Here is a 121,896-nt window from a genome sequence, read left to right on the forward strand (position 1 = left end):
GACAGATTCCCTTTAATTTAGAATTTTCCCTCCCAGTCCTGTATTTCCATAGGTTTTCAATAATGTTTGCTGGCCTTGTTGTGCTGCTCTTGTGCTTTGCACTGATATTTAGGTTTATAATGTACATATACCATATGTCATGTGTCTTCGCCTACAGAGTTTGAACTACACTTCGGGTAGTATAGGGTGTTCTGTTGGATTTAACCTATATTCGACAAGGCATGTGGCCTTTGTGTCTCAACTCTTTATAATTCGCTCAATATACTTTACTTTTCACCCCTTAATAGCTTCTTGTCTTAAAGGGGTTGTCCAGTGTTAGAAAAAACTCTGCTGCTTCTTTTTTTTTTTGTTTTGCAAAAAACAGCACCCCTCCTGGTTGTGTCTGGTATTGCAGTTCAGCGTAATTGAAGTGAATGGGACTTGAGCTGCAGTACTACACACAACCTTTGGACAGGAGTGGTGCTGGTTTTGCGAAGGAAAAAAAAAAGAAAATGACCAGCGTTTTTCTAATACTGCAGAACTTCTTTACTGCCTAAGACAGTTTTTTTTACTTTGGGTTAAGCAGCGTCAGTTTAACACAAGCATCAGTATAGGTTTAAAACTATGCGTTAAATGGATCTCTAGACCACCATGAGCTTACTGCCAAAGTTTTTTTTTTTTGTGGAACGTAAAAGTGTGGCCGCCAGCATACCAATGTACCATAGTGAATTTTAGCCTAAGGTCAGGACATTGAAATCAATGTATCGGACAGGGGTACACAAGTATGGGGTGGTTTTCTGATGTGGGTAACATAGTCTGAGCTGGATCCAGTGCACAAAAAAAGTTTTTTACCTCCCAGTTTTTTTTTTTTTTTTTTTTTTTTTAGTCCCTAATGGCTTCTCCCTAACCCAGTGGCCTTGATTGACAGAGCTCTGACTGTCTGGTCGAATTGAATTTGCAGGTATCCAGTCATTCTCACAGGGAAGGAAGCGGAGATCAGGGGTGCTGCTGTTTTACTGATGTCTGGACCTTGTAAAGCAGCTTTTACTGTCCCCATCCCTGACTTTGACAGCTGAAGTTTCAACACAAAAATCCTCACTGTCCAATACATGACCTAGTATCAAAATAAACGTCACTTCATCACCTAAATGTCCACCCAAGATTTTTATTACCATGGCTATGATCGTATGTTACAAAAAAGTGACTGGTAATGGGGTTTAGATTGAGAAAATGTCATTTTCAGTTCCATCTTGAATCGTATCGGCTTCTCTATGGCACTAATTTTGTTCTATTTTCTATTCAAGGGACATCAACGTTTCCAATACCAGTTGCTCCGCCGCCACCTCCTCCGCCCCCGCCACCTGTGGCACCTCTTCCTCCTCCAAGCAAAGATGTGCCAACAGATTTGGCCCTGCCCTCTGTTAATGGTACAGACCGCGGAGCCTTATTGAATTCCATCAAGTCCTTCAAGAAAGGAGGGCTGAAGAAAGCCGTGACAAATGACAACAGCGGCCCCCGGATCAGCTGAACGCACTTATCCTGGGGCCAGACGCACACGGTGGTTGTATAACTCCCAGCCTGTCCTCTCGTCACGTCTTAGAACAGGATTTTCGTGAAGACAACACCTTACGTTTAAGAAAGGTTGGGAGTAAGAATAGAGGCCCTGGCTCTCCTATCCCATCTCCAGTATGTAGTCACTGTGTTCAGAAACACCGGATGCCTTGCTGACCACCCCCCTTTATAATGTGTTCCACTGTTAAACGAGACCCAGTAGATGAAGAGGTCACAGTAGGTGCTGCCTACCGGGTCTTTACACAGGAGGCCCCAGCATCCTGCTCTGCAAGAAATGGATCCCAAAGAAGGGACCCTGCAAAACTAGGACCTGTCTTTTTATTCCGTTTCATCTATATATTATTTCCTACTAACTGGAAGCATTTTGCAGAATATTGTAGTCATATAATGACTAATCGTCTTACATTTGCTACATCAGGGCAAGACTCAAGTTTTGCCCTGATGCTGCCTCTCTCATCTTGCAACATTACTAGTTGCCATGTTAACATTTCTTAGCTCAGTGTTTCCCAACGAGGGTGCCTCCAGCTGTGGCAAAACTACAACTCCCAGCATGCCCGGACAGCCTTCGGCTGTCCGGGCATGCTGGGAGTTGTAGTTTTGCCACAGCTGGAGGCACAACTACAATTCCCAGTATGCCCAGATAGCCTTCGGCACTGGTTGGGAAACACTGTCTGAGGCTGGGTTCACATCACGTTTTTGGCCATACTGTTGTCAATCCGTTTTTCTAAAGAAAATCGTATGGCAAAAAAACGGATGGAACAGTATGGGAAAAAGTAAATCGTATACTGTTTTTAAAAGTACATACAGTTCCGTCCGTTTTGAGTTTTTAAAAAAAATATGCGTTTTTGAAAATGTTGTCCAATTTTAATGGGAGGGGTGTTGGGTGGGGACTTTAGGATTCAAAAGTAAAAACCGTATACGGTTTCCCGTATGGAACCGTATACATGTGCGTTTCCCATTGACATCCATGTTAAAAAAAACGTATGCGGTTGCAGTACGGTTTTTAAACCGGAGACAAAACCGTGGTCAACTACGGTTTTGAGTACGGGAGAAAAGTGTATTGCAAGCAACCGGATGCATCTGGTTTTCAATTATTTGTCTATGTATACAGTTCCATACGTTTTTAATAATTAAAACGTATACGGGAAACGTACTTGAAAAACGTGGTGAACCCACCCTTAGTTGCTGCTTTGCCTCTGGTCCCAAATCGAGCACTTAATTTCTTATGTCACCTGCCATTATACAGATTGAGGATAATGGATACATCAGAACAGGGCCTGGTCAGGCGACAGGAAAGGAGTTGAGGTCATGGTATACGTTTATTTATTTTTTGCCTGGAATCTGTCATTACTTGTATCACTACACGATGTCTCTGGATGCATGGTGGACAAGGTCCATGCCAATCTGCTGTATACTCGTGCGGTGTTCTTATTGTTAGATAAGGGCTCCATGAATCGGGTCATGCAACCAAAATATTCGTGCGATTTGCTGTCACACTGTTGATGGCCTTGCGATTTGGTTGGGAAAAAATAGTGGCAAAATTCTGGAAAATTCGCAAGCAGGTTGGAGTCATGTGACTCTTTCATAACTGCAGTTCTATGATTGTCACCACAAGTAACCATAGTAATAAAGGGAATATGTCACTAGGTTTATGCTGTCTGTTCTGATGGCCGCATAAAATAGTGTATTATGACATTGGGTAATGAGCCATGTCCTGCTATCTATCCAGGAGCCTGTGCTGCTGACTGACCGGTGTCCGCTCATCTCTACTATTCTGTGAAGAGACGAACTTACAGTAAACTCGATTCGTCACGAACTTCTCGGCTCGGCAGTTGATGACTTTTCCTGCATAAATTAGTTCAGCTTTCTGGTGCTCCGGTGGGCTGAAAAAGGTGGATACAGTCCTAGGAGACTCTTTCCTAGGAATGTATCCACCTTTTCCAGCTCACCGGAGCACCTGAAGGCTGAACTAATTCATGCAGGATAAGACGACTGCTGAGCCGAGAAGTTTGTGACGAATCGAATTTACTGTAAATTCGCTCATCTCTACAGAATAGGTTAAAATCTGAATAAGTGATGGAAGCAGGACCTTGTGAATATTGAGGACTACCAAGTGCAGGCACATAATTGGGTGGACTACTTACCTGCATTGGTGGTTTCGATATTTGCAACAATATCAGAGGAAGGCCCCTTTCACACTACAGGTACCATCCTGCTTTTTTACAGCCGTTATTTTACAATAATGGATGAAAAGAAAAAAAAAACGGATGAAATAACGGGTGATGGTCATCAATTATCATCCGTTATTTTTAATGGTTTTTTTCTTTAAAAACCTGATGTTGTTCATTCGTTATCACCAGTTCCATCCGTTTTTTTAAATCAGGTTTTTAACCTTTTTTCGTAAAGCTGTACTGAGCATGCTCAGTACAAAAATCAGATGTAAAAAGAAAAACCTGACAATAACTGATTTTTTTTTTTAGAACATCTGGTTCCAATAGACTTCAATGTTAAAATTTTAACATCAGATTTTTCACCTTTTTTTTGCCGGACCAAAAATGAGTGCATGCACCGTCTTTTGTGTCTGCAAAAATTAGGGACACTAATATAAACGGACATACCTGATGCAAAAGGATGGTCAAAAAATCCCATTGACATGAATGGGATTTTTGGACGGCCGTTTTCAGGACTTTTTGACGAGAGTAATAACGGAGGTTTTTTACAGGATGATACCTGTAGAGTGAACGGGGCCGAACTGTTGCATTGGACAAGGGATATATCATTGGAATCATTGGTTTATACAGCCGTCTGCTCGGGCAGCATATAGAGCCTCTCATAAGCAGTGATCCAGGACAGAGCTGCATCTCCCCTGCCCTCAGGTTGTGTGGGGTTTTGCAGCTCAATTCTATTTAAAGTGAATGGAACCACATTGTAATACCGCACACAACCTGAGGACCGACGGGGTGCGGTCTTAAGAAGAAGTTGACTCTGTTTTTCTATTCCTGGATAAAATTGACTGTTTTAGGCTGCCCTGACCATCCTATTGTGTCTGTACCCAAACAATAAGAGACTAAATATTTTACTTACAAACATTAGACCTAAATTTTCCATATCAGATTTAAAGATTGTGTACACAATAGGGATCGACAGATTATCGGTATGGCCGATATTATCGGCCGATAATCACGATTTTGGGCATTATCGGTATCGGCAATTACCTTGCCGATAAGCCATTAATCCCCTGCACCGCGACCGCCACCCCCGACCCGCCGCACTGCACCCCCAACCCACCGCACCGCGTCGCACCCCCCACCGTGATGCTGGATTTTTGCCCATACCGCTATACCGGTCAGGCCCCTCCCCCACCCTCCAAGTCAATAAAAAAAATTAACTTACCCGTAATGGGGGTGGTCCGGGCCATCCATCGATCGTTCCTGTAGTGTCCGGGGGCGTTCCGGGTGAAGAGTGAACCGGTCCGGGCTGTCCTTCTCCGGCGCTCATCTTCTCCACTCCGGGCAGGCTCCGGCCTAGTACGCTGCATAGACGCCGCTACGCCGTGACGTCAGGTGCGTCGCTGCGCACGGGCGTCACTGCGCAGCGGCGTCTATGCAGCGTACTAGGCCGGAGCCTGTCCGGAGTGGAGAAGATGAGCGCCGGAGAAGGACAGCCCGGACCGGTTCACTCTTCACCCGGAACGCCCCCGGACACTACAGGAACGATGGATGGATGGCCCAGACCACCCTGACAGGTAGGGGGAGAGAAGAGGGTGGCGGTGGCGGCGGCGGCGGCCTATGGCCCCGCAAAAGCCACTGCAGATCATTGATTTAAAGCGCCCGCTTTAAATCAATGATCTGCAGCGGTGTCGCAGGGGGTTAAATAGCCGATAACTTATACCGGAATATCGGTATAAGTTATCGGCCCTAACATGCACCGATTATCGGTATCGGCCCTAAAAAACTGATATCGGTCGATCCCTAGTACACAACGTTAATGAACCCAGACTGGGTGCCCATAATATACCAGTAAGGGAACCACTATTGAGCAACTTTTTTCTCTAACTGAATAGTTGCCTAGAGCAGCATTCAGAATACAGCTGGTTAAACAAACGTAAGGATACTTTTACACATGCATATTGTACTGCAGCATTTGCTACCTATTAAAGTCAATGGGTAGCAAAATTAGCCACTTAAAATCTGCAGCAAAATCTGTACCTGTGAACTGAGCTTTTATGTTAAGCAGTGCATTCTGGGAGAGTGTTTATGCTTCTACACTTCTCAAAATTTCCCATTATTAAGCAGGAAGCTGACCATGGCCCTCATACTGTAGCTTAAAGGGGTACTCCGGTGCTTAGTGTTCGGAACAAAATGTTCTGACCGCTTAGAGCCAGGGGCTCGTGACATCACTCCCCACCCCCTCAATGCAAGTCTATGGGAGGGGGCGTGATGTCACAAGCCGCCGGCTCTGTGTTCGGAACATTTTGTTATGAATGCTAATCACCGGCGTACCCCTTTAAGGTTAGCAAGAAATGTTATTTCACTCTATTACATAAAAAGTAAAAGAGTAACTGCAAAAATGAAAACAAATATATACCCATATACTTTTTGCACAAAGTGCTATTATTTACATTGTGACTACAATGTTAAATATTTTACTACCACGGGATATAGTATTTAACAGAAGGGCATCTAGGAGATTAGGGGAGAGGAAAGGCGAGTGGTCTCCTTCATATCCTAAAGGGGTAGAAGGGGAAAGAAAAACCTCTTGTTGTCCATTGGCTGTATTGTGTACTGTAGCTTTGTAATCCTAGAGAGTAATTAAAGGGGTGCTTTTTTTTTCTCCTCATTCAACTGGTGCCAGAAAGTTAAACAGATTTGTAAATTACTTCTATTAAAACATCTTAATCCTTCGAGTACTTATTAGCTGCTGAATACTACAGAGGAAATGATTTTCTTTTTGGAACAGAGCTGTCTGCTAACATCATGACCACAGAGCTCTCTGCTGAATCATGACCACAGTGCTCTCTGCTGACATCTCTGTCCATTTTAGGAACTGTCCAGAGCATCATATGTTTGCTATGGGGATTTTCTCCAACTATGGACAGAGATGTCAGCAGAGAGCTCTTTGTTTCAAAAAGAAAATAATTTCCTTTGTAGTATCCAGCAGCTAATAACTACTGGAAGGATTAAGATTTTTTTTTTTAGTATAAGTAATTTACAAATCTGTTTAAACTTTCTGGCACCATTTGATTTGAAAGGGGAAAAAAAAAAAAGTTTTCCACCAGAGTACCCCTTTAAGGTAGGATGAGATCTAAAAAGATGTTACTATGTACTCACACAGTCTCCCATTTTAATGGATAGACCACTGTTTCCCAGCCAGGTTGCCTCCAGGTGTTGCAAAACTACAACTCCCAGCATGCCTGGACAGCCTTTGGCTGTCCAGGCATGCTGGGAGTTGTAGTTTTGCAACACCTGGAGGCACCATGGTTGGGAAACACTGGGATAGACAATGCAGTACTGCTAGGTCATGTCATTCCACCAGAGGGAGCACTCTTCCTCACTGAAGGTTTACAGTTTACACCAATGCCAGAGCTAGCAAGATGCCTATTTTGTGGTAGGCTATGTATATCCATAACTTTACATACAATATTGAGGACCTGAAAACCTAGGACACCAGTATAACATTACACACCAAGATGGTACCTGACTCCTGGCAGCATGACTTAAAAATTTAGAGGTTTTACATTTCTTTTAGGACAGTCAAATGTGTTTACATTGTTCAATATATTACCAAAATCCAATCTAGGATCCGGACAGAAGAGATTGTTACTATAGAAGGTACAGCTGGTGAAGAATCTCATTTCCTTTTTTTTTTTGCACTTTAAACTTGTTTATAGAGGGATCTTGTGTATGATTATTGGGCTCAGTAATACAATGTATATTCAGTCATTTTTATTAAAATAATAAACCCAACTTCTGATCTCTGTGTGAGTTTGTAAACTATACTGATAAGTGTTCCTTATTCTTATTCTGTGTTGAGGTGGTTGGGGGGCTCTACAGATGGCTCTACGTTTAAAATGACACCTGCTAGCCCAAGTTACTTTTTTAAAGGGGTATTCCAAGAATTTTTTTTAATTTGACTATGCTACAGGGGCTGTAAAGTTATTGTAGTTCATAATATAGTGTCTGTACCTGTGTGTGACGGTTTTCTCACAATTCTTATGTGATTTTCACTCCGATATTTATTTTTAACAGCATACAAAATGACTGTTGTCTCAGATGTTTCCCAGGTTGCAATGCGGCCGAGACCTGACTCACTAGTCAGCTGATGACTGGGAGCCTGTCTGCTTCAATGGGTGGAGGGATCAATCTGCAACTAATGCAACAGCTGGAGGCACCCTGATTGAAAACCACACTGATCTGAATGAATGCAGCTCATTTATGTTTCAATGGGTGGAGTGGCTGATGTGTGGCAGGGAGGAAAATGGAATTATGGGATTTGTAGTCAGAAAAAGTCACACAGGAAATACCAGTTCACAAAAAGCTAACCACAGTATTATGGTAATCTCACAGCATATCCATTTAGCCCCAAGACAAGTGCAGATCCTTCCTAATCATGTCCATTACTGTCTGGCAGGTACGTACTAAAATCACCTTATGGTGGATAACTCCTTTAAAACCACCTTACACCCTGGGTAGCAGATTAGGCTTTTTTTTTGTGACGCTCACCCTTATTATGCATTCATTTTAAAACTAAACCATCTTCTTACAGCTTGGGGGGGAACTCGGCATTGAATTCCATGGGTTCACATATAGTTCAGTATTTCATCAGTTCAAGGGGTACTGCAGTTCCTTAAAGGGTACTCTTCATCAAAAAAACTTTTGATATATTATAGATTAATGTATGCAGAATAACTTTCCAATAGCATGTTATTAAAAAATATGCTTCTTTCTATTTAATTTTCCACTTTGAAACAATGACCACTAGGGGTCTCCCTACCAGTCTATAGATTTCAGACTCATGCAGGAGTCCTAAATCTCAGACTGCAGCCGGGACACAGACAAACTACCTGGCAGTGATCAGTGGCGAGTTTGTTTGTGTCCCGGCTGCAGTCTGAGATTTAGGACTCCAGCATGAGTCTGAAATCTATAAAAAAAAAAAAAAAAAAAAAGACTGGTAGGGAGACCCCTAGTGGTCATTGTTTCAAAGTGGAAAATTAAATAGAAAGAAGCATATTTTTTAATAACATGCAATTGGAAAGTTATTCTGCATACATTAATCTATAGTATCAAGTTTTTCTGATAAAAGGTACCCTTTAAAACTTATTTTATGTAATGGCAGCCCGGCTGTCCTTGGGAGTGCAGCTGACCATTAATCCTACAATAATGCAGAAGAGGTGTACTGCTTCAAGAAATAATAAATGTGCAAATGTAGATGTGTAAAATAATGAAATATTTGATATTGATAAATGTGTTTGAGTGAAGCCTAAAAACGCCCAAAAGTATATAGGTGGTGGTAACCGTGGGTTTTATAATGAAAATTTACAATTACATAACAGTACAATTTTGATCAAATAAAACTAAAGTGGCTGCCGACAATCCACTCTGGTGTGTTACAATCTAGGTATAGTAAAAACCATTAATAAGGTTGCATACAGTTATGGTTAGAAAGTTCACCAAACTGACAGCCAATCACTTCCACATTGCTGTCCAAGCCTTATACTCCAGAGTATGGCCTGACTTGATAAGGAAGTTACAGTTTATACTATATCAGAGCAGCGCTGTAGAATTGTGCCCACTCCTGCAGCGCTGATGCTGTGCACGCTGGGATATGCGCTGGTATGGGATCTGCTGACATGTAACGAAGAAGAAACTGCTGGATCAGAGAAGCGCTGCTGTCCCGAATGAGCGGACCACTCTGGCAAAAAGTCAACGGTGGGTGAAAAAGTAGCGCAACTCTGTGGTCGGCAGATGAAGCAGGGGCTCTATTCACTCACTCACCCACCCTTATGCCAGGGAGCCAGACGTCCTTGATTCTCAGGTCCTGTTGTATGGCGGCAGCGTTCTGGTTTCAAACGGGGGTGTCTGCCCTAAGACAGACAAGCCCCCATGGCGTGCAGTGTCCTGGCGTGTCTTGCTGTATGGATCCTCGTGGGGTGATGCGCACTTTGACGATGCTTGGGATGATAGATTATCAGTTTGTCAAGCTATTGCAGGCTTGTTAGGACGGCTGACTCAAAGTGTGGCGCAGGTTCAGTGATCAGACGCGTTTTGAGCCTACTGGACTCTTCCTCAGTGATGTGCTTGAGATTCTATGTATAGGGCTCTTGATAGGCGTAATATAAAACCCGCAGTGGATCCCTAACTACACATACTTTTGGTGGCTAAGAGGTAAAACCCAAAGGGTAACATTGGTCACATATGGAATGTAATAAAGTATGTTAAAACGTGGAATGTAAAAAATGCTTAATATAAATAAATAAAATTTAAATGGCACAGGGAGACTAAAAATCCAGAGAGATAGATATAGGAAAATAGACGTTTAAAAAGGAGGATAGACATGCAAGGAGACCAATACAAGAAAGTGGAATATATTTTAAACAAATACTGGCCTCTACAACAGGACAGGGCATTAGCTCAACTTTTAAGGAACAAAGCGAAAATAGTGTTTACTAAGGCACCAAACTTGGGACTAAAATTTGCACCCCCCACCAAACAACCGATCCTGGAAGAGAAAAGAGAACATGGCTATTAGAGATGAGCGAACTTACAGTAAATTCGATTAGTCACGAACTTCTCGGCTCGGCAGTTGATGACTTTTCCTGCATAAATTAGTTCAGCTTTCAGGTGCTCCGATGGGCTGGAAAAGGTTGATACAGTCCTAGACTCTTTCCTAGGAATGTATCCACCTTTTCCAGCCCACCGGAGCACCGGAAAGCTGAACTATTTTACGCAGGATAAGTCATCAACTGCCGAGCCAAGAAGTTCGTGACGAATCGAATTTACTGTAAATTCGCTCATCTTTAATGGCTATCCTTGAAAGGATTTTATAAATGTGGGGACTGCAGCAACTGTAAGAAGTTTTCAAAAAAAAAATGGAGACTCTCACGTCTAACAGTAATAACTACCAATATGACTTCAACGTTTGTGACAAGCACTTCTGTACTCTACATAATGTGCCAAACAATATATTGGCAGAACAAAAAGGAGCCTTAAGATAAGCTGTGTTTTTCGAAGCCTATTTTATGTATATGCTCACTTATCTATGCATTTCAAAGAAACACACCATTGTTATTCATCCGGTATATCCTTCTCCTGGCGAGGGGAAGACCACATCCCAAAAATGTCAAGGGAGGAAAGCAAAAATGATCTACGAATTCAGCACCTTAGCACATTTTGGGCTTAATGCGGACCTAGAATTATTCGGCTTTTTAACATAATATTTATCAAACACTAAACGTCTATTTTTATATATACATATATCTATCTCTCTATAGATTTTGTGTCTGTGCCATTTACATTTTATTTATATTCTTATGCATTTTTATATGCCACATTATTTTAACATACTTTATTACATTCCATGTGACCAATGTTACCCTTTAAAGCAGAAGTTCGGTACTTTAAATTATCTTTTTTTTTGTTGCATTGAGTAATTTCTATGCATTAAGTAATATACTTCTTTTTCTGAAATCCTATGCTTGTGTGTGTTTTTCTTACCTCTTCTCCCCGGCGGATGTTGTGTAGTTTTTCAGACTCGTTTTTACCGTCTCTCGGCGTTCATGTGAGGGTGCCATGTTGTGAAATAGTCATCGCTGACATTCATATATGAGCGCAGCGGATTTTTCCCCTCTGCCCCATAGTTGGCTTTTTCTCCTCCCCCATTATGAATATTCTCATGGGCTATTTTATCCTGCTCCCCGATTTGCTGTTTGTACGCCCTATTCTGCCCCACCTCTTTGGCTTTTTACCCAATCATATAGTCTTCACGCCAGCGTGCATTTATTTTTTTTTTTTACATGGCTGTTGCGTGTCCAATCAGGTGTTAGTCTGTGTGCATGCATCCTGGAGCGTCATGTTGGATTGGGCCTGCTCCCTGATTGGACACCGCACAACGCAAATAACGGGCGCGGATAGAGAAGCCAGCAACTAACATGTTGCTAAGGCCAAACAACAACATAGAGTGGGCGGGAATGTAAAGCAAAATTCACATTTAGAAGGCGGGACAGGCAAATAAGGTGGGTGGAAATGTAAAAAAAAAAAAAAAAAAAAAAAAAAGGAGGAACAGAAAGCTAAGTGGCCGGCGGTCAGAGACATTGCGGGCGGATGTTGGAAAAAAAAAAAAAAAACAGCGCAAAGACAAATGGGAAAAGTAGTCCGCGTAGCAAAGGAAAACAGGAAATACAGCCATGTGGACGTGGGAGACCGGAGAGAATAAAAAATACTGTAAAACGCTACAAAACAAACATGGAAATGGTCGCACAACAACATAAAACGTAAGCAAGCCTAAAGGCCAAAAATTGATCACCGGAGTTTAATGCACTCACTTTTTCATCCAGTTCAGCTTTTACCTCTTAGCCACCAAAAGTATGTGGAGTTAGGATCCACTGTGGGTTTTATATTACAGCTATCAAGAGCCCTATACATAGAATCTCAAGCACATTTAACCCACACATCACTGAGGAAGAGCCCAGTAGGCTCGAAACGCATCTGAAAATCACTGAACCTGCACCACACTTTCATTCAGCTGTCCTAACAAGCCTGCCATAGCTTGACAAAGGGATCATCTACCATCTGTCTTAGGGCAGACTCCCCCGTTTGAAACCAGAGCGCTGCATTTTACGTCCTAACATGGGGTATTTCCATACTTAGAAGAGATGGGGTTACAAGTTTGGGTGGGCATTTTCTCCCTTTACCCTTAGTAAAAATGGTAAATTTGGGGGAAAAACTGCACTTTAGTGTGAATTTTTTTTTTTCCCCATTTACACATCAGATTTTAACGAAAAGTTGTCAAACACCTGTGGAGTGTTAAGGCTAACTGGACCCCTTGTTACGTACCTTGAGGGGTGTAGTTTCCAAAATGGTATGCCATGTGGTGTTTTCTGCTGTTCTGGCACCATAGGGGCTTTCTAAATGTGACATGCCCCCCAAAAACCATTTCAGAAAAATTCACTCTCCAAAATCCCATTGTCGCTCCTTCCCTTCTGAGCCCTCTACTGCGCCCTCCGAACACTTAACATACACATATGAGGTATTTCCTTACTCGAGAGAAATTGGGTTACAAATTATGGAGGGCTTTTTCTCCTATTACCACTTTTAAAAATTCAAAAACTGGGTCTACAAGAACATAGTGTAAAAAATGAGAATTTTGAATTTTCTCCACTTTGCTGCTATTCCTGTGAAACACCTAAAGGGTTAACACACTTACTGAATGTCATTTTGAATACTTTGAGGGGTGCAGTTTTTATAATGGGGTCATTTGTGGGGTATTTCTAATATGAAGCCCCATCAAATCCACTTCAAAACTGAACTGGTCCCTGAAAAATTCTGATTTAGAAAATTTTGTGAAAAATTTGAAAATTGATGCTGAACTTTGAAGCCCTCTGATGTCTTCCAAAAGTAAAAACATGTAAACTTTATGATGCAGTCATAAAGTAGACATATTGTATATGTGAATCAATGTATAATTTATTTGGAATATCAATTTTCCTTATAAGCAGAGAGCTTCAAAGTTAAAAAAATGCAAAATTTTCAATTTTTTTCATCAAATTTTGGAATTTTTCACCAAGAAATTATGCAAGTATCGACAAAATTTTATCACTAATATAAAGTAGACTCTGTCACGAAAAAACAATCTCGGAATCAGAATGAAAGGTTAAAGCATCCCAGAATTATTAATGCTTGAATTGACAGTGGTCAGATGTTCAAAAAATGGCTGGGTCCTTAAGGTATATTTGGGCTGGGTCCTTAAGGGGTTAAGGGTACGTTCAAACTGCGGAATCTCCGCTCACAGAATTTCACGAGAGGAGATTCTATCTTGCTGCCACCGCCCTGTGCCGTCACCACTGACTGCTATGCAGTGCTCGGATTTCCGTGCAAAAGAATGAACATGTTCCTTCTTTGAGGAATGTCAGTGGCGAAATTGTTTAACGCAGTGTGAACAGGTCTCGTGGAAGACCCATTCACACTGATGCAAATGTTCACTGTGCGGAATGCCGCAGTGTGAACATACCCCAACTGTTCCTTCATGTCAGCTGCAAAAGAGTATGGCAGGTTTTCATTCACTGGATATGAACACTGCTCGTTCACTGACAGCCAGCAGGGTTCCTGGAAAAGAGTGAGAAACTGGAGCAGGAAGTAGTGGCAGAGCAGGTGCCGTTTTAGGTAATAAACATCTAACTTCCTGTATGTGTAATTCTCAGCTGTTACTTATGTAGCCCCAACAGAACAGTTTTTAAAAAGGAATCTACCCCCCCAAGTGAGGAGGAAAAACAAACTGCTGAATCCCCAAAAGTAAATAAATTCCAGATTTTATTAATATACAAAGCAACATTGTACATGTCCACATAGTTACAGCATGTGGCCTGCTGAAGAGTTTAGATTGACATACGACTTGTTTCTAATAAATATTGTCTGCCTTGTAACATGTCTCCAATACACAATACATTTGGAGGAGTGTCTGATATTGACAGCGTATGTACCCCAAATAGACACTAACACCAGAACATTTTTATATTAAAGTATGTAAATCTTTATTAGTCACAATTACAATTAAAATACAAATCATCAATTCATCACATGGCACTTTAAAATACACTACAGGTAAGAACAAGGGGAACAAAAATGATAAATAGACCCCAGGTAATATGAAGTAGCAGCCTAACAGTTCACAAGATAACAGTGTATAATCAATATTGCTTCTGAGTAAAGTGCATATGAATCTAAAGCCTACAGGCCCAAACATGTTTCGCTCGGACTACGGAGCTTCCTCAGGGGGCATGCTCGCATGCCCCCTGAGGAAGCTCTGTAGTCTGAGCAAAACATGTTGGGGTTTGTACACATACTGGTAAGACTTGTATACTTTTAATAGACTCTGGGACCTATGCTTAATATCTTGTGCCTGTAGGCTTTAGATTCATATGCACTTTACACAGAAACAATATTGATTATACACTGTTATCTTGTGAACTGTTAGGCTGCTACTTCATATTAACTGGGGTCTATATAATTTTTGGTCACCTTGTTCTTACCTGTAGTGTATTTTAAAGTGCCATGTGATGAATTGCTTATATGTATTTTAATTGTAACTGTGACTAAAAGATTTACATACTTTAATATAAAAATGTTTTGGTGTTTGGTGTCTATATTTGGGGTACATTTATTTTGTAACACTACACCTGTGGGTGTAGGTTGGTAGGTCTAGTATCCTACTTGTTCTCTATTTCTGGTGTATTGACAGAATATGATCAGAAGGCATCTAGGACAGATCATCTCCCTTGGTTGGAAGTCAGTTCCTAAACATGAAATGAAACAGCACATTAAAAAAATAAAAAACAAGAACACAATGGAGGAGACTGCTGTTCAGCCTTATGGTTTAAAAGGACATGTTACCTCTTAAGTGAAAAGTACTTGGATACCTAGATAACATTAAGTGTCTTTTTGACAGCAAATATAATGTCTTTCACTTGTGGTATGCAGTTCTCTTCTAGAATCTTGGCATAAGGCATGGGAACATCAGCTCCAGTCACACGGTACACAGGGGCATCTAGGTAATTGAATGCAGGTCCTGGCAGATACAAAAAGTAAAAACATAAATTAATTTAAATGAGGCTGAGCTGAAAGAAAAGTGTGGTGCTGTTACTGGAAATAAAGACTCATTTCTAATCCTGAAAAATCTCTTAAGGTAGCAATCACCTTTTGAAGTATATGGTGACTCTTGGCCATTTAGGCTAAAGGCACCGTACTTTTTATATGCTTTGATCCAGTACTCCTTACCAGCATAAATACCAGCATGAGAATGTAACTTTAAATGGGCACTCATTAAAACTAATTTTTGCTATTGAACTTATGGTAAATAAAAAATCTTTCTGATGTACTTTGTTAAATAAAAAAAAATAAAAAGATTTTTTGATGCTTACCGTAAAATCTCTCTCTCGAAGGATCCATTGGGGGACACAGACCATGGGTGTATGCTGCTGTCTCTAGGAGGTGTGACACTATGGCAATAAAAAAATTTGGCTCCTCCCAGCAGGATATACCATCCTCCAGGCCCTGGGCTAATCAGTTTTAATACCAGAGCAATAGGAGAAGACCGACAGGTCAAGGAAAAAACACAAACTGTCCGAGAACCAGAAGAAAAACATAACTGAATACACCCTCGGACAGAGAACCAAGAGAAACCCAAAAAGGGCGGGAGCTGTGTCCCCCAATGGATCCTTCAAGAAAGATATTACGGCAAGCATAAAAAAAAAATATCTCCTTTTCTCTATCGGCGCCATTGGGGAACACAGACCATGGGACGTACCAAAGCAGTCCCTTGGGTGGGTAAGGAATCAGACAGGAGGATGGTTGGACCACCGCCGCCTGCAACGTCCTACGGCCCAGAGTAGCATCTGGGATCTTCCCTTGCAACGGTAAACGCCGAAATAGCAGACCGGATCCACCGAAAAATGGTGGCTGTAAAAGCAGGTTGTCTATTACGACGACCTTCCGGAAAAACAAAAAAAGGGAGTCACACTGTGGAAAGGAAAGAGAGACAGAGATATGTCCTAACAGCCCTCACCACAACAGGTTGTGGAACAAACTCTTCCAGGGACGAGAAAGGGCCGGACAAAAGGACGGTAGGACGATCTCTCCCTTGAGTGAAAACGTCAAAACCCTCTTCAGGTAAGAAGGACAGACCTGGACGGAAAACAACTTTTCCTGGTATACAACCAGGAAGGGAGACGGCAGGAGAGAGCTACCAGCTCTGACACCCTCAAAACAGAGGTAAGAGCAATAAGGAACACCACCTTGCGGGGAAGGAGGCGAAGAAAAAAGTCCCCGAGAAGTACAAAAGGGGGCGCCTTGCAGGGCACCTAAGATCAAGAATAAGTCCCAAGGGAAGAAGGAGACTGAGAAGGAGGGACAGGTTGTGCCACTCCCGAACCAGGTTCGGACATGATAATTGAACGCCAGAGGATGTTGAAAAAAAGAACGGAAAGGGCCAAACATTCGACCCTTAAGGGAACTGAAAGCCTACCCTTGTGCCAGCCCCGACTGGAAGGGAAAGGGGTGGGGAAAATAAAACAACGACCGGAGAAAAAGGCCGAGTTTCACACCAACAAATAGACGACCGCCAGGTATGCAGAGGAAGGCTTGTGAGCCCTCAGCATGGTGCGAACCACTTGGGAAGAGAAACCGCAGGTCCTTAGAACCGCGGCCTCAACCGTCACGCTGTCCAAGTCAGAGGCGGTAAATAGAGAAAGCGCCGCGTCAAGTCGTTCAAGAACCCGACCACGACGACATACTATGCCCACCGAGGCCAGGCTGGGCCACGAGAATGGCGGGAACGCCCTACTGTGAATTTCCTGTGGACCCCGAAAAGAGAGGAAGGGGAGGAAACAGACAAGGTAGGGCAAAGACCGACCACTAAACAGATAAGGCAGGACAAAGCTCGACCAAGAGAGAGGAACGCTTCGGTTGTCGCGGGACAAGCAGAGGTCCATGCCAGGAGCGCCTCAGGAGTTTCAGATCACTGTAAACACCCCCGGATGTGGGGACCACTCGCCTTGGACGACTGAGGACCAGTCGAGAAGACCACATGTCAGGGACGGCCGGAATGAAAAAAGCAGATATGGCTGGAAACCCGAGTTCCGCCCAGAAGGGAATTTCCCCAAGAAGCAAGCAGAGAAAAAAAATTGCCCTAGGCCCCAACATGTTTAAGGGGAAAAGGGCTACTCGGGGAACCAGGGCCCCAGACCGTTCGGTCCCTGAAAACACCTCTCCAGCCCGACAGCCTGGCTGGGAGGGACAGGAAGGAGCGCCCCTGAAAAACAAAAAACAGGGGGGGGGGGGGGGGGGTTGAAACGAAGCCACCATAAGTTGGACCAACAAGACTGTCAAGAGAGAACGATCCTGCGGGCGAGAGACAATGGAGACCTGTCCCACCAAAAGAAAATCACCAGATGAAGAGGTCGATGATGAAACTGGGAAAATGGCATGGCCTTCACCAACAACCCAGGACATCCATGCAAAAGCGAATGGAAACTGGAGCAGGGTGCCAAAGTCATCGGACTCTTGATAAGAGAGTCAGCCAATTGTTCGGCGGAATCGAAAGCGGGCAGCGACCGAAATGAGACAAGGTCTGGAGGTTGAGACAGACTCTCCAGGATCTGGGCCCTGGCTGGAGCTCCGATCAGGAGGTCGTCCAAGTAAGGAATCACAGAAACCACTGTTGTCCGTAAAAGGGCCATCACAGGTGCTAGGACTTTGGTAAGTGTTCGCAGAGAGGTGGCCAGACTGAACTGGAGAGCCACAATAGAAAATGACCGTCCGGAACTGCAAAGCGGAGGTACCGCTGATGACCGGGAAACCATGAGATATGGAGGCAGGCATTCTTGATGTCCACCGAGGAAGAAAACTCCCCTTGAACCAAGGACGCCAGCACCTAACTGAGAGGCTCCATTCGGGATGAGAAAGCAGAAGATGCTGGCCGAGATACTCAAGAACCAAGAATGGGCGAACAAAAAACGCCTTTCTTGGGGACCACAAAGAGGTTGGAATAAACCTCAAAACGTTCCCCAGGAGGAACCAGGACAAAAAGGAGCTGGTCCAGACAGAAGAGTAAGAGGCGACCAACCACCCGAGCAAGGTCGGCGGGTGGGGGCGACCCTTCATGCTGAGGAAGGCCTACGGGTGCCTGATGGGGCCGCAAAACGGCCGAAACGGATAGCCGACCTCCGGGAGGAACGGGTCCAGAAGGAGGGAACCCTCTTCCCGTGAAGGCGCCTGGCTGGACCCTTTGTTGGTACCAAAGGTCCGCAGAACAGGAAGGCGGAGGACTTCCGATGGAAAGCAGTTATGTGAGCCTTATCCAGAGGAATAAAGAACTCCTTTCCGCCCAGCGCCTCACTTCCTGAAGGTGGTGTTGGGATGCCATGCCATATTAGCTCAGAGGCGGGTATATCCTGCTGGGAGGAGCCAACTTTATTGCCATAGTGTCACACCTCCTAGAGACAGCAGCATACACCCATGGTCTGTGTCCCCCAATGGAGCCGATAGAGAAAAAAAACGTTTTCTAAGTTTTAGAAAGCTGCCACTAGGTGTCTCCCTACTTGTCCAGAGCACATTTTCCATCATCCTCTTCCCAAACTTTGGACTCCTGCTGGCCTGGCAGAAGTCCAAAATCAGCAAATGCTGAGGGGGGGTGTGCAGCCTTAGCCAATCGTAGCTCATCTCACACAATGAAATGCTCTGGGCTGTGTGTAGCAGAGTGAGGGAGGAAGTTCTCCCCTGTATGGCTTCAGGTGATGTAACGCCTGCTGGGTAATGCCCCTTCCCAGTCTGTGAATCTGACCGAGACTGAGCAGAAAATACAGAGCGATATCAATGTAGAAAACTAAAAAATAAAGGCAAGGGGTGGTTTATCATGATTGGGGCAGTGAACTGGAAAGATTATAACATTTAACAAGAGCATTAGAGGTACTTCTTTAAGACAACACTTTGGCCTCTTCAAAAATAAAAATTATAAGTGATTAGCCATGTGGAGGGGCCCCTCTTTCTAGTTCCCCAGTTCACTGGCTATTGGTGTCCAATAGCCCAAAGGAAGCTTGGAAAACAAAATCAATTAAAAAATATTTTTTTTTAAACTAAAGTTTAGATCTGTGGAGCAGCTCCTTGAATGATGATGTGTGACTCTTTGGAAGGGAGTGTGTCACCATGCAGAACCTTTTTAAAGTCTTCTCTATTTTGAAAGGTAGCCATCATACACTGCTTAGGCTAGGATAACATATATCCGGCATGCGTAATCCCAGCCTAAATTTCTATGAACCTGATGCCAACATGCACCAGTTGTCATCCGTTGTGTAGCATCCGGCATCCATTTTTTTTCTGAACGCCGGACAAGGTAACGCAGCAAGGTGCATTCCCCTGTCCAGTGCCGGTCCGATGAGTTCAACCATCCGGCGGTCAAACAGACGCCGGATGATTGTGAACTGTCCCATTCAATGGGATCAGTTCTGCTATCAGTTTCCCTCTGGAGCACCCTGGACACCTGGTATATGTAAAGGAGGCCTAAGTGCTTCTGCTTATACCTTTTAGCACTAAGTGGGTCTCAGCTTACTGACTCCCATGATCAACATTTCTCATTTATTAGATGTCTTTTTAAAGTGGTAGGTACAGTGTACAATGACCCAGAATTTATGCCATCTTCATGCAACACCCCCTGGAATTGCTGATTTTAACCATAGATTTCACACTGAAAATCGACAAAATTAAAACAGTGTAACATTCCAAACAGAATCGAGGTCATGCTGTAAATTTCTAATCTGCGACAAGTCTGTTTGATTGGTCAAAGATTCATACTGCAGATGCGTCATGCACTATGACTTATATTGGGCGGGGGCTCGATACAATGTAAACAAACTACAGTCTAAGAATGCGCCACATTTATAAAAGTAGCTTAGGCTGTTTAGAAATCTGGCACATCTTTTGGCGTTTTATTAATTACCCCCACCCCCTGCTGTATATGAGATCTGTGTATACATTTTTTCCGTCCTTACCTTCCATAATCTTAGCGCAGATTTCAGCTCCTACTCCAAATTGCGGCCACCCTCCTTCTACAGTCACTAGATGGTTTGTCTTCACAACACTGGCTTCAATTGTTTCGGTATCCATTGGCCGTATTGTGCGCAGATTGATAACCTTTATAGAAGCATGAACAATACTTTAATCCACAGACAATTTAAAACTAATCTAGAATTGATGAAAGGCATGTATTAAATATATAGTCATGATTGACGTAGATGAGGCATAAAAATAAACTAAGCACACGCCCCCTGCCCACCGCCGATCCCCTGACCTGCCGGTGACTCCATGATGAAGTAAATAAAGCGTCCAGATTCCTGGTGAGTGCCGTCTTTGATTCCGTCTACACTTCTAGCCCTATACAGACTGAGCACCATCATCTGGCTTCTAGTGCACACAGTGTCCGCTGCCTCACACTTTGGCTACGTCAGCCAGTTTGAGCAGTGCCGGCATAATCCTCTCTATTTCACTTACACACCCCACCACCACCATATTCTTTACTAAATCCTGGTCTACAGTATAGTGCAGAAGTCTGCGCTATTCCATCTAGCAAACCCAGACATACCACCCGAATGCAGCCAAATTGACACTCTAGCCCAGTGTTTGCCAACCAGCGTGCCTCAGACTGTAACAAAACAACAACTCCCAGCATGTTAGGACAGCAGAAGACTATTCGGGCATGCTGGGAGTTGTTTTGCAACAGCTGGAGGCACACTGATTGGTAAACACTGCTCTCGCATCTGGGGTAAAGGGCCCTCAGTGCATATGGTAAATGTGCACTGTAAACACTGAACGAGCCTGAATAAAAGGAACAGTGCAAAGAGGGAATTTTCTTCTCGGCACAAACTGGTATGGATTAACCTTACAGATGAAAGAAATGAAGTCTTATTTGTTTAGGAAAAGGTCCGCATGTTGTTAAGGCACATACATGATACATTGTCAAGACTAAACCCTTTACCTCACAATCAATTCCTTCTTTGGACAGTATGTTGGCAGCCTCCAGACAATGACCGACAGATCGTGAATGGGAAACCACAGAGATCTGGCTTCCTGTTTTTTTGGGGGGAGGGGAGAAAAACAGACATTACATGTGTATACATATAACCTGTCTGCAAAGACAATTATTACATTTCAAGTTTGTCAGTTTTGGAAAACTCCAAAATGTCTTTCTGTTGATACAACCAAGAGTAAGTAAGAAGGAACCTGTCAGCACATCCATGCTGCCCTAACCATAGCTGGCGGAAACAGGCTGGAGTCCAAGCTTAAAGTCAAGTGTCTTCTTCTAGTGCAGGCATAGTCCGCAGTAACAAATGGATATGGCAGCACCCATCATATTTATTTATTTTTTAAGCCATGGACATTATAAAGAATTACATAATAGCGGCTGTATTACGGCATACTGCTTCTTCTGGCCATTGGACACATTCTTTTAGGATTCTGATTATAGGTGTAGATTTTATTACAAGACTGGAGGCTCCATTTTGCATCTCTTCTTTACTACTCAAAAAGGTATAGCAGCAATGAATAACATAAGGAATACAGGAAAGAAAAAAAAAAAATGTTAAAATATGCAAATAGGTAGGTAACAGGTAGCCAATCAGAGGCCAGCACAGGTGATATAAGGTATAACCAGGAGCATTACTTCCTCTTCTTTGCTGCTCCATGCTGCAGATAAGTTTACCATTACATTTTTTCTCCTCACATTCAATTTGCATAATTTTCTTATTTTAATGTTATATATTTTCATATTTTTTCTGTGTATTCTACCATATCTCCTTCTGCTTAGTACAATACCTTTCCCTCCATCTTGCTCTGTGCAGATATATATTTTTACCTCACTCTTATTTTTCATACCACACGGTTCATTCCCTGGTTTTTCACCATTTATTATATAATATAATATATAATATATAATATATAATATATAATATATAATATATAATATATAATATATAATATATAATATATAATATATAATATATAATATATAATATATAATATATAATATATAATATATAATATATAATATATAATATATAATATAATATATAATATATAATATATAATATATAATATACATATACATATACATATACATATACATATATACACACACACACACATATATATATATATATATATATATACATACATACATACAACCTTGTATGGAAAAAGGGGAATATGTTACACTGCCACTTGGTGATGTCTCAGGCCGGTGACAGTGTCTATTATGACATCACCGAGTTTCATACAAGGAATCATTGGTCAGGAGCTGTAGATCTCTTTGAGAGAGAAGTGATAGGAGAGAGAGCATTGCTCAATACTTTTTCGTGTGTTTTGTGCATTTTGAAAATGATTTTCCAATTATTTTTCATTGTGTGTTGGATGTGTGCTGTTAGTAGCCGTCCTCTGCCTCCAGTTGAGGAAAATACCATCATCCCTCATTCTGGACTTGATGTGCCCACAGACAGTGCCAAGGACCAGGGACTTGTGAGTAAGTATCCTCCTCGATGTGTATAGTAGGAAATAAGATAAATATCTGTTTTAATAACAAGATTTTGTGTTTTTTAGGAATCCGGAGATCAATATCTTCGCAAATTCAAGACCTAAGCGATCGCTTCCAGTATATCCCACGAAGCGTTATTATCGGCACTCCGTTCTTGATGCTGTTCCTGGCCCTGCTTTGCTGCTATAGGTATGTAATATTTCACATGAAATAAATACAGTTCACGCCCTCTCTCTATATCTAGTATAATAATAACATTGTGTTTTTTACAGCATCTGCCTGGATCCACCAGAGACCTGAGGAACATCCACCTCCTGAATGATCCCCCGGACATGACCTCGGCTGAGTTTTATTGACTATGATTCCCACCCGACCATGATGTGGCTTCATTCTGACTGATCTCCCGGTGACGACCCCTGGCTACGATGCTGAATTCTTTTAATAAAGAATTTTTTAGACCAATCAAATGGTTGTATTGATGTTTCTGCCTATTATGGCCTTCCTCAAAAAGTTCTATAACATATGTAGTAAAAATAATGAATGCACCTCTTCCATCCACACTGAATAATGTCATACACAGATTTGCGTATGGTCTCAACCTATTAGGCCTCTCCCTATGAGCCAGAAAGTCCTTCACAAAGTCCTTATTCTGGTAGACTCAGGCTATCCACGTGTTTACGCGATAACTGCGCGAGCTGGTTATCAGTTCGCGCTCTCAGCTGATCCCGCCCGCCGTTTGTAAAGTCAGTCAGCAGTCACTCCGCACCTCAGTCGGCAGATAATTGATAGTTTGTTTCAATTCGGTCATTTTGACATTTTTCCTCAGCCTCAGGCATTATTAGTAACACAGCACCATCTACTGGTGTTTTTCCTGTACTGTCCTATCTCCATTGCCCCTATTGTATATAGATATAACAGGTTAGATTTTAGAGTTATATTTTCCTCAGGTATTATATATTTCTATCTATATAATTTGCCTAATTTTGTAGTATTATGGCAAATGAGGATACCTCTAAGGTTTCTGAGACCACTAATTTTAACATGCCTGAGAGTAATGCCATTCAGTCCATGGTGGACTTATCCGTCCGTAAAGCCATGGCCTATATTCCAGATATTGTGGCTCAGTCTATGGCCCTAGTCATGTCTCATCAAAGACCTCATAAGTCTCCCAAAGCGGGACCCTCTACCCCGTCGGATCAATTTTGGTCTGCGGAGGACTCTACTTCTCAGCTAGCAAAAGGCTGGAGAAAATCTGGGAAGGCCTCCCATGAACGGCCTAAATTACCTACCGGTCCTCAGAAAACATAAGAAGCCTAAGATGGCCATGGACCAGGTCTCTCATACGGCTTTTACAAAAAGCAAGCATACTGATGCCAAAAAGGTGCATCCCATACCCTCTACCCGAGAGGAGATAGATAATATTCGGGCTCACAGAGTCTCCCACAGGAACAAACCTGACTCATATAATACTTCTCCTGACCAATCCTCATCTGAGGAGGGGGAGATTACGGAGGCTGAGTCAGACTCTGACTATGAGGACGTTTCTGATAATGAGGACACTGCATTAACCTCTGGAGGAACCTAAAACGGTCATTACTGACAGCTCGGGCATACCTTATTTTGACCCGAGTCTTCTCAAACACCCACGTTCTGGGGAATGGTCCCCTCACTCTAATGTATCCCAATTTTTGAGCCTATGGTTGAGAAAACCTTTAGATAAGGCTACTCGTAATAGGTTACGAGCTGAATGTCCGAGACCCATTATTCCACACAAATTATATGTCACTCCTGACATCGATCCCACCCTAGTAAAATTTTTAAATAAATCTGGGAAGAATCCCAAGAAAGGGGTGGATCGGTCATTCCGTACCATCCAAGATCGTTTTTTAGATCTATTAGGCCCCTTAACTAAGATCTTAAACTGAAGAGGCAAGTTCATCAGGCAATCCTGTGAACTTGGACACCCTTAAAGGGTGGGCTCAAAGAGCCCTTTGCATATATGGAGGAATAAATTCCACTATTTGTACGGAACGCAAAAGATCTATACTTTTAAAATTAGATCCTCAACTCATTAACTTAGCCTCATCTGAGCCTGACTCCCCTACGGAGGGCTTACTTTTCGGAGACACCTTCATTAAGGAAATAAATAAGTATGTCTCCCTATTCTCGTCTCTGGACAAGGCACAGACTTCCCTCAAAAAAGTCTTCCAGCCCCGTGTTTTTCCCAAGGCTGGGAAAAGAAGGGGCAATTTTCCCAGCCAACATGTCCAAGACAGACGATATTCCCGTGCCCCTCCAAAACCAGACAGATTTTCAAATCCCACCACTTCCTACCAACCCAACCCCTTCTTCCCCACAAGAGGAAGACCCTGGAGAGCCAGAGGACACCGCGGCTACCCTAGATCCAGACCCAATGCAGGTAAGTCTACAATTGATACCTTCTTTCCCACTTCCATTAGGAGGAAGGATTACATATTTTTCCCCTTGTTTGGGCAATGATAACCACAGATTCTTGGGTCCTGAACACCATTCTAGGTTATCAAATAGAATTCATGTGTCCTCCACATCAAACCCTGAATCCTCAACCAATTTACTTGTCAGAAGACAACAAAAATCTCATAGACATGGAAATCAAGGAACTAAGTTCCAAGAATGCAATTATACAAATACCTTCTCATACTTCGGGTTTTCTGAGCAACCTGTTTTTAGTAAAAAAGAAAGATGGCGGTTACAGGCCTGTAATAAATTTAAAAACCCTCAACAACTATGTTTGTTATCATCACTTCAAGATGGAGGGCATACATCTATTGAGAGATCTGCTCTTACCAGAGGATTGGTTAGCAAAGATAGATCTCAAAGATGCTTACCTGACGGTACCCATGCATCATCTCTCTCAACCATACCTCCAATTTTTATGGAAGGATCAAAAGTGGCAGTTCACCAGCCTGCCCTTTGGCCTCTCTTCCGCCCCTTGGTGTTTCACCAAACTTCTCAGGCCGGTTGTAGCACTTCTAAGAGCCCGTGGTGTCCGTCTCATTATTTACTTGGACGACATCCTTCTCATGGCTCAATCTCTATCCCGGATACACCTACACATTCAATGGACTTTGTCTCTATTTTCCAATCTAGGCTTTATTATCAACATGGAGAAATCAATCCTTTCTCCCTCGAAGGAATTAGAATTCCTGGGATTTCTTATAAATACCCAATCGGCTCTCCTCAGTCTTCCCTCAAGAAGATTGAAAACCATTCGGAGAGAGATTTATTCCATTCTGAACAAGGAGATGGTTTCCCTTCGTTCAATTGCCCGAGTGGTGGGCCTTCTTTCTGCCTCCATTCAGGCAATCTTCCCAGCTCCATTACACTATCGAGCCCTTCAACGTCTGAAGGCTCAGCATCTTCGAGAAGGTCTTGGATATGAAGACGAGATAGCATTAACCCCAGATACCAAAGAAGAGCTTCTTTGGTGGCTAAAACATCTTCAGGATTGGAACGGGAAGGCTATTTTCAATTCAGTCCCGGATCTGATCATAGAATCAGATGCCAGTCTTACAGGTTGGGGAGCTCGATGCGGCTCCTCGTCAACAGGAGGAAAGTGGTCTCCAGAAGAGACCATGTTACACATCAATTGTCTCGAGTTATTAGCTGGTTTCTTCGCCCTGAAGAGTTTTGCGAAGACCAGGTCAAATTGTTGCATCCTCTTACGGATGGACAATATCTCCGCAGTTCAGTATATCAACAAACTGGGAGGTACCAAGTCTCTACCCCTGGCCAATATCGCAAAAGATTTTTTGGCATTATTGTCTTCACAGAGACATCACCATCAAAGCAGAATACTTACCTGGACTTTCCAACACCATTGCGGACTGGAACTCTCGTTTCTTCAAAGATTCCAGCGATTGGCAATTGAATCCCAAAATATTCAACTGCATCAACTCTCTTTGGGGTCCTTTATATCTGGATCTCTTCGCATCCCGTCTGAATCGCCAGGTCCATCGCTTTTACAGTGGGCGTCCGGATCCAGAAGCGGAGGGTATAGATGCCCTTCTCCAACATTGGCCCCCGGACAACCTCTACGCGTTTCCTCCTTTTATTCTGATTTCGAGAGTTCTTCTACTCATCAAATCTCTGAAATCAACTGTGGTTCTGATAACCCCTTGGTGGCCAACCCAATCGTGGTTCCCCCAAATTTTGGAAATGATTATAGACTTCCCTCGTCTACTCCCATCTCACCCGTTTCTACTTCAGGATTCCTTAGGGAATCCTCATCCTCTCATAACCTCCAACAGTCTTCAATTGATAGCTTGGTTTGTTTCGGGTCAACAGACTCGGATTTCGGACTTTCTAATACATCTAGAGAGATACTCTCGGACGCTTGGGCCCCAGGTACCAGATCTGCTTACAGATCAGCCTGGAAAGTTTGGTCTTATTGGTGCATGCAACGGGATCTGGATCCCGTTCATGCATCTCTAGAACACATTATAAAATTTTTTGTCTTCATCTTTCGATCTTGGAAAAGCGTATCGTACCATTAACGTCTACAGATCTGCCATTTCTTTCTATCATTCTCCTATTAATTCTATTTCGGTAGGCAGACATCCCTTAGTCTGTAGATTAATGAAGGGTATTAAATTCAGACGTCCTTCTTTACCCAGGTATCATTCTACCTGGGATGTTAATTTACTCTTACAATACATTATCTCTCTAGGGGATAACGAGTCTCTCTCCCTTAAATTGCTTTCTTTTAAACTCACTGCGTTATTATGTCTTATATCTTTAAAACGAGTCTCAGATGTCAGAGCCCTTGACATTTCTCATAAACAATACTTACCTAATGGGGTTCGTTTTTCTATATATAGACGGACTAAGACCACACTACATTCGGTATTCTATCCTTTTCCTCAACAAAAATATCTTTGTGTGGTTTCTTGTCTTCAAATCTATGAACTACGAACTGCTTCCCTTCGCAACCCCTCTGATTCTCAACTACTGATTTCTTTCTGTAAACCTTACCGCCCTGTTTCTTCTCCCTCTTTAGCCAGATGGATGAAACAGATTATGCAATTAGCGGGTATTGACATTTCCGTTTTTAGGGCTCATTCTGCTAGAGGAGCCATGTCTACTAAATTACAACAAGCTGGAGTATCTTTATCAGATATCCTTAAAGCTGCTAATTGGTCTTCTGAATCAACTTTTAAGACGTTTTATTTTAGACCAGATCCTCATGTTTCTACTGCAATTCTCTGATTAGTTATTTATATGGAATTGTATTTGAATTCATTGTCTGTTAGCTTTAAACTTACAAAATGGAGCCTCCAGTCTTGTAATAAAATTTGAAATTTTCCTAGTCCTTATGACGGAAAATATGGATTTTATTAAAGACAGGAGGCGAACACTTTCCCCCCCCCCCCCCGTGTGTTCCCTACCCTTATGATTATAATTTTTCTTTTGAGTTTAACCTCGACAACTGGCAAAGACCTTCCTTTCAGAAGACGATCTCCTTCCTTCAATATCTTGTTGGTACTTTCCTGATTCATCTGTTGGAGAATTAATTCCGTTCTTCAGATACTTCTCTCCCGATCCCTCGTTTGCTACGAGTGATGTCATCCATCCATTTCGAAGATCAAGAGTGATTTATTTTCTTCACAGTTCTAGTTAGACTTTGTTCCGGGACGTTTAGTTTTATTCTGTTTGCTTAGTTTATATGCATCAAAGAAGAGGAAGTAATGCTCCTGGTTATACCTTATATCACCTGTGCTGGCCTCTGATTGGCTACCTGTTACCTACCTATTTGCATATTTAACTTTTTTTTTCTTCTGTATTCCTTATGTTATTCATTGCTGCTATACCTTTTGAGTAGTAAAGAAGAGATGCAAAATGTTCGCCTCCTGTCTTTAATAAAATCCATATTTTCCGTCATAAGGACTAGGAAAATCTCAAATTTTATATAAAAATGTTGGGCTCAGTGAGAAACAGGATACAGCTGTAATGCTAAGAACAGCTACTACATGTGCAAGTACAATGGTGATGGTGCAGAGAGGGTTAAGCCACTAACTGATCTATTATTGATGGCTTCTCCTAAAAATAGGCCCTCAGATTTAAAAGCCTGGATTTTTTGGTACACATACATCAGGGGTTAAAGGGCCATTCCAACACTTCTCCCCTATTCACAGGATGGGGGGGGGGGGGGGGGGGGAATGTCTGATCCCAGGGGACCGACTGTTAGCACCAGCCACTGTCCCCCCTCCATCTCCAGAACTGGGGCCACACTCTCCCTGCTACTAAAGTACAGCTCCCTCTGGTGCTCCCGTAGACAATGCCTGGAGCGTGTGCAGAAGGGAGTTCAGGGCCCCGTTTTCAGACAACTATCCCCTAGATAGGTTTTCATGGTTGCGACAATAGGTTCATTATTTAAATGTTTTTTGGGACTTATTCATTGTACAAAATGCCCATTTTTTCCATAGAGGGAGTTATGATTTGTAATGTTTCAACTATAATATATCTATATGGCAGTACATTAGTCTGTGTACTAACAATACATACCCCAAAATCATGCACGCAGCCCTAACTACCTTTGTTTCCAGAAATAATGTTTATACAGTAGACCAGGCTTTAAAATTACTGCAAAAGCAGAAGACAGACTAACAATTCAGTGTTTGACGTCCAGTTTCAGGACATTATACTTTTTTTTTTATTGGGGGGGGAGAAATATTAACCTACCTTGACGCTCTACCTTTGCCTTGCCAATGGGAACAACAAAGTCTTTCGACTGGGCTTCCTCAGATAGTTCAAATGGCACGCCATACATGAGCTCATTCTCTAGAAATACCACTGAAAATGAAGAAATGACAGATAAGGATGAATTAAAGCCAAAGAATGCAGGTACTGAGGGCAGAATTCTATAAGACATCAGCCCATTCACCTGGGTTATCATCTCGGATTGCAGCTTTCAGAAGTCCTTTAGCATCTTCAGCATTCCATGGGCTCAACACCTTCAACCCAGGGCAGTGTCCATACCAGGCAGCAAAGCACTGGGAGTGCTGGGCAGCGACACCAGCTGATGAACCATTCGGCCCCCGGAACACAATTGGGACAGGCACACGGCCCGCTGACATGTAATAGGTTTTAGCAGCAGAGTTAATCACTTGATCAATGGCTTGCATGGAGAAATTGAAAGTCATGAACTCGCATACTGGCCTTAACCCAGCCTATTGAAAGAAAAGTAATTATACTCTTATACATTTTGTTTTGTTTACTGATCGTATGTTTCTCATAACATAAAACTTGGTCACTTACCATAGCAGCACCAACAGCAATGCCAGCAAATCCCATCTAAAAATATGGAGAAACAAAAAACGTAGAATTTGAAAATAAATAAGGATATGGCTTAAAAGAAATCCTTCCATAACAAGGGATAGTCACCAATGCGATCCCCCGGCACTGTTTTTCTGATGGTGCCTGATCCCTGCTGATAAGAACTTCCATGTCTACACACTGAAAAACACCTGCTCACCTGCCGCAGCAGAGACTCGCCTTAGAGGGGCCCTCCACTGGTCAGTGTTGGGAACATTTAGTTCTGAACACTGTGCTCGCGCTGCCAGGGTAAGCCCTGCCCCCTAAATACAAGTCTATGGGAGGGGGCATGGCGGCCAGTGGAGTACCCCTTTAACCAATGATTGAATGAGCGGACATGTCCAATGCATCAATAGGTGACAAAGAACGCTGATCGGTGGGAACCATCAAAAGAATGAAGCTGGAAGATCAGGCAGGCGAGTGTCTTTTTAAAAAGGTTTTTCTAGCTCCCGGCAATCCCCATTAAGGTTCACACAGGACTAAAAATACTCCAAATTTGTTTCAGATTTTGGACTTTCCTACTTAAGTTAAAAAAGGGGTTGTCCAGAGAAAATTAACTTAACCCCTCTGCAATCTCCTCTACGGGGACCAGCTAGTCACCCACGGCACGCTCTGGCCCCCACCCTGGGAGACAAGCTTGAGCGACTCGCCAGGCCCCGTCCAATATTCCCTATCCTGAGGATAGGAAGTAACTTATTTCCCTGAAGTACCCATTTAGGTGGGAAAAATAAGCAGCACTTCAGTGCGATGTGAACATACCCATAAAGAAAGTATCACCTACTTCATGCTGCCCTCTGTGCATTCTGATTTCAGCAATGTATTTGTTTTTATATGAATATGCTGTAGTGTGGTTATTGTCTACAATGCAGCCAAAAGTACAGTGTATTCATGGACCGCTTCTATAGCATGCACAGAAATAAGGAAAACCTGCAGCTCAAAAAATAATAAAAACGAATTGTAAAACCACACACGTAACCTGAGGACAGGAGTAGCGCTGTTTTTTAAAGAAAATAACTATGTTTTTCTAATGGTGGATAACCCCTGTAAGTCCGTAACTAGAGCAGACTGCTATTAGACAGGGCAGCATACAATAGGCAACAGGTTTCCTCTTAAAGGGGTACTCCGCCTCTATACATCTTTGGATAGGGGATAAGATGCATAATCGCAGGGGTCCTGCCGTGGAAGACCCCCGCTACACCCAGCATTTGTGTAGAGCAGTGGTCCTCAAACTGTGGCCCTCCAGATGTTTCAAAACTACAACTCCCAGCATGCCTGGACAGCCAACGGCTGTCCAGGCATGCTGGGAATTGTAGTTTTGCAACATCTGGAGGGCCACAGTTTGGGGATCACTGGTGTAGAGTGTATGTGCAGCGCTGGAGGCTCGTGACGTCACAGCCACACCCCCTCAATGCAAGTCTATGGGAGGGGGCGTGAGAGCCGTCACGCCCCCTCCCAAAGCCTTACATAAAGGGGGCATGGCCATGACGTCACGAGCCTCCACCCCACATTGCCAGTCATCCGGCACACAGCGAAGTTCACTCTGTGCACTGAATGTCTGGGGTGCCGCAGCCAAGATCACAGGGTACCCAGCGGCGGGACACCTGTGATCAGACATCTTATTCCTTATCCTTTGGATAGGAATAAGATGTCTAGGGGCGGAGTACCCCTTTAAACTCCTGGAGGAGAGTGTACCCTTTATTGGAAGTGAAGGATTTGCTAATCAACATGAACATGTGGTTGAAAATCCCAATAATAATAAGGTTTTGTTTACCCTTCATGCGCCGGATGCCGGTACATACCACGGTGCACCGACAACAGGTCCACTGAGCTGAAGGGACCGTATATAGTTGATTGGTTGACTACGTTCTGTCCATTAAACTCAACGGCCCCTGGCAATATGCCAGAGTATATGTCAGCATAAATATTTTTTTTTTTTGACAAGTTGTCAACATATATCACAAACATACAGGGAATTGTGAGCATAACCTTCATATCGCACCTACATAGTTTGCTGCAGTATACAATACATTTGGTACATGTGCAGAAAAAAAATTCCAAAACATTACAGAACATTCGATGAATAAATTGATTATAATTTCAAACAGTAGGAGTGAGGGCCCCGATCACAAGAGCTTACAATCACCTCACACCTAAATGTGGTTACTTAATGTCTGATGCATATGAATTGTTTTACTGCATCTATGTGACAAGCCTCATACCTCGGAAATAGGGGTATCCATAACTCTTTTATCACCATACTTTTTCCAAAGACCTCTGCTTATCTGAAAAAATACAGATATACATTGTAAGAACCATTTAAAGACCCACAATATTCAGAAAACAGACAAGGGCAGCTTCCACACTTCATAAGATTGTTGATAGGAATGTCGCTGTTCACAACAAGCAGTACACGATACAAATTATTATTCAATGCTTTATCTTCATAAATCTTCAGTACAAAAATTGTTTTAGTAACATCACATGTACAAAAAGATATATTCACCCAGGCGGACATTACGCCCAATGTGCTGAACAAACACCCATCTTTGTATTTTTGTACTCTATATAGAAACATCACTGTGCCTGATGGTAAACATCTACTCTTTTTTGGATATGCCTAAACCATACTGGTTACAGCACATCCGCGAAGCGTCTTACAATCTACTTTATCCTGACGGGTGTGGGGTAATGTCTGTTTCTCTCAGCTGCCACCTTAAAGACGATACATCATTCATAAAAATGTATCCCCTAGGGCAGTGATCTTCAACCTGCGCACCTCCAGATGTTGCAAAACTACAATTCCCAGCATGCTACAGAACATAGTTATGTCATGGAGGCTACACGTTACTCGTTAAATAAGGGGATATGCTGCAAAGGTGCTCAGAAACTGATGCCATAAGTCAGCTTTTCCCAGTGTGCCTCCAACTATTGCAAAACTACAACTCCCAGCATGCCTGGACAGCTTAGTTTTGCAGCAGTTGGAGGCACACTGGTTGGAAAACATTGCCATAAGTAATTGCCATCCATTCTGGATCAGTGACAAAAGATCCGTCATGGTCCAAGATGCCTGTGTGAACAGAGCTTTACCTACACTAGTAACATACCTGAGGTCTATGCTGTGACTTCACATCACCGCACTTTTAACTGTTAGTGCAGAAGCCAATACTTAAAGGGGTAAAGGGTAGGGATCGACCAATATGGTTTTTTTTAGGGCCGATACCGATAATCGGTGGAGGTTAGGGCCGATAATTTATACCAATATTCCGGTATAAGTTATCGGCTATTTATCCCCACCGCCTGTCTGGGGATCCTGAGACCTATCACCGCCACTGCTCCCCCCGCCACGCCGCACCGCCCCCATTGCCTCCCCCATCCCCGGTTTTATAATTACCTGCTCCCGGGGGTCCACTCCACATCTGGCTCCGGTGGCGTCCTCCTGAACTGTCACTGTGCGCACTGACGGTGACATCACGTCGCGCACGTCACGTCACTTGTCATTGCGCACAGCGTAATGCAGGATGCAGCAGGAGCAAGAAGTAGCGTGGGCTCCGGGAACAGGTAATTATAAAACCGGGGATGGGGGAAGCAATGGGGGCGGTGCAGTGGGGGGTGCGGCGGGTCGTGGCATTATCGGCAAGGTAATTGCCAATACCGATAATGCCGAAAATCGTGATTATCGGCCAATAATATCGGCCATACCGATAATCGGTCGATCCCTAGTAAAGGGTTACTCCACTGGAATTATTATTATTATATTTTTTTTTTTTTTTAAATCAACTGGTGCCAGAACGTTAAACAGATTTGTAAATTATCTTAATCCTTCCAGTACTTATCAGCTGCTGTACGCTCCACAGGAAGTTTTTTTTTCCCCTTTTTGCCTGACCACAGTGCTCACTGCTGACACCTCTGTCCATTGTAGGAACTGTCCAGAGTAGGAGCAAATCCTTATAGCAAACCTATCCTGCTCTGGACAGTTCCTGAAATGGACAGAAGTGTCAGCAGAGAGCACTGTGGTCAGACTAGAAAGGAAGTTGAAAGAGAAGAGGACTTCCTGTGGATCATAACAGCAGCTAAGAAGTACTGGAAGGATTAATATTTTTTTAATAGAAGTAATTTACAAATCTGTTTAACTTTCTGGCACCAGTTTCTGGCAAAGTGATTTCCAGTGGAGTACCCCTTTAAAGCATTACTGTCACCAACAATAGGTTTGTGAAGCTGCACACAGTGACCTAGGGCTTCATATACATTTATCAATAGATTCTGCTGTTTTATACTTACTAAAAACGGTTTTATAATTGCTCCGGCAGTCAGGCAACAGAAGAAGCGGAGCCTGGAGTCAGTTCTGCCTCTATTTGCTTACGTTGCGCATCTGATTGACAGTAGGAGAGCTACACAGGGCCACCACAAGCAGGCGAGCCCTGTGTGTCAATCAGCTGCACGACATAAGCAGAGAGCTGAGCAGACGCCAGGATCCACCTCTGACTGTTGCCTGACTGATGGAGCAATTATATAAGCGGTGTTTTAGTAGTATACATCAGCTAATAAGCTGATATCTGTAGTATACATCAGCTGATAAGTAATGGAAGGATGAAGATTTTTAAATAGAATTAATTTACAAATCTGTTTAACTTTCTGGCACCAGTTGATTTGAAAAAAAGATTTTTTTTTCCACTGGAGTACCCATTTAATTATTGAACCATTCCATTAGCTTATTCCTTTGTGACGCCTCCTACTGTCTGATGTTTGCAGTCAGGTGAGGAACGTCGCCTTATGTACTGGCGGCATAATATACAGACAGAGGTGGTGTGTATGGCGAATTATTTTTCGCATTATAGCTGGGGCTACGACAATCTGTAAATACACGTGCCATGCATGACGATGAGGAGTATTTGTGGCTCTCCATCTTTCTGTAAAAGACTGACAGCCCACTATCATGTTACAAAAAGGAGAAAGGGCAGAAGCCTGGAGGTCATGACTACGCTCTACTATTAGCATTGTAGTAGGCGACATTTCTCTTGTGTGTTTGTTACACTGGGAGGTTTATACATTACATGGTTTTACTTCATTCTTGTTGTAGACATAAAAATCCTCAATACAAAATCTAACTGTACCTTATATGCTCCGTCGTACTGAGCAACTTCCTCCCCCAACATAAACACTCTTTCATCTCTCTCCAGCTCTTCATCCAAAGCCTGGTTTAAAGCATCCCGTACAGTGATCTAAAGCAAGAAAAGGTATATATAGTGATTGTATTAAAAAAAAATAAATAAATAAATAAAATAAAAAACACACAAAATACACTAGCAAGCCCCTCACACAAAGTGTACCATATTTAAAACCTGTATAAAACATAGCAACTCTCTCTGCAAAGCTGAAAATGAAACACCGAAAGAAGATTATAATAGACAAAAAAAAAAAAAAAATATCTGTACAGAGGAAACAGCAGAGTCAGGGTGGGTTCACACCACATTTTTACAATACAGTTTTGTATCAGGATTTTTATTAAAAAAAAAAAACTGATTCATCAAAACGTGTGTACAAATTTTTACCTGTATACGGTTTGAAAAATGACGTCCGGTTGCATCCGTTTTTTTAAAGAAAAAACGTAAACTTTTTTTTAAATTTTCCCTCCATTATGAATAAAGTTTTACTTGTTTGATTGAAATTCCAAGAAAAAAAAAAAAAACTGAGCAAAGCCAAAAACTGGATGGAACCGTACATACGGTTCTGTACGGTTCCCATTGACTCCCATGTAAAAAAAAAAAAAAAAAAAAAGTGTACCGTATATACTCGAGAATAAGCCGACCCGAGTATAAGCCGAGGCCCCTAATTGCAACCCAAAATCCCAGGAAAAGTTATTGACTCGAGTATAAGCCTAAGGTGGGAAATACATCCCCACCCCCCCCCCGTCATCATCCAGACCCCCGTCATTAACATCATCATCACCGCCTGTCATCATCCAGACCCTCATCATCATCACCTGTCATCATCCCCTTGTCATCATCCCCCACCCCCCCTTCATCATCCCCTTATCATCATCCCACACCCCCCCCCCCCTTCATCATCCCCTTATCATCCGCCCTCAGTGTTCTTCAACCTGCGGACCTCCAGAGGTTTCAAAACTACAACTCCCAGCAAGCCCGGGCAGCCATCGGCTGTCCGGGCTTGCTGGGAGTTGTAGTTTTGAAACCTCTGGAGGTCCGCAGGTTGAAGACCACTGCGGCCTTCGACATCATCCAGCCCCCTCTCACCCCCTTTAGTTCTGTACAGTACTCACCTCCGCTCGGCGCTGGTCCGGTGCTGCAGGACTGTCCGGTGGGATAGTGGTTCCGGGCTGCTATCTTCACCGGGGGCGCCTCTTCTCCGCGCTTCGGGCCCAGAATAGAGGCATTGCCTTGACGATGACGCAGAAGTACGTTGGTAATGAACGTACCTCTGCGTCGTCGTCAGGGCAACGTGACTATTCTGGGGCCGGGCCCGAAGCGCTTAGAAGAGGCCTCCCCGGTGAAGATAGCAGCCCGGAACCACTATCCCACCGGACCAGCGCCGAGCGGAGGCGAGTACTGTACAGAACTAAAGGGGGTGAGAGGGGGCTGGATGATGTCGACGGCCGCAGTGGTCTTCAACCTGCGGACCTCCGGAGGTTTTAAAACTACAACTCCCAGCAAGCCCGGACAGCCGATGGCTGCCCAGGCTTGCTGGGAGTTGTAGTTTTGAAACCTCTGGAGGTCCGCAGGTTGAAGACCACTGCGGGTGGAGAGTTCACTCGAGTATAAGCCGAGGGGGGTGTTTTCAGCACGAAAAATCGTGCTGAAAAACTCGGCTTATACTCGAGTATATACGGTTTAATACAGTTTTTTACCCGGACCAAAAACCGTGGTAGACCATGGTTTTCTGTCCGGAAAAAAAAAATTAAGTAAAAAAACTTTATGGTTTGAGAAACGGAGACAACCATATACATCATGGTGCATACAGTTTTGAATGGGAAGTCTATGGGCACGGTTTTCTGTACGGTTGCATACGTTTTTTTTTTTTATGAAACCGTATAGTAAAATTGTGTATTTTCTATTACTCCTCTGTTAATTTAGACCAGTTGTCTTAAAACGGTGGCCCTCCAGACGTTGCAAAACTACAACTCCCAGCATGCTGAGAGTTGTAGTTTTGCAACACCTGAGGGGCCACAGTTTGGAAACCACTGACCGGAGAATTCACCTTTATTTTTATTTTTTTTATTGCAGCATTTTTTCAAACTTATTTTCTTTAAAAAAATAAAAATAAAAAATTGCCAGATGTTTGTTGTAGTTGACAATTTTCAAATATGAAAATCATGATTCAGTCTCAACTATTTTTTCTTAAATTGTGAAAAACAAAAAATAAATAAAAAAAAGCAAGCAAGTGAAAATAAGATGCTAACAACTGTGTGACGGGTCTGATAGAGGAAAATTATGGTCTATTAAGGTCGATGGTAAGTCAAATCTGGCTCATTCACTGCAGACACTAATGCCCAGATTTATCAAACTGTGTGAGAGAGAAAGTAGAGTGATTTTCCCACAACAACCAATCAAAGCTCAGCTAACAAGCTCTGGTAAAGTGAAAGCTGAGCTGTGATTGGTTGTTGTGGGAAAATCACTCTACTTTCTCTCTCACACAGTTTGTTAAATCTGGGCCTAAGTCTCCAAACTGTGGATCTGCAGTCATCGCACAACTACAACTCCCAGCATGCCTGGACAGCCGCCGGCTGTCTGGACATGCTGGGAGTTGTAGTTTTGCAGAATCTGGAGGTCCACAGTATGGAGACCACTGCCATAGACTATAATGAAGTAAATAAGTTGGACAGGACAGCCAACCAAGCAGTGAAGCATGCTGTGGGGCACTTTAATAGGCTATAACTTGTGATCGCAGCAGGTCTCAGGACTGAGACCTGGTGTGATCTAAACTTTTGACAACGCCTTAGGAGTCTATACAAATGACACTAACACTTTAAAGCACAACTCCCATTATGCCCAGACAGCCGAAGACTAATGTATATTGGCAATAGCTGGAGAGCCATAGGTTGGGGTGGCAACACAGATTTCAGGGATCCAACCACATTGAACCTAAATCTGTGGGAGTTTTAAACTCAGAATGAAACTAAGAATGGGACATCAGGGGAGATCAAAACTTGTGTAGAGAAAGAGTGGAGCAGTTGCCCATAGCAACCGATCAGACCACATCTTTCTTTTAAAGAGTACCTGTCACCAAATAAAACTTTTAATATAGTGTTCCTTGTGTAATTTGCAGACACTTTCCCATTCACTTGCTTTTAAAATTATAAATAATATGTTTAAAATGTAATAGAAAAAACAGCCACAAGTTGGCTCTGTTCTGTTCCCTGCCACAATTTTAACATTAATCTTTATTTTGCTTTTTTTTTCTCCAATAATTAAACAACAAGAAAAAAAAAATATTAAAAAAAAAAGGGAAAGAGCACACCAATTACAATTAACCTCTGTATTTAACTCTAGTTTTTAATTTAACTTAAATGCTTTAGTATCTTTCTCCCATCTCTGTACTGTATGGGCATTCTACTGCCACAATTAATACAGCCTCAATGAAAGCTACACAGAGCAAGAGGTCTTCTATTCATCACAGCACTGCAACAATGTGAGGGCGAAAGTGGTCCCCCGGCAGCCTTAAAGGACAACTGCAGCGCAATATACACTTATCCCCTATCTACAAGATAGGGGATAAGTGTTTGATCGCGGGGGGTCCGACCGCTGGGACCCCTCGAGATCTCCCTAACGGGGCGCCGCCAATAGCGCTCATAGTGAGCGCTAAGGCGCATAGCGTCGACCTAGAGGTCGACGGTGACGCCCCGTCTCCTCCCTGCCCACATACAGTTCTATGGGGGAGCCGGGGAGGCACGAACACTGCCTCCCCGCCTCTCCCATAGAGATGCATGGAGGAGGCGTGCCGGCCACAACGTCATGCTGCGGTAGGCACGCCCCCTGCACGGGAGAGCCACAGCACAGCCGCGGACCCGTACAGGAGATTGGGGGGGGGGGGGGGTCCCAGCGGTCGGACCCCCCCGCGATCAAACACTTATCCCCTATCTTGTAGTAGTTTAGAAAAAGTTAATTTGGTGACAGGTACTTTTTTAAAATGAGAACTCCGGGATGTAAAAATTATCGTAATGATAGGGGATCACGGGGGGGGGGGGAGAGGGGGGGTCCGACCCCCGTGATCTCCCGAACGGAGCCCAGGCTCCCTGCATGATACGAGCGTTTTCGACCACAGCACGAAGCTGCGGCCGACGCGCCCCCTCCATGCAGTTCTATGGCAGAGCTGGAGATTGCCGAAAGCAGCACTCCGGCTCTCCATAGAACTGTATGGAGGAGGCATGTAGGCCGCCGCTTCAGGTGGTGGTCGAAAATGCCCGTTCCATGCAGGTAGCCAGGGCTCCGTTTGGGAGATCACAGTGGGGGGTGGGGGCAGCGGTCGGACGCACCCGCGATCTAACACTTCTCCCCTATACTTAGGATAGAGGATAACTTGTACATCCCGGAGGTATCCTTTAAGTCGCTGAAAAGATGAAAGAAGCGATCTGATTGGTTGCTATGGGCATCTTCCCTGCCCTTCCTCTACACAGGTTTTGATAAATCTAGCTCATTGAATACAGCTCGTCTTGCTGACGCTTCGCAGGCGTCTTTCATCATATACGGAGGTTGACAGAGTGTTGCCAACAGCAACCAATCATGCCCTGATTTTTTTTTTTTTTTTTTTATAAAAGGCAAGTAAAGGAAAGAAACAAATGTGAGCGGTCACTACGGGCACTAAGTTGTGTTCATAATGACATTTACTCTCTTTCCTGCATTATTCTGCATCACAGAAACTGATGCCATAAGTCGGTGTTTCCCAACCAGCGTGCCTCCAGCTATTGCAAAACTATAACTCCCAGCATGCCTGGACAGCCTCCATGATCTTTGTCACTGACGTGGAATGGATGGCAATTACTTACGGCAATGTTTTCCAAAAAGGGTGCCTCCACCTATTGCAAAACTACAACTCCTAGGATGCCTGGACAGCCGAAGGCTGTCCAGGCATGCTGGGAGTTGTAGTTTTGTAACAGCTGGAGGCACCCTGGTTGGAAAACACTGCCATAATTGCCATCCCACTGCGCATAAGGGAATAAGATCTGTCATGGTCCTAGATGCCTGTGTGAACAGAGCTTTACCTGCACTAGTAACATACCTGAGGTCTCGGCTGTGACTTCACATCATCATATTGATCGGTCTTACCTGTATTCACACTGTGTGTTCTTGACGTGATCGGTGAACTTACTGAGAACGCATGTTAAAAACGCAACAAAATTGCACAGTATGAACCGAGCCCACACATAAAGCTTTCCCTTATACCAGCATTATATACAGAGAGAAGAGGACAAGCCCCATACAGTGTATACAGACATAGCAGTCCCTGAGGGTCAGGAGGGAGGACACTATACCTGAAGGGCGGCGGGCGAGCTCTTGTGGAACTCTCTCCGGAGGAGCACGGACACATGGCTCTGTGGAGACACAGACACAGTCAATACCAATCCCCTCACCCTCTCAGCCCCGTCATCACCCGCCTCCAGTCCTCACCTTCCCCCTGCACAGAAGACCCCGCAGCGCCGCCATGTTGCTTCTGTCCTCTGACAAGACGTCGCCCTTCTCCACGGCGTCCTCCAATCAGAACGCGGCGTGACCCTACGCTAGTCAGTTGACCAGAGTAAACCAATCACAAACGAGATAGGGTACACGCCTCTGTCGCGCCTTCACTGAGGCATGGGGGCGTGGTCAAAGAAAATGTTGCCGCGCGACCTCCAATGACATCGCGCGGACGGAGAAAGTCTACGGGCAGCGGGGAGGACCAATTCTATCATTCTCACGGGGCTGTAGGCGGAGTCGGTGGAGCAGGCCTCGGATTTGACGCTGTACACACTGGGGCGATTGGTCTGCTGAGGTTTTTTCCCCGTTGGATTTCTGTACATCCGGGCAGACAGCGATCAGGTGAGGGCGGAAGTGTGGGGGCTCGGGGTGTTACCCTGGAGGAGGGGAGGCCGGGCTCTGACCGCACACATACTCTGTATATTAGTGTTTGTCTTATAGCGGACCCCTCCGGGGAGTAGATCCTGCTGGGGGGGAATATACCAGTGCGGGCAGGATCGTGTACAGAACACGTGCTCCTCCTTATAGCCGCATGTAAGATGTACAGGATCATCCCATAAGGCTTCAATCTACAGCAGATGAACTACAACTCCTGCCTGGACAGGCTCAAGAGAACACTGCCCCCTAGGGATAGGTTCTAGGGATAAGTGATTGGCTCCGAAGTCACGTGTATGAGGGCTTGGGCTGGACCAATAAAAGCCCATTATTATGACAGCATGGACCCACTGAAGGATTCAAGCTTGGGTGCTGTCTCCCTCTGGACCCTCTGGGCCCCTCCCCCTCTGGAAGCCACCCTTTTGGGACCCCCTGGGTGCCTACACCTCTGGATCCTCTGGGCAGCTCTCCCTCTAGGCCCCTCCCCCTCTGGGCAGCTCTCCCTCTGGGCCCCTCCCCCTCTGGGCAGCTCTCCCTCTGGACCCTCTAGGCCCCTCCCCCTATGGGCAGCTCTCCCTCTGGACCCCCTGGGAGCCACCCTTTTTGGACCCTCTGGGTGCCTAAACCTCTGGACCCTCTGGGTGCCTAAACCTCTGGGTGCCTAAACCTCTGGATCCTCTGGGCAGCTCTCCCTCTAGGCCCCTCCCCCTCTGGGCAGCTCTCCCTCTAGGCCCCTCCCCCTCTGGGCAGCTCTCCCTCTGGACCCCTGGGAGCCACCCTTTTTGGACCCTCTGGGTGCCTAAACCTCTGGACCCTCTGGGTGCCTAAACCTCTGGACCCTCTGGGTGCCTAAACCTCTGGACCCTCTGGGTGCCTAAACCTCTGGACCCTCTGGGTGCCTAAACCTCTGGACCCTCTGGGTGCCTAAACCTCTGGACCCTCTGGGTGCCTAAACCTCTGGACCCTCTGGGTGCCTAAACCTCTGGATCCTCTGGGTGCCTAAACCTCTGGATCCTCTGGGCAGCTCTCCCTCTAGGCCCCTCCCCCTCTGGGCAGCTCTCCCTCTAGGCCCCTCCCCCTCTGGGCAGCTCTCCCTCTGGACCCCTGGGAGCCACCCTTTTTGGACCCTCTGGGTGCCTACACCTCTGGACCCTCTGGGTGCTGCACCCTCTGGACCCTCTAGGCCAGGGGTATGTGTACCCCTAGGAGTACGCTAAGTATTATGCAGCGGTACGGCAATTCACTGACAAATACCGACCATGCATTGGCCAGTATATGTCAGCGCAGAGCGGGGATTGGTCGCCACAGCAGCTCACTATATTGTACCGCGGCCACCTTACGTGAGCTGCAGTGGCTGCTGGGCCTGACGTGTGACGTCCCTGACGTTCCCCAGAGCTTCCGGCACAGCGCAGAAGGACGTCACCCCTCAGTGCAGCCTCCCCCTGAACGGATAGACACAGGCCTGGTAAGCATGTTAGACTAAGTGTAACGCCGCAGTATTATGGGGGTGTTATTGTATGTATCTCTTATATTGGCCCAAGGGGATCGGAGCGGGGAAATAATGGCACAAGGGCATTACGATGGGGGGGATAATGGCAAAGATTAGGTATCGCATTAGAAAGGTAAGCACACGCCATTATTAATAATTACTTTTATGACTTATTGTGTCCGTGGGTACCCCTCACGCTTAAGTTCCCAGCGGGCATACTTTAACCCTTTGGGGGTACAGTTGCATAAAAGGTTGAGAACCACTGCTCCCATGGGATTCTCTGGTCACATGACTTGGCTGATTCGTAGAGGGGATAATCAGAGTAGGCTGGACACTGCATTAGCCTTCATCAGACAATAGAGATAAACAACTCTCCCAAAATTCATGTATGGTCAAATTCTATTCAGCAGTGCCCCAATTGTACTGAAAAACGAGTTGTAAGACATTCTGCGGTCTTACATAGTTAGTATGGTTGAAAAAAGACTTACGTCCATCAAGTCCAACCAGTGACTATGTCCAACACTTCTAAAACTTTTCAATGCCAAGATAGCTTACTCCTAACCCAGGACCCTGACTTAACCCTTCTTTTTATTGCTGTTCCTGCTGTGACGGATTCAACCAAAACTAAAAACATCAATTTTGGATTTGGACGAATTAGAATTTTTGGTGAAATTTGAAAATAAATTCAGTTTATGCCGATCTGTCTGTCAGGTTTCCTGTGGTTATAGATGACATTCGATGGTGGATAATTGCAGCAAGCCAGCAGTGTCCCCCTATAGACTCAAAAACTCTAAGCAGTCACTTATCTTGGGTTGAAGGACTTTAACGTGGACATCTGTTTTTTTTTTTTTAAGAATCTTCTGACAAGTCTCTATGGAGATCATTGACCTGGGGGTGAGGAGGAAGCATTTCTCTTATGAGGGTTGCACATTTATCTAAGAGATTCCTCTCTTGCTGAAATCCAGTGGTCTCCACTGTCCAGGCATGCTGGGAGTTGTAGTTTTGCAACATCTAGAAGTCCACAGTTTGGAGATCACTGCCCTAATCCATATTCTAGTCCCTGATGAGTGTCAGACGCTTCGTATTTATCTTGGCCCTGAACCCAGAGATAACCACGTGTACATAAATACACACAGCACATACACGTCTACACCTGTTTACCCAGTGTGTTCAGCAGATACCTGGAGGATCAGTCACGGGAGAAGAACGTCCTTTTATAAAGGGCTGGTGCAAGGATTTTTGCCACCCCTGGCAAAAGCTAATTTTGCCACCCTCTTGACTCCGCCCATTGACCCCCCCTTTGACACACCCATGCTGGCTGAGCGAATAGTTTGGATGCTGGTTGTAACTTTCTTGCAGTAGGCAGAGCGGCGCCCCCCATCAAGAAGGCGCTCTAGGCAGCAGCCTATAGGCACTGCTTTTATGAGAAGGCAGCACCAGCTCCCAACTCCAGGACCTCTGCCCAGAATCATTACTTTACCAAGATGTTATTGCACGAGAGGCACAACATGGATACCCTTGAGTATGCAATATGCCATATAAATATCACCTTTCTCAGCTGTATATATTCTACACTGGAGATAGCTGTGCCCAGTCATTGCCTTCTCCTGTATGTGGCCACCATCTACCTTGGCATCCTGAACTTGTTGGAACCATTGGCCCTGAGTTATAGCCTGTATTATAGTCCATCACAATTCTTTAGGCTTTAGAGCTAAAATCACCCAGAATTCTTTGCTGGTTTATTGTCTATACCATTGGCTTCCAAACTATATGGACCTCCAGCTGTTTAAACACTACAACTCCCAGCATGCCCGGACAGCAAACGGCTGTCCGGGCATGCTGGGAGTTGTAGTTTTGCAACATCTGGGGGTTCTCAGTTTGGAGACTACTAATCTATGCTCTTTGGCAGCTTGTTCACTAAAAGAGAGGACAGCACAGTCCTCTGGACGACAACCTTTAAAGGGGTACTCCGCCCCTGGCATCTTATCCCCTATCCAAAGGATAGGGGATAAGATGTCAGATCCCCACGGTCCCGCTGCTGGGGACCCCGGGGATCGCCGCTGCGGCACCAGAGTTCGCTCTGTGTGTAATGACGGGCGATACAGGGGTCGGAGCAGCGTGATGTCATGGCTCCGCCCCTCGTGACATCACGGCCCGTCCCCTTAATGCAAGTCTATGGCAGGGGGGCGTGACGACCGCCACGCCCCTCCCATAGACTTGTATTGACGGGGGCGGGCCGTGACATCACGGGGGGCTGAGCCGTGACGTAACGATGCTCCGGCCCCCGTATCGCCCGTCATTACGTGCAGAGCGATCTCGCTCTGTGCAGTAATGATAGTGGGGTGCTGCAGCAGCGATCCCCGGGGTCCCCAGCAGCGGGACCGCGGCGATTTAACATCTTATCCCCTATCCTTTGGATAGGGGATAAGATGTCTAGGGGCGGAGTACCCCTTTAATACATAGCCTCCTGTAACATGGTAGTACTGTGTGGACACTCCCCGCGTTCTGGAGTTACATCACCTCAGATTTATTTTTATTTTTTTAAGCAATGAGCAAAACACATTAACAAATGGAGCTGCAGTTATCTCCTCATTTATTATGGATGATATAACTGAGATCACCCTCTATAGACATTCACCGGGATATGTGGAGAAATTGGTATTATTCCATTTACAGTGGTTTGTTTTCAAGTGTTCTTAAATGGACGGTCTTGTTTTGAGATCCCCTTCTTGTAAAAATCCTGATGACCACTAACCCCATATAAACAGGGCTGTGGAGTCGGTAGATAAATGTTCCGATTCCGGAGTTTTTTGTACTTCCAACTCCGACTCCCCGACTCCTCTGTATTAATATGCGAATGTATTTTATACATTCCTTGAAGGAAAGAAAGGCAACGTACATGTCATTACCACAGGACTACTGGCTGGGAAGCCAACAGTCTACTGTATTGAACAGTTTGTGTGCTGATCTGCTGCTGAAGATAGGGCAGTGGGAGGATCCAGGAAGGGGCATTTATTATAAAACATGATTTCCCTAGTAGAATCCCATAGTCATGTTTAAAGGGGTACTCCGCCCCTAGACATCTTATCCCCTATGCAAAGGATAGGGGATAAGATGTCAGCACTCCGGGGTCCCGCAGCTGGGGACCCCCGGGATCGCCGCTGCGGCACTGCGCTATCATTACTGCACAGAGCGAGTTCGCTCTGTGTGTAATGACGGGCGATACAGGGGACGGAGCTGCGTGATGTTATGGCTCCGCCCCTCATGACATCACGGCCCGCCCCCTTAATGCAAGTCTATGGCAGGGGGCATGACCGCCACGCCCCCTCCCATAGCCTTGAATTGAGGGGGCGGGCTGTGACGTCACGAGGCTCCGGCCCCTGTATGGCCCATCATTACGCACAGGGCGAACTCGCAGTGCCGCAGCGGCGATCCTGGGGGTCCCCAGCTGCGGGACCCCGGCGTTCTGACATCTTATCCTCTATCCTTTGGATAGGAGATAAGATGTCTAGGGGCGGGGTACCCCTTTAAGCTAACAATCAAGTTTACAAGTTTTTATAGCCTTTTTCCAATGGTTTACAGCTTCAGTCTTGAACTATTGACCCTCCATTCCCTTTACTTATACAAGTGTCTCTAGTCCTGCAAAAAAACAAATTTACTTAATCCCTTATCAGTGAGAGGCTAGGTTACCCATGGGTTCCCTGTAACAGCAGAACACAACACTATGGAAAGTATAAGTATTGCCGCTCCTAATTGTGCGTTGCGTGCCATATAGTGAAGCACATGAAAAGCTTCTTCACGGTCACTTAACGTGTTTGTTTTGCAGTTACGTGAGGCACTGCATGCATTGGTCTTTATTCTTACAGTAGAGAAGTCATTAATTATAACTTTTTGTGAATTGGGACATTTAAAGAAGATATCCCATGCAGCAAAGAAAAAAAAAATACCTAGCCATTCCATAGTATATTCACCTACCACCTCTCTGACATGTTTGTGATTTTTTTTCCGGCCCCCATTCACTGGCTATTCAGCTCATAAATTGCAGTTACTTCCTGGTTATGGTGGCTATGCCTGTGATCTCAAAGACTACATTTCCCTGCATGCACTGCTCACATTTCCTGCTCTCAGCTGTCTGAGCAGAGAGCTTGTTACCTCCCCTAACTTATGTTAGCCACTCCCACATAACACTGAGCTCCAATCATAGCCCTATACAGCAGGGTGGCCACGAGGAAACACAATGTAATCTCAGTGCTCAGAGAGAGGGACCCTGGAGTGGAAGCTGCAGTTTTACAGTGTAAAATCACTCCCTCCCCCTCCTCCTCTCAATGAAATAGCTTTACAGTGCTACAATCACCTCCCCCCTCCTCTGCCCTGCACTCCTCTCTCCCCAGTGCTCAGTGTGACAATTCTACTCTCCCTCCCCTCCATTCTCAGTGTGACAGCCCTACGCTGGCAGCTCCCTCCCCTCCCCCTCTCCTCCGTTATCAGTGTAAAAACATTAGCAAGGAGAGGGGAGAGAACTATGATCTGAATCAGCCGACATATAGGCAGTGCTGCTCAGCCAATCACTGCAGAACAGAGGGAGGACAGTGTGAATATTCATCAGATGGGAGGGGCTAAGGCCGAGCTCAGGCAGCTCTCTGCAGCACAGGGGTTTTCTGGGTAATTGTCACGTCACGGCCCCGGGATGCTGCTGATAACAGCCTGAATAGGGGGTCGCAAGTCATGAAAACCTGGAACAGCTGAATTTCCTGTCAGACAGAAGAATGCAGATAAAGCTTGTTTCTAAGCAGCATTGGTAATGGAAGTGATTTACAAACCTGTATAACTTTACCTTCAGCACTAAAAGCTGAACAATTGTTTACTGTGAGACTTGTCCTTTAAACTTGCTTCTTTTTTTTTTTTTTATTCCAATCTAAATTTAGTAGGAGTCGGTGCATTGTTTGCCGACTCCGACTCCAGGTACCCAAAATTTCGTCCGACTCCTCGACTCCGACTCTACAGTCCTGCATGTAAATCAGGGCCAATAGTTATATATTGTTGCAGTAGCCATCTATTCTAGCTGAAGTACGTTCCCACTACGTGTAAACTTACCTTATATATGAAATGTGCCTACATAATTTACAGAAAAAGACAGGGTTATCCATTTATATGGAGGCGGTACGCTCTGCGTCTACATCATTTACAGCAGGTAAAGGTCTGAAACTCAAATTATCCAGGGGCCCCTGGGGGTAGAGGCGGGGTGAGACTGGGCCGCATGCGTCCCTCACATATAATGCCCCCACCATGCACCCCTCACATATAATGCCCCCAGACAAGCCCCCAAATAGATATGACCCCCATCAGGTAGGTATAGAGGCCCCAGATAGATATGATCCCCATCACTGATGTGGGTTATATCTATCTGGGGGCCTGTCTACCTACTGTGGAGCCCTACCTGATGATCAGGTAGGGGTTCCCAATAGGTGTACAGGCCCCCAGATAGATTTTACCCCCGGCAGGTAGGGCTCCTATTTAAACAATTATGCCCCCTAAGAAGATAGGTTAGTCCCTGGTGATAAGCAGGTCCTCCCTAATTAGACAAGTTAAGTTTCACAGCTACAGTACTTCCATCTCCCTGCTGCAGCCTAAAACAAGCCTTCTTTGCAGGGATGCGCGCGTTAGGTGATGTCATCACATGCGTCGCGCAGGACGTCAGCGTCCTGCGCTGCGGATGCGATGACATCACCAATCTCATGCATCCCTCAGGAAGGCTTGTTATAGGCTGCAGCAGGGAGATAAGGGTACAGTAGCAGTGTGTGCTGATGTGTGCGAAGTCTTCCGGCATTTAGCACTGCTTGCCCGAAGCAGGGCTAAATGCCTGAAGAAATCGCCTGCCTAACGCACGGGCTGGAAAATTTCATTCTGCAGGCCGGAAGTTTGAGACCCCTGATTTACAGGAAGAGGCAGGCAGTACTGTCCATTTACAGGGAGGCAGTACTATCTGTTCCTACATCATATAAAGTAGGAGATAGCCACTACATATACAGTGAGGCATTACTATTAATTAACAGGAAGGCAGTAATATCTGTGCATATTTCATATACAGTAGGAGATAGCCACTACATATACAGTGAGGCATTACTATTAACAGGAAGGCAGTGCTATCTGTGCATGGATCATTTACAGGAAGGCAGTCTATCCACTTACAGGGAGGCAGTACTATCTGTGCTTATATAATTTTCAGGGAGTGTTAGTCAGGCAGTACATTTACAGCGGGGAAGTACTATATGGGCCTATATCATTTATAGGAAGAAACATGCAGGCAGTGCTATACTTTTACAGGAAGGCAGAACCACATGTGGGTACACAAGAAGATCTAGCCCTCCATAAACATTCATCATTGATGGATCAATTCAGAAACAGGAGGGTCTAAAAAGATTAAGCTGCATTTAATATGTCCTTATCAGAATATATGTAAGGACCAGGAGATTATATTGTTCTAAGAAGACCATTAGTACAGCTATGTGAACGCAGCCTTAAGAGGGTTGTCCACAGAAGAACCTCTAATGGGGTATATGGATATTATGGGGGGGGAGGGGGTGTTGACAGATCTCTCCCTATACACAAATAGAGATCTATCAATCAGGGCTGGAGACTGCCTGAAGGACTCGGAGCCCCCATTCCTGACTGAAGTTACAGCTATGGTTACTCTGACACAGCCGTCCAGTCATTTATCATTGTGATAAGGGATAATTTCAGTGTTTCATGCTGCCTGTGGTTTGGGCAGCATGAAGCTAGTTACAAGTTCCTTTTAAATATAGGAAGTTTAGGTCAGTCCCATTTCGCGATCCTCCGGTGTCTTGCGCATCTTCTCCAGGGACCGGGCCTCGCTTTCCGGCGTCGTTATTACGTCACTACGCACGCCGCGCCGGCGCAGCAGCGTAATAACGTCACCAGAAAGCGAGGCCCGGACCCTGCAGAAGATGCGGAAGAAGCCGGAGGATCGCGAAGAAGACACCGGAGCAGTGGGACAGCATCGAGAGCCCCTTGGACAGCATCTGGAGCCCCTAGTACAGCATCGGGAGCGGTGAGGACCTGGTCCGGAGCGACGGGGACAGGTGAGTACAGCTTCCTATACTTAACATTGCACGGATCCCTCAACATACGATGGATTCGACAAACGATGGGTCGTTTGGAACGAATTACCATCGTATGTTGAGGGACCACTGTATATTGTAATCAAACGGATAGCTTCAAAGAGGAACACCGGTCTCAATGTGGCGCTGGACACAGATGGTATGCACAAGTGGATAAAAGCAAGGTAGTTTATTCTCCAATCATGCTTGGCATGATGGGAGAATAAACTACCTTGCTTTTATCCACTTGTGTATACCATCTGTGTCCAGCGCCACATTGAGACCGGTGTTCCTCTTCGAAGCTATCCGTTTGATCTCTATACCTGACCGGCCGGCTGCGGACACTACCATTATACGCGCTTACCATTGTTGTGTATGTGGAAACACAACCCCTATAGGTGAGTGTTGAATTCATATTCTATACAGCTCACAGGTTTATCTTTTAATGCACCATGGAGCGCTGTACTCCATTTTGTCTGTTTTAGCCTATATATTGTAAGGCGTCGTATTTACTCCAAGTCATCAGACTGTACCTTCTGGGTTTTCAGAGCATGAAATGGATGACTGCTGAGCTAGAAAGGTTCTGTATGTAGAGATTCCTGCTCCGCATAAAGAATGATGATGGATGTGATCAATGCAGTTGATTCTCATTACTTGCATCTATTTTGTAGGTTTTGATTCCTCTGTGGTGATATCTGTAGTACTCATCTTTAAGACATATACAAAGATTGATGTGCAGGACATCGTGAGAAAGGCTCTACAATCATATACTGAGGTCAGTGATACGTGGGTTATCATTCTTATTACGACCCTTGTGTTTTAGGTCTCCAGTCAGGAGAATTCTAGAGCCATCGGTCATAGTATACAGGAGAATGCTAGAGCCATCGGTCATAGTATACAGGAGAATGCTAGAGCCATCGGTCATAGTATACAGGAGAATGCTAGAGCCATCGGTCATAGTATACAGGAGAATGCTAGAGCCATCGGTCATAGTATACAGGAGAATGCTAGAGCCATCGGTCATAGTATACAGGAGAATGCTAGAGCCATCGGTCATAGTATACAGAAGAATGCTAGAGCCATCGGTCATAGTATACAGAAGAATGCTAGAGCCATCGGTCATAGTATACAGGAGAATGCTAGAGCCATCGGTCATAGTATACAGGAGAATGCTAGAGCCATAGGTCATAGTATACAGGAGAATGCTAGAGCCATCGGTCATAGTATACAGGAGAATGCTAGAGCCATCGGTCATAGTATACAGGAGAATGCTAGAGCCATCGGTCATAGTATACAGGAGAATGCTAGAGCCATCGGTCATAGTATACAGGAGAATGCTAGAGCCATCGGTCATAGTATACAGGAGAATGCTAGAGCCATCCGTCATAGTATACAGGAGAATGCTAGAGCCTTCGGTCATAGTATACAGGAGAATGCTAGAGCCATCGGTCATAGTATACAGGAGAATGCTAGAGCCATCGGTCATAGTATACAGGAGAATGCTAGAGCCATAGGTCATAGTATACAGGAGAATGCTAGAGCCATCGGTCATAGTATACAGGAGAATGCTAGAGCCATCGGTCATAGTATACAGGAGAATGCTAGAGCCATCGGTCATAGTATACAGGAGAATGCTAGAGCCATCGGTCATAGTATACAGGAGAATGCTAGAGCCATCGGTCATAGTATACAGGAGAATGCTAGAGCCATCGGTCATAGTATACAGAAGAATGCTAGAGCCATCGGTCATAGTATACAGAAGAATGCTAGAGCCATCGGTCATAGTATACAGGAGAATGCTAGAGCCATCGGTCATAGTATACAGGAGAATGCTAGAGCCATAGGTCATAGTATACAGGAGAATGCTAGAGCCATCGGTCATAGTATACAGGAGAATGCTAGAGCCATCGGTCATAGTATACAGGAGAATGCTAGAGCCATCGGTCATAGTATACAGGAGAATGCTAGAGCCATCGGTCATAGTATACAGGAGAATGCTAGAGCCATCGGTCATAGTATACAGGAGAATGCTAGAGCCATCCGTCATAGTATACAGGAGAATGCTAGAGCCTTCGGTCATAGTATACAGGAGAATGCTAGAGCCATCGGTCATAGTATACAGGAGAATGCTAGAGCCATCGGTCATAGTATACAGGAGAATGCTAGAGCCATAGGTCATAGTATACAGGAGAATGCTAGAGCCATCGGTCATAGTATACAGGAGAATGCTAGAGCCATCGGTCATAGTATACAGGAGAATGCTAGAGCCATCGGTCATAGTATACAGGAGAATGCTAGAGCCATCGGTCATAGTATACAGGAGAATGCTAGAGCCATCGGTCATAGTATACAGGAGAATGCTAGAGCCATCCGTCATAGTATACAGGAGAATGCTAGAGCCTTCGGTCATAGTATACAGGAGAATGCTAGAGCCATCGGTCATAGTATACAGGAGAATGCTAGAGCCATCGGTCATAGTATACAGGAGAATGCTAGAGCCATAGGTCATAGTATACAGGAGAATGCTAGAGCCATCGGTCATAGTATACAGGAGAATGCTAGAGCCATCGGTCATAGTATACAGGAGAATGCTAGAGCCATCGGTCATAGTATACAGGAGAATGCTAGAGCCATCGGTCATAGTATACAGGAGAATGCTAGAGCCATCGGTCATAGTATACAGGAGCGGTCAGGGCAGCTCTGAAAAACTTGTCATAGTGGCAGTCAGGACCTCAAACAACATTTTCCTCAGTCATGCAAGTTGCATCATTACTGATCCAACCTCTATATAAGACAGTCAGAACTGTTGGCAGACTCCATTTAAATGGAATCTGTCAGCGGTATTTGTTGCTAAGAGTTGCAGATAGGGCTGGGCGGTATGACCAAATGTGTGTATCACGTTATTTTTTAAACTTTTGGCGGTTCCACGGTATATAACGGTATTTCCTAGCTCCCCCCCCCCATATTAATTACCAGCCCACATCCCCATCGGGGTAAATACTCACATATGTCATCCGCATGCGATGCCCTCCTCGTCCTGTTTGTTGTGTCCGCCGGCGCTCGCACTCTATACTGTGCTGTATCCCTATTCCCGGGCTGCAAAAGGAAAACAAGATAAACTTTAACGCACTTACGTCGGCCTTACGCTGGGGACGGGAACGTCGGAGAGCCGTCAGCCTATCACCAGCCACAGCGATGTTCCGCCTCGGCCGGTGATAGGCTGAGCCCACTGTCATGTAAGAAGCCGGCTTCTTACATGACAGTGGGCTCAGCCTATCACCGGCCGAGGCGGAACATAGCTGCGGCCGGTGATAGGCTGACGGCTCTCCGACGTTCCTGTCCCCAGGAAACAAGTGAGGCCGGTACCAGACCAACGGGAGATGAGTTAAAGTTTATTTTGTTTATTTTTTGCAGCCCGGGCATAGTGATACCGCATAGTATGGAGCAGTGGTCTCCAACCTGCGGACCTCCAGATATTGCAAAACTACAACTCCCAGCATGCCCGGACAGCCAACGGCTGTCCGGGCATGCTGGGAGTTGTAGTTTTGCAACATCTGGAGGTCCGCAGGCTGGAGACCACTGGTATAGAGTGTCAGCGCCGGCGGCCGCAAAAAACAGGATGAGGAGGGCAGCGCATACGGGTGACAAGTGAGTAGTACCCTTATGGGGACAGCGCTGGGCTAATAATTAATTGGGGGGGGCAGAACAGCACTCGCAGGTCATATAGGATTAGTTCCCCGATGTGGGGACAGCACAGCGCTGAGCTGATTCATTCATTCCCGAGGGGGGGGCCAAACCGGTATTGTGGTATGGGTTAAAATTCATAACGTGCAGCACAAAAATTTCGGTATTCGGTATGAACCGGTATACCGCCCAGCCCTAGCTGCAGACACCAGTGGATAGCTGTTAGGGTATAAAAACAAATCCTGGAGCTGATGGTGGTTGCCAAACTTATAAAATCTTCTTTTGATTTCTCAGCCAAGTGTCATTGAGGCAGTGCCAAGTTGCTTAAGTGCCACAGCCTGGCAACTCCTCCTAAATTGACATAAAGATAGTGATGGTGCGCAAACGGTGCGCCAGGCCGTGACCCTTCAGCAGCTCTGCTCTGCCTCTTTGACATTATACGTTTAGCAATCACCATCAGCTCCAGCTAAGTTTGCTTTTATACCCTAAGGGTATGTTCACACTACAGAATTTCTGAGAGAAGAAATTCTGCTCATAAATTCCGGTGCTGCAGGATAGGGGATAAGTGTCTGACTATGGGGGTATGACGAGTAAGACTCCACTATAATTGTGAGAACAGGGGGTCCGAGTCTCCTGGTGGAATGGACCTGCAGGTCATGCACTCTCACCACTGCCCCTTCCATCTAAACTCATTTACTAACATGGAAATCTGGGTTGGGGGAGATTAATTAAAACCTGTCCAGAGGAAAAGTTGCCCTGTTGCCCATAGCAACCAATCAGATCGCTACTTTCATTTTTAACAAGGCCTCTGCAAAATGAAAGAAGCGATCTGATTGGTTGCTATGGGCAACTGGGCAACTTTTCCTTTGCACAGGTTTTGATAAATCTCCCCCAATGCTCCTTCGGCTGCGAACGTCTGCTCTGCATATGTGTTTCATATGTTACATATTGTGTCTTGCAGGAGCTGGACGAAGCGATTGGTGTATGCATTCCTCAGCATTCAGACGTCGGGTTCACTCCAAGCATCAGTCATTTGACCAAATGGATAATGGAGACTGGGGATACATGGTATGGAAAAAAACGCCAGACACTAAATTACTGGGGAGATGTCCCACACATGTGATGTTGGCCATTGTTAAAGTGACAGCATATTCCATCACCAAGACTAGAGATGAGCGAACTTACAGTAAATTCGATTCTTCACAAACTTCTCGGCTCGGCAGTTGCTGACTTATCCTGCGTAAATTAGTTCATCTTCAGGTGCTGCGGTGGGCTGGAAAAGGTGGATACATTCCTAGGAAAGAGTCTCCTAGGACTGTATCCACCTTTTCCAGCCCACCAGAGCACCTGAAAGCTGAACTAATTTATGCAGGAAAAGTCATCAACTGCCGAGCCGAGAAGTTTGTGACGAATCGAATTTACTGTAAGTTCGCTCATCTCTAACCAAGACCTTTACTGAGCTAATGTGACTAAAAATGATGACTTGCACCTTCAGGAACCATAGTGCTGCAGCTCCTTTCCATTTTTTTCCCTTCTTAGCGGTCTCTCCTGCCCTGACCAGCTCACCAGGGATCTCCTGACTCTATTCTCCTAAATGGAGTTGTGCTGCCGGTCCCTAGCTCAGCTGGTTGCTGTGTAGGACCACAGACCCCGAATCAGCCCCTTCATTCTCAGGATGGGTGGGGGACCCAGATATTAATTTCCTGCTAATCAAGAAATATTGGAAATCCCCTTTAACCCTTACAAGGAGCTATTAGTGCCATACAGATGTCTTAAATCACGTGAGCCAGGCATCAAACTAGTAAGCAGCAGCTCCATATTGTATGTGGTTGAGGTATCCTGCAGTGGCCCCACTATCCAGTGCTGTCTGCTCAATACAAATGGTAAATTATATTCCCACATATTGATACATAATCCTGGTACCTCCTACTTTCAAAATGTAAATCTTTAGCCTGGGGCCCATTTTTCTGTCCGTTCCTAGGATATACAGTGGTCCCTCAAGTTATAATATTAATTGGTTCCAGGATGACCATTGTATGTTGAAACCATTGTATGTTGAGACCATAACTCTATTGAAACCTGGTAATTGGTTCTGAAAGTACCAAAATGTCATCAAAAATAGGAAAAGGGGAGGATTAAAGAAAAATAAGTATATAATTAATAGAAATAAAGCAAATCCTTACATATAAAAGTAAGAAAGAGCTGCTGGGAGCTGTAATCACTGTCTATGTCAGTATTTCCCAACCAGGGTGCCTCAAGCTGTTGCAAAACTACAACTCCCAGCATGCCCAGACAGCTGTTGGCTGTCTGGGGATGCTGGGAGTTGTAGCTTTGCAACAGCTGGAGGCACCCTGGTTGGAAAACAATGGTTTATGTAGAGGGCAGGATCTTATAGGGTCCTATATAGTACTCACAGTGTCCCAAATGGAGCCGCCCTTACTTGCTGTCCAAAGGAGCAGCTAACCCTGGCACAGGTAAAGAGTAGAACAGAACTTGTAGTTCCTCCCTGTACTGTAGGGGGCGCTACCAGGCACCAGTCAGTGCATGCACTTCAGTAATACAGGGGTTTTACCAGTAAAATGCCCATTCTGATTGGTCAGTTCTTCCAGCCATTGACACATTTCACAGATCTGGACTGTCCATAGTATTGTAAAAGACCATTGTATGTTGAAACTATTGTATGTTGAGACCATTGTAAGTTGAGGGATCAGTGTACTGTCATTTTCTGATAATTGGGGATTAGTTATGTTACCCCCACTGATTGCCAAAATTAAAACAGGTACTGCAGATAAGCCCTATTCATTTCACTTGGGCTCACATGCAGTTCTCGGTACCTTAGCACCTTGGTTGACTCTTTGCAGTTGAAGCTTTGGCCTCCGTTGTTTTCATGGTTAGTGGTTCCAGTGGTTAAACACAATAAAACAGCAACATTATAACATATCCTCTGATTCACCCTTTTGATTTCCTGTGTTAATGTTAATCTTTCTCTTAGACAACCGATCCAGTCACGCTAAATGTCGGGGGCCATGTGTACACGACCTCACTCTCGACGTTAACCCGTTATCCGGATTCCATGTTGGGTGCCATGTTTCGAGGTGACTTCCCCACTGCTAGAGACTCCCAGGGCAATTACTTTATTGACCGTGATGGATCCCTCTTCCGGTATGTGTTAAACTTTCTACGGACATCAGAACTTACCGTGCCTGTAGACTTCAAAGAGTTTGATTTGCTGCGGAAAGAAGCCGATTTTTATCAGATTGAACCTTTAATACAATTTCTGAATGACCCCAAACCTTTATATCCTACGGACACTTTCGAGGAAGTTGTGGAACTGTCCAGTACCAGAAAATTATCAAAGTATTCCAACCCCGTGGCCGTAATCATCACCCAGCTTACAATCACCACCAAGGTGCATGCATTACTGGAGGGGATCGCCAACCATTTCACTAAATGGAATAAGCACATGATGGACACTCGGGATTGCCAAGTCTCTTTTACGTTTGGGCCATGTGATTACCACCAGGAGGTCTCCCTTAGAGTCCACCTGATGGAGTATATTACAAAGCAAGGCTTCACAATCCGAAACACCAGGGTCCACCACATGAGTGAACGGGCCAACGAGAACACAGTGGAACATAACTGGACTTTTTGCAGACTAGCTAGGAAGACGGATGACTGATGTAGACATCAGTGAGATGCCTTTTGGTGTAGGCACCAGTGTAGATGAGTGTCCTGATGACCTATATGTGCTCCTGTGCACAATGTTATTTATTAACAGCCATTGCGACTGGATGGTCCCGCTAACGTGACTCCTCCATTGTTCTGTTACCCAGCACGCATGCATGTGCCTATACATGGATCAGTTTCCATGCTTTGACATAGGCTTCCAACCTTAATGCACATTACCCTTCTCAGTATTGATGTGTGAACACTTGGCTTGTTAATAATACAGGCAGAAGAATATTGCTGGAACTTCATAAATGAGCTGAAGTTTTAGCCTCGTACATCATGATCAACTTTCGCGTGACATCAGATTTTGACCTTTTAATAACTTTGTCTTTAAAATAAGCTACAGCGAACAAATTGTGGGAGAAACTTTGAGCAGGAGGCATTGACGGCATTGTGAGATTTCAGATATGCAGTTACTATGATAACGATAAGACTTCAGCAGTTTGAAGCACTCTCACCCCATCATTGTCTATATTGTTGCCATCAAGTACTTTCAGGTTCATGGGATGGTAGAGAATAATCCCATAATCATCTGGATCATATATGTCAGGTTCATAAATCTGTGTAGCATCATCTTCCAGCTTGTCGCTGCGTCCTATGTGTAATTTGTGCTTTTATTGACATCCATGTTTGTGTTGTATTATAGCAACATGACCGGGCAGATTAGCATCATGACAAGAGATATCAGGATGGCTCATACTGTCTACCAGAAGACTGCAATTTGCGAAGGTGGCCATAGGCATACTAGTGATTTAGCCACTCCAGCCAAATGATTGGTTTGATTGGTTGTGACCAATAAAAATGTATTCTGTATATTAGGACACCAGTATTTGTATTAAAGAAGCACATTCAAATATGTTTTTTAGCTTGTAATTTGCATCATAGGCTATTAGTCTCTTGTGCATACCTGCTTTAGTTGATGTGCCATTTATTGGCTGTCTGCAATCTTATTTCCTTGTTATAATGCACCCTACACCTCCCATGATGCCTCTGGCTGTGCAGAGACAGGGAGTGGAGTATCAACACACTGCATGATTTCTTCTGAAAACAGCACTACACCTGCCCTCACCTTGTGTGTGGTATTGCAGCCTATATCCGTTTAAATGAATGGAGCTAAGTTGTACTACCACACACAACCCGAGGACAAGTGTGGTTCTAACTTTAGATGAAATTACCTCTGTTTTTGTATTCCTGGACAACCCCTGAATTGCAGCAAGTGACAGATCAGTTACATTGAACTTTCAATATCCTAAATCACATCATAGAGTCTGAGGTTCAGTTTACAAGTGATCACAAATCCCAGCTGTAGTCATAAAAGGGATCAAAGTATAGATGCAGCTGAGCTGGGATGAAACAAATTGCACTGCAGGAATATTGCTGGTGAGTTAGCTTGATACGTCGAAAACATTTTTGTTGGAGTGCTTCTTTAAAAACAAACATTTTAATTCTTAAACTTTAAATCTGCTCATGGCCAAATCATTGTGCCTACAGCCACCTGTGTCAGGTTTCATGTTAAGTCATCATATAGTGATTACATCAGGTATAAGGTGCTGTACTGGAGATAGATGTTTGGTGAAAAAAGCATGGCTGGGTCCTGTTGGGACAAAACATGGAAAATGTTTTCCTGCTTTGTCCTTACAATGGGATCCAATCCCATTCTAGGAATTAGAGGTGTTATCCAACTTCTGAGCCAGGAAATAAGAATAGTAATAATGTTTAGGACATGCTTACTAATGTATCCCAGGATTTTTCTCATGAAAATTCTATGTAAGTGCCCGGTAATATTCCCCAGTCAGCGGTTGAACATGGATTCTTCCACATTGCGCTCTGCTGAAAACTACACTTCCTGGCTGCTGAGAACTACATAGCTTCCGGCTCAGTGAGTGGATTACATAGTGGTTAAAGCATTTCACAGGACTAATAGATTTACATTGTGCAGTCACATTACTTTTTTGATTTGCAAGCTGTAGGCCAAAAAATGTTTTAACTTGGAATACCGCTTTAGGACAGGGTCACACGGAACAGATCTGCACTATATTTTACGCAGATGGCCCGACCCTATATTGTGCCTCCAGCTGTTCCCCCCCCACACACACACACACACACACACACCCCTCCTCCCCCCCTTGTCCTGCTCTCAGGGGCAATACTCCAGTCCGAGCAGCCACACAGGCCTGCGAGTAGTAGTGCATTGCCGCTGAGAGCAGGACAAGGGGGGGGGGGAACAGCTGGAGGCACAATAAAGGGTCGGGCCACTGGTGGATCCCTTATTTGTGACCCTACCCTTAGGGCTCGTTCACACGTGCGTATTTTGTTTCAAACTCGCAGCGGATTTTAAAGTCAATGGATAGCAAGATCAGCAGCAAATGCTGCAAGTGTGAATGTACCATTAATAAATATGTAATAAATATGTATGGAGACATAATATGGTGGTCTGCATGCAGCCTTAGGCCATGTGGACACTATGGAGGAGATTTATTAACTGTGTAGAGGAAAAACGCTGCAGTTGCCCATGGCAACCAAACAGCTTCATTTTTTTTTGTAAAAGGCCTGTGAAAAACTAAAGCAGCAATCTGGTTGGTTGCTATGGGCAACTGCACCACTCTTCCTCAACACTTGTTTTGATAAATCTCCCTATATGTTTTTTGGGCATTTTTAGGTCCATCCACAGCCGGCCTCACGACTCAAAAACTGCCTACATTTGTCCCATTGAACTCTTATTAAAATCAATGGAAAAATGTTCCTTGGTGCCCACATGTATTTCACAGCCATAAAAATAAGTGTAGAGCCTTTTTTATTTTATTAAATTTTTTGCTGTTTACGTTCCTTTGTACCGACACATTTTGGGCTATAAATGGTCCACAGTATGTCCCAGATGGCAAAAGACATTTTTTGGTCTATAGCCTTTGCTACGGCCTCCCCCCCCCCCCCCCCCCCAAAAAAAAAGTCCTTATTTTACAGCTCTGAAGATTTTAGGATTCCTAAAATCTAGCAAGAAAAGGTCTAAAGATTTTAGGATTTTTTTTTTTTTTTATTAAAAAAAATAAAATAAAAGTTTTTCAAAGCACAAATGACAGCATATATACATAGCTGTACAATTCACGAAAGTGTTAAGAATTACCCGCGATAAAAATATTTCACCTAGCGATCGCATTGGGTTCTTATTCACGGGTCCAATCCATTTTCTTCTGCAGTTGCACCGGTCATATTAGAAAGTTCAAGCACGTGGGAAATATTGGTGTTTAATGATACAGGAAACATGGAAAGATGCAAGTGCAAAAAGAAGGGTCAGTTCCGCCCCCTATCTGCTATATTGCAGAGCTATAGGTAGAGAACAGTGTTTCCCAACCAGGATGCCTCCAGCTGTTGCAAAACTACAACTCCCAGCATGCCCGGACAGCCGTTGGCTGTCCGGGCATGCTGGGAGTTTTAGTTTTGCAACAGCTGTAGGCACCAGGTTGGGAAACATTGGTATAGGGTAACATTTCCTGACAGTAATCCCACTAAAAAACATTGCAACCTGATACCAGGGAATTGCATACAGCAATTGTCGCTGCTAAATGTTTTAGTGAATACCACAATTCACGACCGCTACGTAGGAAAGTAGTGACTTGATCGGCGCCCATGCAGCGCGTTCCACCGTCTGGCGTCTAACATGAGGCGCCGGATGAATTTGAACTGTCCCATGTAAATGAATGGGATCAGCTCTACAGTCATTTTCCCTCCAGTGCTTTTTCCACAGCGGCGGACTGAAACGCCGCCGGGCGACGCACATATGTGAAGAGGACCTTACAGTAGACATGAACGCACAGTGCTCATGAATATATCCCAGATATTTAAATTTCTATATTTGCTCATTAACCGCAGTAGAATTCAGATTTCATCCATTTATCGTTTTTACTGCCCAATTGCCATGTAGTAGAACCGGTAATAACCAATAGTCAGGCCGAAGGCTAAGGAAAGGTTTTGTATTGTGATTCAATTCGCGTATTCAGTATTAGTTGGTAAGAATAAGAGTTATGTACAGGTTTAATGGCCAAATCTATGCAGATACAAGTGACCAAACCCCTCTTTATTCTCAGATTAGAATTTTTTTTTTCTAGATAGATTTTAATTATAACTGATGGAATTATTATTTTGTAAATCTGGTTTAAAATTAAATAATAATGTATTGCCTGCTTATGATATTCTAATAAAAAGATCCGCCTGTCCGGAGCTTCTTTGACATTGTCTGCTTAATACATGCAATTCCACCCTGACCTAAAAAGTCACACTGCTCTATAAGGCTGCATTCACATAACGTTTTTACATACAGGAACCGGATCCAGCTGGGAGATGGGAAAACCGGGCGCTCCCGTGTCCCTGACGGACCCAGCCCCATCTCATTCATTTGAATGAGCCGACCGGAGTCAGATAGTGTATGAACAACGATCCCTCCTCCAAACACACAGCGGGATAATCAGGCGCTGAGACAAGATCAGGGTAAGGGAATTTTATTACCTACAATGCAATGCGTTTTGCAGAAAATCCGCTTCCTCAGGTTGCAGAGACCTTGAATTCTACATTTGCAATCCCATTGTTGTACTTGGTTCTCAGTACCACCATCCATGGTAAGCGCAGTTCACATTTAGCATTACCATTGGTCTCATGGTATTACACTACAGAGTGCATCCTCCAGTTTTTATCTTTCTGGAGTCAGATAGTGACTCTGGTCGGCTTATTATTGCCCCTGATCCGGTTTTGTGACCGGACTAAAACAGTGGTATACCACAAATGCGTCCTGAGGAAGCGGATTTTCAGCAAAACGCGTCCTGAGGAAGGGGATTTTTCCACAAAACGCGTTGCATTGTAGGTAATAGAATTCCTTTACTCTGAACTTGTCTCAGCGCCTGATTATCCCGCTGTGTGTTTGGAGAAGGGATCATTGTTCATATACTATCTAACTCCGGTCGACTCATTCAAATGAATGAGATGGGAGCCAGGTCCGGCTGGGATACTGGAGCACCCGGTTTTCCCATCTCCCAGCCGGATCCGGTCCCCATATGTAAGAAACGTTATGCGGCCTTAATTAATTGTTCCCGATCATAAAGGGATTGATTCCAAAAATGGAATTATGAATGAGGTCATTTCCTAATATAGGTGTATGCACTATACAGCAAATGTTACATGTACACTCATCAGCCATAACATGAAATTGAAACTACAATGTTTATGTGGCAGCAGGATGTACTTTATAAAACTCCTGGCAATTCTATAGCCCTCTGCTACAGCGAGCAGCCTAGAGAATTACCAGAAATTCCATGGGAGTCTGTCGGACGGACGGAAATTCCGTTGAATACTTGCTTTAGCAGCGAGCTTGGGAGTAGCCACAGGTTTTAACAGTGTATCCAATGATAGTGGCCCTGATTTACTAAGAGTGGAGTGTAGTTTTTTTTTGTCTTTTTTTTTTCTCCAACAGGTATTTTTCCTCGGTATTTACTAATGTTTACCTATTTTTTTTTTTGTTTGTTTTTTTAAACATGCTGTGGGGTTTTCCAGAGCTCAAATCCACCACATTTTCTGCAGAAACCTTAGTAAATATGTTGGGATTTTATAATAATGTTGGACGTGCCCCCTTTTTGGCAACCACACCCACTTTTCTGAGTAAATTGGAGAGGTGATCGGGCTTTTTGAATTCTGGCGTAGACAGAATTTGTTGCGCAATGAGCCAGATTCTGGTGCACATAGCGACAAAACAAGTCGGTTTACAATAGTAAATTAGGGCCATTGTAGTTAACTTTAAGGCTATGTTATCACGGTGCAATGTCTGTGCAAAATTCTGTAACAATATTCAGCATGGACATTCCACTGCATCAGAGTCCCATTGATATGAATGGGATTCTGCTGCACTGAGCACACAGCCAATCTATCTGGGCATGCTGGGAATTGTAGCTTTGCTAAATTTGGAGGGCTACAGTTTGGAGAACACTGGTCTGCTGCCTTTCCCTGCCTTTTTATAGAGTGCAGTTTTTTGGGGTTTTTTTGCACTTTTTTGAGGGGTGTTTGTGGTCCGTGCTACCAACGTCTTTTATGCGCTGTGTGGCCAGACCGTACCTTGTGTGCAGATTGCACTGAAGGCTTTTTTTTCGGGGGTGGAGGCATACGCCATGTGCTTGCCTCCAACACAGAGAACGCCAATGAGGGAGAGAAGAAAGACCCCACATTTCTTCCTTCTCCCCCTTATCATCCAGTGATGACCCCCTAGAAGACGGCGCCGTAGGGCAAAGCGAGTAGAGGCCCCACCCCCATACTAGTGACCCTGCCCCCACTCTCCTTTCCCCCCCTGTACAATTCCCCCAGTTCCTTTCCTAGGTAACCCTATCTGGACCCCAGTTCTGGATGATTGAGCCACTGATTCCTGAGTTTGTTTGTTGGCTGCCCAGGAATCCAAATTTATCCCACAGTCCTCACTGAAATGGACTTTACGTTTGTTCCCCATCACCCACGATGGCACTCATGGAGAGACCACTCCTATTCCCTAGTTCTGTTTTCTGTCCTGCGGAGGAATGGGACGGGTCTCTGTTAATGGAAAAAGGTGCATGTAAGGATGGGGACTGTGGGGGCCCTGTCATTGTGGGACTTACAGTGTACCTCAGCGGCATAAGTCCTCTTCCTCGCAACAGTGAATCCCTGTTTCCGTCAGAGAATGGTGACAGGTTCCCTAGAATTGACCCACCAGTGGCTAGAGTTACTAGGAAAGCAGCCCATCTTTTTGAAGATACCACTTCTTCAAAAGAGCCCATGGACAGAAAGGCAGACAGGTTCTTGAGGAAAACTTGGGAGCCTGCTGCCAGTTCTTTCAGACCTGTTGTTGCCACCACTTCAGTAGCCAGATGCCTTAGTGTGGATTGACCAGTTGGGGGTGCAGATAAAGAATTGTACCCCTAGAGAACAACTGTTTGCATCCATCCCTACCCTGGCAGCTGCTGTGGACTTTATATCTGATGTTTCTGCAGATACCCTAAAGCTTTCAGCTAGAGCCTCAGCTTTCTAAAATTCGTCTCGAAGGGCACTGTGGCTGAAAGAGTGGAAGGGGAATGTAGCCTCTAAATCTATGTTCTTTACCATGTGAGGGTAGCTGTAGCTATCTGTTTGGAAAATAATTAAACCAGGTCCTAGAAAAGGCCTCTTATAAGAAGAGTATTACTGCTTTCCCTTATCCCTTTCTTTCCAAATAAGAAGCCTTTTCGGGGGAGGGGCATTTTTGTAGAGGTTCCTTTAAATCTAGAGATTGGAGGGGCCAGAAGAAAGGTAGGGGATTCATGTTCACCACCCCTGATACAGTCAAGAAGTCTAGTCAGCAATGACAGGAGGTTCCCAGTGGGAGGTAGGTAGACCTATTATTTTCTACAGTGGGAAAAAATTCTGCAAGGTACTGGGTTCAATAAAGCAAGGTTTAAAAATTATGTTATCTTGTCTTCCAACTTCCAGATATGTAATCAAAGCCCTTCACCCTTTCCCAGAGAAGCAAGCTGCCATTGAGAAGGAAGTGTTTTCCCTACTTGAGAAGAAGGTTCTGGCTCAGGTTCCGGTGCAAGAACAGCGACAGGGGTTTTACTTGACCCTGTTTTTATACAATTATCAATTTGAAGCTACTGAATCGTTCCCTAAAAATATGAGAAGTTTCATATGGAAACGATTAAGTCAGCTATCCTGAACTTAAGCCAGAATTGTTTTATGGTCACCGAAACTACACAGTGGCAGTGGTTTTAGAGAATTCCCAAGTGCACCCGCAGTTCCAGGCCCTTCCCTTTGGTCTGTCCCAAGCACCTCGGGCATTCACAAAGCTTATGGTGGATGCGATGGCCCATCTGAGGGAGCTGGATGTGGTATAAGTCCCTTACTTGGATGACTTCCTGATCATCTCAGATTCAAGGGAGCTCCTGATAAAGCAGGTTCAAGAAGTGCAGGCAATTTTTCTGTAATTCAGGTTGAAACTAAATTTAGACAAATCCCAGTTGATTTGGAGCCAGATTTGTACCTTCCTGGGGATAGGTCTAGATTCCACCTGCCAGATCTCTTTCCTTCCTCAACCAAAGATAGCCTTGATTCAGAAGAAAGTTTCACAACTCAGAGATAGGAGAGGTGTCCCTCAGATCAGCCATCTCAGTGCTGGGTCTTCTTACCTCTTGTATCCAGAAGATTGCAGGAGCGTGTTCTATCTCAATGGGACAGGTCTCAGAGTTCCCTAGACAAATGGTTAGTTCGGTCAGCCACAGTAAGAAGGTCCCTCTCTTGGTGGGAAGACCTAATAAACATAGAGAGGGATCCCCTAAGTGAAGAAAGACGAGTTCCTGCTCACCACGGAGGCAAGCCCTTGGAGGTGGGGTCTCATGGTGGACCTCTAGTTCTGCAGGATTAGTGGAGTTCGGAGGAATCCCAAGAGTCTCAAAACGTAAGAGCTGAAAGCAGTCCTTTTGCCATCTCCCAGTCTCTCCTCCTGGTTGCAGGAAAAAGATTTTAAGTTCATAACCGATAACTTTTTGGTGGTCGCCTACATAATCAGGGGATACTAGGTCTCCTGTTCTGATGAGAACCTGTAATCAACTTTTCAGATTAGCGGAATTGCATCTAGCATCCCTGTTTGTGTTTCATCTGAAAGGCTCCCAGGATTGCATAGCGGACTTAAGCAGACATAGCCTGGACCAGGGGGGGGTGGGAGTTTGATCAAAAAGTGTTCTCCCAGATTTGTCATCTATGGGGTACTCCTTTGATAGATGTTTTTGCCTTCAGGTCGAACAAGAAGCCGGTTAAAATTTCTATCCCTTTCCCCAGCAGATTGAGTATTGAGGAAGATAAGAGAAGACAGGGCCCCAGTGAGAGTTATCGCTCTCTTCTGGCCCAGGAGAATCTGGTTTATGTGGCTTTGGCAGGATCCAGGGGGAACACTAGACAACTTCCAGAGTCCCCAAACCTTCTACGTCAGGGGCCGGGACTTTCGGACCATGTGGTCACAACTTTTCTAGCTAGATGTAAAAAGGTAGCCTCTCAGATTTATCTAAGGACTTGGAAAGCATACTATAGTTTTGTTTGCTCTTCTGCTAATGTGCCAGAAGCCTCTGATATTCCTAAAATCTAAGACTTCTTACAGGCAGGCCTAGACAAGCATCTTAGACTTAGCACAATCAAAGTACAAATTTCTGCCCTCATATAGATATAACCCTGTATATAGATATATAATGTATATTAAAATGTATATTTCTTTATAGGGTCTTAGAATATTATCTAGGTCCTTATTAGGTTGTTGGTTTTGCTCCTTGATATTTGTTTAAGAACTGGGGAATAGGAGCTGGTACCATACATGCAAATAAGTTCCTGTCCTGCAGATGACCATTGCAGCGGTTCTGAAAAAAAACACCCAAATGTGACCCCATTTTGAAAACTACACCCCTCAAGGTATGTAACAAGGGGTGCCGTGAGCATTTACACCCCAAGGTGTCTGACAGAATTTTGCAACAGTGGGCTGTGCATATGAAAAATTACATTTGTAATTTTCACAGACCACTGTTTCAAAAATCTGTCAGACCCCTGTGGGGTCTAAATGCTTACTTACTCCACCCCTTGTTACATTCGTTGAAGGTCGTAGTTTCAAAAATGAGGTCACATGGGGAGGGGTTTCCACTGTCCGGGAACCACAGGGGCTTTGTAAGTGCGACATGGCCCCCGACTTCCTTTTCAGCCCAAACCCTCCCTCCAAAAGCCCAATGGCGCTCCTTGTCTTCTAAACCCTGCATTCGCCTGCACAACAGTTTATGTCCACATATGGGGTATTTCCATATTTGGGAAAAATTAAGTTGGGAGGCTTTTTTCTTCTTTTTAATTTAATTTTTCATTTTCACAGTCCACTGTTCTAAAATTGTGTCAAACATCTGTGGGGTGTAAATACTCACTGCACCCCTTATTACATTCTTTGAAGGGTATAGTTTCTAAAATAGTCACATATGTGGGGTTTCCATTTTCCAGGCACCATGGGGGCTTTGTAAATGCAACACGGCCCCCAAAAACGATACCAGCCAAATTCTCCAAAAGCCAAATGACGCCCCTTCCCTTCTGAGCCCTGTTGTGTGCCCGCACAACACTCTACGCCCACTTAGTGGGTAATTCTATACTTGGGAGAAATTGGGTAACATATTTTGGGGGTCTTTTTCTCCTCTTATCCATTATGAAAATTAAAATTTTTAGACTAAAGTGCCAAATATTTATTTTTCATTTTCACGGCCCATTTTTCCAAAATTGTGTCACACACCTGTGGGGAGTAAATGCTCACTGTACCCCTATTACATTCCTTGGGGGGGGGGTGTAGTTTCTTCAAATGGTGTCACATGTGGGGGGGGGGGGGGGTTCTGCTGTTCTGGGACCATGGGGGGTTTGTAAATGCGACATGGCCCCAAAAACTATTTCAGCCAAATACTCTTTCCAAAAGCCAAAAGGCGATTCCTACTTTTTGAGCTTTGCTGTGCGCCCGCACAGCTTTTTATATCCACATATGGGGTACTTTTATACTTGGGAGAAAATGGATAACACATTTTGGGTAGCTTTTTCTCCTTTTACATTTTTAATACTTTGAGGGGTGCAGTTTTTATAATGGGGTAAGTTATGGTGGATTTCTAATATGAAGGCCCCTAAAAATCCACTTTAAAAACTGAACTAGTCCATGAAACATTCAGATTTAGAAATTTTCGTGAAAAATTGCTGTTGTATTTTGAAGCCCTCTGTCTTCAAAAAGTAAAAACATGTCAGCTTTATGATGTCAACATAAAGTAGACATATGTGAGTTCAAATAGAGAAGACAGACATGGTCGCACATCCACATTTTGTATTTTGATCTACTTGCTTCTCAGCATTCATTCAAAAACTAACAGGTTGTTAGTATACATTTTGATCAAAAAGTGCAAGCCCACGTCAAGGCCACCTATTTAGAGTGGGTCCCTAACGTCCCTAGCATAAAATGTCGTAGCACTGGGCGGCAACCACCACCGCCGCAACACCAGTGCTCACAGGGGGAACGACCCACTGGCAGAGCAGCTCCAATGCCACTCAGACCAGTCCCAGGGACTGCGCCTCCCCATAGACACGGTGCCATGGCAGCAACGGACGCCGCACAGCACCACACCAGTGTCTTCAAAAAGTAAAAACATGTCCGCTTTATGATGTCAACATAAAGTAGACATATTGTATGTATGGATCAACGTGCCATTTATTTGGAATCATTTTTTCTTTCAAACAAATTCTAATTTAGAAAAATGCTAATTTTTCAATTTTATACATGAAATTTTTCAAGTTTTCACAAAGAAATGATGCTTTGATGAATATTTACCACTATCTTAAAGAAGAATATGTGACAAATTACAATAAACAGTCTCTGAATCAGACAGATATGTAAAAGCATCTTAGAGATATTAATGCATAAAACGACAGAGGTCAGATTTGAAAAAAGGCCAAAACAGGCTGCGTCCTTAAAGGGGTACTCCAGTGGAAAAACATTTTTTTCAAATCAACTTTTTCCAGAAAGTTAAACTGATTTGTAAATTACTTAATCCTTCCAGTACTTAGCAGCTGCTGTATACTACAGGGGAATTTGTATTGCTTTCTGGAGTTCTTTTCTGTCTGACCACACTGCTCTCTGCTGACACCTCTGTGTGTATCATGAACTGTCCAGAGTACAAGCCAATCCCCATAGAAAACCTTTCCTGCTCTGGACAGTTCCTGATATGGACAGAGGTGTCAGCAGAGAGCACTGTGGTCAGACAGAAAAGAACTCCAGGGGGAACTCCTTCTGTAGTATACAGCAGCTGATAAATACTTAGATTAAGATTTTTTCAATTTAACTTACTGGCACTAGTTGATTTATAAAAAATTGTTTCCACCAGAATACCCCTTTAAAGGGGTTAAAGCATGGCTAGGTGGTAACCAGGACAGGGCAATACGTTTGCAGGGTTAAAAATCTGTTTAAAAATACTCAGACAAATAAGAAAGGGGAAGTTGTTTAAATTTGTGTCTAAAAGGAGTTATCCAGGAAATGAAAAACAGCTGATTTCTATAAAATAAAAAACAGCACCACATCTATCCTCAGGTTGTGTGTGGTATTACAATTTGGCTCCTTTCACTTTAATTGAACTAAGCTGCAATAGCACACACACAACCTGGGGACAGGTATCGTAGTTCTTTTTGTTTCTCTAGTTTTCCAACAGATTTTCCAGCAGAACAATCCCAAGGTTGATAAAGGCGGCTTAAGGGAGATCTGATTAGAATGTACAAACACATTGAACAGTACAGAGATCTTTCTGGTAAGAGTTGTGATACTCAGAAACACAAAAATCCAACATGTCCTTCTTTCCTCTGACATTGGTTGGGGAGGAGAGTCCCCTATATACATTACATTCCAAGCAAATATAGATTCTTAACATCAGAAAAAGCATCCTTGAGTTGTGACACATCAATTACAATGGGAGACCCTAAAATCATGTTATGTGGCCTTTGGGTCCTTTTTATAATTTGGATTGGTTGCTTTGCAAGTATGGCTTTAGGTAAGTCTCAAATACTGGATTCACCTGCAAGAAAATGAAAAACAGAAATGTTATCAACTCCACAATATAATATCCAGTATCACCATGAAATGCAACTAAATGATTTTTATTAGTGCCCCATCAAACAGAAGACCAACATGTAAAGCAGTATGACATACATGTGCCATTCTCCAGGGCAGTGTTTCCCAACCAGGGTGCCTCCAGCTTTTGCAAAACTACAACTCCCAGCAAGCCCAGACAGACTTTGGCTCTCTTCTGCCTCTAAACCCTGTGATCGAAACGGTCACATACTGCAAGTCTATGTGACTGCCTTGCAGTAAATTATGTGAGCAGGAAGAAGGCCATTCTCAGTTTCTGTAAGAAGGAGCTCTCTGCTGCCTTATCTAATGAGTCATACATCTAATAAGCAATAATAACAGCTCCCCCTTCACATCACTGGTCTCATCCCATGCTGACAGGAAAGGAGGGACAAAGCAGACTGCTTTCAGAGCCTGTGACATGCTGTCACAGCATACAATGAGGAGAACATTGTAAACTGAAGATCACTGCACTATGGTTAATATATTAGTAAGTTGCTTTATTATACAGAGTTTTTTTCTTTTGCTGAACAACCCCTTTAACCCCTTAAGGATCAGGCCCATTTTGGCTTTAAGGACCAGGCCAATTTTTTTTTAAGTTTGACGCTTTTTTGGGGTAAAATAGGAAAAACTGATTTACATTTTTATTGGGGAGTTTTTTTTTTTTGTTTTTTTTTTGTTTTTTTTTTACACTTTAAAAGTCCCCATAGGGGACTATTTATAGCAATCATTTGATTGCTGATACCGTTCAGTGCTATGCATTGGACATATCACTGATCAGTGTTAATCGATCATCTTCTGCTCTGGTCTGCTCGATCTCAGACCAGAGCAGAAGACACCAGAAGACAGATGGAGGCAGGTGAGGGGACCTACGTCCGCCATTATGGATGATCAGATCGGATCCGATCATCCATTTTACCGACTGCACTGCCGCATATGCCTTGATCTGTATTGATCATAGCATCTGAGGGGTAAATGGCGGACATCCACGCGTGACAGCAGCCAGGACCGGTGCTCGCGGTCATGGCGGAGCATAAATGTACGTCATGGTGCATACCACCGCACCATGGCGTACATTTACGTCAATTGACGTTAAGGGGTTAAAAGGCATAGGCAAATACAACTTCATATAATGATCTGACCGCTGAGAGTCAGTAAATAGTTGCCATTTCCACCATAGCCAACTAAAAAGACCAAATGCTAAAAAAGGAGTAGCCATCATGTATAGGCTGGGTCCACACATTCGGGGAGATTATCAAAACCTGTGTAGAGAAAAATTGACTGGTTGCCTATAGCAACCAATTAGAGCAATTTTTTTTTTTTTTTTTTAAAGTTCTTAAAAATAAAAGAAGCAGTGACTGGTTGCTATGGGAATCTAGTCAACATGTCTTCTGTACAAATTTTGATAAATCCCCCCACTGTATTTTGGTCAGTTTGGTCAAAAGTGGGTCCAAAACAAAAAGGGTTATAGTTTTTCTTTCCGTTTGCTCCACTCCTGGTTTTGCCTAAAAATACTGACCAAAACACTCCATTTAAACCCAACCCGTGTCCTCACCTTCTTATTCTCAGGATTTTTCTGTGCCCAATCGATCAGGTTATGGTACACATTTCCATCATAGGTCCCGAGGGCCGATAACAACTCTTCATCAGTGTAGTCAAAAGCATCAACAAGCAGAACTGCATCTTTCCTACAAGAGAAATTTTTTTAGCATGGAGTAAATCTTTGAAATACTTTTATTCCAAGTATATTAATAATGTACAACTTTTTGATATGGGACGTGCCAAACTGCACAAATGTGGTTCCTCACCGGAGGTCAGCCAAGAGGCCCAGGTAAGCTGTAGTGGCCATGTCCAGCTGTTTCCCTGACAGATGTCCATGTTGTAAGAAGTCACCAGCACTTATGAATATTCCATGCAATGCATACAGGTCACACAGCCTCTTCAGAGACGTCTTTAGGTCAGGCTGATCGGGGAGCGAATTCAGAGCCGAGATGAAAATCTTTACAGTCAGGAAATGGATATGAGCCTAAAAGACATAAGATTTCGGGGAATGCATTCAATGACCAATGAGAAAGAAGCAATACCATGCAGCGTCACTCGATAAAAGTTTAAACTTTTATTGAGCCATTTTAAATTCCACGATACAGGACAATGCGCACCACCTAACTGTGACCACACCACTGAAGCCGGACGCTCGGGTGCGCATGCGCGTGAAAAGCGTTCGGCTTCAGTGGTGTGGTCACAGTTAGGTGGTGTGCATTTCCCTGTATCATGGAATTGTAACGTCAAACCATGAAGCGTTTATTGAAATATAAAAAATTGCCAGTACAAGCCAACAAAAAAGCAAGAACAGCCCTATCAGGCAAAGAAGAGAAATAACAAAATACTGATACCATTACATGTAGATATAGACACAGAAGTACAAAACATAGGTAAAATACAGAATGGAGTACAAACACAGTTGGACTCTCCCCCCTCTCATAATTAAATGGAAAATGTAAGCACAAAGAAAGGCAGTGAAGCAGTGGGTGGGTGATTTCCATTGGGAAGCTAGATAAAATAAATTGACAAAGGCAGAAAGGACGATACTTCATTCTAAAAGGATTATGGCCTAAAAGGCAAAATGCCGGGGTCCGAGGGACACAATACGGCATAATGTTATACAAAATGTCCAAAAAATGTGACCAAAAGGCGGTTGTTACAGGGTATAGTACTACGTAATTCACTGAGGAGACACTGCAGAGAAAATAGCCTGCAAAGATGTAGGGACTAGATAGGTCTCGTGTAGAATCTTAAAGCGGTACTCCTCCGGAAAACATTTTTATTTTTTAATCAACTGGTGCCAGAAAGTTAAAAAGATTTGTAAATGACTTCTATTAAAAATTCTTAATCCTTCCAGTATTTATCAGCTGCTGTATTTTCCAGAGGAAGTTCTTTTCTTTTTGAAATTCCTTTCTGTCTGACCACAGTGCTCTCTGCTGACATCTCTGTCTATTTTCGGAACTGTCCAGAGTAAAAGCAAATCCCCATAGCAAACCTCTCCTGCTCTCGACAGTTCCTGACATGGACAGAGGTGTCAGCAGAGAGCACTGTGGTCAGACAGAAAGGAGATTCAAAAAGAAAAGAATTTCCTCTGTACTATACAGCAGCTGATAAGTACTGGAAAGATTAAGATTTTTAAATAGAAGTCATTTACAAATCTGTTTAACTTTCTGGCACCAGTTGATAAAAAAAAAAAAAAAAAAGTTTTTCAGCAGAGTACCCCTTTAAGTGAAGTCTCTATCAAAGACGTCTGCCAGCTACCTTCGCTAACAACAGTACAGAAATCGTGCCACTGAGGTCACCCTCCCACGCTTTCATAGACTTAAAGGAGTAGTCCAGTGGTGACTCAGTGGTGAACAACTTATCCCCTATCTTAAGGATAGGGGATAAGTTGCAGATCGCGGGGGGTCCGACTGCTGGGGCCCCCTGCGATCTCCTGTACGGAGCCCCGACAGCCCGCGGGAAGGGGGCGTGTCGACCTCCGCACGAAGCGGCGGCCGACACGCCCCCTCAATACAACTCTATGGCAGAGCCGAAGCGCTGCCTTCGGCAATCTCCGGCTCTGCCATTGAGATGTATTGAGGGGGCGTGTCGGCCACCGCTTCGTGCGGGGGTCGACACCCGCTATCTGGCCGGAGAGCCGGGGCCCTGTACAGAGAGATCGCAGGGGGCCCCAGCGGTCGGACCCCCCGCGATCCCAAACTTATCCCCTATCCTTAGGATAGGGGATACGTTTTTCACCACTGGACTACCCCTTTAAGTTTTGTATCCCTATGTGGCGAGTTGATGTGTGCATATATTATGAAGCGAAAACCCGGGGGGTATCATGGAATTTTAAATGGCTTAATAAAAGTTTGAAGTTTTATCGAGTGACGCTGGATCGTATTGCTTCTTTCTCATGGATTATGTGCATCACCAGGCTGGGTGAGGATCCGTGCGACACAAGGAGGAGGTGAGCTAAACAACTTGTGACTTTATTCAATGACCAACTAAAATGTTTAAAGGGGTACTCCGGCGGAAGACTTTTTTTAAATGAACTGATGCCAGAAAGTTAAACAGATTTTTAAATTACTTCTATTAAAAAATCTTAGTCCTTCCAGTACTTTTTAGCAGCTGTTTGCTACAGAGGAAAATCTTTATTTTTTGAATTTCTTTTTTGTGTTGTCCACAGTGCTCTCTGCTGACACCTCTGTCCATATCAGGAACTGTCCAGAGCAGGAGAAAATCCCCATTGTAAACCTATGCTGCTCTGGACAGTTCCTGACATGGACAGAGGTGTCATCAGAGAGCACTGTGGACAAGACTAAAAAGAAATTCAAAAAGCAAAGAATTTCCTCTGTAGTATTCAGCTGCTAAAAAGTACTAAAAGGATTAAGATTTTTTAATAGAAGTAATTTACAAATCTGTTTATCTTTCTGGCACCAGTTAATTTAAAAAAAAAAAGTTTTCCACTGGAATACCCCTTTAATAGGCAACTTTAAAGGGGTATTACAGGAATAAAAAAACAGGCCTCTTTTCTTTCAAAGACAGCACCCTCCGTGTCTCCAGGTTGGGTGTGGTTCTGCAGCTCAGCTCCATTGAAGTGAATGGAGCCAAGTTGTAATAGCAAACCCAAAGTGGAGACAAGGAGGGTGCTGTCTTTTAAAGATAAAAAGCCTGTTTTTTTGATTCCTGAAATACCCCTTTAAAATTTAAAATGGTTTCTGTGAAGAAGAGACTTACTTTAGACTCTGTTCATATCTTTTAATCTTTAGGTCAGATACCCCTTATGTAAACCTGATGTACACCGCTGTATGGGTATACGGTGGCCTACAATGCCCTCTGTAGAAACCACCTGAATGAGGAAAGTTGATAGTGTCTGCTTGTCTATGTATATTTACGGGACAATATTGTTATAGAAAACAAATATATAGATATTTTGCAAAGAGTTATCTTAAGTAGATCCTTCCTGCACCTTCTTCATTAAAGCTTATACATAAATACAATGGGGGAGATTTATCAAAGGATTTAGACTGGTTTTTCTTGTCTAAATTTGTCGCACAGAAAGTCGCAGTCTAAATATGTGCGACTTTTCTGCGACTTTTGCTCTAGAGGATTTTTAGAACATGATGCATGCTAGTCTATTTTAGACGGAAATGCATTGAAAAATGCATTGGTGCTGAATTTATCAAAAGCGACTGAAAGTACGCCAAAATGTCAGACCATGTTGGAGCAGGTTTAAATATAGACTAAAGCATAGATCATGCAGTCTGTGCACAGAATTTATCAAGAGCTGTGCGCCATTTGATAAATTAGGTGCACAATAGACCAGACTAACATTCTGTAGTTTGGTCTATATTGATGCGGGACATAGACAACTTTGATTAATATCCCCCAATGTTTTTTTGATTTTCTTAGCATAGCTTGCTTCTGAGTGTCCAGATACCCAGTGTTCCCATGGTAATATTGAATGGGTACTCCAGTACTTGAAAACGTATCACTTATCTATAAGGTAGGGGATAAGTGTCTGATCACGGTGGGTCTGACCTCTGGGACCCCCTGCTATATCCAGAACGGGGCCTGAATCTCCTAGCTCCATGGGGTGTGGGGAGGGCATGCATTCTCTATAGGGACGCTTCCATAGACCGTGCATGGAACGTGGGGTAAGGTCGGCCTATAAATTAAAGAAAACTATACACAACACATTTATTTCTTAAAGGAAGCAGGTTCGTGTCAAAGTGTGCATGCTATTTAAGATGATTGTACGAGATAGTGTGGTCCCTGGAGATTAGACTGAAATGAAAGAGCAGAGAGTCTGTGCGGTATAATATCACTATACACTTACTATTGAGGCTTTTACCAACTCCACAGAGGTGCTGTTCCACGCCAGGTATTGTTCAACTCCTGACTGTAGTAAGTTCTGAATTTTGTGTGCTGCAGATGCTATAAGGCTGAAAAAATATTGTATTATATATCAAAAATATTAATTATTAGAACGTGGATACAAAAGGAGAAGTCGAAACTATAGAGAAAGTTATTACTACATTAAGCTTGTACGTGTGCACAGTGGCTGTTTACTTGTGCCTAGTGTGTTCAGATCACCGAAGTAGTAATGATTTTCCACGATTACAAAGAACGCGGTAATAATTTTTTTCACCTTCAAGAGCAGACAATGTGAAACTGTATGCCAAGGTAGATTTCCATTGGACAACTTACTGTACTTTTCTTAGACACATCACTACAGTACTATTACTGTGAGTGGTCATATAATTGTTATGTTTTTGATTAGGCTTAATACTTCATGTTGAGGGTATTTACTTAGACCAAGTAATTCCAGTTTTATGCAGAAGGTTTAAAGGGGTACTCCACCCCTAGCATCTTATCCCCTATCCAAAGGATTGGGGATAAGATGTCAGATCACCAGGGTCCCGCCCCTGGGGGGGCCACGTGATCTCCGCTGCAGCACCCCGCTATCATTACTGCACAGTGCAAACTCGCTCTGTGCGTAATGACCGGCAATACAGGGGCCGGAGCATCGCGACGTCACGGCCCGCCCCCTCAATACAAGTCTGTGGAAGGAGGCGTGGCGAGCATCACGCCCCCTCCCATAGACTTGCATTTAAGGGGCGGGCCATGACGTCACAATGTTCCGGCCCCTGTATCGCCGGGCATTACGCACTAAACCTGTCATCCTGTTGCTTAACATAAAATTTTTGGGACCAGATGTGGCATTCGGACCAGAACCGTAAGCCTTACAACTAAAATTGAACATTTCCGTAGAGCTGTGCTTTTATATGGCAGGGAGGGGGTGGGCCATTTCTGGCACCAAATGTGAGAGTTTGCTCTGTGCAGTAATGAAAGCGAGGCGCTGCAGCAGAGATCCCGGGGGTCCCCAGTGGTGGGACCCCCGCGATCTGACATCTTATTCCCTATCCTTTGGCTAGGGGATAAGATGCTAGGGGCAGAGTACCCCTTTAAGCTTGTTGATATTCATCATTGCAAGGTATAGAAACCATGGATTTACATGGCAGAGTGATCTCCCTCCTGCACCCGGCGTTCATTTAGAGCGTCGGGTGCAGCGCCCAAGGCTCATGGCGTGACGGCTATGCCCCCTGGTGACATGGCCACACCCCCTCAATGCAAGTCTTTGGGAGAGGGCGTGACGGCATCGCCAGTCATCCGGCACATAGCGAATTTCAGACTGGGGTGCAGCAGCCGAGATCCCGGAGGTCCCCAGCGATCAGACATCTTATCCCCTATCCTTTGGATAGGAGATAAGATGTCTAGGGGTGGAGTACCCCTTTAAGGATCAACCAGACAATGCCACCAATGCAATAATACCTGAAGGTCTGGTTATTTAGGCAATGTCATTAAATATTAGCAACCCTGTTTACAGGACTGCAAATGAGTGTAGCTACAGGGGGTGAAGCAGTTGCATCTGCGCTGAGATGTCAGGGGGTCCAAATGCACATCTGCCACCTGAGTAGACCCCAGAATTTAAAACATGGTAGATGGAGGACCCTGTACAGATTTTATGTTGGGACTCAGGCGGAAAATAATAAGCAGACAAGGATAAAAAGACAATCCCTTCTTTAGAGGACCTGAAAGATTGCAGTCACACCTGGTGCCAGAAATAGGCAGGATAGTCCGGATGGTGGATAAGCAACCCCAAACAAGTTCCAAAGATATTCAAGCTGTCCTGCAGGCTCAGGGAGCATCAGTGTAATCGTGAACTGTCGACATTTATATGAAATGAAACGCTATGGCAGGAGACCCAGAAGGACCCCACTGCTGACAGAGACATAAAAAAGCAAGACTCCATTTTGCCAAAATGAACTTGAGTAAGCCAAAATCCTTCTAGGAAAACGTCTTGTGGACAGAGGAGACCAAGGTAGAGCTTTTTGGTAAAGCACATCATTCTACTGTTTATCGAAAATGGAATGAGGTCTACAAAGAAAAGAACACAGTACCTACAGTAAAATATGGTGGATGTTCAATGATGTTTTGGGATTGTTTTGCTGCCTCTGGCACTGGGGGCCTTGAATGTGTGCAAGGCATCATGAAATCTGAGGATTACCAACGGATTTTGGGTCGCACTGTACAGCGCAGTGTCAGAAAGCTGGGTTTGTGTCCGAGATCTTGGGTCTTCCAGCAGGACAATGACCCCAAACATACATCAAAAAGCACCCAGAAATGGATGGCAACAAAGCGCTGGAGAGTTCTGAAGTGGCCAGCAATGAGTCCAGATCTAAATCCCATTGAACCCCTGGGGAGAGATCTTAAAATTGCTGTTGGGAAAAGGCGCCCTTCCAATAAGAGAGACCTGGAGCAGTTTGTAAAGGAAGAGTGGTCCAACATTCCGGCTGAGAGGTATAAGAAGCTTATTGATGGTTATAGGAAGCGACTGATTTCAGTTATTTTTTTCAAAGGGTGTGCAACCAAATATTAAGTTATGGGTGCCAATAATTTTGGCCAGCCCAGTTTTGGAGTTTGGTGTGACATTATGTCCAATTAGCTTTTTTTCCTCCCTTTTTTCGTTTAGCTCCAATACACACAAAGGGAATAAACATGTGTATAGCAAAACATGTGTTACAGCAATTATTTTCTGTGAGAAGTACTTCATTTTCTAGAAAATTTTCAGGGGTGCCAACATTTACGCCCATGAATGTAAGTAAAGTGCTAAAGTATTGATAAATGTTGATGCATGTCAGAGACAGCTATCACCTACCTGTATGCCCTAAACTCATAAGCCTTCAAGTACACCTCCGGATTCAGGAAGTCACCATGTGCCCTTGCCTGGCAATTACCAGTAGCTGGAGAAGATAGATAGGCTATGCTGGTTGGCAATGGTCTGCCTGACTGGGCACCAGCAAAACATTTAATCAAAAACCTAGAAAAAAAAAAATCAAATAAATAAAGATTGAGACAAAACCTAAGGATATCTTCTTGGTTGATACTAGATATTAATTATATAGAGTTACCTTGCCAGTTGCAAGTGCAGGACGGTATTCTCCCCTTCATAAGTACATGAAGCAGTCACTTTGGTGTAGAGAGAGGGTAAACCACTGTAGAGGGAGTAGCCGTGGCCCCCACATGCCTTGCGGCAGACTTCTACCCCATTTGAACAGATCTCTGTTGCAAAAGCCTTTATTCCAGATGCGAGAGCATGGAGCTGAGTATACAGAATATAACAACTTGATCAGTCATTTGTTTACTCATCATGCTTCTAAAAATGCTATACAATCTACATAGTATCTACCTATTTGTCTAGAGACATGTCTAAGGATTTGTGGGGGTAGGACCACGTAGACTGCAAGAATGAAGGAGTCCCTGGTATTGTTCAGCAGGTAAAGTCCCTTCTGGAACCTGTGAGCTGATGTTGATATGTAATGCAGACAGAATCCTATGACAACACTGTCTGTAGTAGCTCAGACATTCAAAGAGACCCAAGTTATTGTTCCTTTGCCAATATAATGCCAACTAACCCCAGTTAACCTACAGTGTAATTTGTCTCATTCCAGTTTAGCTGCATCCATACATTTCAGTTTGCAGCAGGGAAATGTGATCACTAATCTGATCCTAAGAACAGGATTACATGATCTATCAGATTCCTCCTGGCAGTTCTCAGACCCTTCCACTCCTCACTCCAAGTCCCACTCTCCTTTGTTCTGCTATATGTCTCACCAAACATGTGCTGCTGTGATATAGGCCTCTTGTTGCCATTGCTACCATTGGGTGCCAATAGGGAACAGAGGGAGCCCCTTTTCTTTGTCACCCTGCTAGATACTGTGGTTGATACTGACTGCAACATTAAAAGGGTTGTTACAAGAGCCTGTCAACTTGCGGCAGCCAGCTACCACTGTGGATGACACAGGCACTGATCCTAAGCCTGTGTCATCCTGCAAATATACCCTTGTGCCCTATTGTAGGAACAGCCTTCTCAATTGGACACACAATTGTGGGAAGGGGATAGAGATCAGGAGAGCAGTGATATAGTAGACAAGTTCAGGCACTGATCAGCTGCAGAGTTATACACCTCCCCTGACTATGCCTTTCTCTTGTGTATGCAGATTCTTTAGTGTGTCCTATAAAAAGCAGCCTGACCCTATTCTCTTGCTTGTAAAAGTTGACAGGCTGTATCTTATATGACACTCTATGGTGTGAGTTAAGGGCAGAAGTTCTATGTGGCTGGTCTTTGGAAGGTGCATTGATGAGAACCTATCCCCACTGTCACAGATAATGAATTTTACTCTAAGCAATTTCAGAATACAATATTATTAGTTATCACCATCACTTCCTCCAGCAATAAAAGCAATCCCAATAAGAGAGCAAGGCATTAACAAAGAAATCCAATTCCCTTCCTCAGCCCTGTTGGATCCATCAGCAGTGTATAGGTGCACTTTACGGCACCTTATTCTGTGAATGTTGCGCACGCCAAGGCTTTTGAGATGTCCATCAGTACAATGTGACTTCCTAAGTAATTGATTCATGCACAGAACATAGGCAGCATGATCCGCACGTATGGATGGCTGGCAGCACAATTTGTATTCAGGTTAAGTTATAGAATAGGGGAGTTTCAAGATTTTACAAACCATAAAATTACCTCTGGGAGAGAGTTAAAGTTCTCCTTTCTAATCTCACTGTATGAGTCTTTGTAAAACTTCTCCAAATATTTAGCCATAAAACTGATGGAGTAACATGTGGCCACAAGGGGTAAGAGTTTTTGTTGCTGAGTTTGGTAATCAAGAATTTTTGGTTCTCTATCCCTGAGGAAAATAAAAATCATAATAAAAATACATTTACAATATCAAATAAAAACAGATGACTAACTCAAGTTACTAATAATGTTTTCTTAATAGGGCAGAAACCATTACCTAGCTGTTTTTCAGTAATAGAAGCCCCCTTAAAGGGAATCTGACACCATCTGCTCTACAGCCTTCAATATTTATGTGCTGCTGCTCTGGAAACCATGAACAGAAAGCAGTCAAACTAGGGAAATTTACATTTCAATTGATTTGAGAAGCTGGGTGACGAACTCTGAGGTAGGTATTATGGCAGGTATGTTAGTTGTCTTCCAAAAGCAGGTGTTAAAAGGGGTACTCCACTCCCTAGCATTAGGAACATTTAGTTTCGAACGCTGGGTGCGGCTACGGGGGTCGCCGCACCCCATCCTGACGTCACACCCTGCCCCCTCAATGCAAGTCTATGGGAGGAGCGTGACACCCCCTACCATAGACTTGCATTAAGGGGGCGGGGTGTGATGTCACGAGGGGGCGTGGCGTTGTCACGCAGCATTTTGAACTAAATGTTCCGAACGCTGGGGAGTGGAGTACCCCTTTAATATAAAATGGCTGAATAGAATTCTCAAAACACTTGACACAATTGATGATTTATACACAAGCGATATATATGGTCAGCAAGTTCTGGCAAACATACCCTGGTTTTAACTCTGACTGGCGTCTCACAGTGGAGTATCGGACAGAGATGGTACAGGCCTTCATCAATGGCTCCAGCACCTCCCTTGTGAGCATGTCAACCCTCACACCAATCATGCTGAAATAGTTTATCTTCTCAGATCCACTTTTAACATAGGAGCCATCAGGCAGTACCTGGTGCCAAGAGGGAAAGCAACAGTAAATAGTCACAGCTGATTTAAACAACTACCCTCAATATTATCGCCTATGTGATTCCTTACATTTGGCAAATCATTTTATTTACCAAAAATTACTTAAATAGTAGAACATCTTGTCCACTAGGTGTCTCTCTTCCCCGCAAACTGCTGCCCACTGTCTGTTAGGCTAAATATGCTTCTAGTAACAGCTATATATCGGAACAGAACAAGTGGGGGGGCAGGGCTTAGCATGTGCAATAAGCAGGAGAGATAGAAATTGATTAACCGTGAGTGTTCTAGGAATTTGAACTGATCATACAAAATAAATAAGACTTTAATCTCACCTCAACAGCAGTTCAGTGCTTAGTGAAACCCTTTCCTTACCTTACTGTTGCTGTTTATTTTTTTGCAAACAGTGAACTCCTTCTCCCTCCCACATGCCATGTATAGTAGTGTAGTTTATAAATCATTTCCTCAGCACATTGCAAGCATGCTCAATGGTTTGGGTAACCCTTTCCTTGTGGTCCTGCTTTTTTTTTCCTTTCTGCTCACATAGCACCTTGCAAAAACCCAATGCATCCATAACCTTTTCTCCCTCCACATGCCATCTATAGTAGTGTACTGTTTAAGTGATCAGCCCAGCACCAGTACCAGCCCGTTCAGTGCACTTTCACCTGCACTACATCATGGCATAGCAGAGAGAAGTAGGTGATGTGATGTGCTATGATTGACGACAGAAGTAAGAGACGAAGTAACAAACAGCCCAGCAATGGTTCTGCACCCTGAAATGGATAGAATAAAATAGTAGTGTTTCAGGGAAGGGACTCTCAGGGGCCCATTAACAACAGGAAGAGCACTGAAATCATCTTGTCAGCACTCAGAAGGGTTAATCCAATAAAACCATGCAGGTTTAAAAAAAAATCTTTGAAACGATAGGTAAGCGTCAAACATTTATACTGTGCAGTCGCATAAATGACAACCTTATCGTATTCTCCCTGTGTATACACGTGCCACACTGTAAAATTTGTATAATATGTTGAACAGCACATATGCCACTATCTCAAGTGGGTACCATGTCGTCTCCACCAAAATATCAAGTTTCCAGGCTCATAATCTTATATTCTTGTTAAGTGGCAGTAGCTCAAGACCCCTATAGCATAGCGACATTTCATGGTACCGAACACTGCACAAAAAATGAGCCCTCATACCGGCCCATACGCAGAAAAATAAAAAAGTTATAGGGGTCAGAAAATGACAATTTTAAACGTATACATTTTCCTGCATGTAGTTATGATTTTTTTCCGAAGTACGACAATATCCAACCTATATAAGTAGGGTTTCATTTTAACCGTATGGACCTACAGAATAAAGATAAGGTGTTATTTTTACCGAAAAATGCACTGCGTAGAAACGGAAGCCCCGAAAAGTTACAAAATGAAATTTTTTCTTCAATTTTGTCGCACAAAGAATTTATTTTCCGTTTCGCTGTGGATTGTTTGGTAATATGACTAATTTCACTGCAAAGTAGAATTGGTGGCGCAAAAAATAAGCCATCATATGGAAATTTATGTGCAAAATTGAAAACGTTATGATTTTTAGAAGGTGATGAAGAAAAAATGAAATTGCAAAAACGGAAAAACCCTGCGTACTTAAAGGACAACTGCAGCGGTATGACACTTATCCCCTATCCACAGGATAGGGGATAAGTGTTTGATTGCGGGTGGTCCGACCGCTGGGACCCCCCCACGATCTCCCTAACGGGGCACCGCCATTAGCGCTCATGGTGAGCGCTAAGGTGCGTAGCGTTGACCTAGAGGCGACGGTGACGCCCCGTCTCCTCCCCGTCCCCATACAGTTCTATGGGGGAGACGTATGGAGGAGGCGTGCCGGCTGCAACGTCATGCTGCGGCCGGCACACCCCCTGCACGGGACAGCCGCGGCCCCGTACAGGAGATCACAGGGGGTCCCAGCGGTCGGACCCCCCGCGATCAAACACTTATCCCCTATCCTGTGGATAGGGGATAAGTGTTAATCACGCTGCAGATGTCCTTTAGGGGGTTAAACATTTAGTTCTAAACTATGGGCGTGGACTTCGGGGGTCACCATGCCCCCTCGTGACCTCATGCGCCGCCCCTCAATGCAAGTCTTTGTAAGAGTATATGACGGCCGTCACGTCCCCTCTCATAGACTTGCATTGAGGGTGCGGGCTGTGACGTCACGAGGTGTGGAGATCCCCCAAGCCCGCATCCAGCATCTGGAACCAAATGTTCCAAATGCTGGGAAGTGGAGTACCCACTTACAAAAGTAAGTCACTCTTTAAAAAAAAAAAAAAAACATGCACACACTTATTACTTACATCATTGCGATACATTTTCTCTTCTATCCCCCACCGATTTCTCCGGTGGACTCTATACACATCTGTCCATGCCTGCTTCCCTCACCTATGTATTGCTCGCATGCACTGCTCACCATCATAAACAACCCAAAGTCACCTCATTCCATGGTACAGCACAGAAGTCGCTTCATCACTTCACCCAACCATCTGCTCTCCTTCTTTCTTCTGCTTTTAGCTGCTGGGGACATTGCTCCTAACCCTGGCCCACCTTTCACTAATATTTGCTCTACACTACCTGCCTCTTGCGGAACCACTACAAACTTTACCTGCGCTCTCCTAAACTCTCGATCTGTGTGCAATAAGCTCACCCAGATTCATGACTTATTTCTCACTAATTCTCTTAATCTGCTGGCTCTCACAGAAACATGGATACAACCTTCTGACACTGCTTCTCTCGCTACTTTATCTTATGGTGCCTTTCACTTTCCCCATACCCCCAGATCTGACACCAGGCATGGTGGAGGAGTTGGGGTGCTTCTAGCCCCACAATGCACTTTTCAAGTCATCCCCCCATTATCCTCACTCACATTTCCCTCTTTTGAGGTCCACACCCTCAGGCTCTTCTGCCCATTGTCTCTCAGAGTGGCGGTCATCTATCGTCCTCGTGGTTCTCCCCAAATGTTCCTGGATCATTTTGCCACCTGGCTCCCTCACTTTCTTTCCTCAGAAACACCTACACTCATCATGGGTGATTTTAATATCCCCATTGATACCCCAATCTCCTCTTCTGCCACTCGACTTCTGTCTCTAACCTCCTCCTTTGCCCTTTCACAGCTTACTGACTCTCCCTAACACAAGGATGGGAATACACTGGACTTGATCTTCTCTAGACTTTGTTCTGTCTCTAAATTCACTAATTCTCCTTTTGAGCTCTCTGACCACAACCTTCTCTCTTTCTCTATCAGTAACTCCTATCCTCTTCCGGACACTCCAGCCTTGCACACTTACAGAAACCTGCGTGCCATAAACACTAGTCAATTTATAGACATTCTACAATCTTCACTATCACCAATCTCTTCTTTCTCCTGCCCTATTCTAGCAGCCAAACATTACCATGACACCCTAAAGTCTACCCTGGATCAAATGGCACCCCCTAAAACACGAACCTCCTGACACAGACGGCAGCAACCGTGGCACACGCTAACAACCCGCTTTCTCAGGCGATGCTCTAGGTGTGCTGAACGTCTGTGGAGGAAAACTAAGACTTCTTCAGATTATCTGCACTATAAATTCATGCTTAAATCCTATTACTCCGCTCTTCATCTCGCTAAACAAACATATTTTATCTCCCTCATCTGCTCTCTGTCTAACAACCCAAAATGCCTTTTTGACACGTTCAACTCTCTCCTTCGGCCTAAAGTACGTGCCCAATCACTGATCTCTGTGCTGAAGACCTGGCCAAATACTTCACAACTAAAATCGATGACATTAGTGATGAAATCCTCTTCCAGTCCCCTAAAAGTTCTGATCCAATTCCCAGCCACATCTCCTCTTCACTACTCTCAGTTTTTGAGCCTGTAACGGAGGATGAGGTTTCCAGGCTCCTCTCCTCCGCCCGCCCCACTACCTGCTTTAGTGACCCCATGCCTTCACACCTTATCCAGTCTCTCTCTCCTGCTATCAGCTGTCACCTAACTAAAATCTTTAACCTCTCCCTCTCTTCTGGGGTCTTTCCCTCCTCTTTCAAACACTCTATCATAACCCCACTATTGAAAAAACCCATCTCTGGACCCATCCTGTGCAGCCAACTATCGACCCATGTCAAATCTCCCCATTATCTCCAAACTCCTGGAACGCTTGGTCTACTCCCGCCTTATCCGCCATCTCTCCGAGAACTCTCTCCTTGACCCTTTACAGTCTGGTTTCCGCTCCCTTTACTCCACAGAAACGGCCCTAACCAAAGTCACTAACGATCTTCTGATGGCCAAATCAAATGGCAATTTCTCTTTACTGATTCTCTTGGACCTCTCTGCGGCTTTTGACACTGTGGATCACCAACTCCTCTTCAGTAGTCTCTGCTCCATCGGTCTCAAGGACTCTGCTCTCGCCTGGTTTTCCTCCTCTCTCTCTGGCCGCTCCTTTAGCGTCTCGTTTTCTGGCTCTACTTCTCCTCTTCCCCTTGCTGTCGGGGTTCCCCAGGGATCGGTCCTGGGTCCTCTACTCTTTTCACTCTACACATCCCCCATTGGAAAAACAATCCGTAGATTTGGTTTCCAGTACCACCTCTATGCTGATGACACCCAACTCTATACCTCTTCCTCCAACATAACCCCTGCACTCCTACAGAATACCAGTGACTGTCTCTCTGCTGTCTCAGACATCATGTCCTCTTTATATCTGAAACTAAATCTTTCCAAAACAGAACTTCTTGTTTTTTCTCCATCAACTGATACTGTACCTAACCCTGACATTTCCATCTCAGTATGTGGGACTACCATAACTCCCAGGCAGCAGGCTCGCTGTCTTGGAGTTATACTTTACTCTGATCTGTCTTTCACTCCCCATATTCAGTCCCTTTCACGTTCTCGTCACCTGCATCTCAAAAACATTTCCAGAATCCGCCCATTTCTCAATACTGAAACTGCTAAAACTCTCATTATTGCTTTGATTCACTCCCGCCTCGACTACTGTAACTCTTTACTAATAGGCCTTCCTTTCTCCAAACTCTCTCCTCTCCAGTCCATCCTTAATGCCGCAGCATGACTCATCTTCCTCTCCAGCCGCTACACCGATGTCTCCTCCCTGTGCCAGTCACTACACTGGTTACCAATTCAGTCCAGAATACAGTACAAAATCCTCAGTCTCACACACAAAGCTCTCCCCAATGCTGCACCTCCCTACATCTCCTCTCTCATCTCCGTCTACCATCCTACACGTTCTCTCCGATCTGCTAATGATCTCACACTAACATCTTCTATAATCCGAACTTCTCACTCCCGTCTCCAAGACTCCACTCGTGCTGCACCGGTTCTCTGGAATGCTATCCCTCAATAACCTCAGACTCAACAACAACATCCATAGTTTCAAACGTGGCCTGAAAACACATCTCTTCAGACAGGCCTATAACATTCTTTAACCCCTTAAGGACCAAGGACGTACTGGTACGTCCTTGGTCCTGCTTCCGTGATATAACGTGGGGTTACACGGTAACCCCGCATTATATCACGGCGGGCCCGGCGTCATAGTGAAGCCGGGACCCGCCGCTAATAGCGCGCAGCGCCGATCGCGGCGCCGCGCGCTATTAACCCTTAAGCCGTGCACTCAGAGCTGAGCCGCGCGGCTAAAAGCGAAAGTGAAACCATGCCGGTTAACTCAGTGGGCTGTTCGGGATAGCCGCAGCGAAATCGCGGCATTCCGAACAGCTTACAGGACAGCGGGAGGGCCCCTACCTGCCTCCTCACTGTCCGATCGCCGAATGACTGCTCAGTGCCTGAGATCCAGGCATGAGCAGTCATGCGGCAGAATCATCGATCACTGGTTTCCTATGAGAAACCAGTGATCAATGATAAAGATCAGTGTGTGCAGTGTTATAGGTCCCTATGGGAGCTATAACACTGCAAAAAAAAAAGTGAAAAAAAAAAAGTGAATGAATATCATTTAACCCCTCCCCTATTAAAAGTTTGAATCACCCCCCTTTTCCCATTAAAAAAAAAAAAAAAAAACAGTGTAAATGAATAAAAAGATCAATAAGTCCTATCAATGCAAAAATGGTACCGTTAAAAACGCAAAAAATGAGCCCTCATACCGCCCGATACACGGAAAAATAAAAAAGTTATAGGGGTCAGAAGATGACAATTTTAAACGTATTAATTTTCCTGCATGTAGTTATGATTTTTTCCAGAAGTACGACAAAATCAAACCTATATAAGTAGGGTATCATTTTAACTGTATGGACCTACAGAATAAAGATAAGGTGTCATTTTTACCGAAAAATGTACTATGTAGAAACGGAAGCCCCCAAAAGTTACAAAACGGGGTTTTTTTTTTTTTCAATTTTGTCGCACAATGATTTTTTTTTTCAGTCTCACCGTAAATTTTTGGGCAAAATGACTGACGTCATTACAAAGTAGAATTGGTGGCGCAAAAAATAAGCAATCATATGGATTTTTAGGTGCAAAATTGAAAGAGTTATGATTTTTTAAAGGCAAGGAGCAAAAAACGAAAATGCAAAAACGGAAAAAACCCCGGTCCTTAAGGGGTTAATTGGCCTCAACATATCCCCACACCTCTTGTTTGAATAGTTATTGTGTAATATTATGTCTGATACTTGTCTTTGTTTGTACCCCATAATTGAAAGCGCTGCGGAATCTGTAGGCGCTATATAAATAAAATTATTATTATTATTAAGAAGTCCAGTCCCCCACTACTAGACTATCCTTTGTTGGAGCACTTCATGGCCGATATGGCTAGAATCAATGGTGTAATGGGGTTTATTCTTATCTGCATTTCTATATATCCTACTGTGAGTTGCATGCAGAGCATTAACAATTCAATCATATTATTTATATACTAACTAGCTGCTGAGCATATGTCAAGGAGTGATTCTTATGTAAGCAGAAGACTTGCATTTGATCTTTAACAGCTCTCACAAGGTGACACTCATGACATGCAGAAACTAGCAATAGATGCTTAAAGTTTCCTTGTTATTTTAAAAAACGTATAACATCTTAAGTATGTTTTGTATATATGTTTTGCACACTGTAGCAAGCAGGGACGTGCGCACAGACTCAAAAGGGAGCTTAACCCCTGCCCTATGATGCTTTCACTAATCGGAACCTCTGTGGGGTGATGCTGGCCCTATTCAGCTGACAAGACTGCCGGAGATCCCTTACCTCAGGAATTGTGTAGTGTTAACATATGTAAGGTTTTTACTAACTTTTTTTTTCTATAATGAGAAATGCCCGGTTTTTTTTCGGATATAAGGAGGCTTCTAGGACTCCTGGCACAGTAGGCAATCTGAAATGAGTATGCAAACAGGAGAAGAAAGCAGCCGGGCACCGCTTTCGGGCAGTGAATGGATTACCTTAACAGAATGTAATTCAATAGCTGTTGGGGGTGGGATGTAGAATGCACAAGAGTCCTAGGTGGTGCTGCACATAGAAATCAAGTAGATATATACTGTACTGAACAGTAGAAGAGAAACGGATCACACACCTGAATGTCTTGCTGTGCAGTTTATTACTGAAGTAGTCCGATACACTTCAACATCCCGACACCCCTTGACCGTGCAGAGCTGGAGCGGCAGGAGCTGCACACCTGCTGTCGTCCAGGTGTGTAGCTTCTGCCGCTCCAGCTCTGCACGGTCAAGGGGTGTCGGGATGTTGAAGTGTGGATCGGACTACTTCAGTAATGAACTGCACAGCAAGACATTCAGGTGTGTGATCCGTTTCTTTTCTTCTACTGTTCAATCTGAAATGAGTACTGGGGTGCAGAGCATTACTGCAACTTACTGTGTGTGCATAGTACATGTAAGTGTTTATTGTGTGGCCTAGTGTGGTGTCCCGGTACCGTATTGCATACCGTACCTTGTGTGGTGGTCCCCAAAGTCAGAGTTACTACGTTCAGGTAGGGTCCCCCAGGTGGGACAGCCCCTAGTCGCCTCCTCCTTCTCTAATTTTATAATGTTTATGTGTACATATTTAATAATGTGTATATTTAATATAATTCATATTAGTATGCTTACCTTTGTAGCGTCGCAGGACCTTTGGTCATGTGACTATGTTGGTTTCTCTATGGCATGTTGAAGGACCTTTGGAGGTCCTTGGGTCCCATGATTACCCATAACCCTTTGTAAAGATGATTGACCGAAGTACTGGACCAATCAGCTTAAGGCCAGACCCTGCCCATATAAGGGAGCTGTAGCAAATGATCGCTCTCTTGGGTTGCTGCTCTCGTGGATGCCGGACTATCAGGACGGATCTGCGCAACTTACTAAGACACTAGGCCTGAAGCCTGCCGGCCTCAGCCTCAATCACACCGTGAGTCCTAAACTAAATCCCTGCTAAAGTTAGCGTGACTGCTGGACCTCAACTAAATCCCCTAAATCCAGCGGAACAGCGCATATCAGTCTACGGACTCTAAAATGCTTAAGGTCCCAACCACTGTCAATCTCTGAGACTTTGCCTGTATAGAGACTGTTCCGGTTATGAAGCATAAAATCTTCAGTAAAAGTTCCAACTGTTTTCAGCAAACTCTCCAGTTGTGGACATTCAATTATTTCCTCTCCCTATCGCTCTTGGGACGGGTGGCAGTAGGACAAGCATTCAGAGAATAGCCCTCACCCTGGCGTCACAAATAGAAAGGGTTAATCAGACACCCTTTAATTACCACATAGCTACACCCCATATACCCTACACCCCCAGGCTATCACACTAGTATTAGCGGGCACTACAACTAAGCATATTACATAAGGTTATAATGGAAAGATTATAATGCTAGTTTATCTGTGCGACCAAAGTATCATCAGGAAAGGACTAATATGAATGAATGGTGTTTTCTCACATAAGAGTTAAGCTAAGTTTCCACTTTTTTTTATTTTTTTGGGCAGTTTTTGGAAAACTGCCACTGCAGTTTTGAGCCAAAGTCAGAAGTGGATCCATAAAGGGAGGAGAAGTGTAAGTCCTTCCTATATATGTCCTATTCCTTTTGAATACATTTCTGGCTTTGGCTCAAAAACTGCCAGAAAAAAAACCAAGTGGAAACTTAGCCTTAGTGCAATTGGAGAGAATTTGCCATTTAGGATTCCAATCCAAAGACTGGTTGGGTTGTGGTTTAGTAGATGGTAGAGGTAAAGAATGTTGTAAAAGGCATTCTGCCATGTTTTTAAATTACTTGATGACTTTATGAGACACATTTATACAGTATAAACCAGGATACCTGTGAGTATCTGCTTAACATGTTTTCCTTTGGTATACGAATATTCCTCATCATGACAAATCCATTGTCTATATGCTCAAAGGACATCTTGGGCCCAATGTCCCCAACAGTTATTCCTAAAAGAGGTTAGATGATCTGTTGATATTTTTTATAAACAAAAATTTTACATTATAATAAGTAAATCAATTGTCCATATTAAAATAAACATAGAAGTGAGGTTTATAGACTTATAGATTTAAAACTACCCTTTTTACTCATAGCCTCCTAATATGACAACCACTATTTCCTTTCATTCAAAAATACAAGTACGAGTTCATCAAGTTCAACCTAAAACCCTACTGTGTTGATCCAGAGGAAGACATAAACCCCCGATGAGGCTGATGCCAATTGCCCCCATAATATATCCCTTCCCAACTTCAATATGGCAATCAGAATAAGTACCTGAATCAACAGGGGCAGGCGTATATGCCATATGCAGCAGGAGCTGCCGCTGATATCGATCTGCATTATGACCGCGCAGTCCTGTGTTGTCCCCCTTGACAACAATACAGTCCAGGTGGAACTCCACCGAAAGAATAAACATGTTAATTCTTTTGGTGGTTCCAGCAATTTTCGAAATTTCACAGTGTGAACAGGTCAATCAAAATCCCATTGACATCAATGTGAAATTCATGCAGCAGAATTTCTGAGCGGAATTCAGCTTGGAAATTCCATAGTGTGAAAGGGACCTTAGAGTAAGTGTTTGTGTGGAAAATACACAGCGTTTCTATATCATTCTGTAGACCAAATGTTCTGAGAACAACACTCATCTCCCAACTGTGAACCAGGCCTTACTTCCTAATATACGTGCCCAACTGCACATATGCTCTTATGGCTGAATAGACATGAATCTAGTGGGAAGAGCAGAAAATGGGTCATACAAATTCTAATGGTTTTGGAATGAGATGATGAAGTCTACATATAAACCATGTTTAGGTTTCCACATACAGAAAGTCCAGTGAACTCGGCTTTTTACCTGGGAGTGAGGAATGGTCCTCAAGACTTCGAATAGGGACTATGAATGGATGCATGCCATACTTCATTCCATTACTGTATAGTTGGGCTTGGACCACAGCATGAGTGCAGGTTTTTCCTACTGTACATATCAAAAACAGAAATATAAATTACTGGACATTAACATGACAATCTATACAGCAAGAAATAAGATGTGGAATTGTAAAAAAATAATAATACTTACAATCTCCTGGCCACCATTTTGTCGCCGTTATCTTGGGAGTGTCTATTATAAATTCTTGGGTGTTGGGGTCGAAGGTGGCTGTGGTTTCTAAACCCCGCAGATAGGTTCCTGCAAATAGATAACATAAAAGCTTAGAGTTTTCTCAAAGCAAATAAGTGGTTTACATAAATGTTCCTATACCAGCTAGCCTACTTTTTCTTTTACTTTTTGAACATAAGTTGGATTAATTAATTAGACCTGGATCTAAGATTACATGGGCACTGTCAGATACAAAAACTTTTGATATGTTGTAAAGCATGCAAAACCAATAGGTTTTTCAATTGCTTTCATTAGAACATTTTCAGTATTTCATATTGAAAAAGCAAGTCAGTCAATCAACTGCCCCCCTGCCTGCTTGGACACATACTAGTCCTGCTGTGTCCATGCGTCATCACCTATGTCATGGACATACTTCCTTGATTGACAGCTGTGAGCGCAGGGCTCACAGCTGGAGGAAAAATCCTCCCACTGTCAGCTTGTGTCCCGCTACTGTCAGTAAGGACAAGCTGGGAGTTGTAGTTTTGCTAATGCTAGGGGAGATGTGAGCAGAGAGCATACTGAGGTAGGGGGCGGAGACCTGAATAGTGAGGCCATGCCCCCTCCCTTTGAGAGGAATTCAGACTCGTGAGCTAAACTAAAAGTGTAATAAAAAAAATAAAAGGTGCTAGATACACAAAAATTAGATGTACATGGTCAGGATTAAGTACTAAGTGATATATAAAAAAAAAATGGTTTTGTTGGATCTGACGGGTACGCTTTAAGCCTCATTCGTAGGGAACCAAATCGATAACTGGACATCAAAGAAAAATTGGTCACAAATGAGAACATTCAGAAGGGGGTGTGTGTGTGTGTGTGTGTGTGTGTGTGTGTGTTTTTGAATGTGGTTTATTGTCCCTACATCACCAACCTGTTGCTCTCCAACTGCTGCAAAACTACAATTCCCGGAAAGCACCCATACTGGGTTTTGTAGTTTTGTAACAATTATAGAACCCCCAAGATGGAGGATCACAGCCCTGCTTGATGCCACAAACTAATCTAACCATGGTTGGATAGTATACCAAACTTATTCTAATAGAAGTTGCCAAATAAGCTTGCACCAATGGGATCTAGTGGTTAAAGTTTAACTCCAGCATTGCTCTTTTACCTGTTCTGTAAAGTTCGGCATGGAGAGTGAGTTCTGTGCACAAGCGATTTTCACATTAAATAGGACTTGTGCATGGAACTCAGTGGCCATGGCAACTGTACCACCAAGCATGGCCTGCATCTCTCCAGAAGAGCAATGCTGGAGTTATGCTTTAAATTATTGCGCCCAACTATGGGTCCAAAATAATTGTGCTGCAGAGCAGTGTGTTTTAAAGTAGCACCTATAAAGAACTGCTCCATTTTCAGTTAATAAAAAAAACAAAAACGTTCTTTTAAAGGACATCTGCAGCGGAAAACACTTATCCCCTATCCACAGGATAGGGGATAAGTGTTTGATCGCGGGGGGGGGTCCGAATGCTCCCATAGAACTGTATGGGGACGGGGCTGGGAGGGGGCGTAACCGTCGACCTCTCAGGCCAATGCTATGCGCCTTACCGTTCACACTGATCACTAATGCTGGGGCACAGTTTAGGAGATCCTAATCGTGTTTGATCGCGGGGGGTCCGACCGCTGGGACCCCCCGCGATCAAACACTATTCCCTATCCTGTACATAGGGCTAAGTGTTTTCGTCTGCAGCTATTTCTGACAAACAAAAAAAACTGCTGAAAAAAAAAGGATATGACAATTTTACAGATGTAAAATTATTAGGATTGTAAAATGAATGTGTGTAAGAACAAGTGTCCAATTTAATATTAAGTTAAAAAAAAAAACATAGCCCAATAGTGATCCTTCCATTCCACCCCCCCCCCCCCCACATAAATAAACCACATTCGAACACAAGAGAGAACCACTAAATATTTATACATTCATCAAATCTTCCCTTATCATGATGGCATTTACATAGAAAAATAGAATTGAAAAAAACTATATTTTTTTTGCGTTTTTAACATGGATTATTAAAGTGTGGAGTTAAAAATGTTTTAGTTTGGGAGCTGGACACTTTGCTTATACAGGATCATGTTGTTGACTTACAGAGATCATTTTTATTTCCCAAATATCATAGATCTGTCATGGTAAAGAGGTTCTGAGAAATATGTGATAGTGGATGAAATTACCGTACATGACCTTTTTGAAATGCCGGTACATATCATAAAAGTAGGAGTTCCCTCACTATTAGGCCATGTTCACTTGGCAGAAATTCCAATGCAGCAGAGTCCTATTGATTTCAATGGGATTCTGCTGCATTGTGCACATTTTCTGATTCCAGCATCCGCAGAAACAATAAACATGTTCATTGTTTCTGCGGATTCCTCTTGGAAATGCATTGCAGTCTATAGAGAACTTCAGGAACTTACCATGTCCTAGTTCGGTCTGTGCATATGTTCCTAAGATTTTGTAATTACGTGCAAGGGGCAGCCACTTGGCAATTTGCTCATCCGTGCCTAGGGCGTTGATAGTTTTCATAAAGACATTGTGTATGTTAAGAGCAATTTCTCCTCCTAGCGCCCTAAAAATCAGAAGATCAAATAAATCACAAGACATGTCTGGAATCTTAGGTATTCTAAGAGGCACCTCACACAGTTACTGACCCACAAAGCTGTTCCTATGGTTCATTTTAGTTACCTCTTATTAAACATTTGCTTAATTTATGCCTTTAAGATTAATGTAATCTTATGTTATTTACTGAAAATAAGCTCTCCTCCAAAAGCAAGAGAGCTTGCCCTCCGGTGCCACCTATTAAAGAAAGTATCCTTTTAAGTCAATGCCTTAGAACGTAATTGGGGATTTTATGTAAAGACCGGAGACTTCCATTATGCAATAAATCCTTCTTTACTGGACTCAGCAGCGAAACAGTTAAATACAGAATATGAGCAAAAAACTTGAAAGTTCAACCAAGTGTGCTGTACATATAAGGTGACCAATTAGGATAGAGCTCAGGTGAGACCGTAGCTTCTCCTCTTTCTTTGCTGCTCAGCAGACAAGTTAGGTGTATTAATTCTGCATTGGGTTAATAATTTTATATATTCATGATTTTTTCCATTTTTCATTATTAGATACATAAAATTGTCTTCTCTTATCGTTATCCTCCTATTCTTAACCCGTTTCTTCCGTTCATTACTTTTTCCCCCAATAACCTGCTATGTGTCCCATTTATATTTAAATATATATTATTTCCTATTCTCTATCTTTCACTCTCCTTTATAATATCCTTGGTTTTCTCCATTTTCTTTTTATTCCTACCTTTTCCCATAGTTAAGCCTCAGCTTGCGCCTCCCATTACCAGCGCGCACTCTCCCCTTACTGCTTGCGATTACGCAGCTGTAATTACTGCCTCTCGCAAGATTTGCTCTTTCAGTTGGTGCTCAACAGAGGTATTCCCGCCCTTCTGTCACAGATACGGCACCTCCTCTCGTCTGTAACAGTGGGGATACGCGGCTCTGATTCGGCAGTCTTATTCTCCTCACTCCGGTCATTCTCTGGTGCTTCTCTGCCCCCTACTGTCAGTTTTTCATCATTACAGTGTCTATTATATTATAAAAAAATATATATATAATTTTTGCCTTAAACTTTTCAACTTGTTGAGGAATTTTCCTCCTTACTCTATTTCATTACATTAATTTATTAGTGCTATCATATATCAAATATATATAAATGTATTCTATATTAATTTATTAAATTTAAAAAATAGATTATATATATTATATATATATATATATTATATACACACACACACACACACACACTTGACATTTATCATTCATAATGTCTTCTGACCAATCCCAAACTAAGGACTGCAAATTTTTAGAAGGGGATTAACTTCAAGATTTAGTTGATCAGTGTCCCGCTCAGTCCAGTCAGCCATAATAAATGCTATGGCTACCATGCATGACTAACACTAAATCAGTAAATATGAAATAATGTAATGTAATAATGTCACTGCAAAAGTAGAATTGGTGATGCAATAAATAAGCCATAATATGGATTTGTAGGTGGAAAATTGAAAGGGTTATGATTTTTAAAAGGTAAGGAGGAAAAAACGAAAATGCAGAAACTGAAAAAACCTGTGTCCTTAAGGGGTTAAGCCTACCCTCAAAAAAGCTAAAAACTATTCCAAAAGAAATCCGATCTCTTCTCAACAAGGATCGAATATCTCTACGCTCTGTAGCCAGAATTGTGGGCTTACTTTCTTCCTCAATTCAGGCTATTTTCCCTGCTCCTCTACATTACAGGGCTTTCCAACGTTTGAAGATCCAACATTTGAGGGAAGGCCTTGGTTATTCGGACGAGATTCAACTATCGTCAGAAGCAAAAGAGGAGCTTCTTTGCTGGTTACATTACGTTCAAGAAAGGAATGGTAAAACAATATTCTATTCCATACCCAATCTTATCTTGGAATCTGACGCGAGCCTCCTAGGTTGGGGCGCACATTGTGGTTCCTTATCCACCAGGGGAAAATGGTCTTTTTCAGAGTCTCACCTTCATATCAACTGCTTTGAACTTCTAGCGGGTTTCTTCACATTAAAAGAGCTTTGCGAAAAATATGTATACTTCTACGTATGGACAACATATCAGCGGTACAATATGTCAACCGTCTGGGAGGCCAGAAATCGAGATTTTGGCATTTTTGTTTAGACAGGGAAATTATTCTGAAAGCAGAATTCAGTGGCAGATTGGAATTCTCGTCATCTGAAAGATTCCAGCGATTGGAAATTGGACCCTTCAATCTTCCACCAGATGAACTCTTTATGGGGATCCTTCCAATTAGACCTCTTTGCTTCTTGTCTCAATCGACAAATCCCAAACTTTTTCAGCTGGCGTCCCAATCTGGAAGCTCTAGGTATAGCTGACCTCCTTCAGATTTGGCCCCCAGGAATACTTTATGCATTCCCTCCTTTCATTTTAATTCCCAGAGTTCTCCTACAAACATTGATTCAAGGTGCGACTCTGATTCTAATAACCCCTCTCTGGCCAGCTCAATCTTGGTTCCCACAATTTCTGTCAATGTTATTAGACATTCCAAGAATCATTCCATCATTCCCTTTTCTTCTAAATCCTGCTGGGAATTCACATCCGCTGATCCTTTCGAACCAGCTTTCTCTGGTGGCATGAAAGATTTCAGGTCAATCCCAATTGACTCAGAAATTTCTCCTATCAGAAGCCTGGGCTCTAGGTACCAGATCTGCTAACAGATCAGCCTGGAGAATATGGGTTAATTGGTGCTCACAACGGGACTTGGATCCCGTTCATGCACCCATCGTCCACATTCTAAATTTCCTATCAGCATCTTTTGATGCTGGCAAAGCTTACAGAACACTAAGGGGGAGATTTATCAAAACCTGTCCAGAGGAAAAGTTGCCCAGTTGCCCATAGCAACCAATCAGATTACTTCTTCCATTTTGCACAGGCACTTTTAAAAATGAAAGAAGCGATCTGATTGGTTGCTATTGCCAACTGGGCAACTTTTCTTCTGCACAGGTTTTGATAAATCTCTCCCCAAATCTTTATCGCTCTGCATCTCCTTTTATCATGCTCCTTTTCATTCTATCGCCATAGGCAAACATCCTTTAATATGTAAACTACTTAAGAGCATTCGATTCAAATGTCCTCCTCAACCCAAATATCTCAACACTTGGGATGTAAATACTCTACTTTCTTTATTTCTTTATTCTTTATCATAAAAATTTTTATCCTTTAAACTCACGGCACTTCTTTGCCTTATTTCCATCAAAAGGGTATCCGATGTCAAAGCTTTAGACATATCCCACACACAATACACTCCCCAAGGTGTCCTTTTCAAGATACATAGACGTACTAAAACAAATATTCACAAAGTATTTTATCCTGCTTTTCCATTACAAGAGAAACTAAGTGTAGTCCGATGCGTAGAACTCAAAATCTCAGTCATCTTTCCTCTTCACAACTTCTCATTTCCTATTGTCAACCTCACTTACCGGTTTCTTCTCCAACTCTGGCTAGATGGGTCAAACAATCCATGTCTCTTGCAGGTATTGATATATTGGCTTTTAACGCTCATTCTACTAGAGGCACAGTCTCTACAAAAATTATTCAGACAGGAGGTTCTCTTCTGATCTTCTCAAGGCAGCTAACTGGTCTTCTGAGTCTGTCTTTAAAACCTTCTACTTGAGACCTGAACCTCATGTTTCTGTGTCATTTCATTTTTATATATTTGACTTTATATACATGTATAAGCTTTAAACTTGCATAATGGAAGTCTCCCGTCTTGACATAAAATTGGAGATTTTCCTACCCTTGGTGACGGAAAATATAGATTTTACGAAAGACAGGAGACGAACATTATCCCACCCATATTACCCTCCCTTTATATTACTTGGCAAAAAGGGAGGAACGGAGGGTCCGGCACTGCAGTCCAGTTCTAGGGTCTATAGGAGACTGTTGCTGGTATGTACACCTGGGTGGCTATATGGGGGTGCGATCCAACGAAAAACAGCACAGCATAAACTCTTCAAAAGAAGAAAAATGAGATGCACTCACCCAAGCCTTTATCTTGCAGCAATATTTATTCCGTTTTCATAAAGGTAGCACAGCGGGTAGATGCAGAGGAGCAGCCTGCGAGGCTGCTCCTCTGCATCTACCCGCTGTGCTACTTTTATGAAAACGGAATAAAGATTGCTGCAAGATAAAGGCTTGGGTGAGTGCATCTCATTTTTCTTCTTTGAAGACCTTATATTAATTGTTTGTACATTATTTCCTAGCATACTAGACTACACGGATGATTCCTGTACAAGTCTTCAATACTGTTCCAGTTACTTACTTTGTTGTTCCAGTTCAACCTTCTTGAGGAGCATAGATGACATCTCATCTCAAGATCTTCGTACTTCTTCCAGTACTTTCGGATTCCTATGGTTGTACTCTACTCTCTCATCTTCATATTGAGACTTATTGTTTATTTATTTTTTATTTCTCTGCTGATAATACAAAGAAAAAGGAGGAGCTACAGTCTCACCTGGTTATATCACCTGAGCTCTATCCTAATTGGTCACCTTATATGTACAGTACACTTGGTAGCACTTTCAAGTTTTTTTTCTTATATTCTGTATTTAACTGTTTCGCTGCTGAGTCCAGTAAAGAAGGATTTATTGCATAAAATCTATATTTTCCGTCACCAAGGGTATGAAAATCTCCAATTATATGCAATACCAGAATTTCCTCCACAAGGAAAAAAGTTACCTCTCTCTAAAAAGTTGTTTTGGCCATTTTTTTGTTATTATTAAGTTAAATTTCTTGCAGGTACATCATGACCTACATTCACATTCAGAAGTAAAACCCTTCCCTCAGATTTCCTCCCAGGCTGGTCTGTCAGATAAAATAAAATGTATGGTGTGGTTCAGGCAGACGAGATCAAGGTCCACCTATATCTTTTGGAAAAAGTGGCAGCACTCCTGGAAATAATGGTTGATAAAAGTAAATAATGGTGCCTATGTACCTAAGCAGCAAAGTAGTATCTCTGACAATGCAATGGAGATAAATGGCTGTTTCCAAGGGCAACCAATAGATTGTGGAAGAAGCTATCTAGATCAATGGATAAAATAACATTATTATGAGTTAAATCAGTTGGCACAATTTCAATTAAAATACTTGCAAATGTATTCAATGTTTTATGTAGATTAATGTTGGGAAGTATAATGAAAAATTACATTAGATATAAAAAAAATGGAGAGACAGCCCTTCCTCTTTAATCCGCTTACCCAAAAATTCTCATTACAAACGGATCAGCACACCTTCTGATAATTGGTGAAAATTATAAAAAAAAATAAATAATGATCTTCAATATCATTTTCATAATGCGGTAATTACTGCCCTTGAGGTTTTCTTATATTACAATTATTGACAAAAACTTCATATGTGTATGCAATGTCAATATTAGAGCGAAAGAAAACATTTATTGGGGAAAATTGTACAACTAATAGGAGGCCCTAGTATTCTGCTGGGCAGTCTCTAGCCTTGATATTAAATGATATATGGTTAGGCATGGAAGCATACAGGCTCAATAAGGGATTCTGCAGCACATTTGCCCACAGAGGTTACAGCCTGTAGATCCTGCACACTCAAAGGAGGAATAATGCTTTGGGGTTGTTTTTCAGGGCTCCTTTATTTTAGTGAAAACAAATGCCAAGAAATTTGGGATAATTGTACATTTTTAACTTCATGGGTACAGTTTGTTTTGCACTTTCCTGTTTCAGCATGACTATGCCCCAGAGCACAAAGCAAGGTCTATAAAGGCATGGCTGGGCGAGTTTAGCGTGGATAACCTCGAAAAGCCCTGACCTCAACCCCATCGAAGACCTTTGGGTGAACTAGAACCAAGAATGGGAAGCCCTCTCATCCAACATCATTGTCTGACCTAAGAAATTAGACAAAAATTCCCACAGACATCTCTAAAATCTTGTAAAAAGTCTTCCCTTAAAGGGGTACTCCGACCCTGGCATCTTATCCCCTATACAAAGGATAGGGGATAAGATGTTAGATCGCCGCGGTCCCGCTGCTGGGGACCCCGGGGATCGCCGCTGCGGCACCCCGCCATCATTACTGCACAGAGCGAGTTCGCTCTGTGCGTAATGACAGTCGATACAGGGGCCGGAGCAGCGTGACGTCATGGCTCCACCCCTCATGACATCACGGCCCGTCCCCTTAATGCAAGTCTATGGAAGGGGGCTTGACGACCGCCATGCCCCCTCCCATAGACTTGTATTGACAGGGGCGGGCCGTGACGTCACGAGGGGCGGAGGCGTGACGTAACGATGCTCCGGCCCCTGTATTGCCCGTCATTACGTGCAGAGCGATCTTGCTCTGCACAGTAATGATAGCAGGGTGCTGCAGCAGCGGGACCCCGGCGATCTGACATCTTATCCCCTATACTTAAAATGTACAAGCTGTTAGAACTGCGAACAACTCCGTATTGATGTCTATGGATTTAGAATGGGATGTACTGAAAGCTCCTGTAGGTGGACTGTGTAGGTGTTCCAGTACGTTTGTCTATATTTGTATATATGGCCGATTCTCACTTACAATTATACAGCCAATAAATGAAACATGCCATCATTACCATAGCAACAAGTCACATGATATCACTGTACTGTTATAGTGAACCTGACTGGTTGTCATGGGCATTTATTGTATGATATCCAGTGGGGAAGATCTATGAAAACTAGTGCAAAGGTAATAGTGTAACATTTCCCTAAGTAACTGATCAGCTATTTGCAGCAGAATTGAAAATATCTGCCATGTTCACCCAACAAGATCACATAGGGGTTTCTTTCTGGCAGTTGCCTAAACTCCCTTGAGCAATGCCAATAGTGGACTTACCTACTCAATAATTACAATGGAAAATTACATTTTTCCCTTTAACAGTCTATCAATAAGGATATAGGAAAATAACCTGTAAACATATCCAATCTCTGAACTATTCTCATCCAATCCCATTTCCTTCATCTTCCTCTTTAGGTGGAAAGTGTTCCTGACGGCTCCTTCGTATCTCTCTGAGCGGGTCTTGAAGTACAGGTATTCTCGGCTGAAGACAGGGTCCTTGTTGATGGCGCTCACTATAAAAGTTATAAGAAATATTTGCAGTGGTTAGGCTTTATGGACAGTGAAATCAAAAGGAAACACAGTGACCCCCCCGACCTACGATGGCCCCGACATACGATCATTTCAACATACCATGGCCTCTCAGAGGCCATCGCATGTTGAAGGCAGCATCGACATACGATGCTTTTGTATGTCGGGGCCATTGCATAAACGGCTATCCGGCAGCGCAGACTGCTTCAGCTGCCACCGGATAGCCATTTACAGTGGTCCGCTGACAATCACTTACCTGTCCTCGGGGCTCCGGCGCGTCCTCTTCGGGATCCCCTGCATGGTCGGCGCTCTCCATAGTCGTCATCACGTAGCTGCGCACGCTGTCCCGTCATCCAATAGGAGCGGTGTGCGTAGCGACGTGATGGCGGCGATGGAGAGCGAGGATGCCGGGGGAAGCAGAGGCCTTGCCGGAGTGTCGGGGACACGGCGACAGCGATGAAGGGCAACATCCAGGGCAGCGGTGACGGTCCGGAACGGCGGGGACAGGTGAGTACAACTTCCTATACCAGTGGTCTTCAACCTGCGGACCTCCAGATGTTGCAAAACTACAACTCCCAGCATGCCCGGACAGCCAACGGCTGTCCGGGCATGCTGGGTGTTGTAGTTTTGCAACATCTGGAGGTCCGCAGGTTGAAGACCACTGTCCTATACTTTACATTGCACGGATCCCTCAACATACGATGATTTCAACAAACGATGGTCCATTTGGAACGCATTACCATCGTATGTTGAGGGACCACTGTATTTATTAAATATATGTAAGAACTGCAATGTTTGTGCCAGGAATAAAAAAAAAAAAAAAAAGTTGCAAGAAAACGGCAGAACAAAAATGTGAAAAAACAAAAAAAAACAAACATCACATAAATATACCCTCAAATGACACAGGCAATCCATGAAAAAGTCAACTACCTGGCCCTAAACATATTCATGTTAAAATAACACTAACTCTATAATGTATGAGCATGAACAGTAAGCTTAACCCCTTCATTTTTGCACTTTTGTTTTTTCCTGCTCACCTTCTAAAAATCATAACACTTTCAATTTTATACCTACAGACCCATATGAGAGCTTGTTTTTTTTTGCCCCACAAATTATATTTTGTAATAACATGAATCATTACACCATAAAATCTACAGCAAAAAAAAAAAATAAAAAATATATTTGTAAGGCAAAATTGAAGAAAAACCCCCTGCCATATTGTAAATTTTGGGGGCTTCCGTTTCTACGCAGTGCACTTTCGGTAAAAATGATGCACAGTCTTTATGCTGTAGGTCCATACAATTACAACGATACCCATATTATATACATTTTATTTGGTTATACTTTAAAAAAATGTTAACTTTTTGTACGGAAATTAGCATGTTTAAAATTGTCCCCTTCTGACCCCTTTAACTTTAACATTTTTCCGTATACTAATTTTTTTTGCGCAGTGATCTATAGTACTTGTCGGAACTATTTTTGTTTTGATGGGACTGTTTGATCGCTTTTTATACATTCTTTATGGTATATGAAGTGACCAAAAATACACAATTCTGGACTTTGGTATTTTTTTTATACATATACACCATTAACCGTGTGTTTAAATTAACATTATAATTTTTATAGTTCAGACATTTACGCACACGCCGATACCACATTAATTAATTCATATTTATTAACTTTTCTTAATCATTATTTTTTTTTTTTATTTATATGTTTTTTGTCCCCATAGGTGACTATTACATGCAATACTCTGATTGCACACACAGCGTTCAGAACTAAATGTTCTGAATGCTGGCCAATGGAGTACCCCTTTAAGCAGTGAGCAAAGCTTGGGCTACGAAGTTGCTGGGAGATTTAAACAGATATCCTGCGGCTAGACCATTAGGCTATGCTCAGACTAGGGAATGTCTGCACGAAAAGCTCCATGCTGACATTCCAGAGACTGTGGGCTCCTGCATAATATGCTGGCTCTAAGACCTCATAGAAATGCGCCATCTCATAGACGGCTATGCATTCCGTGCAGGGTCTGCAGAAAGAATGAACAGGTTTATTCTTTTTGCAGACACAGAAACTCGAATTTCCGTTCCAGAAACATTTGGCACGGAAATTCTGCCGTGTGTACAGCGCAGCAGAATCCTGTTAAATTTAATGGGACTCTGCTGCATCGTAATTTCTGTGCAGAAGTCCAAGCGGAATTCCACATGGAAATTGCAAGGTGTGAACATAGCCTTAGAGTTACACTTAAATTATTTATGTTGGTAGAAACATTGGTCGCAGGATTTGGGGGCATTGTCAGATAAATTATGGCAAAATGTGACATTACCTAATGTAACCACAAATTAGTCCAATATAAATTAATACACAGGTAGCACTATAAACCATAATTAGTAAAATTGTACATAGTTCTTTTCTTTTCTTTTTTTCTGGTTGCACAAATAAGCAAGTAAGGTCATCTTTTCTAACAAGTCAAATGTCAAGCCACAGTGTCTCTTACCCACTGTGAAATTTGGTGGAGGATCAATGATGATTTGGGGATGCTTCAGCAAGGCTGGAATGGGACAGGTTTGTCTTTGTGAAGGATGCATGAAATAAGCCAAGTACAGTGGTCCTTCAACATACGATGGTAATCCGTTCCAAATGGACCATCGTTTGCTGAAACCATCGTATGTTGAGGGATCCGTGCAATGTAAAGTATAGGACAGTGGTCTACAACCTGCGGACCTCCAGATGTTGCAAAACTACAACACCCAGCATGCCCGGACAGCCAACGGCTGTCCGGGCATGCTGGGTGGTGTTGTTTTGCAACATCTGGAGGTCCGCAGGTTGAAGACCACTGTTAGAGAAAGTTAAACTCACCTGTCCCCGCCGCTCCGGACCGTCACCGCTCGTCACCGCTGCCCTGGATGTCGCCGTCCATCGCTGTCACCGCGTCCCCGAGGTGTCCCCGACAATCCGGCAAGGCCTCTGCTTCCCCGGCAACCGCGCTCTCCGACACCGCCATCACGTCGCTACGCACGCCGCTCCTATTGGATGACGGGACGGCGTGCGCAGTGACGTGATGACGTCGATGGAGAGCGCCGACGATGCAGGGGACCCCGAAGAGGACATGCTGGAGCCCCGAGGACAGGTAAGGGATCGTCAGCGGACCACACGGGGCACCGTAAACGGCTATCCGGTGGTAGCTGAAGCAGTCTGCGCTGCCGGATAACCGTTTATGCGATGGCCCCGACATAAAAAAGCATCGTATGTTGATGCTGCCTTCAACATGCGATGGCCTCTGAGAGACCATCGCATGTTGAAATCATCATATGTCAGGGCCATCATATGTCGAGGGGTCACTGTACCAGATTATCCTGGAAGAACACCCGCTTCCTTTTGCTCTGACAATGTTTCCCAACTCTGAGAATATTTGTTTTCCCCAGCAGGACAATGCTCCATGCCACACAGCCAGAACAACAAGGTGTGGATGGAGGACCACCAGATCAAGACCCTATCATGGCAAATCCAATCCCCAGACCTGAATTCCATTGAAAACCTCTGGAATTTGATTAAGAAAAAAGAAACCATCAAACAAATCCGAGCGACTTGAATTGTTGTGCAAACAGTGGTGTAAAGTCACCCAACAGCAATGTGACAGACTGGCTGAGAACAAGACGCAAGCTGGCATTAAAAAAAAAAAAAAAAAAAAAAAAAAAAAAAAAAATCAGGGTTATTCCAATGATATTGATTTCTGATCTCTTCCTAAGTTAAAGCATTAGTATTTTATTGTTGAAAAAATATTATAAATGTGTGTCATTTGCATTACTTGGGGGCCGAGAAAACAATGCATTTTATTTTTATTGTTATTTAGATCCGTTATTTTCTACAAATAAATACTCTGAATGGCAATATTAATGGCCCAGATTTATCAAACTGTGTGAGAGAAAAAGTGGAGGGATCTTCCCACAGCAACCAATCACAGCTCAGCTAACGAGCTAAGGTAAAGTGAAAGTTGGGCTGTGATTGGTGGCTGTGGGAAAAATCATTCTATTTTTTTCTCTCACACAGGCCCTCATTTACTATTCTAAACCCGACTTGTTTTGTCAGGTTTTTTTGGCGAATCTTTGTCTGCGACATGTCGCAGACATCGTGCGCCAGTCTGCGACACGATGCAACATTTTTTCCCCGACAGACCCGATATGGATTCTCCCAAACCCGAAAAAGGGGCGTAACCCGACATTTCTGAGCTTTCCCACGTATTTATAAAGGTTTCCAACCCAAATTTGTTGAATTGTTGTGGATTTTTTCCCCGACAACTCAGAGGAGTTGGAAACCAAAACCAACAAAACCCACGTGCGACAAACAGGATGCGACACAATAATAAATACCAGGGGAAAAAAGCAGTCGGGTAAGAAAGCAACATAGACTTACAACCCGATTTTCTAAGAAAATGAGGGCCACAGTAATAAATCTGGGCATTATGGGGGAGATTTATCATTGTTTTGCTGTGCAAAGTCCTTTTCTGTATGTTTTTTTGCACAGTTTTCTGTTGTCTTGACCCGAATTTACCCGAATTTATCAATAAATATTGTGCAAATTTAAAAATTCACCTCACAAACGGCTGTGAGCCACCAAATTGGAAGTTTACTTTCGTTTTCCCTCAGACTGAGTTGCCTGTGCTCCAGTGACCTGTGTGCTCCGTACAGAAGGTGCTGTCATAGCAGGTTGGCCTACTTGTCTTTAATGTAAAAAAGTGTTTCTGCCCGTCTTATTTTTGAACAAAGCTAAAATAAAAGCTACAAAGAATGTCAGACATTACCAGGGTACAGACGGCCCTTTTATTTTTAATGACAAAATAGTCATACAGAAAGTTCTAAATAGTCTGGCAACAGCTGGAGACACTACTACTGGTGTTGGTTTTTACCCCACAAAGTCGTAGAGATTACTTAGGCATTTTGGTTGCGCCTCACCAAAATTGATCAATAATATAACAACCTAGCGAGCGCAACAGAATTTGCGTGCCCCACGTTGGAATAACAGAGAGCCGTTGCATCTGTCTGGTAAGACACAAGCATTAACCTTCAGACTAAACGCAGCTTACCTGTTACCGAGCTGTCCGTCCCCCCCCCCCCCCCCCCCCAGTGGTGTCTCCAGCTGTTGCCAAATGGGAAATCTAATACAGCATGACAATACTAGCTTGTCTGGCATGTCCAAATTGTATGTACTAATCTGTCCAAATATATTACTCTTCATAATAATGTATAATGTAATGTAAGGAACAGTTAATAAATACTGTCCACTGCACGGGCAACTGCACAGCCCTGCAAACCACAGCCATTCCCAAAAGTTTATTTCAAAAAGGCACAGAAAAAAAAAAAAAAAATGCTCAAAATCACAAAATTGTACCTTTTTACAGCAAAAAAAAAAAATAAATTACGGGAACAGCTTGATAAATCTCCCCTTATGTTTATTTGGAATTTGGGAGAAATGTCAGTAGTTTATAGAAAAAAAAAATAAACTTCATTTTACTAAAATACCTATAAAAAGTAAAAACAGAAGAAAAAAAAATAAATAAAAAAAGATAATTTTGCAGTGGTCTCTTAATTCATGCCTTTTGGACTTTTTGTCCATTATGCTACTGTTACAAACTGGCATTCTAGAACTAATTTTTACTATTTGATCAACACAATATGCATAGTACTTGAAAAGTTAAAGAGACACAAGCAATAATGAGAACACAAAATATGACACCCAAAGTCAATACTAGGTAGAACCGATTTTCACTGCAATTACAGCTTCCAGTCTTTTGGGATAGGTCTCTACCAGCTTTGCACATCTAGAGATCTTTGTCCATTCTTAGGCAGAGTTCACATGGCAAAAGATGTATGGAATTTCTGCACAGAAAACACATGTGGACTAGTGTTGCCCGCGAATATTCGCAAAGCGAATTTTATTCGTGAATATCGCATATTCGTGGATATAGCACTATATATTCGTAATTACACGCCCCCTCAATACAACTCTATGGCAGAGCAGGAGCGCTGCCTTCGGCAATCTCCGGCTCTGCCATAGCGATGTATTGAGGGGGCGTGTCGGCCGCCGCTTCGTGCGGTGGTCGACACCCGCTATCTGGCCGGAGATCCTGACCCCCGTAAAGAGAGATCGCAGGGGGCCCCAGCAGTCGGACCCCCTGCGGTCTCAAACTTATCACCTATCCTTAGGATAGGGGACACGTTTTTCACCACTGGACTACCCCTTTAAGCCTTCCAGTAGTTATCAGCTGCTGTATGTTCCAGAGGAAGTTGTATAGTTCTTTCCAGTCTGACTACAGTGCTCTCTGCTGCCACATCTGTCCGTGTCAGCAGAGAGCACTGTGGTCAGACTGGAAAGAACTACACAACTTCCTCTGTAGTATACAGCAGCTGGTAAGTACAGAAAAGGATTAACCCCTTAAGGACTCAGTTTTTGCATTTTCGTTTTTTCCTTCTTACCTTTTAAAAATCCTATCCCTGTCAATTTTCCACATAAAAATCCATATAATGGCTTATTTGCTGTGCCACCAATTCTACTTTGCAGTGACATTAGTCATTTTACCCAAACATCCACGGCAAAACGGAAAAAAAAAACAACATTTTGTAACTTTTGGTGGCCTCCATATCTACGCAGTGCATTTGTTGGTAGGTCCATACGCTTAAAATGATAACCTACTTATAAAGGTTTGATTTTGTCGTACTTCTGGAAAAAAAATCATAACTACATGCAGGAAAATGTATTTGTTTAAAAATGTCCTCTTCTGACCCCTTTTTTTATTTTTCCGCATATGGGGATGTATGAGGGCTCGTTTTTTGCGCCGTGATCTGAAGTTTTTATCGGCACCATTTTTGTTTTGATAGGACTTTTTGATCACTTTTGATACATTTTTTTAATGGTATAAAAAGTGACCAAAAATACGCTATTTTGGACTTTGGAATTTTTTTCACGTGTACACCATTGACCGTGCGGTTTAATTAATGATATATTTTTATAGTTTGGACATTTACGCACGCAGTGATACCACATGTTTATTTTTATTTACATTGTTTATTTTTTTATGGCGAAAGGGGGGGGTGATTCTGACTTTTATTAGGGAAGGGGTTAAATCACATTTATTAGGGGGCTATAACACTGCACACACTGATTTCCTACAATGATCACTGCCATGCATTAACATGGCACTGATCCGTGTTATCGCCACTCGACTGCCCCTGCCTGGATCTCAGGCACGGAGCAGTCATTCGGCGATCGGACAGCGAGGAGGCAGGTAGGGGTCCTCCTGGTGTCCTGCAAGCTGTTGGGGATGCCGCAATTTCACTGCGGCGGTCTTGAACAGCCCAACTGAGCTGCTGGGATGCTTTCGGTTTCACTTTAGACGCAGCAGTCAACTTTGATCGAGTTAATACCGGGCATTACTGCGATCGGTGATGTCCGGTATTAGCCGCGTGTTCCCGGCCGTTGATGGCCGCCGGGACCGACCGACGTGGGGTCACAAATATACATCCTGCGTCGTTAAGGAGTTAAGATTTTTAAATAGAAGTAATTTACAAATCTGTAACTTTCTGGCAATAGTTGATTTGAAAACATTTTTTTCCATCGGAGTACCCCTTTAAGCCTTTTGAAGACTGCATCAGACTTAAAGGCAAAGGGGGTTAAGCAAATTGTGTAACTCACCTGCTTTGGTTTTTTAACCTCTTAAGGACCCAGGACGTATGGGTATGTCCTGGGTCCCGGTCCTGCGATATAACGTGGGGTCCCACGGTGGGTCCCGGTCCTGCGATATAACGCAGGGGTCCCACGGCGGGGTCCCACGTTCATAGTGAAGCCGGGACCCGCCGCTAATAGCGTGCGGCACCACGATCAGCTATTAACCCTTTAGCCGTGCGGCTAAAAACGAAAGTAAAAGTGCCCGGCTAGCTCAGGGAGCTGTTCGGGATCGCCGCGGCATAATCGCGGCATCCCGAACAGCTGTAGCGCAGGAGGAGGTCTTCTTACCTTCTCCTGCGCTGTCCGATCGCCGAATGAATGCTTCAAGCCTGAGATCAAGGCTTGAGCATTCAATCGCCGAAAACACTGATTGATCCATTCCAAAGTCCTGATAGCGCCCTGAACACAGAAAAATAAAAAAAAGTTATAGGGGTCAGAAGATGACCATTTTAAACGTATACATTTTCCTGCATGTATTCATGATTTTTTTCTGAAGTGATACAAAAATCAAACCTATATAAGTAGGGTATCATTTTAACCGTATGGACCTACAGAATACAGATAAGGTGTAATTTTTGCCAAAAAATGTACTGCGAAAAACGGAAGCCCCCAAAACTTACAAAATAGTGTTTTCATCAATTCTGTCGCACATTGATTTTTTTTTTCCCGTTTCACCGTAGATTTTTGGGTAAAATGACTGATGTCATTACAAAGTAGAATTAGTGACGCAAAAAATAAGCCATCATATTGAATTTTAGGGGGAAATTTTAAAGAGTTATGATTTTTTTAAAGTTAAGGAGGAAAAATTGAAAATGAAAAAACGGAAAAAGCCCGGGTCCTTAAGGGGTTAAACTCACCCACCTCCTCCCCTTGATCACTTGTTACAAGGGGCTGTATTGCTCTAGTGGGCACTGCAGCATCTTCTTTACAGGGGCTTAGATTAGCACTCACCATACTTTTCCTATTGGCTGTGCATGGTTGTGTGCACTTGTGTGTTTGAGCCCTTCGGGTTAAAATTGTGTTTTTTCGGTCACCTCACTGCCAGTTTATGTGAAAGTACGTAAAGACCAGAGGCCGGTGCAGCAGAGTTGAGTTTGCTATGTGGCTAATTGTGACACAAACTGTAACTATGACACAAAATGTACATTTGGTGTACTTTCTGCGATTTAAAGTGCTGGGTTCACATCACGTTTTTACCAATACGGGAACGCATACGGCTGGGGGGAGGGAGCTAAAACCTTGCGCTCCCGTATCCCTGCCCGTATGTAATTCATTTCAATGAGCTGGCCGGAGTGAAACGCTGACTCCGGTCGGCTCATTTTTGCCCCGTATGCGGTTTTCCCACGGTTTGAGGTCCGGTGGAAAGCCGTATACGGAGCAAAAATGAGCCGACCGGAGTCAGCGTTTCATTGAAATGAATTACATATGGGCGGCATACGGCAGGGATACGGGGGCGCAAGGTTTTAGCTCCCCCCCAGCCGTATAAGGTCCCGTATTGGTAAAAACTTGATGTGAACCCAGTGTTTCTCAACCAGGGTGCCTCCAGCTGTTGCAAAACTACAAGTCCCAGAATGCCCGGACAGCCTTCGGCTGTCCGGGCATGCTGGGACTTGTAGTGAAGGCTGTCCGGGCATGCTGGGACTTGTAGTTTTGCAACAGCTGGAGGCCCCCTGGTTGGGAAACACTGCTCTAACACGTCAGACTAGTCTCTGGCATAGATACTTTCAAGCTTGAAAAAAATTGGTTTTATGAATAAAAAAAAAAAACACTTGTAAATGCATAAATCTGTAGAAAAAAAATGGTAAATGCGTAAATCTGTAGAATGCAAGTACAATTTTAGCTCAGCTACATCTGTATACATTACCTTAAAAAAAAAAAAAAAATCACAGTTAGAGCAAAGTCCAAACCATACTGAGGTTAATGTGGAATTTAGATTGTGAGCCCCGCTGGAGACAGTTGGCGGCAGGCTTTGTACAGTGCTTCGGAATATGTTGGTGCTATTATAAATTATTATTATTATTAGACCACACAAGAAGAAGTGTTTTACCTATTGCTCTCCTGCTGCGAGTCTCCTCCACACCTCCATCCAGGATGTTAGTGAGGGTCTCCACGTTAAAGGAAGGGTTTTCTCTCTCGCTGGCAAGGTCAGGGTTAACATCTCTCCCTGCAGAGCTGACTTTCCACCAGGCCATTGTATTCTGTGTTCAGGAGCCAAGGCCTTACCTTGCACTGGTTGCACTGTGACCGCCTGCACAGATATGAGTCCAGAAAGTCCAGGCAGGACTCTGATCTCAGGGCAGGACACTGATCTCTGGGCAGGACACTGATCTCTGGGCAGGACACAGATCATGGTCTGCAGGGTAAGGCCCAGCCCAGCAGACAGAAGGCATTACAAGGAGTTGTCTTGTTACTGGTTGATGTATAAAGGTTTGTGGGAGGGGAGAAGAGTTCACATGGAAGCACAACTAGTATTCTCATGAGTCTGTGTAGGGAGGAAGGCTGTTGCTGAGGTTAACCCTCCGCTAACCAGAGTTCTTTCAAGCGATCTGATTGGTTGCTATGGGCAACACAGCAACTTTTTCTCTAGACAGGTTTTGATAAATCTCCCCCAAATATGTTTATGTTTATTTTTGTTTACATTATTGTATTAAAAAAATATGGAAAAGGGGGATGATTTAAACTTTCATTAAGGAAGGGGCTCATTCACATTTATTATGATTTTTATTTGTTTTCTTTACAATTTTTTTTTTGTCCCCATACCTGCAATCTGGGAACTGCTGGGGCTTCCTGCACAGATGAAGCGCCAATTAGATGGCACAGGGGAAGATTAAGGACCTCAGGCAGTTCTCTCAGCTGATTGGAACCCAGTGATTTCGCAGAGGTGGTCCTGATCAGCGCCCTGTGCCAACCAGCAATGCAACTTTGGCACTTTAAAGGGGTAGTTCGGCGCTAAGACATCTTATCCCCTATCCAAAGGATAGGGGATAAAATGCCTGATCGCGGGGGTCCCGCCGCTGGGGACCTCCGTGATCTTTCACGCAGCACCCCGTTACCATCAGCCCCCGGAGCATGTTCGCTCCGGGTCTGATGACTGCTGATCACGGGGCCGGAGTATTGCGAAGTCACGGCTCCGCCCCCGTGTGATGTCATGCTCCACCCCTTCAATGCAAACCTATGGGAGGGGGCGTGTATTGTGACATCACGGCTCTGCCCCAGTGTGCTGTCATGCTCCGCCCACTCAATGCAAGCCTATGGGAGGGGGCGTGTCACTCCCCCTCCCATAGGCTTGCATTGAGGGGGCAGAGCGTGACATCACACGGGGGTGGAGCCGTGACGTCACAATACTCCGGCCCCGTGATCGGCAGTCATCAAACCCAGAGCGAACATGCTCCGGGGGCTGACGGTAACGGGGTGCTGCGTGAAAGATCACGGAGGTCCCCAGTGATCAGGCATCTTATCCCCTATCCTTTGAATAGGGGATAAGATGTCTTAGCGCCAGAGTACCCCTTTAATGGTCTATTCACAGGAACAGTATTCTGTGCAGATTTGATGCGCTGGATTTTCTGCTGCAGATTTCAATGTAAACTGTACACAGCTTGAAATCCTGCGTATCAAATTTGTGCAGAATACTGTGCGTGTGAAAAGACACTTACAGGGTGCCTCTAGATGTGCCTGCTCGAAGGGGCAATGTGCCGCTACGAGGAGACACACTGCTGCGATGTGCGAGTTGCCGTGCATGCGCGATGTACTCGCACACATCGCGGTCCCTCCCCCTGCTCCCTGAGCTAGGCTGAGAGCAGCCGCAATGTGCAAGTATACTGCACATGCGCGCGGTGACCCGCACATCGCAGTGTGTCTACTAGTAAGGGGCGGATTGCCGCTCCGAGCAGGCACCTTTAAAAGGCAGATCTGCGGTGTAATACGCGCTGGGGATCTGCTCGTATGAATGTACCCTAAGGCTATGTTCACATGTCCAGATCTCTGTGCAGACTCTGTGCAGACATTCCAAAGAGTACGGGAGATAGGATAATATGCCGACGAAAGGACCGCATGGGAATGCGCCGTCTCATAGATGGGTATGTGCATTCCATGTGGTGTCCGCAAAACAAAACAAAAAATGTTCATTCTTTCTGTGAACACAGAAAATGGAATTTCCATGCCAGAAACTTCTGCACAGAAATTCCGGACTTGTGCACAGTGCAACAGAATCCCGGTGAACTCAATGGGACTCTGCTGCTCTGGATTCTCTGGCGGAATTCCAATGCAGAATTCTGCATGGAGATTCCATATGTGTGAACATGGACTAGGGACTCATGCGCATTGAAGAAATTCCTTGCAGATTTTCCTTGCTGAATTTGGAAAGTGAGTGTAAAAGTTGAAATCCTCTACTTATCAATGAGGAAAACAGTGCAGAATAGATAATTAAAGGGGTACTCCGGTGAAAACCTTTTTTCTTTTAAATCAACTGGTGGCAGAAAGTTAAACATATTTGTAAATTACTTCTATTAAAAAATCTTAATCCTTCCAGTACTTATTAGTTGCTGAATGCTACAGAGGAAATTTCTTTCTTTTTGGAACACTGACGACATCACGAGCACAGTGCTCTCTGCTGACATCTCTGTCCATTTTAGCAACCATGCATAGCAGATGCATAGCAGTTGTATGCTAAGGGCAGCATGGTGCCTTGCAGTGCTGGGGACTTGGGTTCAAATCCCACTAAGGACAATAATAAATAAAGCGTTATTATTATTTTAATAACGTCAGCAGAGAGAACTGTGGTCGTGATGTCATCAGAGAGCATTCCAAAAAGAAAAGAATTTCCTCTGTAGTATTCAGCAGCTAATAAGTACAGGAAGGATTAAGATTTTTTAATAGAAGTCATTTACAAATATGTTTAACTTTCTGCCACCAGTTGATTTAAAAGAAAAAAGGTTTTCACCAGAGTACCCCTTTAATGGCAGATTCCAGCCAAATGTCCATGTGGATTCTGCCTCAAGTACTGCTTGAAATCCTAAGAAAATCCAAGCTCTATAAATGTCAATGGATCCTTATGAAGCTTACTTTCTGCTTCAAGAATAGACATGTCAGGGGGAGATTTATCAATATCTGTGCAGAGGACAAGTTCAGATCGCTTCTTTCACTTTTGAAAAGGCCTCTAAAAATAAGTGATCTGATTGGTTGCTATGGGCAACTGCACCACTCTTTTTCCACACAAGTTTTGATGAATCTTCCCCGTCAATCCTTATGTTCTGACCAGTGTTGGGTCATTGCACTTATCCAGATCAAGAAAGAGTTTAGCTTTGCTGCAAGGGCAAAGGTCAAGTGCGGGAAGTCAAAGGCTATGCTTTTTGGGGATTGGCACCTGGATTCCTCTATTTTTTTTATCTGTATCCTCAGGATTATAAAGTGCTGCAGAATCTGTTGGCGCTGTATAAAAAAAATATTAATTTTACTATTAAATAGCGCTGTGCAGCCTCAGAATGTGTTTGCATGTTGAGGCTTTTAATTGCAATTATTAAATACAAAGACAGAAATAGATCAAACAGGAGGAAGGTGTGAGACTTCTCCTCTTTTCAAACCCATTCCTCGATTTTTATTCAGTAATTGCAATTAAGAACCTGGAAGTGTGAACACGGCCTTAGACAGCTCAAATGGAGGGCAAAACATTGATCCTACACAATTAAAGGGGTATTCCAGGCCAAAACTTTTTTTTATATATATATATATCAATTGGCTGCGGAAAGTTAAACAGATTTGTAAATGACTTCTATTAAAAAATCTTAACCCTTCCAATAGTTATTAGCTTCTGAAGTTGAGTTGTTGTTTTCTTTCTAACTGCTTTCTGATGACTCACGTCCCGGGAGCTGTGCAGTTCCTATGGGGATATTCTCCCATCATGCACAGCTCCCGGGATGTGACATCATCATTGAGCAGTTAGACAGAAAACTTCAGAAGCTAATAACTATTGGAAGGATTAAGATTTTTTAATAGCAGTAATTTACAAGTCTGTTTAACTTTCCGGAGCCAGTTGATATATATAAAAACATTTTTGCCTGGAATACCCCTTTAAGTTCTGCTTGTGCTCCAGTACACCGCACAGAAGTGACCACCTCTTGATGCTGTTTGCAGGGCCATTACCATGTTTTGCTTCATCTGGGATTCCAAAATGAACTGAGTTGTTATGTTCTCTTAGAGAAAAGGAGTTTCTGACACCCCCACTTTGCTGTGGGCCTATTATGCATGTGACACTATCCATAGGTCTCTGTGGGAACGTCCATGTCTTGCTTCTTCCTCTTACCCTTCTGGTGGGGGCTTGGCTGGGTCAAGTGGAACAGCTCTTTCCCTGATAGTGCACAACCTGTTCATATTTAAGGACTTGATTGCATCTATTCTGTATGCACTACTGTGACGTCTGGCCTGTTAACCAGCTAGTGACATAACTTGTCGTCAATGGCTTTTTAGGGGGACTACCTCTGAGATTATTCATGCATGTCCGCAATCTGCACAAGACAAGATACTGCACAAGGTGCCCATTCACAGAGGAAACAGTTTTGCACCTCTTTTGTTAGTACCCCTGTGCACAGGGTCTGTTGGATGTCATGGAACGTGAACTTAAAGTGTACCCGTCAGATTCAACAAAAAAACATTTTTTTAATATGTCACTCAGTACCTAATCCTGACCATGTACATCAAATTTTTATGTGTCTAGTTCCTTTTTTTTTATTACACTTTTAATTTAGCTCACTAGTCTGAATTCCTTTCAAATAGAGGGGGCGTGGCCAAACTGTGCAGGTCTCCGCCCCCTCCCTCAGTATGCTGTCTGCTCACATCTCCCCTAGCATTAGCAAAACTACAACTCCCAGCTTGTCTTCACTGACAATAGTGGGACACAAGCTGACAGTGGGAGGATTTTTCCTCCAGCTGTGAGCCCTGCGCTCACAGCTGTCAATCAAGGAAGTGTGTCCATGACATAGGTGATGATGCATGGACACAGCAGGACTAGTATGTGTCCAAGCAGGCAGGGGGGCAGTTGATTGACTTGCTTTTTCAGTATGAAATACTGAAAATTTTCTAATGAAAGCAATTGCAAAACCTATTGGTTTTGCATGCTTTACAACATATCAAAAGTTTTTTCATCTGACAGTGCCCATTTAAGGAGGGGGGGGGGGGTATATCAAAACTTGTGCAAAGGAAAAGTTGCCCACAGTAACCAGATTGCTTCTTTCAGTTTCTATAGGCCTTTTTAAAATGAAAGAAGCGATCTGATTGGTTGTTTTAGGCGACTGGGCAACTTTTCCTCTGGACAGGTTTTGATAAATCTCCCCCAGTTATGTACTATTACCTAGGATGTATACGGTTGGGGCTATCCAAAGGCCTGGCATCTTGTTAACAGTTTTAAGAACACTACATTCCTATGCAGGATCTGCCTCATTTTGAGAAGGAAGAGATTTTCCGTCTTAAAAGCCTGCTCATAGACTGTTCCATCTTGGACAGTTGACACATTGAAGAAGATGAGGATTAGCAACCCTCTCCTTTCCTGCTCCTATCATGAAATAATGTTGGGTCTTGTGATTCCTCTTTTCCTTTTTATTCCAATCACTGGCTGTAATCTGTTATTGACGACTTGTTTTAAAGCGTGCAGGAATTTTAGTGCAGCATGTGGTGTGATGTATAGTGTTGGAAAACCAGTTCAGGTTTGAAGTGGATATGAAGGGTCTTCATATTTGAAATACCCCATTATAAAAACTGCACCCCCCAATGTATTCAAAATGACATTCAGTCAGCGTTTGAACCCTTTAGGTGTTTCACAGGAATAGCAGCAAAGTGAAGGAGAAAATTCACAATCTTCATTTTTTACACTTGCGTGTTCTTGTAGACACAATTTTTAAATTTTTACAAAGGGTAAAAGGAGAACATTTTTACTTGTATTTGTAGCCCGATTTCTCTCGAGTAAGGACATACCTCATATGTCTATGTAAAGTGTTCGGCGGGCGCAGTAGAGGGCTCAGAAGCGAAGGAGCGACTAGGGGATTTTGGAGAGTACGTTTTTCTGAAATGGTTTTTGGGGGGCATGTTGCATTTAGGAAGCCCCTATGGTGCAGGAAAGTATGTAGTGTGTGGTGCTTGGTGCTTGTAAAAAGTGTACAACAGTAATAGAAAAAAAAATTAAAAAAAGCTGCAGCCCCTCAAAAAAGGGGTGGCGCACACAGCTCCCTGAACCCCTAATAGGACCCGGGGTCAGGGATCAAACCCTAATAGGACCCTTGGGGACCTATTAGGGGGTCGGGGGGGGGACTTTTTTTAAAAACTTTTTTTTTAAACTTTTTTAACTTTATTTACTCCTACCTGTCCCTGCAATCTGCTGTCCCTATTCTAAGGCTGGTGAGGGGACTCCGGAGCTCCGAGGGGGGATCCATGGTCTTCTCCTCACTGCTGCACCCACTGACTGAACACAGAGAGCGGGTGCAGCAGCGGGAAGGGACCGTTAAACCCTCCTCTGCCGCGCTACTATTGGTCAGACGATCGCCGGCCAAAAGTAGCGTTGCTGGGGAGGTGACAGTATTGTCACCTCTCCCCAGCAATGGCAGGTGATTGGCGGTGTATCGTACACCAATCACCATCTAGTTCCGTGTCATCGGGTCACCACTGACCCGAATGACCGGAATCCCCGCAGATCGCCCGCGCGATTTTGTGGACGATCTGCGGCGATCGCCGACATGTGGGGTCCCGGGACCCCCCTCGGCGTTTGCCTCGGACGCCTGCTGAACGATTTCAGCACGTGTCCGGTTTCGCAACCCGCCCGGCGTGCGGCGGGATGTGAAATTCACCAGGACGTACTCATACATGCCTGGTCCTTAAGGGGTTAATAAATAAATGTCAATCAAAGTTAGGTCATATATTGATATAGGCAGGGCCGGACTGGGGCTAAAAACCAGCCCTGGAAATATAGTCATACCAGCCCCACAGCATTGCGTTATTGTAGCAGTCACTGGCTGCAGGGAAGGGACAGGGAAGCCTGGCACTTGATTTGCCATGCCTCTATAAGAGAACTATGCTGTGGCTGTGCCCTGAAGTCAAAGGGGTGCAGCATCAACATACAAGACAGTAATGTGGTATTAATGCTATGTAAAATCCACTTGGGGAAAGCAGTAAAAAAAATAAGTAAAAAAATAAAAGCAACCCTTTCTTTTTTGCACTTGCGCTACCGCCAGAATCACGGAACTCAGTTCCCAGTGTCCAGCGCTTCTGGGTTAGGTTACCTGATCTCACACAGCTGCTCATTCAATTACAGGCCGAAGCAATGTCCAGCCTCAGGCGCGGATTGGATGGCTGGCCATGTGACGTCACGTCACCTAACCAAAAGTGCCAGATACCAGGAACAGAATTCCGTCATTTCAGTGGCAGTGTAAAAGCGAGGAATTTTATAGAGAGTTTTTTTTTTTTTTTACTGTTCCCCCTCCCGTAATAGATATTACAAAGGGTTAAAATACCGTGGGAAGCATAACACTGGAGCAGGCATTGAGACATAGTTTGAAAATGCTACCAGAATACAGGTAAATAGTCACAGGGGCGGGTCCTGACCAGCCGGCTTGATTGACACGTCTCTCTTGTCTCTAGCAGTGTATAGGGAGACCCTGGAAGACAGTAGTCAGCACTACAAAGCCCAACACTACACCTTTTCCTGACTTTGCAGGTTCCTGCATACAGATGGGGTGCTCAATCCCAATAGTTTATAGCATTAAGCATAACAGTCTCACAGTAGAACATTATTGGAAGCACTCACCAATCAACTGGGCAACATTTCCTTTGCACAGGCTTTGATAAATCTCCCCTGGGTCTTGAAACTGTGGACTGTTAGGGATTCCAACAAGGGTCTGTGCATGCTGGGAGTTGTCATTTTGCTGGGAGTTTTAGTTTAGCAACAGCTGGAGATCCACAGGGCGTCACCTGCCCTGCTGAGACCCGCCCTGAGGACTAATCACCGTAGTTCCGGTGGCATTTACAAACTAAGATTCCTTTGAATGACCGAGTGTCATGGGATCGTAATGCCTGCACCAGTTTTATGCTGCCCGCTGTTTGGGCAAAATAAAACTGATAACAGGTTCCCCTTAACTGTAGTTAAATTTAAAAAATATAGTTATTTAGAAATAATGAATAAACAACCTAAATTGCAAAAAAAGAAGAGAACCAAACTGCCCCTCCCTCACAAAGTAGTAACAGCAGGTCTCCTCTTCCCAGAACCTACCCCCTACCTGACATTACAGGTCCCCCCTCATCACAGGTCCCCCCTCTCCAGCCCCCCACATCACAGGCCCCCCCCGTCTCCAGCCCCCTACATCAAAGGCATCCCCTTTCCAGCCCCCCACATCACAGGTATCCCCTTTCCAGCCCCCAATATCACAGGACCCCCCTCTTCAGCCTCCACATAACTGGTCTCCCCTCTCCTCCAGCACCCACCAACATTACAGCCCCCCTCCTTGCAGCCCTCCACATCACAGGTCTCCCCCTCTGCAGCCCCCCACATCACAGGTCCCCCCTTTGCAGCCCCTCACTTCACAGGTCCCCCCTTTGAAGCCCCTCACATCACAGAAACTCCATAAATGACCCAGAGGGACTCGAGAGGCCAATACACTATAAATCACCAAACCCCAGGGCCGTAGCCCGGGGTGCAAAACACCTCTGTTTATTCCCCCTCAGAAATGTATAAAATATAACTTTTATTGTGTATCTTAAAATAATAAACCCAGTATGTGATATTAAAATTGTAGTGCCAAGTGGGATGGTATTAGTATGTACTGAGCAATTTGCTCTTAGTATCTAGGGTTCTGCAGAAACCCAATATCCCTTACAAGGCACTAATTAAAAACACTAATTTGCCGCCTCTACATGTTTTGTCGTCTCCACGGCTTTTTCAAGATGTAAAGTGTGGCAACATGCCTCATGTGTGATGCTGTAGCTGCGGTGCACACAGGTCCAGACACTGCTGACAGACTAAAGGCGGGGTTCACATCACGTTTTCTCCCATACGGGAGTGCATACGGCAGGGGGGAGCTAAAACCTTGCGCTCCCGTATGTAATTCATTTCAATCGGTAGGCTCATTTTTGCGCTGTATGCGCTTTTTCCCCGGACCTAAAACTGTGGTCAACCACGGTTTTAGGTCCGGTTGTAAAAGCGCATACGGCGCAAAAAATGAGCCGACCGGACCAAACGTTTCACTCCGGCCGGCTCATTGAAATTAATTACATACGGGAGCGCATACGAAAGCATACGGGAGCTCGAGGTTTTAGCTCCCCGCTGCCGTATGCGCTCCTGTATGGGAGAAAACGTGATGTGAACCCAGCCTCAGACACAGTGACTTGTCAGGACTCAGGCAGCCTGCGCTCCAGCCACTGCCGGCCCACAAGCATAGGCGCAGGCACACCCTAATCACCGCGGCTGCGGCCCGCTGCTGCAGGACTTTTTTTTTTTTCTCACTACTAAACCACAGCTCCACCCCGGACATCACCAGCCCGAAATCACCAGCACGACCCCCCCCCCCGCTCGGCGCCGCAACCGCAACCGCTACTACACACATCCGTACACTGACTGACCTTACATGCCACCCGGGGCTAATGGGTCAGACGTCAGTGCGCACGGCTGCACATGACGTCTAGGTGACTCATGGTGCGCAGTGCCTGGAGCCCGCACGTGCGCACTGTGTCTGGAGATACCGCACAGGAGAGGCCCGCTGCCAGGGCAAGGACAGGCCCGCTTCCAGGACAGGAGAAGCCCGGGCCCCCAGCTCTGGAGTCTGGGCTGCTGGAGAGGGTGGCTGCTTTTTTGCTTACTTCATCCTGACGAGGAGCGCTGCTTCCTCCCCCGAAGTGCCTCTCTCTGCCTCAGCTGCTGCGCGACTGTGTCTTCAAAGCAGGGTGAAAAGGTCACAAATATCGGACATTCCTGTCCTCAGAGCCTCAGCCGGACAGGGAAGAGACACTGACCTGGTGAGGCTCCTTTCATGTGTGATCTGTCTGCTAAAATGTGTATCTAATCCCCCAGTGTGTGATCTGTCTAATGAGCTGTGTATCTAAACTCCCCATGTGTGATACTGTTTGCTGAGCAGTGTATTGAATCCCCCATGTGTGATCTGTCTGCTAAAATGTGTATCTAATCCCCCATGTGTGATCTGTCTGGTAAAATATGTATCTAATCCCCCAGTGTGTGATCTGTCTAATGAGCTGTGTATCTAATCCCCCCATGTGTGATCTGTCTGCTAGCCTGTGGATCTAAACCCCCCATGTGTGATACTGTTTGCTGAGCTGTGTATCTAATCCCCCATGTGTGATCTGTCTGCTAAACTGTGTATCTAAACCCCCCATAAGTGATACTGTTTGAGCTGTGTATCTAATCCCCCTTG

At 43.9% G+C, this 121,896-nt stretch overlaps 5 protein-coding genes and 2 long non-coding RNA genes across 21 annotated transcripts in view; 5 read left to right on the forward strand and 2 right to left on the reverse strand.

Annotated features, from left to right (window-relative positions):
• The window catches only part of PXK (PX domain containing serine/threonine kinase like), a 107,820-nt gene extending 105,475 nt beyond the window's left edge, over window positions 1-2,345 (forward strand). For 4 of the 6 annotated variants that reach the window (XM_056524457.1, XM_056524458.1, XM_056524461.1 and 1 more), the window contains one exon: window positions 1,284-2,345. In XM_056524457.1, coding sequence (XP_056380432.1) covers window positions 1,284-1,507 — 224 coding nt within the window. In that variant the 3' untranslated portion in view covers window positions 1,508-2,345. The remainder of the gene's footprint in view (window positions 1-1,283) is intronic. The other 2 variants (XM_056524459.1, XM_056524460.1) reach the window with 2 other exon arrangements.
• Window positions 2,346-5,278: 2,933 nt separating this feature from the next.
• LOC130277576 (uncharacterized) lies at window positions 5,279-7,517 on the forward strand. Its single transcript, XR_008845473.1, has 2 exons — window positions 5,279-6,935; window positions 6,988-7,517. It is a non-coding gene; the product is annotated as an uncharacterized LOC130277576 (long non-coding RNA).
• Window positions 7,518-14,829: 7,312 nt separating this feature from the next.
• On the reverse strand, window positions 14,830-40,968 carry PDHB (pyruvate dehydrogenase E1 subunit beta). Of its 2 annotated transcripts, XM_056524479.1 has the most exons (11): window positions 40,812-40,968; window positions 40,676-40,735; window positions 35,304-35,411; window positions 32,412-32,474; window positions 30,136-30,171; window positions 29,762-30,047; window positions 29,560-29,670; window positions 21,289-21,380; window positions 20,306-20,447; window positions 15,156-15,330; window positions 14,830-15,058 (listed from the first exon to the last, which is right to left on the reverse strand). In XM_056524479.1, exons 1-10 carry the CDS (start codon window positions 40,845-40,847, stop codon window positions 15,182-15,184), a joined length of 1,083 nt encoding a protein of 360 aa, XP_056380454.1. In that variant the 5' UTR covers window positions 40,848-40,968; the 3' UTR covers window positions 14,830-15,058; window positions 15,156-15,181. The 2 variants fall into 2 exon arrangements, with proteins under 2 accessions (XP_056380454.1, XP_056380453.1); XM_056524478.1 differs by having other exon boundaries at window positions 14,831-15,330; window positions 40,812-40,967.
• On the forward strand, window positions 22,519-28,203 carry LOC130275879 (uncharacterized). 2 transcript variants are annotated; one of them, XM_056524468.1, is made up of 3 exons: window positions 22,519-22,827; window positions 22,905-23,028; window positions 23,112-28,203. In XM_056524468.1, exon 3 carries the CDS (start codon window positions 25,335-25,337, stop codon window positions 27,372-27,374), a length of 2,040 nt encoding a protein of 679 aa, XP_056380443.1. In that variant the 5' UTR covers window positions 22,519-22,827; window positions 22,905-23,028; window positions 23,112-25,334; the 3' UTR covers window positions 27,375-28,203. The 2 variants fall into 2 exon arrangements, with proteins under 2 accessions (XP_056380443.1, XP_056380444.1); XM_056524469.1 differs by having other exon boundaries at window positions 22,519-22,823.
• KCTD6 (potassium channel tetramerization domain containing 6) lies at window positions 40,877-59,354 on the forward strand. Of its 2 annotated transcripts, XM_056524481.1 has the most exons (4): window positions 41,087-41,219; window positions 50,531-50,634; window positions 54,505-54,611; window positions 56,536-59,354. In XM_056524481.1, the coding sequence occupies exons 3-4, from the start codon at window positions 54,528-54,530 to the stop codon at window positions 57,220-57,222; spliced, it is 771 nt and encodes a 256-aa protein (XP_056380456.1). In that variant the 5' UTR covers window positions 41,087-41,219; window positions 50,531-50,634; window positions 54,505-54,527; the 3' UTR covers window positions 57,223-59,354. The 2 variants fall into 2 exon arrangements, with proteins under 2 accessions (XP_056380455.1, XP_056380456.1); XM_056524480.1 differs by lacking the exon at window positions 50,531-50,634 and having other exon boundaries at window positions 40,877-41,219.
• An 8,293-nt stretch (window positions 59,355-67,647) lies between these two features.
• ACOX2 (acyl-CoA oxidase 2) lies at window positions 67,648-121,369 on the reverse strand. 7 transcript variants are annotated; one of them, XM_056524475.1, is made up of 15 exons: window positions 112,259-112,366; window positions 101,598-101,760; window positions 99,645-99,730; window positions 94,534-94,685; window positions 92,056-92,163; window positions 91,834-91,953; window positions 90,819-90,934; window positions 81,373-81,545; window positions 80,540-80,702; window positions 78,918-79,108; window positions 78,665-78,826; window positions 75,782-75,887; window positions 71,724-71,941; window positions 71,471-71,603; window positions 67,648-69,862 (listed from the first exon to the last, which is right to left on the reverse strand). In XM_056524475.1, the coding sequence occupies exons 4-15, from the start codon at window positions 94,640-94,642 to the stop codon at window positions 69,800-69,802; spliced, it is 1,662 nt and encodes a 553-aa protein (XP_056380450.1). In that variant the 5' UTR covers window positions 94,643-94,685; window positions 99,645-99,730; window positions 101,598-101,760; window positions 112,259-112,366; the 3' UTR covers window positions 67,648-69,799. The 7 variants fall into 7 exon arrangements, with proteins under 7 accessions (XP_056380450.1, XP_056380451.1, XP_056380446.1 ...); XM_056524471.1 differs by lacking the exons at window positions 99,645-99,730; window positions 112,259-112,366 and adding an exon at window positions 121,328-121,369 and having other exon boundaries at window positions 67,649-69,862; XM_056524473.1 differs by lacking the exons at window positions 99,645-99,730; window positions 112,259-112,366 and adding an exon at window positions 121,091-121,187 and having other exon boundaries at window positions 67,649-69,862.
• LOC130275883 (uncharacterized) lies at window positions 101,268-105,470 on the forward strand. Its single transcript, XR_008844937.1, has 3 exons — window positions 101,268-101,377; window positions 101,663-101,719; window positions 105,202-105,470. It is a non-coding gene; the product is annotated as an uncharacterized LOC130275883 (long non-coding RNA).
• Window positions 121,370-121,896: the final 527 nt, after the last annotated feature.

Source organism: Hyla sarda, chromosome 6 (genome assembly GCF_029499605.1).
Source record: "Hyla sarda isolate aHylSar1 chromosome 6, aHylSar1.hap1, whole genome shotgun sequence".
In the NCBI taxonomy this organism is placed as follows: Eukaryota; Metazoa; Chordata; class Amphibia; order Anura; family Hylidae; genus Hyla; species Hyla sarda.

What these genes read in the sequence shown, in the direction of transcription:
- LOC130275879 (XM_056524468.1), top strand. Translation starts at nt 25,335, where the DNA reads ATGATAACCACAGATTCTTGGGTCCTGAACACCATTCTAGGTTATCAA.
- PDHB (XM_056524479.1), bottom strand. Translation starts at nt 40,847, where the DNA reads ATGGCGGCGCTGCGGGGTCTTCTGTGCAGGGGGAAG. An exon ending in GTCTTCTGTGCAGGGGGAAG is followed by an intron (nt 40,736 to 40,811) that starts GTGAGGACTGGA and finishes GTGTCTCCACAG; the next exon opens with AGCCATGTGTCCGTGCTCCT. An exon ending in CTGCGCTAAGATTATGGAAG is followed by an intron (nt 15,331 to 20,305) that starts GTAAGGACGGAA and finishes TGTATCTGCCAG; the next exon opens with GACCTGCATTCAATTACCTA.
- KCTD6 (XM_056524480.1), top strand. Translation starts at nt 41,036, where the DNA reads ATGACATCGCGCGGACGGAGAAAGTCTACGGGCAGCGGGGAGGACCAA. An exon ending in TCCGGGCAGACAGCGATCAG is followed by an intron (nt 41,220 to 54,504) that starts GTGAGGGCGGAA and finishes TGTGTCTTGCAG; the next exon opens with GAGCTGGACGAAGCGATTGG. An exon ending in ATGGAGACTGGGGATACATG is followed by an intron (nt 54,612 to 56,535) that starts GTATGGAAAAAA and finishes TCTTTCTCTTAG; the next exon opens with ACAACCGATCCAGTCACGCT.
- ACOX2 (XM_056524470.1), bottom strand. Translation starts at nt 111,690, where the DNA reads ATGGCCTGGTGGAAAGTCAGCTCTGCAGGGAGAGATGTTAACCCTGAC. An exon ending in ACAGACCGAACTAGGACATG is followed by an intron (nt 92,164 to 94,533) that starts GTAAGTTCCTGA and finishes ATCTATTTGCAG; the next exon opens with GAACCTATCTGCGGGGTTTA. An exon ending in GGCCTCTTGGCTGACCTCCG is followed by an intron (nt 71,604 to 71,723) that starts GTGAGGAACCAC and finishes TTTCTCTTGTAG; the next exon opens with GAAAGATGCAGTTCTGCTTG.